Here is a 137,432-nt window from a genome sequence, read left to right on the forward strand (position 1 = left end):
CTGCTAGTTCAACCTGTTTCACCTCTTCCTGTTTCCTACAATCACTGCTTGTCTTTGGTTTCATTTTGAAATTTGCTTTGTCGGTACCCCAACTTGCAATCATTAGCTCGTACCTCAATCTTAGTTGCCCTTTTATCACCAGGATTTACTGTAGTTTTGGTTCATCCTCAAATAAATCCTGTCTACCTGTACCTGTCTGCTTCCTGTTTGGGTTGTCCAATCAGCTGTGACCTCGTCATAACTGCTCATTCAGTTCTGAAAGTTCAACTGAAAAAATTCTTTTTCGTTTTCTGTGACCAAGTATTTCATATTAAAGTATTCTACATGTTTAATTTTGTATTGTTGTTACATGCAGCTACATGTGGTTCATAAAACATCACTAGCCGACCTCTCTATCAGTTTGTCAATGAACTCAAAGACGGGATTTTTCATGACATCTTTAATTTTTTACAGATTTCATCTCACCCATAATCAGAGACTATTGTGTCCAATATTACAGATTCTGAATCAATGACATGATGAAAAATAACAGAGAAAATTTCAGGTTTTTATCTCCTGAAATATTTTGTTCAAACACACTCAGATTTCAATGTGAGAAAAAACCTGCTGAAAGTAGATTTTAAAAATGTTTAGCTCAGAAAGTATTTTTGTGTTGAGGTGAAATTTGACAGATATCTCTATAAATGTCCATAAAACAAAGAAGAGAAATAAGGATTTCATTTGAAGGATCAAGAATTAAAGAAGATGAGTTATTGTTGCATTTGTCCTTCAAACATTACAGCTTCAGATTCCTCATGATGACTGCAGGAGCTCCACAGTGTAAATAATACAGAGTGCAGTCAAAACAGCTTCATGCAGCTTGACACTAACACCCAGAGGATCCCTCACCAAATAGAGTTTGTAAATTTGTGTAAAGCCTCCTGTTCTTCCTGCATGAGCGCTTCACTTTAGATGTCATTCCAGTGTTGTCCATGGTGTAGGCGTACTGCTCCTTCAGGGCGTCTTCATCCAGCGTCATTCTTTGCCATGCTTTTCCCAGACAGGCAGTGAGGTGGAGGGTGGCCTGAAACCTGGAGAAGATGAGCACCAGCGACAGGGCCAAGCTGACCACAGAGAAGGGGATTCTGTATTTCGTCGTTCCTGGGATGATGAACGGGATGAGGATCCGGTTTCTGCCTGGTTTGCCGTACTCATCTTCCAGCTTCTCAAAGCTTGTCCATGCTCCATCATTTGGTGGGTCCAGGGGACTCAGCATGATGTTGGGAATCTTTTCTCCCCTGGCCTCCCTCATTGAGTTCCACTCATTTGGCAGCTTTGTGGGTCGATGCATGTTAGAAGGAACCTTGCAGTATTTTGAGCAACAGCAAAAATCTCTGTCCTGAGGCTCCATGATTCCGGTGGCGATGTCGTACGCTGCATCAGCATTCAGAAGACAGTTCCATGGAGAATATAGAACCACGTCATGAAGGGAGTCCAGCGGCAGCAGGCAGCTGGCTGGAATCATCTGGTCTTCAATGCATCCATGAGCCAGAAAGATGATGTCCACACTGTTTCTGTGGTTCTTCTTCTCCTCCTTATCAATTTGTTTTTGCAGGAAGAAAAACATGTCCACGAGTTTGGAGAAGGACTCAGATTCTAAATTTTCACTCAGCCACTGTCGAGTAGCTTCATCTCTGCAGCGTTCAATTGCCAACCTTTTCAGTGATTTCATTTGATCATAATTCCTCGCTGGATTTTCAATGATGTTCTTCAGATCACTCAACTTCTGCAACAGTTCCCTGTGAGACAAATTGACAAAATGAGGATTCATTCAATTCATTAATGATACAGCTGACAACAGGTTCAGTCCATATAAAATCTATTAAATCGCAACAAATCTGATAAAGTTCCCACAAAATCTCTTCAGAACCATTTGGTTCTGTATCTACAGTAACTTTATTAATGATCAAAGTTCCACCTTCATGCTATGAATATTTCCAGAGTTCCAGGACCTTGAAGTCCATAGATGTGGGTCCAGATTTATTACATTTTAATGGAATTTTTCCATCATTTCTGAACCTTAGGACTTCATTAGGATAGCAGATAGACTCACGGCATTTTAGGATGTAAAACACATCTGAGTTCTGGTAAAAAACTGACACTAGATCAGTTTTACATCTAACTAATGGTCACAGCTTAAAGACTAATTCAAATTTCTTTTCCATAATGAGACAAAATGACATAAACAAGACCCAAAACAACAGAAAGGACAAAACTTTACAAAACACAAAAGTTGAAAAACAAAACAAAATAAGACAAAGAAGGGCAAAAATCAGGCACAAAACGACAAAAGGGAAACACAAAATGACAATAGAAGAAACAAATGAAAAATAAAAATCAGGACCTGTAAAATATTCATGGTATGAAGGTAAAACTTTGCATCATTAATAAAACTACTGTGGATAGAACCAGATGGTTCTGGGGCTCTTGGAGGAACTTTATCAGATTTAGTTGATTTTATACAGAATGACAACAACAAAGAGTGTTTGATGCTCCATCAGTGTTCCAGCAGACGACACTTCCAGCTGTGGACTAAAATAAAGGAGCTAATCTGGTCCAACCCACTGTTCAGGTTATATTATCTGGTATATTCACCTGCTCCTGTTCAGCTCTTTCCTCATCTGCTCAGAAGAATCCAGCATTGCTGTTGCAGCTTCTCTCAGACTCTGACTGGCTTCTGTCACAAAGTTTTTTTCAGCCAAACTTGTAGAATTTCTAATCAGGTCAGGGACTGATAAGAAAAGACCAGCTGCTCCAGACACAATCTGGAAGAGACGACATCTTATAAAAAGACCAGACAATCTGCATTCGTTCAACTGTAACTGAACTGTCTCAGTCAAGAAAACCTCGGATGGTAAACACACCATCCAATGTTTGACAGTTTCTGTCTACATTCTGCTATAACGGATCAAAATTCATGGTCAGTAAATGTTTCCAGTGTCTTTACTGAGCTGCTGGTTCAGTACGTCTCAGTTCAGACAGAATCCAGAAAACATGTTGCTGCATTGACTCAGGTTCTGGTTAGAATTATTTATTTCTTGTTCGGAACCCAAAGCTAAGCTCTCTTAAATACAACATATTTTTAAATTCTGGACCTTGAAAATAGAAAATAGTGCAAAAAGGGTGGGATTGTATCCTTTATTCTACTGATGTTAGAGCCTCAAAAGTTGGTGAAATGTCCACCAAAGACTGTATTTTAGTAGAAATATGGATCCATCCATATAAATACACTTACAGGAACTTTATGAAGGCACAACACCAGCCTTGGTTTTATTTTCAACGTCCATTAATTAAAAATATGTCCTCTGTTGGATCCATTCATTCATTCTGATCTGATGAAACTATTCTATGTGTTCTCACCACATTTCGTGGCTGTTAGTTTTATATCTGGAGATACTGAATCTCCATCTCCACAGGTTTTTCTGAGGGTGAAAATACGAAAACAATTCAGTGAACTCTGAACCTGAGACAGTGGAGGAACATCTATTTTTGATACTTACTGCTGTGGCTCCAACTAAAGCCGCCGCTTTCCCCAGTCCTTTTGCTGCTGCTGCTGGAGCTGCATCTTTAGCAAAATTGACAGCTGCTCTTGAGATTGTTTGAAAAACAAACTGTGGAAGCGCGCTAAAACTCCGTACCAACACATGACCTACAGCATAGTTTTTATAGTCAATATTACGCAGCACGGAGGACAGTTTGATGTGACCATTGATTTTCAGGCCGAGCTCTTTGGCCATTGCTCTCAAGATTTGCTCCATAACATAATCTTCAGGAGAATCAAAACACAAATCATCCTGTGATTGTTTCTCCTGCCATTCGTCATTCAGCATGTCAATGTATTTCTTGATTTCCTTGAAAACATCTTCGATGCCCTCTCCAATCTGCTTTGCCTCCTCCATGGATTTACTTGATTTGATTGCATCTACAACGGTAGAACCCACACTGGTGGCCACACCGAGCCCTGAAGCTGCAAGTCCTGCTGTAGCTAGCAACGGTGCTGCTGCTCCTCCTGTAAAGAAGGTCAATATACCAGCCGCTGTTATTGCAGTTGCACCAGCAACATTCACAGAGTCCCCAATAACCTTACTGATTTTAACATTCTCGTTATGATTTTCAAGTTCAGAGGCCAGCCGGTTCATCTTCTCAGCACCTTCCTTTTGTAGATCCAACCAGTAGAAGATTTTCTTTACCAGAATGTCAGCGATATCCATGATGTGATCGCACTGAAACAGATTTACAAAATGAAATTCAGAATCAAACCATAGTAAATCTTGGAGTCATACAAATGAGATGTTTTGTATTATCATGTAGATAAAACATTGGTAATTTAATAATAAATGGTACAACTTCAGTGGAATGTCAGAAGTTAAATCAGTTAGCAGTCAAATAACTGCTCTTTCTGGATAACACACCGTATACTGGTTTTTATTTGGACAAGAAATACAGAACCTATAAAACTATTCATGTCCCTTGGAAGTTTTCTCCTTTAACTGCTTTTTAATGTTGAATCATGGTCAGTTTTACCTGGCTTTTCAGACCCTTTAATATGACTCATTTAATTGAACTCAGCTGCAGTCAGTTGGTGCTAGAAGTCAACAGTTAGTAAACTGATCATCTGAGGTCACTGAATGTGTCTCAGTGATTGTAATGTAAAGGCATATTGTATCTGGAAGGTCCAGTCACTGGTGGATCAGTACTAATGGATAGAACTACACCATGAAGACTATAGAACACTCCAAGAAACTCTGAGAAAAGGTTGTTGAAAAGCATCGGTCAGGAGATGATACAAGAAAATCTCAAAGTTACTGAATATCTCTTAGAGTCCAGTTAAATCCATCATTAAGAAATGGAAGGAATACGGAACATGAGTAAATCTGACTAGAGCAGGACGTCCTCAAAAACCGAAAGACCGAGCAAGAAAGAGACTAGTGAGGGAGGCCACCAAGACACCTATGACTCCTCTGAAGGAATTCCAAGCTTCAGCAGCTGAGATGGGAGAGACTGTTCATACAACAACTGTTGTCTGTTCTTCACCAGTCAAAGCTTTATGGGAGGTAAAGAGCAAGACTCTGTTGGAAAAAATTTTAATTAAATCTGGACTAGAGTTCACCAGAAGACATGTGGAGACTCTGTAGTCAACTGAAAATGGAGCTTGTGGTCCTTGTGACAGCTCCTAGGCCTCAGGACCTGTTCCTGTTTAGCTGGTTGCTAGGGAGCTGGGAGAGTGGCTCATTGGCCATGATGGCTGACACCTGGGTTGACTGCTCACCTCTGTATATACTGGTGTTTTAGCTGGCAATTTCTCTCATCCTCTACTTCTTGGGTTCCCTGTGGTCTGGTTTGGTTGACTTATTTTGTTTTCTCACACACATGATCACACATCCATTCACCACACACATTACTGACGAACTGACTGCACATTTAACTCAGTTTCTTTAATAAATTGCATTTAACAGACAACTAGAAAAGCACTCAGAGAGTGCAGTACTCCGCCAAGGCTGTTCAGTTGACGTATCATTTCCGACGAATGAAATCTTTAATAAAAAATGACCTTGCGCTGAGTACAAGCATGTGTTATGCATGTGCATGTTATGTATGGATACCAAATTGCGTGTAAATTACTCTTATAAAAGTCTGTTGATCAGTTCATCACTTTTGGCAAACCTTTGTTTTGCTACTGTTAAAATAACCGTTCCTACCATGCTTTTATTTTGAAGACGTATTTTTAATGTTGCGGGCTTGTATTTTGTCACCATTCCAGCAGCACAGGAAGTGATTCTCTAAGAAGCGGTTTCTTGACATGACAAAGACGTTGTCGAAAAGTCAGAAAATTCAAATAAAGATGAAAGACAACGTTTCCACGCTGTTGCTGTCTAGCAAAGGATGTGTCTAAACTTAGAAGCAGCTGCAATGGAGACAAGCTCTTACTGTGAAGAAATGAGTGAAGGACAGAAAGGTGAATTTGTGTTCAAAATAAGGCTGACAGCTGAACTTAATGTGTCTGGCTGGGGTTTGCTACATTGCGTGACCTAAATATGTAGCGAACGGCAGGAATTGATGGGACTCAGAAACAGCCCACAGTTTAATCATTTGTTCCTTGTATGATTTCCAACTGATAAATCATAGTCAATTTGTAGTAGGATTGCAATCATGTGATCATCAGTGTTCACTTGTCATGGTTACAGAGACGCAGTGCTGGCTGCTATATCTCCCAATGGGAAATCTTTAACAAAGCTGTAGATCCAGACTATAAGCCGCATCACTGCTAAAATCTAATCACTTGGTCCTTGTGTCATTTCTGACCTTACCTGAAAATTTCATCCAAATCTGTTGCTCCGTTTTTGAGGAATGTTGCACACAGACAGACAGACAGATATGCTCATCGTCACATAACTCCGCCGTTCCTTGGCGGAGTAATAAAGTTTATATCACTGAAACTCCCTCAGAAATCATTTTCTTAACAGACTCTTATCTATTCGTGTCGTTGATTACAGCTGTGTTCCAGGTCATGGCAATAATTTCCTCAGAGATTCTGTACTGTTACACAACAGCTGCGGATTCCTGGAAACCATATGATTTAACTTCCACAGCAGCACAGCTGACTCTGAGTTCTGATCATCCAGACCAGATTTGAGGAGAACAAAACACAAAACCTCCAAAATAAACAACAAAATCATTTGTGTGTGGTAACAAGATCCACATTTATCCATGTGAATTTTTCTGAATGTAATTTATAAATCAAACAGAAACCAAAACTTAGTTATAATTAATTTGAAAGCCTTAGTCAGTCTCACACCTGAAAACACAAAACAATTCTGTTAGTTGTTATATTACTATGAGTTTTGATCTGAATTCTCAGTGTCCGGCTGATTTAGTCTCAGTACAGATAAAGTCATTATAGTTTGACTTTAATATCCATGTAGATGCTGAGAATGTAGCCTCAACTCTGCATTCAGCTCATTGTTGGAATGTAAATAAACCGACTCACAGCTTTAACCCTCGATCTCATTTTGACATGGCACTGAAATTGAACATCTTGCTATTTTTCAACAAAATCCTCTTGTCTGATCATTTATTAATGAGATTTGAATTTACAATTATGGACTTATCAAGAAGTTCCATTACAGAAGATTGGGAGCTAACCCAAACAGACAACTATGTCCAAACTGGACGTTATCACAGCCACAGAATCAGCTGTTAGAACTAAAAAACTATCAGAAGCAGAACAGCTCAGGTTGAAAGTATCAGCAGCTCTCTTCAATGCTAAAATCCCTCCTTGGAACCTGACATCCCAGTTAAAATAGTACAGTAGCATCTCTAAGAGTATCACAACCCTACCAGCTATGTGGAGACTCTGGAGTCAACTGGAAGAAGGTTCTCTGGTCTGAGGAGATCAAAATGGAGCTTTTGTCCATCAGACTAGATGCTATGTTTGGAGGACACCAAACACTGAGCATCATCACAAACACACCATCCCCACCGTGAAGCATGGTGGTGGCAGCATCATTATGTTTCTCAGCAGCAGGTCCTGGAAGCCTTGTAAAGTTAGAGGGTAAAATGAATGCAGCAAAGTCTAGAGAAATCCTGGAGGACAACCTGATGCAGTCTGAAGAGAACTGAAACTTGGAGAAGATTTGTTTTCCATCAAGACAATGAGTCGAAGCAAACAGCTGAAGCTCCACAGAAATGGTTTAAAGACAACAAGGTGAAAGTTCTGGAGGACGAGTCAGAGTCCAGACATCAATCCAACTGAGAATTAGTGTCTGGACTTGAAAAGTTCTGTTCCCTCATGATCCCTGTGGAACCTGACAGAGTTTGATCAGTTTTATAAAGGAGAATGAGATAAAATGTCAGTGTCTGGATTAGGGCTGCCACAAACGACGCGTCGACGAATCGCCTGAGCACAATACGTCATCAAAAGCGGAAGTGAGCGCGCAATGCAACAGAAATCACCGTCCGAGTGGAGCGCGGAACACGCATGGACATCCGCGCTGTATCGTGCATATATAGTATATGCACGATACAGCGCGGATGTCCACGCTGTATTGTGCGTATATAATATATGCATATACTATATATGCACGATACAGCGCGGATGTCCATGCGTGTTCCGCGCTCCACTCGGACGGTGATTTCTGTTGCATTGCGCGCTCACTTCCGCTTTTGATGACGTATCGTGCTCAGGCGATTAGTCGACGCGTCGTTTGTGGCAGCCCTAGTCTGGATGTTCAGACTGATTTAGACCAACACAGAATCAAAAGGTTCTTCTGCTAAATACTGACTGGAAGGAGGAGAAAATACTGATGTAGTCACATATTTTATGTTTTATATTTCTGATGAATTAACATTACTTAAATGGGTTTTCACTTTGACAAAAAAAAACTGAATGATTCGAAGGAACAATGTACAAAAGACAGACTTGACAGAAAACAGCATCATGGACTAAGAATGTTTCGTCAGCCTACCTTTGCTGTAGAGCAACACTTGAATTTACTTTTGTTGAGAAAGTTCTTCTGTCTGTCATTCAGCGTCCAGGTTTGTGTTTTATAGTGTTGATCAGAGGAGGAGTCAGTCTGATTTTATAGTCCTAAACCAGAGGATGTAGCAACATTTAAATTGTTAATGTTTAACACTGGAAATCCCAACATCAGCCACATATCTGTGACTTTGGTCTTACATTTTGCATTGCAGTGCAGTTTTAAAACAGAACCTCTGACCTGACTAGACTGTCAGAGAGACTTTTCCTTCATCACATTTAGATAGATTCATTCATCTCACATCATAAATACTTACTACAGTAAAACACTACAAGTCTCCCAAAGATCCACAAATGTGGTCAGTATTTGAATTTCTCTAATTGTTACCAAAACCTCTTTGACCAAACAGTGAAACCAGGTGAGCATCACAGCAGAACAGCTGCTAGCTCGTCTTTGTTCAACATTAGCAGCCAGTAATAACAAATAAATAAAGATGAGATGATTGGAAGACTTTAACTTATGTTTTTGTTGTTTCATCGTCTAAAGACAGACTGGTTTCACTTTCAACTCTTTGTATAATAACAGACATAATAAAGTTTATATCACAGAAACTCCCTCAGAAATCATTTTCTCAGCAGACTCTTATCTATTCATGTCCCTGATTACAGCTGTGTTCCAGGTCATGGCAATAATTTCCTTCTGGACTGTTATACAGCAGCTGTGGATTCCTGGAAACCACCTGATTTACCTTCCACAGCAGCACAACTGACTGAGTTCTGATCATCCAGACCACATTTGAGGAGAACAAAACACAAAACCTTCAAACTAAACAACAAATGTGAGTTTTCTGATCCGAAGCTCTGATCAGTTGGACAAAATCATTTGTGTTTGTTAACAAGATCCACATTTATCCATGTGAATTTTTCCGAATGTAACTAATTAACTTAATCAGAGACCAAAATTTAGTTCTGTTAGTTGTATTACTTTTCTTACACAAGTTTGAATTCATTTGGACAGATTTTGTGTCATTTGGAACCATTTTTTGTGTTTTGGGAAAGTTTTTTGTCATTCTGAACAACTTATATACTTTTTTGGATCATTTTTAATATGGCAAGTACAGCGAGCCAAGGGTCTAGGTTTTTTTTTCCTATTGTCAAAGTGTTGACTTGAACTCATTGGATCACAAAGACTGCTGTTCATAGGGGAGTACTAGTTTGTATTTATTTACAAAAACAAAAAACAAATGCAGAAATGTCTATCATTACACAAAAAGTCAAAATGATGTTATTGTAATGTAATTTTAAAGCTGAAAACATCAACTGTTAGCTCGAAAAACAACTTTAAATTGATTTTCTGACACATTAACAACCAGGATTGGTGTTAAAAGTAATAAGTTTTGGCCACCCGTATAGCTCAACAGGTTAAGCAGGCAACCCATGTACAGGGGCTGGTCCCAGACGCAGCTGGCCCGGGTTCGATTCCCGCTCGCGGCACTTTGCTGCATGTCTTCCCCCCACTCTTCTCCCCTGTCTCTCTCTCACTGCGCCTAAACAAAAGCCGAAAAAAAAAGGACCAAAAAATAACTTTAAAAAAAAAAAAAAAAGTAATGAGTTTTGCTGTTAACAGTAAAAATATATGTTCGTTTCAGCTCTAATTCCCAACAGAGAGGCTGCTATCACAGAGTTTGAAGGATGAAGCTGTTTGTGTCTGAGATGCTAACTAATGCTAACTAGTGCTAACTGTGGCCCGACTCTGTCGTCTGGGTTATGATCATCATCTGGATGCTGTGTTTTCCGGGCAGAGTCGACCCGGCCAGATTACATCCGTCAGCATCAAACTGGTCGAGCTCAACTTCAACACAGTTCAGTTTCCAGCGATGCAGCAGTGACTCGATCGACCAGTCGGCACTGAAACACAATCAGAGATGGGGAGTTATTGTGTGTGTTAAAATCAAACTGCAGGACATACATTCACAAAAGAACCACAAAGAGACACAAAACAACCACAAAGACTCAGAAAATGATCACAAAGAGACTCAAAACAACCACAAAGACTCACAAAACAATCACAAAGAGACACAAAACAACCACAAAGACACAAAACAACCACAAAGACACACAAAACAATCACAAAGAGACACAAAATAACCACAGAGAGACACCAAACAGGTACCAAAAGACACAAAATGATCACAAAGAGGCACAAAACAACCACAAAGAGACACAAAATGACCACAAAAAGACAAAAAATGACCACAAAGAGATACAAAACAAGCACAAAGAGAAACAAAACAACCACAAAGACACACAAAACAACCACAAAGAGACACAAAACAACCACAGAGACACAAAACAACCACAAAGACTCAAAAAACAACCACAAAGACTCACAAATCATCCACAAAGAGACACAAAACAGGCACAAAAAGACACAAAATGATCACAAAGAGACACAAACAAAGAGACATAAAACAGGCACAGGGTCGCATGTCATAAGGTGGGCCACAAATGTGTGACATGGTCAAAATTGCCCATTTTCCAATAATCTCACAGTTTAATATATATGTCATGCCACACCAAAAACAAAAAACAGAACTTCATTATCTCCTTTTATTCCAGAGATACACTCGTTAATACATGATTAGTTAACTGACTAATGCATTAGATCCTCGTCAGAAAAACACGTTTTTCTCAAAATGAACCCGTTTTACAAGAAACACCATTGCTCAGCCAATTCTGAACCAAATTCAATCTGGTTTGTTTTAAATGGTAGATAACAACCAGGGCTACAAGACTGGGCTAAAGAAACATGTTTCCTCTTACTATGAAGGGGTATGAATTGTGGTTGAAAAGTGACCTATCGCAGCACAGGCCCCAAGAGTAAAATTTTGTTGTTGGGTGTGGTAAACGTCTTGTTACACTCCTTGCACTTGTAGAGAGCGGGTTTATGCTTCGCAAGGTGACGAATCAGACTGTCCTTCCAGGTGAATTCTTTACCACATTCTGGACACTTTGGCATCTTGTTTTCTCACTGAAAGGAAGATATCACAAATATAAGGCTTAGGACACCTTGCCCAACCTCTGAAACATGAAAATGGTTTGAAACAGTTTGACTTTAAACGTATTCCTTTGCAAGTGTGACATTCCATGGCTGTGTAGGCCCAACCTGAACATAGGCTTTCACTGAACTTTGTACTGTGAATCATACAAGCTGTGGAGTCAACAGGTGCAATATCTTATTGTTTAGATAAGATCAGAAACATGCTAAACTACACTTTAGCTTCAGAAGATGAAGAAAAACATGTTACATATACCTGCTTCCGAGAAAATTGGACAAAATGATAGTTCTCAACCACTCCTCCCAAGGTGAAAATGAAAGTGAAATGGCTCCTGTCCTTGAACCCAAAGGCATAAACAACCCCTAGAGACATCTAGGGGGTAATTAAGAAACTAAACAAAAACAAAGAAACAGTTTATTCAAGAAGCAACAGAGGTTTCTGGGGTTCTCAGCCTTGATTACTGCTCCCGCCTCCACTCCGATCCACCCCTGGATTATTTTATTAAAAGGATTGCTGAAATAAAACTATTCCATCAAATCAAATAAGGTTAAAAGTAAATGAAAGAAAACTTCAAGAGCTTTCAAATAAGACCAACCCCATCTTCCAAGGCCCATTAGTCTCTGAATAATGATGCTTTGAAGTTGAAAATTTATTGCGGGGTGTCACAGATCCACCTTTTTTGAGTACCCACCTCATGACATGCGACCACAGAGAGACACAAAATGATCACAAAAAGAATAAAAATGACCACAAAATGATAAAGCAACCAAAAAGAGAGAGCGCTTTCACCGCATGGAATCAGTACTACTGGGGAAACAGCAGCAGTACCTTCTGAGCTGGTACGTGGTCCAGAACTGGGCTTCAGGGTTTTTCCTCAGGAGGAAAGCAACAGTCACAATGACGTCCTCAAAATCTGAAACAGGTTACAGCAGTTTTTACATTTTACAGAGTTTATTAGTTAAACTTTGAGCTTTTTATGTTGTTTTAGAGAAGAAGAAATGAACTGGAACTATTCAATCCCCAACAAAAACACATAAATTTAGAAAACCTTTTTGTCACGGGAAAACCCTGTAGACATTTTGTGTCTTTTTGTGGCTGTTTTTGTGTCTTTGTAGTTATTCTGTGTCTCTTTGTGGCTGTTTTCATGTATATGTAGTCATTTTTTGTCTCTTTGTAGCTGTTTTGGGTCTTTTTGTAGCTCCAGTCAGCTGCAGGTTCTTTACTGATGTTGACAGAGGTCCTGACAGTAAACTAACCTCGGGGGTCGTAGAAGACGTCTGATCCCAGGATAACGTCCAGTCTCGGCAGCAGGACGAGGTCCGGGGACACCTCGCCCCACTTCAGCCCCACCAGCGCCACCTCCTGGAGGCCGTTGGCGTCGCAGCTGCGCCTGCAGTTCTGCAGACATGAAGGTTTGTCTGAGCTGTCGGACAGGATCACTGCAGCACCGCAGCTCGCCGCCACCACACCAGGAAGCCCGACACCAGCACCGAGCTGAGGAGGAGAGATGGCATCAGGTCCTGCACTAAAACCGGATTTATATTTTCCATTTACAGGTGTACGGAGAGCAGAAAGTGCCACAAATGTCCGCTGTCCGCCTGCTGAACCTGAAACAGTAGACTCAATAGACAATCAACCTGCACCCTCTGTTCAATATCCCATTCATTTTCACCTTGTATATATATTATTTGCACTATTTCACTTGGATTTATATATTTATTTTGCTAGTGTATCTATCTATCTATCTATATATATATATAGTGAGAGAGAGAGAGAGAGAGAGAGAGAGAGAGAGAGAGAGAGAGAGAGAGAGAGAGAGAGAGAGAGAGAGAGAGAGAGAGAGAGAGAGAGAGAGAGTTTCAGTTTGGAACAGGTGCACAATGCAGATCACTGCGCATTATACTGTGTATAATTGTGTTTGTGATAAATAAAAGTCTTGACTCTTGAATCAAATAACTTCTCTTTCCCCGAGATGCAAATTAAAATGTTGCATTTTACGTTGTCAGAAGGTGAAAATGCACCACTTTCTACAGCACTGTGACAAGAACGCTGCTTTTCATGCTGGCAAAAGCAGAAAAAAACAATTTAGTTGCTGTTTTGTGCGTCTTTGTCATTATTTTGTGTCTTTGTAGTTGTTTTGTATTTTTTGTGTATTTTGTATTTTGTCTTTTTATGTCTCTTTGTGGCTGTTTTCTGTCTTTTTGTGGTTGTTTTGCATCTTTGTAAATGTAGTAGAATCATAAAGTAAAATGAAAGTACATAAGTACTGTATTTAAGTACAGAATTTGGTAAATGTACTTGGTTACATTTCACACAAAGACTGAGGTTTAGTCTAAATAAACAGTCAGTCTTAAATTGACATCTATCAGCTGATCTCAACTGTTTAGATCTTATTGCTATGAATTCTGGGTAAATTAAGTCTTTATCTCAACAAAACAGTTAGCTGAAGCTGCTGGAGACAAACTTTATTGGAAACTTCGGTCGAGAATGTAAACCAAGCAAACTAAAATAACTGTTGGAGGTGGGGTTAGGTAAAAGTTTAGACTATCTGAATTCTGTTAATATTCCTCCAGCTGTTTTCCAGGATTCCTGGGACATTTAAAGTGTTCAGTGTGAAATGAATCGTGTTCACCTCCAGCACCGTCTTCCCTCTCAGCTCGTCTCTGTACGTCCACAGATACTGAGCCAGAACCACAGCGCTGGGCCACACATACATGCCGTATTGAGGGTCCAGAACCTGGGGTCAGATGATACACAGGACATTTTACAAACAGCTCATTTACAGTGAAAATCTACCTGCAAGGAGCGTCTCTGCAGAGTGAAGAAATCCTGAATTTATGTGTTTTTAATCACTGTAAACTGGGATTCTTTGGGTTTTAGATTATTGTGTTTTCTCACATTTTAGCTGAGTTGCAAACCAAAACAAAACCACCATCAATAAACCCGACAATTTAAGGATTTCTTGATGTTTAACTTGCAAATGTACACAACTGGTTAAAAACACAGCATAACTCAACAAAAGATAATGTCCTCTTAAAATCGGCACCGACAGTTTTCACCATGAGGCATCTGTTTACTTTTAATTTGACTTGTTGAGTTTATTTAAGGGGCTTTGCTGTTGTAGTCTAATGAGATAGTCGAGTTATATTAACCCTAATATTACATAAATAAACACACCTTTATGCACTTCATGCAAGCCGAACTAAACAGAAGATCCTAATAATTCCCATAATCATCTGATGGTTATTTTAGCAGGTACGTATTATTAATGCATCCACGGTTATCTTTAAATTAACCATAATTAACAGTTTCCGTTTTTCTCAATTTAGATATCAGTTAAATAAATACATGTATGTATGCTGGATGTAAGCCGAATTAAAGAGAGGACTCTAGAGTGTAACATAAAGCTTCTGGTAATTATTTTTATCAGGCATATATCATTTATATCCACATTTTTTATCTTAAATTTGTGTTTTTAAGGGTTAGCATCTTGACTGTGTGACAGAGCCACATAAAAGCAGGACAGCAGCTAATTTATATCATACACCAGCTTGAGACACGGATATATATAATGAATATTCGGTCTAGTATTGTATTTATGAGCTCAAACAGACCTCAGGGATGGAGACAGAAAGCGACTCCTCCGGCTTCTTCTTCTTGTCTTTAAACGTGAAAACTTTGTAAGCTATGCTAGTCGCTTCGGCTCCGCTGTGAGCCATTTTAAGTGCTAACACACTCTAAATTTACACATTTACATCGTCTGTTATCAGTCTTATTTTTTGTCGTTAACATAAAAACTCATACTAACTGATTAATTTGATAAATGTTAAATATCGCACGACCAGCCATGCCGGTTGGATCTATTTCCGCACCGACCAAAACACATGAAGGACGCTGAATCAGCCAATCCAATCCACAGGCGGGAAGGCTTGTGCTACTCACGAACCAATCAGCGCTTTGCTTCTGTGGACGCTGTAGCCAATGGGCTTTCTAGTCTGCCATAGAGGGCGGGCGCTGATTCTGTCAATCAGTGGCAAAAGCATTGTGTCGCCCGCTACCTGCTAGCCGCACATGCTAGCCTGTTAGCTGTTTACCCGGCATTACCAAGCAGACAGGTTTTGTTAAAGTGCTGCCACACCTGTCGGTACATACCTGTGTTTCACATATTACCGGCCGCGTGGTTTCGGTTGACTTGTCAGGTTAACGGGGCGTAAGAGCAGCGCTAGCCGGGTGTCAGTGCAGGCTAGTGGATGTGTTTGTGCGGTAGCCCCGGGTTAGCTCGATAGCTAGCTGAGTAGCGGTGTTTTCTTCTTAAAGCCCGGAGGAGGAATGAACCACAAGAGTAAGAAGAGGATCAAAGAGGCGAAACGGAGCGCCAGGCCCGAGCTGAAAGACTCTCTGGACTGGATAAAACACGGCTACCATGAGACCTTCGACCTGTCGCACCGCACCGTGAAGGTAACTGTCAGTGTAGCCGCCGATGCTAAGCTAGGCTAGGCTAGCAGCAGTGCAGCCCGTCACGTAGACAATGTGGGAGCAGATATGTAACCGGCACTTTCTGGGGCAACTTCTCCGCTCTTTAACACGTTTGAACTACTGAAAGCAATCACGACTTTCAGAAAAGCAGCAGTACAGGAGGTATTTAAGTTCAGGCACTAATATTACAATTTAAAAGTATTATTTTACAGTTAAAAATACTGCATTTTAGCTAGTTATGTAAACACAGACTGACAAAGTAAAAGTGACATACCATTGGTTTGTAATTAGCACGATATTTGAAATTAACTGACTGATTTTTCTGCCATATATTTAGTTAAATCTGTTGTCTAATTCAGTTAAAGGTCAATCAGTCCTCCCCCTGACTTCCTCAGTCAGTTGGTTCTTCATCTACACTAACTTTATTAATGATCAAAGTTTACCTTAACACTATGAATATTTCCAGAGTTCCAGGTCACTGAAGTACATAGAGGTGGGTCCAGATTTATCACTTTCTAATGGAGTTTTTCTATAATTTATGAGTCTCAGAACTTCATCAGTACAGCAGATAGACTCATGACATTTTAGAATGAAAAACACATTTGAGTTCTGGTAAATAACTGAGACCAGGTCAGTTTTATATCCAGTTGCTTCATGTGATTATGTCTAATTTTGATATTAAACACTTGTCTTTTATACAGGAGGGATAATGATGCTGCGGACAATATCAAGGTTTTAATTCCTTCAATAAATAGAATCTCAATTTTTATAATTTGTGAATGCCAAAATATTCTTTTTCCACAGAATGAAACATGTCTATTAGATGATTCTGATATCTTCTGTGTGTAAAGTTACGCTTTCATTGTCTAGAATTTGTTCTGACCAACTACCTATCACACATGCTGATATGAGCCTTGAAACTTTACCCAGAATGCACTTTTTAACGTTTTCACTGATGAATTATCTTACACAAAACTCATTTTACAGCATTTAATAGACTAATAAAACATTCAAAAATGAAATAATTATGTCCTACGAGGAAGAAAAAAGGGGTCAAATTTATAAATTTTACACTATAAGTTTACAGAAAAGGTTCAGCATAAAATCTTACGACAGTCATTGGCCAACAAATAGTTTTGCTCCAGTCTGTGTGGGTGTGACTGAGTTCATAAAAGAGATGTTTAACCAGCACTCACCTGTTCATCTCAACACGTAGGTGTGTGTTCACATCACACACCCTCTTTGTGTTGTGATGTTATGTTGTGTTTCATCATTTCAAAAGTTGTGAGGTTTGGACTTGGCTCAAGGAAAACGGGTTCAAAATCTCTGCACCTGTGGATGGAGTATTGTTAAGACTATTAAAATGATTAAACTATTTAGATAGAAACTTTTCTTCAAAATATCAAAAGGACAATTTCAGCTGTGTATGCCATGAGAATTTTGGCCAAATCCATTATTCCAATTTTGAGTAATGTTGCTAACAGCCAGACAGACAAGCATACGCCGACTGTCGCATAACTCCACCGCTTTCCTTGGCAGAGTAAAAATTTAAAATGTTGTATTACTCCTTTAATAGTTCCTCATATTGTTGTTCAAACAGCCTCGCATTTCAGTGTCAGAAAACAACCTGCTGAGGGAAAATTAAAAAAAAAAAATTTAATCTTAAAGTATTTTATACATCAAGCCAAAACTTTACAAATATCTTTCTAAAAGTCAGTATTTCATGATATAAAACTTTCAGGCAAATCAGCGATGGTCAAGAGACATCTCATATTTTGAGATGAAATGACCCTTATCTTCACTAATCTTTGTATTCACACTGTTTGTACTGATGTTGCAGGACAACGTGGAGCGAGTGGACGCCCTCCACCTCAGTCCCGAGGAGTTCATCCAGCGCTTCGAGAGGCCCTACAAGCCCGTTGTCCTGCTCGGCTGCCAGGAGAGCTGGCCGGCCCGGGAGAAATGGACCCTGGAGCGCCTCAAACGCAAATACCGCAACCAGAAGTTCAAGTGCGGTGAGGACAACGACGGCTACTCGGTGAAGATGAAGATGAAGTACTACACGGAGTACCTGGAGTCCACCAGGGACGACAGCCCGCTCTACATCTTCGACAGCAGCTACGGCGAACACGCCAAGCGCCGCAAGCTGCTGGAGGACTACCAGGTTCCAGTGTTCTTCAGGGACGACCTGTTCCAGTTTGCTGGGGAGAAACGCCGGCCGCCGTACAGGTGAGTCTGGCTTCACCTCATCCATCCAGACCGCAAGTTTCCACTTAAGAACCACCCAATAAACATCTCAAATAATCAGTTGGTGATTGGTTTTCATCAGATTGTTAAGCCCTATTCGCACGGGATTAGTATTACCTCTGTACCAATGGTGATTTGTAATAAGGCGGATGTCTGTGATCTTAATCCCGTTCGAATGCACCATGTCTGTAATTTGTAAAGTAAAAATTCTACCGCAAACTACCAACCATATTTCGCCAAACACTGACATCCTGTGATAATACTAGTCCCGTGCGAATCTACCTGTCAGTGATTGGGGGGTATTTTAGTTGCTTTTTTTTTACTGCGCCCTTTTTCTACCTCCTTCCCGGTTGAATTATGGCGGATGCGGTGGAAATTATTGAGTAGGATAGGAGCAGGCCGATACAGAACAAGCCGGTGGACCATTCACAGAAACGGCAAAATCAGATCAACCAGAAGAGGGAAATTTGGGAGGATAAAGAAATGGATGACATGCATAGCAGCGTGCAGTAAGCATATCTTTCAACAGGCTTAATACAAACACCCTGATGGCCTGTTATCCCGACAGCGTTGCCCGCTGTTCTCAAGTCATGCTGCTGCTTTGACATATTTACTGTTGCCATGACGACTACATACCACATGACAACAGCGGATGTTGCGACGTGCACAGATTTGACATCATATCTGGGCTGTAATGTCAGTAAGTTCAAGTAAAATACAGAATTCACTTATCCCATACGAATGCACTGCAGTAAACACAGATGTGTGGGGATAATTCACAAATTACCAGAGATCCCCAGGTAATACGAACCCCGTGCGAAGAGTACATTAGATTACATGTCTGTGATTTGCCCGAAATTTCTATGGCATGAAATCAGGATATTTATAAAGATATTTATGAAATTTTAACTTCAAAAATTATTAGTATTAACTGATCTGGAGCTGTCAGGAAATGTGTTGTTGATGTTGAACCACCAGATGGAGCCACTGACTTTAGAATGACTGTTAGGAGTTTGCTGACTTCTGTTGATGAACTTTGCAGCACAGTTATTATTTACTGTCCAACACATTTGATTTATGTCAAGTGAACTTGAAAGTTATTCAGAATCTTGAATATTGCTTTATAGATGACACAGTTGGGTCCCAAAATAAATATACCCATGAAAAAAATCTTCGTTAGACTGGGAGAACCATAGTGAAACTCCAGACCCAAATATCTACCATTATTTTGGTACAACTTGTCATATCTGCTCAATCATATATGAAAATTCAACTAAAATAATGATAATTTCTTTTTGACTTTTGTGACCAAGTATCTCATATTAAAAAGTCCAAATTAAAAAATTCCCACACTTTTACCAGATTTGAAGCCAAGTGCATTAACACAGCCAAAATAATCCAAAAATGAAAAAAGACAAAAATATCCTAGTGGGAGCATGTGGGATGAATCATTAGTATATATAATAAATAATACTTTAAGGTCCTAAAAGTAGTATTTATATTTGTTGGATTAAATCCTACTCCTGTTATAACTCTGTTATAGCCCTGTTATTATTTATTACACTGTATACTTAGAACTATTATTATTTATTTGCTGTATACTGAGAACTATTATTTATTTACTATATATTTAGAACTATTATTATTTATTTACTGTATATGTAGAGCTATTATTTATTTACTGTATACTTAGAACTATTATTATGTATTTACTGTATACTTAAAACTATTTTTTATTTACTATATATTTAGAACTATTATCATTTATTTACTGTATACTTAGAACTATTATTATTTACTATTTACTTAAAACTATGAATTATTTGCTGTATATTTAGAACTATTATTTATTTATTGTATGCTTAGAACTACAATTATTTTATTATTATTATTTAGGATAATGTACATTTTTAACTTTTATGCCTGTATATTTCTACTCATGTTTCTGTTTTTAGGAATTATTTTTCTACTTATGTTTATCTTATATTTTTTTCTTTTAGATAAATTTCTGAAACTAAATGAAAGCAGCTGTACCGTAACTAACTTCCTCTCTGGGATTAATAAGTGATTCTGAATCAAACACACACTTTGGTGCACCATCTGTTGATTTAAATGTGCTAAATAAAATAAAAGGGTCGTGTCTAAACTCAGGTGGTTCGTGATGGGCCCGGCCCGCTCCGGTACCGGCATCCACATCGACCCGCTGGGCACCAGCGCCTGGAACGCCCTGGTTCAGGGCCACAAGAGGTGGTGCCTGTTCCCCACCAACACTCCCAGAGAGCTGATCAAGGTGACCAGAGAGGACGGAGGCAACCAGCAGGACGAGGCTATCACCTGGTTCAGCGTCGTTTACCCACGGACTCAGCAGCCGTCGTGGCCGCCCGAGTTCAGGCCGCTGGAGATCCTGCAGAGACCCGGAGAGACGGTGTTCGTACCCGGTCAGTGAGTCTCTATGTCACCGTCCTGTGGTTTCTCTTAGTTTATTTTGTTGTCACCAAACCTCATTGAAAAAACACAGAATTTGACCAAAAAACTGAAGAGAAAATTCAAAAACAAGTGAAAATTTTAACATTAAATGTCTTGACAGCGTAATAATAGGAGATCCACAGAAAATCAGCTTTTTTGATTTTGAATTCATGAATGTTTTTAGGCTCCAGGCTCTCAGATGTGATGGTTTCATGATTTCCTTTGTTGCTCCTGACAGCAAATTCAACATCTTTGATATCACAAAATGACGAGTAACGAAAATATTAGATTCTGTGTTATTCCTGTATAGTCACGGTATTGGGTTTGTTATTTTATTTGACAGAAATCCTATGTATTATCCTGTATTTTAGACCATTTGTTGAACCAAAAACTAGCAAAACTGTTGGGGAAAAATCATTATTTTCCTTTCTTATTCTCAGTTCTTATCGTTTTGATGCACATAAAGCCTCTTCAGGGACCTAAAATTATTCTATGCAGGAAAAACCCTGAGATGAATTGACACCGAACATAAATATGAGCTGCAGGAAAGGTGCAAACAAAACTGTGATGAATTCACCAACTGCGTAAGTGACTGTAGATTGGTATGAACATGATAAAGGTAGTAAATTGTGGTCTTTGTTTGGAGAGCTGCTGGTTTTTGTAGCAGAAAGCCGCGAGTCTTCATTGAGAATATGCAGTGACCCAGCAGTGACTCGACGTGTGTTGACAGTTTACAGCAGCGTGTAGTGAAGCGATCTGACCTACATCCACCTAATGCCAACCGAGCTGATGGAGTCGAGCACGGATTAAACCCTCAGCTGCTCCTTCAACACGACTCCAGGATTTAGACCGCACCTGCCGGCTCCACAGGAGGGCGTTAGCAGCCTCTCTCTGTTTTATTTTTATTTACATTACCGGTCATTTCATTTGAAGAAGCTGTAGTTACAGTTTTGATTAAAAACAACTATGCAAACTGATGGATTATCAAATGAATCCAATACTTGCCAAAATAATGAACCGTTGCAGCTCTAATTTTAACCTGCAGTGTTTCTGCAGGAGGATGGTGGCACGTTGTTCTTAACCTGGACACGACGATCGCCGTCACCCAGAACTTCGCCAGCACGACCAACTTCCCCATCGTGTGGCACAAAACGGTCCGAGGACGTCCCAAGCTCTCCAGGAAGTGGTACCGGTAAGAAAGAATCCTCCACAGTGCAGGAAACTTCATTTTTCAAATGTGTCTTTCTAAATCCTGCAGGTATACCACAAGTATTCACCCACCTGAAAGTTTTCCCCTTTTATTGATTTTCAACATTGAAACCTGGTCAATTTAATGACATCCTCAAAAACCGAGAGAATGAGAAGAAAGAGACTAGTGAGGGAGGCCACCAGGACACCTATGACTCCTCTGAAGGAGTTCCAAGCTTCAGCAGCTGAGATGGGAGAGACTGTTCATACAACAACTGTTGTCTGTTCTTCAGCAGTCGAAGCTTTATGGAAGACAAAGAGAAAGACTCTGTTAGAAAAAGCTCAAATATAATCTGGACGAGAGTTCACCAGAAGACGTGGAGATTCCGAAGTCAACTGGAAGAGTGGAACTTTTTGTCCATCAGACTAGAAACACACCATCCTCACTGTGAAGCACAGTGGTGGCAACATCACGATGTGAAGCATGGTGGTGGCAACATCATGATGTGAAGCATGGTGGTGGCAACATCATGATGTGAAGCATAGTGGTGGCAACATCATGATGTGAAGCATGGTGGTGGCAGCATCATGATGTGAAGCATGGTGGTGGCAGCATCATGATGTGAAGCATAGTGGTGGCAACATCATGTGAAGCATGGTGGTGGCAGCATCATGATGTGAAGCATGGTGGTGGCAGCATCATGATGTGAAGCATGGTGGTGGCAGCATCATGATGTGAAGCATGGTGGTGGCAGCATCATGATGTGAAGCATAGTGGTGGCAACATCATGATGTGAAGCATAGTGGTGGCAACATCATGTGAAGCATGGTGGTGGCAACATCACGATGTGAAGCATAGTGGTGGCAACATCATGATGTGAAGCATGGTGGTGGCAGCATCATGATGTGAAGCATGGTGGTGGCAGCATCATGATGTGAAGCATGGTGGTGGCAGCATCATGATGTGAAGCATAGTGGTGGCAACATCATGATGTGAAGCATAGTGGTGGCAACATCATGTGAAGCATGGTGGTGGCAGCATCATGATGTGAAGCATAGTGGTGGCAGCATCATGATGTGAAGCACGGTGGTGGCAGCATCATGATGTGAAGCATAGTGGTGGCAACATCATGATGTGAAGCACGGTGGTGGCAACATCATGACATGAAGCATAGTGGTGGCAACATCATGATGTGAAGCACGGTGGTGGCAACATCATGACATGAAGCATAGTGGTGGCAACATCATGATGTGAAGCATAGTGGTGGCAACATCATGATGTGAAGTATGGTGGTGGCAGCATCATGATGTTTCTCAGCAGCAGGTCCTGGAAGGCTTGTAAAGGTCGAGGGTAAAATGAATGAGGTGTAAATTCTTGTCAAATTAAACTTGATTCTATGTTGAAAATCAATAAAAGGGAGAAACTTCTGTCCCCACATTAACATGGGATCTGGATCAGGACAAACACTTGTTCACACTTGATTTGTTGTTTCAGCATTTTGAAGCAGGAGCGACCCGACCTAGCGGCGCTGGCAGACAAAGTGGACCTACAGGAATCCACGGGTATCGCATCTGACAGCTCTAGTGACTCTTCATCCTCTTCATCCTCCAGCTCGTCCGACTCCAACTCTGATGTAAGTGCTGTGACACACACTGAGGGAAAAAAAGTGATTTTAAATATTTGGTATAAATAATAATGCAAATACCACAGTAAGCACCATAACATGAGAGATTCCTTTCTAGATTGTGCAGTAAACCTACAGAATACAGCGTATACTAAACACATTTTAACACAGTGGTGCACAAGCTGTGTTTTGTCTTAAAAGTTACAAAAGAAGCTCCAGAGACTTCTCAACACTGTGTTCGAACCAGACTTCAGTTGCTGTGAAGTCCTGTGTTGTATGTTTTCTACCTGCATCCAGGAGCAAATCGTGGTGAAATAAAGCGACTGTAAAAGTCGTGTGTTCGCGTGTGCAGGACATAAAGTTCTGCTGAGTGTGAACACGGTTACAATCCCTGCTTACATAAATCCCTGCTGTCAGGAACACACGTGTCTGCAGGCGTTAGCGCTGCCAACAGGTGCTACAGGTGTAACGTTACACTGCTGGTTGATCCCTTAAAAACCATCACATGACCTCCTCAGAATGAGCTGCTTCTTCATCTACAATAACTTCAGTACATTTAGTGAAGCCATGCAAAATTTTCCCTTCATACTATGAATGTTTTCACAGTTATACACCCTTTAAGTACATAGACAGGGGTCCAAATGTCTTACTGGACCTGTTGGAACAATCACATACTGCTCTAAATTTGCTCCAAAATGATTAGACCATCCTTGTTTTCTTCAATTTCTTGTTCATTTTAATGCCTGGTACTACTAAAGGTACATTACCTGAAGAATACAGTGAACATGACGAAACATGCAGCTGATTCCATAATACTTTGTCCTATTTGACATGCTTAAGCTTAATTGTATTCCCTGGATATATAAGAGACCATTTCATGTCATCAGCAGCACTGCACATGTAAAGGCCTAGAGTGGTTTCCTGCTGACATTCAGGCTTTAGCACAACTCAGAACTTGTCAGCTCTCACATAATGCCTTAAACTAAAGAATTATGTGAAGCCACAAAGGCAGCCATCTTTGCACTGCTGGAAATTGGGATGAGTGAGAGACAGGTAGCAAAAAACCTGAAGATCTCCAAGACAGCTGTTCATTACACCAAGAAAAAACAGGTCCATCATGGTTCTACCAAATTGCTGGCTGGTTGCAGCAGAAAACGTCTTTCTACCCCACGAGATGACCGTCACTCATCTGTTCCTGTGTCAGGAATCATCATCAGACCTCCAAGGACCTTAAAAATGAGTGAACACTGTGGAGAAATGGGACTTGTTCAGCAAGGACAGTTGGAAACTGACTTCTTGAAGCTGATCTGAAGTCACACAGGGCATGGAAAAAGTCCTTCATCAAGGAAAGGCAGAGGAAAGCTGGTTACTCTTTGCTGGGGATCACAAGGATTGGACTGTTGATGATTGGGCTAAGGTTGTCTTCAGGGATGAATCCAATTTTCAGTTGATGCCCACTCCAGGCAACTTACTGGTTAGGAGGAAGCCTGGAGAAGCTACAAACCAGACTGTCTGCCCCTACAGTAAAACGCTGGGGTGGATCAGTGACCATCTGGGGTTGTTTCAGTCTGGGTGGATCAGGGCAAATGAACCAGGTCATGTACAGAGCTACTCTTGAAAACAGTCTTCTTCCATTGGCTGGAAAACTCTTACCTGCCACCAATGACTGGATTTTCCAACAAGACAATGCCCCTTGCCACACAGCAAGGTCAGTTAAAGCCTGGATGGAGAACCAGAACATTGGAACTATGCCTTGGCCTGCTCAATCACCAGATCTAAATCCAACTGAAAACTTGTGGAAAATTATCAAACGCTAAATGGAGAACCAGAAGCCCAAAAACAAAGCAAATTAGTTAGAATTTGTGCAACAGGAATGGGCTGCTGTGACAGCAGAACAATGTGAGAAGCTGGTGGAGAGCATCCAAGACGCATGACTGCAGTCATCAGAAACAATGGTTATGAATCAAATACTAACTGCTGTGTGTATCATGGGACTAAAACAGACAGAAAATAAAACATGGAATGCCTAAAAACTGTTTGGCAGAACAATGCCATAGCTATTGATGGAAGAACTTAAGTGATTTTGGTTATTATCCAGAAAACCATGGAAAATGTCTAGATATCAGCTCTGAAATTAAACTCTTACGAGCTATTTTTGTTGTTAGAATTATATTTGTTCAAACAAATGTACCTTTAGTTGTACCAGACATTAAAATGAACAAGAAATAGAAGAAAACAAGGGTGGTCTAATATTTTTTCATGACTGTAGCTTAAGAGTCAGATGATTGTGAGGGAAGTTTTATTCAGATTTGGTTGTTTTTACGCGTACTGATGCTGCTGTAACGCCGGGTCTCCTGCAGGCAGAGTCGGGCTCGGAGGGCGACGCCATGTCTCACCGCCGAAAGAAGCGTCGGACCTGCGGGACGGCAGCAAACGGCGACACCAGCAACCAGGACGACTGTGTCAGCAAGGAGAGGAGCTCGTCACGGTGACCTCCGACCTCCGGCGGCGGCGGCTTCGCTCTCGGACAGACCTCCACTCCAGCTGCTTCTGGTCGAGTTTACGTCCCCGGACGGAGGCTGTCTGCAGAAACAAGATGGCCGCCGTCACCGAGAGGCTGCTGGAGACCTGCCACCACTGTGCTTTCAACACCAACCAGTCTCTGTTTGTCTCTGTAGGAACTGGGACTCTTAAAAGTCACTCAGCTGCTTTCTGACGTGAGAAACTGATATTTTCTTTGACTAAAATTATCAACAGCCGAAGACACCGTTTGGCTTCTGGGGGGTTTTCTGCTGCGAGTTCTGGACACAGTTAAACACATGATGCTGCGTTCGAGTCAGCTCGGAGAATTTCTGGCCTCCTGCTTGAAAACAGATCAAGAAGCAGCCAGACATCCTCACAAGTGAACATTACTTATTTAGTAAATGACACTTTATCACCCGTTGTGTGTCATATTCAGACTAATTTAATGTAAAGTATTACACCAACAGCCTCTTATGTCGTCTTCATCCACATTTTTTTTATTTCCAGTTCCAGAGAAGTCGTATTGAGTGTTTACATTTGCAAGTCGTTTCATTTGGAGCTCACAATTGTCCGAACTGACTCAAACGCAGCATTAAACAAACTTCTCGGGCCTCTAGTTTCACGTCGTTGAAGTGTTGCCAACGTCACAGCGGTTAATCCGAATCGTCCTGAAAAATCTAATTTTAACCTAAAAGAACTTATTTAACAGCCTTAAAATTAGCTAGACTTTATATTTTCTCACTTTTTGACTGGTCTGACTCTAAAACAAGCGTTGCATTTCATTCTATGTTGCGTTTAAAAGTTCTGAAAATGTCTTAAACTTAGCAGAGTTTTACCAAAAGTTTGCTTATTTGATTTAAATATTTTCAAAATATGAAAAACCTGTCTGAAATTACTCAAAAGTTGTCTTAAATTACTTCAAATTGCCAGACTGACTATCTTGGAAACTGCAGATCCGAAGTCAGATTTATGATGGATTCGGAATCTTCCATCTGTGATAAAAACTTGTACGAAAACATATAGAAAAGGACTCCAGATTTTTCAAAAATTGCAAAAAATATGTTGAAGATGACCCAAAATTTATCTAGAATGTCTCAGAAATGTCCCAAAAGGACTCAACAGTTGTCCAAACTAACACAAAACTACTAAAATCGTCTTGAAAAATGTTCAGGTTTGGTCCAGTTTGATGACCAGGTCTGAGAGACCAGAACCCAGCCTAAGTCTAGTATCCAGCTGTACAAAACACCTGAAATCTTCTCCCTTTAAATTCATCAGTCTCAAAAATGACTTGAAACCTGTTCTTAATGACTCAAAATTTGTCCAAAACGTCCGGAATAAAAAACTTTTGGCACAAAAAATGGCACAATTTGCTCAAAATTACGCAAAAATAGTCCAAAATGAAACAGACTTGTGTAAAAATGACTAAAATTGTCCAAACATACTTGAACTTCACTCGATATTAGTCAAGTTGTCCCAAATGACAAGAACAATAATCAAACTTTGTCCAAAAAGACTCAGAATTTGTCCAGAATAACATAAACGTGTAAATGAGAAAATAAAAACAGTCCCAGAACTTTTTGATTGCAGTTTGTATCACAAACAAGCTGTTAAATTTTGCTGCTGCAAATGTCATAAAACCTTTAATGGGATTCGGTGTAGCACCTTTCACTAAGCCTTAAGTGTTGAGGAGAAAACTTGAGGTGTTTTGTGCAGCTGATTAATGAGAATTTACAGTTAAAACTTCATTTTAAGGTCTTTAACCTCCGCCTTCTATATTAAATACAGACTCTACACGTGAAATTCTCGGGTGTTCGAGGATCCAGCAGCTAAAAACGTCGACGTTTGTGCCAAAAGCTGCAGACGAGTCATTTTAGATGGCAGCGTTTTTTGGCATTTGTTTAGTTTTTGGAGAAAGAAATGGATTTGTTGTAGACGAAGATGAGTGTTTTCATTATTCACAAACCAGATCTGAAAAAAAGTGATTTTTCACGCAAAAATGTCAAAAAATCTGCTTTAAAATTTGTCTTTTTGTCTGTTGTGAGGGTTTTCACTGACGGTTGGATAAAATGAGACATGAGAAGAGGGCAGTTTTGCATTTTTTGCTTTTATTTTTGTAACGGTTGTTTTAAAGACCATTTATTCTCAGTTTAAAACGGCAACTTAGTGCGAAAACCGGCCGTCGAGCAAACAGAAAAAAGCGGTGGTGATAAACGGTTTAAATGTGGAGCTTCTGCTGCTTCAAGAGGCAGAGAATCAAATACGAACTTCACATCATGATGCTGCCACCACCGTGTTTCAGATCATGATGCTGCCACCACCACGCCAAACCTCATGATAAACTCTCAAAATCAGACCGAAGCTAAATATTGAGTGTTTGAGCTCATCTAAGGTTTATTTTGAAATATAAATCATAATTAGCTGCATCCTATTTTTTAATGTTTTTTTTTTTGTAACATCAGAAATCAGTCAGAAGTCCAAAATGATCAATTAACTGTAATTTAAGTGGAAGAAAATCAGCAGTTTGGGAGAAAACAGGTATAAAAATAAAGATTAGAGTGGAAGCTTTGTGCAGCTTTTCTCAACTAGGATCCTTTAAACAAGTCATGAGGTGAATCTGTGCTGTTCATGTTAACCGTCGCTTTAGACTAAAGTGCCTAAAATAAGCCTGAGGTGTGTTTTTATCTGTTCGTCTGAATTAAAAGGCACTACGTCGGTCACATGGTGCCTTCATTCGAAGAGGAGATGACGAAGCTCGATGAGGAGGAGCTTCTTCATGAGACGCTGATGTGATGAATTTCATTGTGTCGCTCAATAAAATCTTTTCTATGACTCAAAACGTCTTTTGTGTATTAAGGTCTTTTATTTTGGAAAACAAACCATAAATGCCTTTGCGGACTGTAATGCGTTTTTATTTTGAAAAGCTAACTATTAAATCCTTAATATCCTGTTACAAAGTTGTTACGTGCATTTACGTTACAAAGGTAACGTAAATGCTATAATATCCTAATTGTGAGGCATTTTATTTTAAAAATTTAACCACCAATGCCTTAACATCCTCTTTATAAGGACATGACACAAATTTATTATGTTTCTAAGCACTTTGTTTTGAAAAACTAGACCAGTTTACTAGGGCTTTTATTTTTAGAAACTGAAAGGCTTTTATGTCAAAAATTAACCCAAAATGTGTTTATATATTGTTGGTAAGGCCTTCTACAGTTTTGAAACTTGTACCCAAAATGCATATCATTCTGTTTGTGAGTTTTTATTTAGAAAGCTGTCCCTGAACGCCTTAATATCCTGTTTGTAAGGTATTTTATTTTGAAAAACGAACCCAAAGTGCTTTATTATTCTGCTTGTAATGTTTTCTTACTTTAAAAAATAACCATAAATCCTTTAACATCTTTTTTGCTTTTTTTTTTTTTTAACATAACTTAATATAAAGTTTGTGAGTTTTTTTATTTTGAAATACTAGTACAAAATACTTTTGGATTACCTTTATTTTGAAAAAAAACAACACTAAAGGCTCAAACTTCAGTTTATAGGAAGTTTTACTTTGAAAACTATCTCTGTCAGCTGTGTGTTACGGTGTGTTTGTGTTCTTGTGTGTGTTACTTTTTGTGTGCGTTTTGGTATGTGAACATTATAGTTGGTATGTGTGTTATACAGTATGTGTGTGTTGATGTTGTGTGTCTTAGGTTGCGTGTAGGTTAGCTGTGTGTTTGTGTTTTTGTGTGTGTGTGTGTAATGCGTTAAAGCATGTGTGTGTTACTTTGTGTGTGAGTTTGTTACTGAGTGTGTGTCATATGTGTTAAATCATGTGTGTTACTTTGTGTGTATATGTGTGTGTTAATATGTGAATATTACAGTGTGTGTGTTATACAGTGTGTTTTTGTCAGCTGTGTGTTTCTGTGTCAAATGTGTGAAAGTCTGTGTGTAACTGAGTGTGTGTTACAGTGTGTTTGTTAGTGTGTGTCTCTGTGTGTATGTGTTAATATGTGAGTGTTAGTGTGTTGATGTCGTGTGTCTTAAGCCGCGATTCCACAAGCATGTACTCGGCGCGGTACGGTTCGTCACTATTGTATCTGACTCGGCTCGTCTCGGTTTAGTTGTTTTTCCATATAGCCTCATCGTGGGTGGAGTCGTCATAGCGCAGCGAGCCGAAAGTCCCTTAACGTCATTTGCGTGCGACACAAACGCAACATAACGGAGACGATGGTTCACCTGCTGCTCGGTCTGTGGCTTTCTGTCAGATTCAGAGTAATAGAAGAGTCGGAGAAAGCTGAGAGCGACGAGTCGAAACACTCAGGAGACACACAGGAGAGTTTGGGAGGCGATGCAGCAGTATCAAGCCGAAGACAAGAGGATATGAACTAGACGACATATGAGGGTAAGCTAATGCTAGTTCGCTAGCTATCGTGTATCAGTCCTGTGAACGACCCTGTAATGGCTGCAGTTTATCGCTATTAGGTATTAAAATATGTATGCTGTGTATGTGTTTCAGATGCTCTCTGATGAGACTTCATGGGATTTACCTGAAGCAGCAGCACATGAGCCTGCAGTGGCACAAGGTGTAGAGAAGGAGGACAGAGATGTACAGGATGCACTGATGCACTACGTGTCATGTAAAAGTTATTCTTCTTGTTATACTTCTGTTTTTCTGTCCCCGGACACTATTGTTTTCTTTATAATATAAATAATATAATGTATAATGTGTCTCTTAAGATGCTGTCCTAGTTTTCTCAAAAAATTTAGCTTTTTTCCACTTTTTCTGTTTTTCTACAGTAGAAGAGTCAACACACACACACATTTCAGCCTGATGGAACAGTCCACCTTCCATCAATTAATCATCAGCCCTTTCATCTTTAATTAAACTCACCGTCTTTAAAGCACACCCCTTCACGCATGCCATCGCTGTGGCTGCACACACACTCGCTCATACGCAGAACCAATGCAGTGCTCTGTGCTTCCTTATGGCAAATGTTCAGTGGGCACATGAACACACGCGCGCGCGCGCGCGCACACACACACACACACACACACACACACACACACGCACTTGTGTCTTGGGATGTGGTCTCAGAGGATGAGCTCCCTCCAGGGATTCCCTCAGCCACTGGCCTTCCCAAATTCTGGCTTAGGAGCAGCTCCTCTGCCTCTGTTACAGGTGGTGCTGCTGGGCCACCTCCCTTTTTACAGGCATCTGCTTTCTTTCTGTTGGCCGAGTAGAAGTCTGTGTTAGTTTAAATAGGCTTAATTGTTTGACAGAACATGATATGGATACAGACATTTAGGCTGTGTGTGGGATAGAACCACTGCACAGTCAAACAGCCACTTAATAATTAAGCTACTTTACAATGTAAAACATGATCAAAATGAGGTAGCTCCATGAGATTATGCCGACTTCTTACCTGTTTGAACAATGTTCTTATATTTCATCTTCAGCTGCTGCCACATGCGCTTCTCCCCCGCAGGATTGCACCTAAATGAAATAACAGAATAGGCTGCTATTAAACAGTTTTCCTGTAATATTATTGTGATTGAAACTTACGCATTGACTCGGGCAGCAATATATATGTTCCTCTCCTCTAACTGTGGCAATACAATAAAAAAAACATGCAACAAAAATATCACGGACCCTCTCAAGGCTGACCCTGAAGGGATGTACACACTGCAAACAAGCTTTCAAAAGACCTATAATCATCTACATCTCTGCTCTTATCCTACAGTGAGCCTGCTAGAAGTTCTGTTGGTGGTCACACTAAAAAGTCATCGCTCTAGGTCAGTGTTTCTCAACTAGTGGGGTGCACCCCCCTGGGGGGGCGCAGAGGCATGTCAGGGGGGGCGCAGGCAACTGGGAGGAAAAGGTCCTTCAACACGGAACTAATTAGCTGAACTATTGTTTTAACATCGGCCTGTTTTTTGCGGTGTACAACAATACTAAAATTGTGCTGGCCCATAGACTGTATATGCCATAGATATAAAAAAAATATTAATAATAATGATCTTCTGTATATATCTATGGTATATGCACTGGCCGTTCAGACTCCAAAGTACAGACTCCTGACAACGGGAGAACGCATCATTAATGTGCAGTCAGAACACCAGCGTACTTGATCACATCACATACTCAGCTCATCTCCGACGATTATTTTCACCAGCAATGTCAAACATACGGCCTGTGGGCCAAAACCGGCCCACCAGACGGTCCATTTCGGCCCGTGGGACGACTTTACAAATGATAAAAAATTACAACATTAACTGTAAATTGTAAATTTAAAATAATTTCTAGAACTTGACAAGTTGTTCTGATCATAAAGTAAAATACTATATTGTTCAGTTCCAGAAACCTGTGACTGAATGTTTTGTGTTTTTGTAGATAAACTGTTATCTGGCAGTTACAGTGCATGTGTAAATGATGAACTCAGGCATAACAGGCTACTGTTGAAATTGAACTTGTTTTCCTTAAGAAATTTCAGGTTCATAATATTTTGTAAAAAGATACTTCATTAAATGTGAACATTTTCAGAATGTACTTTTTTTGAACTAAAACAAAGGGGAAAAGTTGGAATTGTGGTTATTTATATGTTATGCTGTGATTTTACTGGTGGGGCCCACTGGAGATCAGATTGGATTTATGTGGTCCCTGGACTAAAATGAGTTTGACACCCCTGATATATATATATATATATATATATATATATATATATATATATATATATATATATATATATATATATATATATATATATATATATATATATATATATATATATACAAAGTTATTGGGGGGGCACGAAAGTTTTTTGTCCTCCAAAGGGGGGCCCGATAGAAAAAATTTGAGAACCACTGCTCTAGGTTGACATGATAACCCCTGTCACCCAGCAGAACACTATCAAACTCTCCTATACTGTATAATGGATACATAAGCATATACTGAAGGAGGTAGACAAATCAATTATATTGTTAAACTCTTTAGACTGCTGACCATGTTTTAATCTGTTGCTCACATTAAACTCATGATAAACCCTCCAGTCATGAACAGACCCAGGCCACTTGGCCTCCACATTAAAAATGATGTATGCAGCATCACATATGATCTTGACAGTGCAGAGAATGACAAATGTTTACCTATGATGCAGCCTTTAACATTTTGAAACCGTAGTCAATCTACCTCTAACCTACCTGCACATTTATGCTGTGAATGGACTTCCTGTTCACATAATCAGCTTCATTATGTGAGGCAGCTGTGATGAAGATGCCATCTATACAGCCAATCACACTGGGAAATCCTAACAGAAATTAAAATTACTAATCCCACTCTGATGTTGCAACATGATGTCATTAACAGAATATGATGTAAAATTATTTTAACAGATCTCTACATCATTCATCTGCAATCCTGTGGAACTCCTCCTTGATGGCTCTGACAGGTTTCTGTCCAGGGAAAACCACAAAGACGAGTAAAAACCCTTTCAGGGCCAGACACACTTTCCTGCCTCTCCTACACACAGCTGCCTTACTGAAGTACTCTGCATCTCAGACATTATATGAAAAACTTTCATTTGCAAACAACCACAGTGCAACACACAATATCTGCTGGGATGTTAGAGCATGACTGCAGTTGCTAATGTTGCAAATGTAAGGACGGATTAGGTTGTGGATGTAGATTATGGACTGTGATGTGAAACGGTACCACTCTAAAAGATAATTGTCCAGAAATGCAACAACATCTATGCACAGTCTGATAACAATCTCCCAAAAAATATTTAATTCTCTGCACAGTAATGCTGCTCCTTCATCCACCGCACCATTAATCAAAGGACATGACATTAAGACACACAGCAGAACTAGGCTTCACAAAAACTCACCTGCTGACTGAATGAATGACAAAATCAAATAACATATGTGGCTGAAAAAGGCCAGAGACGGAGAGGAACTCAAGGTTTACTGAGATAAACCTGGTCCCAACCAGGTTACATTCATAGAGTCTGTTACTACAGTAACTAACCAAAAGCTTTACTTACCTCTCTTTCTGAAACAGGCTTAGAGTTACCCCTCTGTCTCTAGTTTGAGCTACTTCCCCTTGTGAAACAGAAAACCCTGACTTTCCCTCATTTCAGGGTTAACAAACTCAGACTTTTCACTAAACCTACTGTTACAAGATTTTTATATTAACATTAATGATAATATAAAAAACCTTCGAACATTCCCTCCTGTTTATCATTAATACATTCCTTTATGATCAACACACTGCATGTGTGGGTCAGATGTGTATTCTTGTGTGTGTGATGCCTTAAAACGTGTGCATGTGTGTTACTTTGTGTGTTACTCTGTGCGTGTGCGTTTGCTACTGAGTGTGTGTGTTAGTATGTGCGTATTGCAGCTTATGTGTGTTAATATGTGAGTGTTACTGTCTGCATCTGTTTGTGGGTGTGTGTGTTAATATGTGAGTGTTGGTGTGTTGATGTCGTGTGTCTTACATTGCGTGTGTGGGTCAACTGTGTATTCGTGTGTGTGTGTGTGTGTGTGTGTGTGTGTGTGTGTGTGTGTGTGTGTGTGTGTGTGTGTGTGATGCGCTAAAGCACGTCTGAGTGTTACTTTGTGCGTGTGAGTTTGTTACTGAGCGTGTGTGTGTTAGTCTGTGCGACTGTTTGTGGGTGTGTCAAATGTGTGGATGCGTGTGACGTGTTGTGCGCATGCGCGGCCTCCCTCCCTGCGTTTCAGTGACAGCCTCCAGCTCCCATCAGACCCTCCGGACCTTCCAGCGGTGATCCTCCACCATGGACCTGGACCCGACCGTCGTCCTGCCCGCCATCCTCTTCACCGTCGTGGCAATTTACTTCGCCTCGTCGCTGCTCAGCAAGAAGCCCGACGCCTCCTCGTCCTCTGCCGGGAAACAGAAGCCCAAAGTCGGCTACGGAGATGACATCCCTCCGTCCAGAGCTCTGGCGCCGCAGCCCGCAGCCTCCCCGAGCCCCGAGCCTCCTGCCCCGGCTGTAGAGGACATCGGAGCCGCGGACAAGATCCAGGACGTCCCGGCGCCGAAAGTTGAGGTAGAATCGATGGATTCTGTTATTGAACAGCTGGTTGGTGTGTGAAACTTCAAGAAACTTAATTTAAACTTACTTTTTACTGAAAAACCAGGGTTTTTAAATAACTTTTTTTTTTTTTTCTGACCGGATCAAGTATTGATCCGGTCAGAAAACTGTTCAGTAGAAACAATAAACACATTAATAAATTATCTAAGAAATATTCTTTTATTTTAGAGACATAATTGTTTAATTAAAGATAAATACCCATTTTTCCTCACTGGATTATATTAAATTAAGTTTAAATAAGACAAAGGTGTGATTAATAATCAATCGTCAATACCTACAGCACAGTTTTGTTTTTAAAAGCATCACATTTTTAAATTAACTACTACTAACTACTCCGGAAAGCTTCTGATATTTTCTTTAAGAACATCCAGAAGAAAATCAACCAAAATCCAGCGAATTTGGCATAACATTTTTTTCTGAATGTTATTAAAGAAACGTTTTTTTTATATGTCTTTTTTTCCACCAAAAAATGTTCAGAAATTTCCCTAAAATGTTGAAAACGTGGACATCAGAAGTTTCACTGTGAAAATATATTTTTGTCCACATTTTCAAACTTTAAAACGGGTCAGTTTGACCCGCAGGACGACACGAGGATTAAGCAACAATTGAGAGAACTTCTGGAGCCTTTTAATAGCAGAAACTGTTGTTCTTTCTGGAATAAAACCAGATGTTTAACAGATAAACGGCTGGAATGAAACCTGATGGGTGTTATTGATCGGAGTAGCTGCCGTCCATCAGTCTTGTGTGGTTCAGTCGCAGTTTCATGTTGTGTCACTAGGTGGCGATCAATGCGACTCCTGATCGGTTATTATTAAAACCATTTCATATCATTTGTTTTATGTGTATTCAGCTGTAATTATGAGTCACAGTGAACATTTATTCTGGACAAACTTTGTGTTGCATCATTTCTGTCATCTGGATGTGTATTGATTTACAACTTGAACTGTAGCTATAGTCGATCGATTAATTAGCTGATCATCAGAGAATGAATTTTTGTCATTTTTAAAGAGAAAATGGTAAATATATTCATTACACTTTTCAAATTAGATAAAATTTCCAGATTATTGTTACTTTAGTAACTTGGTATCGAGTTTTTTTGATACTTTATTGTGTTAATATCCAGGTTTTTGACTCTTAAATCCATTATTTTCTAGGATTTGACACCTGAGCGTGTTAATATCCAGTTTTTTGATGCTTTTGGTACATTCATTTACAGGGTTGTAACATTTAAATCCATTAATATCCATGTTTTTAGACACCTAAACGTGTTAATATCCCAGTTTTTGACACACGTTCCTTAATGATCAAGTTTTGGACACTTAATTCATTAATATCCATGTTTTTTTGCAATTTGGTGCATTAATATCCAGGTTTTTAATACTTATATGTATTAATATCCAAGTTTTTTTTATACTTCGGTGTGTTAATTTAAAATTTAATTTAAATCCATTATTTTCTAGGATTTGACACCTAAATCCAATAATATCAATGTTTTTGGCTATTTGGCGTGTTAATATCCAGGTTTTTGGCTCATGTGTTCCTTCATAGCCAAGTTTTTGACACTTAAACACATTAATATCCACTTACATGTGTTAATATCCAAATTTTTGATACTATGATGTGTAAATTTTCAGGTTCTTACACTTTGGTGTGTTAATATTTAGATTTTTGATTCTGAAATCCAGTAATATCTCATTTTTGACACTTCGGTGTGTTAACATCCAGGTTTTTGACCCTTAAATCCATTATTTTCCAGGATTTGACACCTGAACGTGTTAATATCCAGGATTTTGATGCTTGTACGTGTTAATTTCCAGGGCACTGTTACTTTGGTGTTCTTTTCTTTGTTGTTCATGATAAAGAACCAACTGGAAGAAAACTAAACCTCTGAGCATGTCTGTGGGAAACAAGAAGATTCATAGATTCATAGAAAACATAATCTGCAGATTAATCAACAATGAAAACATCCCATAATTCCTCCCTCCTACCTGGATCTGAGATCTGAGTCCGTCTGTAGTTTATCGCTGTTATTGAGAACAAACCTGCTTTGGACTGACTAAAGTCATTTTCATATTATTGTCAGTGGTTGATTTGGTTGTTCACACAGAGATGTTCCTTATGGAGACATTCTTTATGAAAATGTTCTTTATGGGGACATTCTTTATGGAGACGTTCTTTATGGAGACATTCTTTATGAAAACGTTCTTTATGGAGATGTTCTTTAGGGGGACGGTCTTTCTGAAAACATTCTTTATGAAAGCGTCTCCAATGGAGACGTTCTGTTCCGTGAAAACATCAACTGAAGCCTCCGGAAGCTTCTGAACGTCTGCTGATGCTAAACAGCTGATCACCAGTTTGTGGACGTCTTTCTGACCTTTTTCCTCTGTGAGTCGATGCCTATAGAGCTGAAGAATGTGCTGCTGTGACATGACCGAGTCTATCTTTGGTGTAATATGGCTCCTATATTTACACCTGAGTTCACGGTGTCACATGTCTGTAGGTGGGCGGAGCTTCATGTCATGTTTGACAGCGGCTGATTCAGACTTGTTTACTTTTAACCTCCTTCACACTCAGTCATTCCTCCTTACTGGTTTCCCTCAAACTAATTGTCTTTAATGGCTTAGTTGGGGTTTTAAGGCTAATTATAGTGACTTCCACAGCATCGTCTGGTGGTTGTGCTTTTATCTGTTCACAACTTTTTACAAAATTCAGTAATAATCAATAAAAAGAAAAACAAAGGAAGTTTTTAATACATTTTAATAAATACATATATATTAAATTAAAAACACTCAAACAGTTGCTTGATTTAGTTTTTTGTGTACTATTTTGATATTTCATTATTCTCCTAGCTCTTTCTGTTTTCTTTTTTGTTCCTCAAGTTATTTCTTTAGTTAAAAAATTACAATAAAGAAGGAAAAATATATAATGTGTATAATATTCAGTTTAATTGAAACGTCTTTTAGTTATTTGTTATTTTCATTATTATCTGTTTTAAGTACAAATTCTAAAAATCATAATTTTACTTAAATTAAAGTGAAAAGCGACACTTTAAATAAATTAAATTCTTATATATTCTTACTTTTTTATTGTTAGCTTTTTGTTTTTTCTTTTAGTTACAAATTGTTAAAAAATGATTTATTGAATAAAATAATTTAATTCCTATTTTTTGTTCTCCTATATGTAACAATCTGCACAGGAACAACCATATAATAACTGTAAAATTAAAATATATTTTTTTAAAAATAAACAAAAACTCTTTTTTTAAATAAATATGAAAATCATTTAATTTTAAAAAATTGTAAAAGAACTGCTTGATTTATTGTGTTTTATTTATTGATATATTAAATTGTTGTGCTTGCTATGTCTTTTTCTATTTTTTTCTACCTTATTCTATTTTTCTATTTTAAAAAAATGTTTTTAACCTATTAAATGCTGTATACAATTAAAAAATAGCAAAAGGAAAAAGCAGATAATGCTTTCATTTATTTAAATAAAGTAAATTTATTTACATTTATTATATTCTGTTCTATTATATTTCTTTCTTTCTAGTCTCCTGGTTTGATCAGCTGTCATCTGTTCAGATTAATTCAAATGTGAGATAAGCTGTAAACACTATCAGACTGTTTAACTGTAGATATACAGCAGCTCTGTTCTGTCTAGTATCTTGGTTCTCGATGAAGCTAACATGCTAACATGCTAACCCCACCCTGCCAACTTCTGATAACGTTATCCAGCTCTGAGAGCCTCACTGTCTGCCGCGCTGCATGCTGGGAAACTAACAGCAGCTTTGTGTCGATATAAAGACGTCAGTGTTCAGAAACACTGTGAAGCTTTTTGTTGTTCAGGCCTCCTCAGTGTGGAGGCCGAGAAAGATGCAGCATTTCTACATCTGTAGTTTAACTGTAAACTGTTGGTTTGACTTTTAACTGTTGGGTTAACTTTAGTCTGTTTAACTTTGATCTGTTTAACTTCAGTCTCTTTAAAACAAAAGGCTCTTTTATATCAACATGACAACAGATTTCTATGAAGTAATAATAGATAATTACTGCATCAGATTGTCCTCCAGGATTTCTCCATACTTTGCTGCATTCATTTACCCTCTACCTTTATGAGCCTTCCAGGACCTGCTGCTGAGAAACATCATGATGCTGCCACCACCATGCTTCATATCATGATGTTGCCACCACCATGCTTCACATCATGATGTTGCCACCACCATGCTTCATATCATGATGCTGCCTCCACCATGCTTCACATCATGATGTTGCCTCCACCATGCTTCACATCATGATGCTGCCACCACCATGCTTCACATCATGATGCTGCCACCACCATGCTTCACATCATGATGTTGCCTCCACCATGCTTCACATCATGATGCTGCCACTACCATGCTTCACATCATGATGTTGCCTCCACCATGCTTCACATCATGATGCTGCCACTGCCATGCTTCACATCATGATGCTGCCACCACCATGCTTCATATCATGATGCTGCCACCACCATGCTTCACATCATGATGTTGCCTCCACCATGCTTCACATCATGATGCTGCCACTACCATGCTTCACATCATGATGTTGCCTCCACCATGCTTCACATCATGATGCTGCCACTGCCATGCTTCACATCATGATGCTGCCACCACCATGCTTCATGTCATGATGCTGCCACCACCATGCTTCATGTCATGATGCTGCCACCACCATGCTTCATGTCATGATGCTGCCACCACCATGCTTCATGTCATGATGTTGACACCACCATGCTTCGTCATGATGTTGCCACCACCATGCTTCATGTCATGATGCTGCCACCACCATGCTTCATGTCATGATGCTGCCACCACCATGCTTCATGTCATGATGCTGCCACCACCATGCTTCATGTCATGATGCTGCCACCACCATGCTTCATGTCATGATGTTGACACCACCATGCTTCATGTCATGATGCTGCCACCACCATGCTTCATGTCATGATGTTGACACCACCATGCTTCATGTCATGATGCTGCCACTACCATGCTTCACGTCATGATGCTGCCACCACCATGCTTCACGTCATGATGCTGCCACCACCATGCTTCATGTCATGATGCTGCCACCACCATGCTTCACGTCATGATGCTGCCACCACCATGCTTCATGTCATGATGCTGCCACCACCATGCTTCATGTCATGATGCTGCCACCTCCATGCTTCACATCATGATGCTGCCACTACCATGCTTCACATCATGATGCTGCCACCTCCATGCTTCACATCATGATGCTGCCACCACCATGCTTCATGTCATGATGCTGCCACCACCATGCTTCATGTCATGATGCTGCCACCACCATGCTTCATGTCATGATGCTGCCACCACCATGCTTCATGTCATGATGGTGCCACCTCCATGCTTCACATCATGATGCTGCCACTACCATGCTTCACAGTGGGGATGGTATATTTGTGATGATATTCAGTGTTTGGTGTCCTCCAAACATAGTATCTAGTCTGATGGACAAAAAGCTCCATTCTGGTCTCCTCAGACCAAAGAACCTTCTTCAAGGTGACTTCAGAGTCTCCACATGTCTTCCGGTGAACTCTAGTCCAGACTTAATATGAGTTTTTCCAACAGAGTCTTTCTCTTTTTCTCCCACAAAGCTTTGACTGGTGAAGAACAGACAACAGTTGTTGTATGAACAGTCTCTCCCATCTCAGCTGCTGAAGCTTGTAACTCCTTCAGAGGAGTCATAGGTGTCTTGGTGGCCTCCCTCACTAGTCTCTTTCTTGCTCGGTCTTTCGGTTTTTGAGGACGTCCTGCTCTAGTCAGATTTACTCATGTTCCATATTCCTTCCATTTCTGAATGATGGATTTAACTGGACTCCAAGTGATATTTAGTAACTTGGAAATGTTCTCGTATACAAAAAATATGTTAATCCAAAAAATACATTGTCATCGTGGCCTAGAACCTAAACTTTTGCTATTTGGCATCAAAATCCCAAACTCTCCAGTGGGCCCTTGAAACCTGCATTTTAGTTTCTGTTCTTCAGATTTTATTTAACCACATTAGAAGCCTCCATATGATGGAATAATTCTGAAATCTGGTGTGATGCCTCCCATCGTTGGGCTGTAACCAGAGCTGGATGTGACTCGTCTCTGTGGATTTGACCAGGCTGAGCAGCGCTGAGCTGTTTTCTGTCTGACATTCCTCTGCTGGTATTTCCCGCCGGCCGAACCCTGTTCCTGCTTCTGACTCACTACACTGTAGCTCCTGTAAAATGCCACATATGATTCAGCAATGAGTAACCTGGCTGAAATTAGGTATTTAGTAAATTATACAAGAATATAATTTTAGAGAAACTGTTTACTGTAAAATTACAACAGTATCACAAAAAATACCAAACTTTCTAAATTTATAGTCATCGGTAGAATCATATCCGATTTGTAATTTAACGCAAATTGTACTGTATATATATATATATATATATATATATATATATATATATATATATATAAAATAAAAAATGTTACACTTTTTTTACACTTTTTTTGTAAAGGTTAATGAGCAAATTAAACTCTTTTCCGTGGTTTTACTAGTTATTATCTGTAATTTAACAAAAGGGGAAATCTGTAAAACAACAGTTTTTACAGTTGTGTCAAAATGTAAATTATTAGTCTTTTTTAGAATTTACTGGACATTATCAGTAATTTAACAAAACATGGAAAATCTGGAAAATTACAGTTTCAAAATTGTCCACCACTTTTCGGATCCTAATACGGACATTTTTTTTCAAATAACAGCAAATCCCTTCAAAATAATGATGTTATTCCTAATTTAAATACAGTAAAAATTGTGTAATTTTATGGTCACACATTGTAAAAGAACTAATTATGGTTTATAAAAATACAGATTTTTGATGTGGACTTTATTTACAGTTTCAGCCTGTTTTTGTTTTTTTTCCTTTTTTTTAAAGGTTGACATGCAAATAAATACTTTTTTAAAATGGTTTTACTGGTTATTGTTTTAAATTTAACAAAACAGGACAATTAAAACCTAAAAACACGATTTTTTTACATCTCTCCCAAACTTTGGCTTCGAATCGCTGCATCAGTGATTGCTCCTGAGGTCGGCAGGTTGTTTTATTTCACAAAACGAAGAGGCCGAGAATGAGCTTAGATGTAGAGTCTGGCTGAGATGTCTGCAGCTATTTCAGTCCTGCAGACATTTTCCTGCAAACAAGAGCGTGAAAGAGGCTCGTAAATGGATTTGGCGTCAGGGAGCCGAAGCAGCCAAACAAAGAGTCAGTGTTCAGAAGACAAACGGAGCTGAGATCGAAGGTCTCGGCCACAACAACAGTCTATTCCAACACTAAAGCTTCGACATGCCGCCCTCACACAGATAAATACTGCTGCTGGTCAGTTCATAGACGATGTTAAATTAAGTGGCATTTAAAGCATTAAAACATTCCTGCTGTGCCACCACAAAACCAGAAAGTATTGATTAAGTGTGGGAAAATTTGTTTTTAATTCAGCTAAGATTGATTTTAGACTTTTCTTATTTCCAAAGGATCTGCCTTTAGATTTAGTCTGAGCTCGACACCCAGTGACTGAAAACTGATGGCATTCAAAAATTAAAATAATTTCTTTTGATTACAGCTATAAGATAAAACTTGTTTTTGTTCTTTTTTTAGATTACTATGCTGTTTAGTTCTGACAAATACTATTATTCTCTATCTTCTGGTATACATTTTGCATATTTGCATATTTATACAATAACTCCAACCTAAGCAACCATAACCTCTGCCATCCCATCCATCCACCCCGACCTCCTCCCTACATCGTCTGGCTTCTGCTTTGCACCTGTCATAACTACTATGACCACTAAAGGGTGCTTAACATGCAGTTAGGAAAGGTAAAAGAACCTGTCCTAACAATCAGCTTGAAACAAGAAGCAAACAGCATTGTCTCATGTTGAAGTTTTGTTGACCCATCCATCCGCCCCGACCTCCTCCTTTGCTACTGTCATAATTACTACCACCACTAGATGGCACTTAGACAGGCGTGTATGTAGGGTAAAAGAAACAACCCCAACAATCAGCTTGAAACAGTAAACAAACACCAGACTCTCATGTCATAGTCATGTTTTGCTGATCTGTCCATCCACCCCGACCTCCTCCATACATCACCTGGCTATGTTTTTTTTTTCTCTGTGATAATTACTACGACCTCTAGAGGGCACCTAACAGTAAAATGGGGCTCATTCTTATGCTCAGACAGTCTCTGTGATAGAGCTTTACCAAAGAAATTAACAAACAACCCTTAACGTTGAGGATTTGGACACTTTTCTGACAGTTGTGCAGGTTTTAGTTTCTGATGAGGCTACATTTTGTCGTTTTTTTTGACCACAGAACGCCTCTCCTCTCTAACATGGGCAGCATCACCTCCTCCAGTGTTGATCTCTGGATTCCCATCATGCCCGCCCTTCCTCTGACTGAGCTAAAATGGCTTTTATGACTGAAGCACTCAGTGTAATGTTACTGAACAGGATATATTTACTGGGAGGAGCAGTCAGAGGTCGAGGAGTCGCCATGACTCGGACTAATCCTCAGTGTCAAGCTCATTTTCCAAAATCACAACCTCACAGTCCGTAAATATTGTATGACTTCTTTATGGGGTTTTATTTAGTTTATGATATTTCAGTTTGACATGTTGGGAGGCAAAGTTCTTGAGTTAGTGTCTTATAATCTTGGTTTTAGTAGTTCATAAAGTTTATATTACTCTGGATTAGATATTAGAATAAAGATTTGGTATCATGATATTGATTTATTGTTCTATATTGCGACTTCTTAATTCTTTAAATTCTGTTAAGTTTCATTGATATACATATGCAATTATTCCCTTAATTTCGTAGCTCAACATCCTGATTTATCATTTTATCTTAATGTTGTATCTTCTAATCCTGATTTAGCATCTCAATCTTGATTTAGTATCTCGCAAACTTGAATTAATATTTCAAAATCTTGATTCAGCATCTCTTTATATCATTTTAGTATCTTCTTATCTTCATCTTGATTTAATATCTCTTAAACTTGTTTTGGTATCTTTTGATTTTGTATCTCGTATATTTCATTCAAGTATCTCATAATCTTGGTTTAATTTTTCATAATCTTGATTTTGTATCTCCTAATCCGAATTTAGCATTCTACAATGTCGGTTTAGCGTCTTGCAAACTTGTTTTAGCATTTTTAAAAGCTTAATTTATTATCTTGTCATCTCGTTTAATGTCTTAATGTTACTTAAGTACAATTTAATCTCAACTTTAGTGTCTTCTCATCTTATCTTTATGTAATATTTCTTTGACTTGTTTTAGTATCTCGTAAACTTTAATATTTCAAAAATTTGAATCTCATAATCTTAATTCAACGTCTTTTAATATAATTTTAGTGTCTTCTAAACTTCATCTTGATTTGATATCTCTTAAACTTGTTTTAGTATATTTTGATCTTGATTTTTGTATCTTGTATATTTCATTCAGTATCTTATAATCTTGGTTTTGTGTCTCATAATCTTGATTTGCAGTCTGCGATGTCGATTTAGCACTTGCTGAACTTGTGTTGGTATTTTGTAAGCTTGAAATTTTGATTTAGCTTAAATCTTGTAAACTTGGTTAGTATCTTATAATGTTAATTCAGTATCATTTAATCTCAGTTTAGTATCTTGTCTCTTATCTTGATTTAATATCTCCTGAGCTTGATTTAGGATCTCTTGATCTTGATTTTTTTTAACTTGTAAACTTTATTCAGTATCTTAAAAACTTTGTTTAGTTTTTCATAATCTTAATTTAGCAATTTAGCATTGTACGATATCAATCAAACTTGTTTTAGTATTTTTATAAGCTTAATTGATTATCATGTCATCTTTTTAATGTCTTAATGCTTCATTTAATATCTCTTTGACTTGTTTTAGTCTGTCAAGATACTAATCTCGATTTAGTATCTTGGTTTATTGTTTTGTAAAAATTTTATATCTTGCAGTTTATTGTCTTGTAAGCATGGTTAGTGTATCACAATCTACTTTATGTGTCCTGTAAACTCAATTTAGTCTCTCATAATTTGGGTTTGCCATCTACTAATCTTGATTTAATATTTCATCATCGTGATTTGATATGTTTTAGTGTCGACTTACTGTCTCCTGCATCAGATTTAGTATCTCACAGTGTTAATTCAGCATCTTTGAATCTCAATTCAGTATCTTTTAATCCTGATTTAATGTCTTGCAACCTTCATCATCCGGATTTCATATTTTATATGCTTCATAATGTTGAATTAGCATTTCATAAGCTCAGTTTGGTATCAGAGTCTGTTTTCATTCCTGACATTTATCTGCTGTAATGTTCTTCAGCCTCTTATGCTGTCGGATTGATGAATGAATGCTGGTAGTCTCTGAGAATGAGCTCATTCAGATCGACTCTCCAGCAAACAGTTTGTCCTATTTAGGGCACAAGTTTAAGCTGGTCAGTTTATCGTCCTGCTGACTCAGAAAATGACTTAATGAGGCTGCATTTAGCTCTGAATGCTTTGTTTCTGTTTGGCCTGGATTGTTTTGGTGTTTCATAGCTCAGGAATCCAGAGGAAGGGATGCGTTTCCGGCTCCATGGACGGAGTCCCAGCTGGAGGGTGGAGGATTAGCAGAGCAGACTGATGAGCTTCACTGTCTGACCTCCTGATTGAAACAGTCGCTGTGGTTTAACACCAGCTGCTAACCAGAACATCTGTCCAGGTCCAGAGAGTTCAAAACGAGTTTCCTGAAAGCATTTCTCAAGCAGCAAGGTCATTCCAGTTTAACATTCAGGATAATATAGTAGGATATGGATGTTAGCTTCACTCTTGAGAGAGACAAGACATGATTAGCCTAGCTTAGCACAGAGACTGGAAACAAGGGGAAACTGTTAGTCAAGGATGAAAAATTTATTAATAAATAATTTAAATTAATTAATTAATTAATTAATTTAGCATCATAATCTTTATTTAGTATCTCTTAACACTAAATGGTGTGAGTTTAGACTTAGTTTTCTTTTATCCTTAGTGTAGCCCCTCTTAGTTTTGGAGACTAAACTAAAGCTAAGCTGCCTCTAAGCTTGGAGAAACTAGCTCAAAGCTAACAAGACTCAATGGCTAACAAAGCTAAGAGGGGCTAAGCTAAGGATAAATGAAAACTAAGTCTAAACTAACACCTAAGCTAACACCACTAAGACCGAAAAGCTAATAAGGTTTAGTAGCTGAGTTGAAGCTAAGTGCAAAATGTAACTAGAAGCTAACTTTAAACTAGGGCAATCCAGAACCTAACTTTATGCTAGCAAGACCTTAAAGATAACTAATCTAATAGAGACTAAGGTAAGGGTAAACTGAAAATAGCTACAAACTAGAGGAAACTAGGCACTAAATCTGAGCTAACAGGACCCAAAAGCGAACTAAGCTAATCAGGCCTAGAAGCTGTGTTTAAGTGGAACTACAAACTTACTCTAAACTAGTAAAAACGAGAAACTACCTGTAAACTAGGGGGAGATAGAAGTTAACTATGCTAAGCTAAGAATTAAGATTTATTTTGTATTTGTTTTGTTTTTCATTTTGATGACGATAAACTGTTGTGCTTGAATAGAAGAATATTTTGTTTTACAGCCATGAAGCTTAAGTTAAAAGTATTTATATGAATAGTTCAGCTGACCTCCCAGAAACCAAACATTCTGCTCCAGAGCTTCCAAGACTTTCCACAAAGCCACTCATAAAGCTGAATGGAGCCTGTTTGGCTTGTTAAAGTTCAGAGGATGAGGCCGAAACCAGATCTGCTGCTGGGACGTGGATCTGTGCAGTCAGCACTTCACAAAGACATAGACAGGTGCTTCTGTGCAGCCTGATATATATGTATATGTGTATTACATATATGTATATTTGCCCGCACACAGTGTATATAAATGTGTGTGTGGGTGTGTGTGTGCGCGTGTGTATATATATATATATATATATATATATACATACATACATACATACATACATACATACATACATACATACATACATACATACATACGTATATACGTGTGTATTGGTGGGCCGTCAGGTGTTGGGGAAAGGACAGGTTGTCGGGTTGTCGGACACTGAAGAGTTTTTTTTTTTTGTCCTGGTGTCAGTGACAGGCAGCGACTGAAACTCAACAAGCTGCTGAAAGTGACAGTAACAAGCATCAGTGTGTTAGAGGTCAAACTGCAGCGTTCTCATGGACACATACGAGTATTTTTAATATTATTTACAGCTGTACATCCTGAGGCAGCTGTTTAAAGTCTATTTCTACCTGCTTTTAAATTCCTCTATTCAGTACCATTCTATTGAAACATCGTGTAAAGTGAATTTACAAGCAGAATTTACTTAATTTGTTTATCTCCATGTGAATGCAGGACATTAAATAACCGCTGTGTTTGAATCCAATATGCAGGTTTCCAAAGTTGTGACATGACTCTGCAACATTCCTGGTTGGTTGTTTTGCGGTGCACAGCAGCAGATTCGCATTTTTTCAACATGTCTTTAATTATAATAAAAATAGTTTAGTGTGTGCTGAGTCTTACACCAACCAACCTTCATGATCCCAAACAACACAACAAAAACACACCAACTTGTCTGAGATAAATTCCTCCTGTGGACAAAAGCTAACTATGCCAACAGCGACTAAGCTATGGGTGAATGGAAACTAACTGGTAATCAGGGAAGACTAGAGCTAAGTCCAGCCTAAACTGATACGTCTGACAAACTAAGCTAAAGGGTTGGTGACAAAGTAAGTCAATAGGGCCTATGAGCTGAGCCTAGGCTAGAGGGAAACTAGAAGCTAACTTGAGGCGAACTGGACTCAACAGCTAATTAAGCTAATGGGGACTATGCTAAAGCTAAATAGAAACCACCTCTTAATTATGGTTAACTAGAGGCTAAGGCCAATCTAACAAGACCACTAAGCTAATCAGGCGTATAAGCTGAGTCTAAGCTAAGGGTCAATAAACCAGGGGAAACTAGACGCAAAGTTTAGGCTAACATGACCAAAATTTCAGTTTAACCTAATATGGACTAACCTAAAGGTTAATAGAAACTATCTCTAATTTATGAGGAAATAGAGGCTAATCGAACAAGACGCAAAAGCTGAGTCTAAGCTAATAAGGCTTAAAAGCGCTGAGTCTAAGCTAAGATCAAAAGAAAATATCTCTGAAGTAGAGGAAACTACAATATAACTCCAAGCTTAAAAGATCCTAAAGCAGACCAAGCTAATAAATACAAAGCTACAGGTAAATAGAAATAAGCTCTAAACTAAGGGGAAACTCAGAAGCTAACTCTAAACTAACAAGACCCAAAAGCTAACTAAGCTAATCAGGCATCTCAGCAACAGCAAACTGCTGATAGGAAGCAGCTGTTAGACTCAGGTTTCTGGCTCTCAAACATGTTCATTATTTTGTCTTTCAGGCTGCCCCAGAACCAGTACCAGAACCAGAACCTGTTCCTGAACCAGTCAAAGTACCAGAGACTCCAGCAGAAGCACCTGCAGCACCAGAACCAGAACCTGTCCCTGAACTAATTAAAGTACCAGAGACTGCAGCAGAAGCACCTGCAGCACCAGAACCAGAACCTGTCCCTGAACCAGTTAAAGTACCAGAGCCTCCAGCAGAAGCACCTGCAGCACCAGAACCCATCATAGTAGCAGAACCTGTTCCAGAACCAGTCAAAGTACCAGAAGTAGCTGCAGTACTAGAACCTACTCCAGAACCAGTCCCAGAACCAGTATCAGTGCCTGAACCTGTTCCAGAACCAGTATCAGAGCCCAAAACTGTCCCAGAGCCTGAACCTGTACTAGAGCAGGTATCAGAACCAGCTGCGGTCCCAGAACCAGTCTCTGTCCCTGAACCTGCCCCAGAACCTGTTGCCGTGGCCGAACCAGAGCCTGTTGTCGAGTCTGAACCAGTGTCTGAACCTGAAAAAGTGGTGGAGTCCACTGAACCTGTTGTAGAGGTGCCAACTGAGCCGGAAGCACAACCTGAACCAGAGAACACTGTGAACAACGGTAAGATGGACTATTTATTCTCCTCACTCTGACCAGCCATGTTTGTTCTGTTTTCGGTGTTATTTGATACGGACATCCTGGGTGGGGTTGGTCCTATTTACAGAACCGTGTGTCCATCTGTCGTTGACCCTGGAGTTCCCCAAGGTTCCATTCTGGGTCCTCTTCAGTGCAACATCTTACCATAAATATGTGGACACATGAGCGCAGACATTAATACAACAATATCATCAATAATGAACCTGTTCTGTGCACATGGTCCAAATCTCAGGGGTTCAAAAGTATCTGGACACTTTGTGGTTGGCCAGGAAATATGCAAAGTGTTTGTGGGTCCAACACTTCACGCAGTCAATAAAAAATCTAGGGGTTGTTTACATGTTTCTGTCCAATTATTTGTGGAGCTTTAAAATGTTGCATCTCCACACAGCATATAAGCTACTAAAATTAAAGCTGAGACTTTAATGTATTATTTATTAGTTATTTCAAACTGTCCACATACTTCTGTTCTGGATATTTCTGCTTTAGAAAGGCCTCCTTTATTTACACCGGCTGTAATCTCTGACTAGAAGATCAGCTTCTAGCAGCAGACAGATGCCAGCAGCTGTGTCTGACAGATAAGTCACTTCCAGGAAAAGTGCTAGATGTTTTCTCATCTGCAGCCTTTACAGACACCACTTTCATTTATTTACAGCACACAGGCTCAGAGCAATACATTAAATATCAATACATTTAATGTGTAATCTCCAAAGAGTAAATTCTCTGAATATAATCAGAAAGATTGGTTTTCATGTGATGGGAAATGGCATCAGCTCATCATATATGAACCAGAGTCTGTTGTTTGTTGTTTTATGTGGTGAGCGTGTCCAGTCCGTGCTGGCGGTCTGTTGGCGTGTTCAGCCGCCATCTGCTTTAACAGGATGATACTTAATCTTGAACAGGCAGTAAAGCACTTGGCAGCCGCCGTTAGCCGACAGTCGGCCTTCTGTCCTCTGACCTGTCGCACGGCAGGTGGAGCAACAGGTGTGTCAGTCGGGGTTCCACATATATACAGAGCAAAGACACCGATTAATGAGGATTATATGGTGGAAACACCGAAAATCAGCCACGTGTGCTGAGCAGATTCAGCATTAATTCATATACAGATAGACTAACAGCATACACCAAGCTCAGAAATAAGAAATTAATACACACGGTCAGAGTAAATTATATTCTACTGTGGTTACACCGAGTTATATATACAAGTCAATGTGTCTCAGTGTTGCAAAGTTTAATTTATTATTAACTCTGAGTAAATATTAAATGGTTGTAATTGCATGCTGTTACTTTTAGCATACACACCAAATAAAGTATTGTTAAGTAAAATGTTAATACTTTTTGCATACACTAAATTAAGTAGTATTTAATTACATGCTAACACTTTTAGTATGCATCAAATTAAGTGACAGTTGTTTCTTATACATGCTCACACTTTTAGCACATGTTAAGAATCATCTAATTACATGCTAGCACTTGTAGCATACATCAGTTCAAATAGTATGTAACTACATGCTAATACTTTTAGCATGAATGAAGTCAAGTACTATTCAATTACATGCTAACCCTTTCAGCCTACATCAGCTCAAGTAGTATTTTAGTACATGCTAACACTTTTGAGCATTTGTCAAGGTACACCAAGTTACACGCTAACGCGTTTAGTATACATCAGGTAATGTACTATTTAATTGCACGCCAGCACTTTAAGTGTATTTCAAATCAAGCAGTATTTAATTACATGCTAACACTTTTAGCGTACATCAAATTTAGTTGTTTTTTTTGTTTTTTACATGCTGACACTTTCAGCACATGCCAAATTAAGAAATATCTAATTACTTGCTAACACTTTCAGTATACATCAATTCCAGTGGTATTTAATTACATGCTAATACTTTTGAGCATATGTCAAGGTACATCTAATTACATGCTAACACTTCATGTATACATCAAGTTAAGTAATATTTAATCCTTGGCTAACACTTTTAGCATATATCGATTAAATGTTTAATCACCTGCTGACACGTTTACTACACATCAAATTAAGTAATATTTAATTACATGCTATCACATTAAGCATACATCAAGTCAAGTAGTATTTAATTACATGCTAGCACTTTTAGCATACATCAAACAAAGTGACATTTGTTGTTTTATATATGCTAACACTGTTAGCACATATTAAGTCAAGAATGATCAAATTACATGCTAACACTTTTAGCATACATCAAGTCAAGTAGTATTTAAGTACATGCTAACACTTTTAGCATACACTGAATCAAGTAATATTTAATTACATGCTAGCAGTTATACAAATCTTCAAACAAAGTGTTTAATCACATGCTCGCATTTTGGCTACACATCAAATTAAGTCGTATTTAAATACATGCTAACCCTTTTAGCCTACATCAGCCCAACTACTATTTAAGTACATGCTATTGCTAGCACTTTTGACCGTATGTTGAGGTACATCTAATTACATGCTAACACTTTATACAGCAAGTCAAGTAGTATTTAAGTATATGCAAGCACGTTTACATGCTAACACTTTTAGCACACAGCAAATCAAGTAGTGTTTAAGTACAACCTAGCACAAATTAAGTAGTATTTAATTACATGCTAACACTTTTAGCGTACATCAAGTTAGGTTACTCTTTTAACATACCATTAATTAGGTAAATGCTTTCAACACTAAACACTTTCAGCTTACATTCACTGAAGTGATGTGCAAATATATGCTAGCGCTTTTAGCACTGTTATCGTATATCAAACTAGGTGAAGCTTAACTGCATGTTAGCACTGGTAGTGTACATAAAGTTAGGTAGTGTTTAATTATCTGCTAACACTCTGTTGCATACATTAGCTTAAGCTTTCAAATTGTACTAAATTGAACATTCTAATGCTTTCAGCACACATCAAGTTGAGTGATGTTTAATTACATGCTGACACTTTTAGGATACCCCAAGTTAAGTAGTATTTAACTACTTGGTAATACTTTGTAGCATACATTAGCTTAAGGTGTAGTTAATTATACAGTCATGTTTATATACACTGGTTAAATAGAGCCAATTAAATGCAATTTGTTAGCATAAGCCAAATAAGCCAAGTACTGCTAGCAGGTGCAAAGCTAAACAGCATGCTAACATTCTGAGTATTGCTGCAACATTGTATAATAGACAACATTTTTCATTATAATTTTTAAAAAGCTCAAAGTTATGTCTTCATAATGTTAGTCTGAAATAACCAACAATACAATAACAGAGATTTTTAATTGTCATAAGACATTAGGAAAACCAGCATAATTTGTTTTTCAAAATTTGCTAATTGCTGCAGCACACGCAAGGCTAATATGAACTAATGCGAGTGTGAACATGGATTATAAGAAGACTTGGGCTGATGTTGGTTCAGAAGTGGACAGTCAGTAATGTGTTCCTGCTGTTCCAGATGTGGCTGAAGCTGACGATCAGGTGAAGTTCATCCCTGGGAAGAAACAGAGCAAGTTTGAGACGATGATGACGAAGGAGGAGATCGAGGAAGAGCAGAGGTTTGTTCTGACTGTACGAAGCATGCTGAGCTCAGTTTCATCCTGCATGAACACAAAGACTAAAACCTACATCTTTAGGAGTTGCCTGAGCCTGAACTTCGTTGGCTGAAATGCATCGACTGCCTGCTGCTGCTGAGACTAAAAGGGCTGCGGTGTTGCTTATTGAAGTTGTGGTTTTTACCACAGGAACAGCATCAGGGCCTCAGACTTCTGGATACTTACAGTCTAAATATGTTCAAATTTAACCACAGAAAATCTGCACATTTTGGCAGAATAAAGCCGACATAAATCATGTTTCCACTGCAGGAACTCGGTTCAGCTGCAAAGTGAATGTTTACAGGATAAAACAGCTTCGAGTTCTAACGTGACAAAAACACACCCCTGTGGACACGTACCTTTGTGGTCATCTTGTGTCTCTTTGTAGTTGTTTTGTCTCTCCTTGTAGTTGGTTTGTGTCTCTTTGCAGTCATTTTGTGTCTCTTCGTAGTTGGTTTGTGTGTGTCTTTGTCATTGGTTTACGTCTCTTTGTGATTGTTTTGCACCTCTTTGTAGTTCAAATCAAATCAAATCAAATCAAACTTTATTTATATAGCACTTTTCATACAGTTAAAAATGCAACGCAAAGTGCTTTACAACATTAAAAACATTAAAAAGAAGAAAACCCGTCCCTCCCTCCCTCCCTCCATATATACATATATGCACACAACTGCAGGAGCACGTACACACATCCACACACACATACGTACACACACACACCCATACATACACAGACACACACGCCCACAGACACACACTCCCACCACTGACAGTAGGGAGACATGGCATGGCACTGACGATTGTGGAAAACGCCTAGTTGGTTTACATCACTTTGTAGTTGTTTTGCATCCCTTTGTAGTTGGTTTTGCATCTATTTTTTTGTTGGTTAGCATAATTTTGTAGCTGTTTTATGTCTCTTTGTAGTTGGTTTCTGTCTCTGTCATTGGTTTTGCATCTCTTTTTTGTTGGTTAGCATCAATTTGTAGTTGTTTTGCAGCTCTTTGTTCCTCATTCAGTCTCTGGATCCCTCCTGTTATTTAATAGCTACGGGTTTATCTGAGGTAAAGCAGAGTTTCAGTTCACGTCGAGGTGTGGACGTCTGCTTTCTGATTCATCGTGTTTCTGTTTGGTTCAGTCTGAATGTTTGAGTTCAGGCCAAGTTCCTCATTCCAGCTTCGCTCTGAGCTGCTATAAACTGAACACCTCCAGCTTCATGTCTGGATTCAGTCCACAGAAACTCTGATCAGTAAAGAGCTGCTTCATTAAAACTGCACAGGATTCTGCAAAACACTAAAGGAAGACACAAAACCACAAAGACTCACAGAACGACTGCCGAGACTCACTGCAAAGAGACACAAAACAATAACAGAGACACAAAACAACGATAAAGATGCAAATCTACCACAAAGTGACGTAAAACGGCCACAAAGATACAGAAAACAAACACGAAGATACCAAAATGACCAAAAAGAGACACAAAACACCCACAGAGACACAGAACAACCACAAAGAGACATAAAACAACCACAAAGAGACAGAAACTGACCCAAAAAAAGACACATCACCACCGCAAAGAGACACAAAACAACCACAGAGACATAAAAAAACCACAAAGAGACACAACCCGACCCAAAAAAGACACATAACCACCGCAAAGAGACACAAAACAACCACAAAGAGACATAGAACAACCACAAAGAGACACAACCCGACCCAAAAAAAGACACATAACCACCGCAGAGACACAAAACAACCACAAAGAGACGTAGAACAACCACAAAGAGACACAACCCGACCCAAAAAAAGACACATAACCACCGCAAAGAGACACAAACCAACCACAAAGAGACAACAAATGACCACAAAGAGGTGACAAATGACCACAGAGACAAAACAACCACAAAGAGACACAAAATGACCACAAATAGACATAAAACAACCACAAAGAGACAAAAAAACACCACAGGGAGACACAAAACAAACACAGAGCTACAAAACAATCACAAAGAGACACAAAGCCACCACAGATACAAAACAACCTCAACGAGACCACAAATGACCACAAAGAGACAAAACAACCACAACGAGAAAACAAATGACCACAAAGAGGCAACAAATGACCACAGAAAGATACAATATGACCACAAAGAGACATCTATCAGAACTGTGGTATGGATGTGATGTCGACATCTTCCGATGACTCTGATTGATGACTGATGACTGTGTGACGGGTCGAGACGATAATGTTGGTCATATCAGCCCAGCTTCAGTTTATTGTCATGCTTTTCCTTCAAATGAACATCAGCATGATTTCACCTTCATTTACATTCTGATGGTTCCAGTGTCTGACTTGCTGCTACTTTATCTTTCAGGATAGAACTTACATCTGATTTAACTTCTCTGTAATCAGGATGTGGTAAGATGTTCCTGTTGAATCTGCCCAAACTACACCCAGCTACATCCTGCTATACCCAGCTACACCCTGCTACATCCAACTACACCCTGCTACATCCAGCTACACCCTGCTACATCCTGCTATACCCAGCTACATCCAAACTACACCCAGCTACACCCTGCTACATCTCGCTACACCATGCTACACCCAGCTTCACCAGCTACACCCAGCTATACCCAAACTACATCCAGCTACAACCAGCTACACTCAGCTACATCCTGCTACACCCTGCTTCATCGGATACACCCTGCTACACCCTGCTACATCCTGCTACACCCAGCTTCTCCCAGATACATCCTGATACACCAAGCTACATCTTGCTATTCCCAGCTACATCAACCTACTCCCTGCTTCATCCCGCTACACCCAGCTACACAAAGCCACACTCTGCTACGCCCAGCAACGCCCCGCCCCCTAATCCTAAACCGACCCCAGAACCTCCAGTACAGAAAGACCATACAAGACATGGGAAGCTATAAAGAGACACAAAATGACTACAAATAGATGCAAACTGGCTACAAAGAGACACAAAACGACAAGACTTGCAGAATGACAAATAAAACAACTACAACAAGACACAAACTGACTGCAAACAGACATCAAACAACTACAAAGATACACAAACCAACTACAAAGAGACAAACAATGACTACAAAGAGACATCAGACAACTACAAAGAGACATAAATCGACTATAAAGAGCCAAACAATGACTACAGAGAATCAGACAACTACAAAGAGACATAAATCGACTATAAAGAGCCAAACAATGACTACAGAGACATCAGACAACTACAAAGAGACATAAAGCAGTGTTGAGAGACAAAAAATGACTACAAAGATACATCAAACAACTACAAAGAGGCACAAACAACTACAAAAAGACACAAACAACTACAAAAAGAAACAAATCGATGACAGACAATGACTACAAAAAGACACAAACAACTACAAAGAGACACAAACTTACTGCAAAGAGACACAAACAACTACAAAGAGACAAACAATGACTACAAAAAGACACAAACAACTACAAAGAGACACAAACTTACTACAAAGAGACACAAACAACTACAGAGACAAACAATGACTACAAAAAGATACAAGCAACTACAAAGAGACACAAACTTACTACAAAGAGACACAAACCGACTATAAAGAGACAAACAATGACTACAAAGATTCACTGAATGAGAAAGAAAATAGCAGCAGAGAAAACCTCACTACAACCAGTTCACCTGTGTTCTTGCTGGTCCTGTTTCCAAATAACAGTTTAGTGAGATTTCAACAGCCCTAGTCCTTGTTTCTTTCTGTGCAGCAGCGTCCTCTACTGGTCAAACACAGATATTACCCCAGAAACAACACAAACAGCTGATCAACACTCCTTCACTAGTTACTGTTTCTGTGAACTGTATTGATGAAACACCACCACAGTTCACTTTTTATTTTGTAGTCATGAGTTTTTCCTTTTTCCTGCTGCCTCTGTTGTTTCCTCATTTCTAGTTTATTTCTTTATCGAGTTGTGACTTGACAAGAAAACGTTAAGTATTTCAATGATGAGAAAAGACTGTTTGTGCGTCCTCCTGCTGCTGGTTCTGGTTCTGGTTCTTTGCTTGCGTCCAGCTGCTCTAACCTCTAACCTGCATGTTGCTGCTAACATCAGCTGACGGTGAGTCCTGAACATTTCTGTTTGTTTTTGAGCTGAAAATCTGCAATTTTATCATGTTAAAGTGTGAATGTGTTTTATTTTAGAGCAGAATCAGTTTTTATGCATCAAACCAGCTAAAAAAATCATCAATGAAACCTTTTAATGACTTAAAGTATATTTCCTATAACTTACAGCTACTCTAAAATAACAGTTTGAGAAACTTTTGCAGATTACTGTCTAAAAACAAAAAAAGTGGAAAAACTAATTTGTGCAATTATTTTTAAACAAAAAATTTATGTAAAAAATTTATATTAAATATATTAAATATAATATACTGTAAATGTAGTTAAATCATTTAGAACTAAGAAAAAATATTATTTATAATGCAAAGTAATATAAATATGAAATACTAAAAACATTAGGCAGAAAATGGAATAAAAATAAATTTAAAATGTAATTAAATTAATACAAAATACTATAAAAAAGACAACAGCGAAACAACTTGTAATGTCTTTTTTTCTTTTACATAAAATAAGATTAAATAAATCTAAATTAATACAGTAATAATTATTATTAACAAAAAAAAATAAGAATAATTTAGATCTTTCAGCTCCTTCATATAAACCAGATTTTTGGATATTTAACTTTTTGGGATGTTTTTCTGAGTGTTTCTGTTCATTTCTAGCTGAGTTGCACTTTGTTTGTTTGTTTGTTTGTTTGTGTCCTGATATTCTCCTTTTTTTTCCTGTAGCTGATCTGTGAGGAAGACGAGGATCTGCGAAGACGCATATGAATGAAGACGAAGCTTTGAGCTGCTTGTGAATAAATTAAATGTGTTTTCACCAAAGTGCCTTCAGGAAACGTTTGTTTGTTCTTTAGTTTCCTGTCAGATACAGAAACTGAGTGAAAGTGAAACTGAAACTGCTTCTTTCTGCCAAGTTTTGCTTTGAAATAAACGTGTGTTGTTGATTCTTTCTGTTCCAGACTTCAGTTTTTGTAAATTCTGGATTATTAAAGAGACGTTTGTCACATCAGTAGCTTTCAGTTTTTATTCTGTGAAACAAACTTCACTGGAAAAACCCAGCAGAATGTATTTTACTGTTTTTGCAGTGTTATTTACATATTTACTGATTAATACTTTGACCAGACTTATCAGTAATAAACTATTTATTCAGCATTCCCACTGGCATTAACAGTAACTGTAAAAAATTCTAGTTTTTAACAATATTTTTGAAAAAATAAATTACTGATATTTGACAGATTTTATCTATTTTCTTAAATTACAGATAACTCATAAAATCACAATAGAAAATGTGTTAATTTAAATGTTGACTGTAAAGAAAAACTGCCCAAACTGTAAATAATATCCAAATGAAATATCTGTATTTTTTACAAATAATAATTTTGGTCTTTTACAATGTTTGAATCTATAATTCTGCTATTTTTTACTCAGAAAATGTCATTATATTACAGATATTTGATGGTATTTGAAAGAAAAATTATGTTTTTAAATTGTTTCGAATAAAAGCAAAAAAAAACATTCAAAACTGTGTTTATAAAAATGTTAATTAGAAACACTAAGCAGATTTTCCCTGTTTTGTTAAACTACAGAAAATATTTGCTAAAATGACACAAAAGTATTAATTTACACGTTAACAGTAAAATCCAACTAGAACTGTAAGTGAAGTAAGTATTAATTTGTCTTTTTACAATATTTGACTATAAAATTTTGCTATTTTTTACTATATTTAAATCAGCAAAAAAAATATTTACAGATAATTGTTATTTAACAAAAAATAATTATGTGTATTAAAGAAGGTGTTTTTAAAACTGTTTTTATATGACTGTTAAATCACAGATAATAATAAAAAAGGTATTAATGTACATAATTTTATTTATTTTATTTAAAAAATAAAAATCTGTGAAAATCTGTGGTGACTCGACACACGATATTTAACTCTCTGTACACAAATATATGCAGTTATATTGACACAATAATCAACTAAAAGTGAAAAGCTGTCAATGACGTTTGTAAGAACATGAGGTTTTAAGTCGATTCGTCCTCCGGTCCAGCAGGTGGCGCTGCTCTGATAAACAGGAGTCCTAGAAATGGTCCTGAAGCTGCAGAAACCTGCTGCTGAGTTTAGAGCTGAGTTAAAAGCAGCAGTTTAAGGTGAAATGAAACCATAGACTATAATATAATATAATATGTCTTTATTATCCAGTCTATGAATGAATCGTGTTTGTGTCGAACTCCCAGGGTGCAACAGGAGCAGCTGGCGGCCATCTTTCTTCTGCTCAGGGAGAACCAGGAAGTGCTCGGCGAGGTGACGGAGGGCGACATGGAGGAGCAGCTGAAGCTCTACTCACTCTGAGATGCCAACTTCATCATCATCTTCATCATGGGATGGTCACCACGGCAACGCTGACTCACCACAGCTGGATGTGAATCATTAAAATTTCTTGTCACACGTTCAGATCGACTTGCTGTTTATTAAACACTAGGGAAAAAAAACCATCAGGTTTTAGCTTTAAAAAAAAATAAATTACTGTTTACTGGTCAGGTTTCCCTGGTTTGTTAATTTACAGAAACTATCTTAGAAAATCACAGAAAAAAGTGTAAATTTACATGTTGACTGTCGACAAACGGAAAAAATAACGTAAAAGTTCCAAATATTTACAAATAATCATTCAACTGAATAATGGTGAATATTTTTTCAAACTTATTTACAGATTTTCCCTGTTTTCTTCATTTATAGATAATATTAAGTAAAATCACAAATAATAGTATTACTTTGTTTAATTAACTGTAAAATAAGTGATTAAATAAATAAACAGGAAACAGGTCAAAACTTAAATATTTTTACAAAATAATAATTTGCTCTTTTTGACTGTAAAATTAAAGTTTAACTGTATTTAAATCAGTCAAAATATTATCATCCAGATATTTGCTGTTACTTCAAAGAAAAAATATGTATAACAATGACTGAAAAATGTAAAATATATTTGAACATTTTATAACAAATTGTATTTTATTTAATTGCAGATAATATCTAGTAAAACAATGAAAAAACTGTTAATTTACATGTTGACTGTAAGAAAAAGACCAAAACTGTAAACAATGTTCACGTCATAAATCTTTTTTTTTTTTTTTTACAAATTGTTGTTTTACTGTCTTTAAATCAGCTAACAGCATTATTTTACAAATATTTGCGGTTATTTTCAGCATTTTTTTAACATATTTTTTCACTTTTAAGGCCATTTTTTTTCACTGTGTAGAAACGTCATATTTCATCAGAATCACGTTCTGTCGACCCATTTTTGTTCACAGGTGGTTTTGATGAGGCCGGCTAGCAGTTTCCATTAGGTTCCAGTGTTTGTGCTAAGCTAAGCTAACAGAGAGTCAATCTTAACACGTGACTGAATGTTGATCTGATTATTCACCAAAGATTATCTGAGAATCACAAACAAACCGTTCCTCAGTAAACAACTGAAACAAAAATCACTTTTTACTGCAAAAAAATAAAAAAGTTTCATAAACAAAATCTAGATTTTTAGAAAATAAAGTTTTTAATATGATGAGATATTTATGGCATTTTGTTTTTAAAGCAGCTTGAACCTGTTTTATGTCTTTAACTGTTGAATGTTGCTGCTGTCTGTGTTGATGATCAGTTAAAAGAGATAGTTTTCTTAATGATACTTTACCTGATTGCATTTTTTAACTGATTTTTTTTTTTTGCCCAGAGTTGCAGCTTTTTTGTCCAAATATTTTTACAAGCAGAAATTTGTGCTACAAGAAAATTAATTTTAATTTCTCATCTTGACTGATTGAAATAAGCATTTGAATTTATCACATTGAAACTGAATTCCAGTAGACTTAAAGTATAGATTTATTTTGACCTTATTTCTTTGTTTGAATAACATTTAAAGTATTATAAAAGCTTATTTACAGTTTTTTCAGAGATTTTTTTCTTTAAATATTTCAAGAAAATATTTAAATATTTCTTTTGTCAAAATATTCAGATTTTCATTCCAAAATTTTACAACATTTTTCTCTAAACATTTTGATGTTTCTCTTGAAATATTAGAACTGCTTTATTAAAATGTTTCAACTGTCTTTAAATAATTCTATTTATTTTTTTTAAAAGGTTCATTTTTACAACCTTTTCTTGAAATATTTCCACTTGAAATAAAATCTCCTTTTCAAAATTAAACTTTTCCCAAAATGTTAAGAAAGCTTTCTGTCAAAATGAAATATTACTATTTGTTTGGAGAACTATTTAGACTTGTATTTAGAAATATTACAGCAGTCTTCTCAAAATGTTGAAAACATTACAGCCTTTTCTAAATGTTTTTTTTAAAATTCTGAAGTATTTAAACACATTTAAAAATATTTGGACCCTCTTTCAATATTTTAATTGTTTTACATGGTCACTATTTTACTACTTTTTACTTGAAATATTTCCAGCAGATTATTTTTTGTTCTAAATGTTACTTTATTTATTTATTGTAATAACATAAAGAACTAATGCTAATATTCAGCTGATATTTATTGGAATGCTTTGCAGCTTTTTCTTAAATTGATTACATTTTTATTGAAATATTTAAAATATTTACTTTATTACTTCCCTCTCTTTTTACAAAACAATATTTTCATTTGATTCTTTACATGTTTCTTTTTTTCTGACATTTGAGGATAATTATAGAACTAATAAGTGGTGTTTCTGTCTGTTCTGGATCACATGCTGTCTCATTGCTTCCCTGTGTGTTTTTTATAGCTTTTATTTATTGAAAGTTTAATTTGAAATGAATTCTGTCAGAGAATCATTTTAATGATAATAAATAAATGTCAAACCTTTATTGTTTTGGTGATGATTTGGGTTTATGCTTTAATGAAAAATAAAGACTCGACGTGACTCCATTGGACTTGATTCGACCCGATTTGCCTCCAACTTTAGAAATAAAATGGTTTAACTTAATTTAAACCTTTTCTGTTGGTATTTATTAACAAATATATCAATAAAAATTATGAATAATTATCAGCAGTGACTGAAATTAAACCTATTATTCAAACAGCAAGTAAAGTCCCTGTTTGTTTATTTGCTTGTTTGTTTATTCAATACATTTAATGCAGCAGCCGCTCAGCCAAAGTGATTTCCACCAGAAAAATGAGATGATGAATGATTTAACAGAACAAATTTAAGCACTGAGATTATGGCCCTCCACTGTACTGGAGAAACTGAAATGTTTAAGAATTTTAACGCCACAAAAATTAGGATTCCCTAAATTCCCTCTGAACAATCTCAAATTAAACTGATCGACTCGCCGTTTATTAAACACTGTAAAAAATATTTTTAAAAAATCTATTTTTAGCTGTATTTTTTCAAAAAGCTTACTGTTTACCGAACAGGTTTCATCTGGTTTGTTAATTTACAGATAATATCATAGAAAATCACCGAAAAAGGTGTTAATTTACATGTTGACTGTCAAAAAATAAGAAAAAAAAATCCAAATATTTACAAATAATCATTTGACCAATCAGTAAAAATAGCATTATTTTACAGATATTTGCTGTTGTATTAATTAAAAAATTTGATTATGAATGATTTAACCTAACAAATTTAAAGACTGAGATTACGGCTCTCCACTGTACTGGAGACAAACACTAATAATTTCCAGGAGGTAGCAGTAAGCAGCACTGATCCGCCTGAATCCGCTCTGACGCCTCCACGAAGAAGAACTCGGCTACCCACAATCCTCTGCTCCTTCCGGTTCCAACAATTCGAGTCCTAAGATGGCGGACCGGCGGCGAAGGAGGAGGCGCGCGTCCCAGGACAGCGAGGACGATGACGAGTCCGGTTCGGGTTCGGACAGCGGGAGGTCGAGCTCCCCGCCCACCAAAGCCCGGGGCCGAGAGCCGGACCCGGCGGAGCCCACGGCCGCACGGCCCGAGGCGAAGAGCGACGTGGAATCCGAGTGTGTAAGTAGCTAGCCAGCCGAAGCTAACGTTAGCTCGCCGAGCTCGGGGCTCCGTCTCCCGGCCGGGAGCTGTGGCACATATCGCTGCCGTTAAAACTTTTACCGGGAACCGAATACCCGCTGCGGCTCACGGAGGGGAAACTAGCTGGAATTATTTTATCGGTGGACATGTTTGATTCTCTCCGGTCGGTGCTCCGCTGCCGTTAGCTCGGAGGAAACTAGTTAAAGTTAGCGGTTAACGGGGAGGTTAGCTGTCTGGACCAACACGGTACCGGGCTGTCTGAGATTAACCATGTAACGGGTCAGAGTGGTTCGTTTTACCGCCGCTCTGCTCTCTGCGGCGGAACCGAGACGAAAAGGCGGCAGTTGGAGCTGATTTCTCCGGCATCAGACGTGACATCAGACCGGTGTGGAGCCAGAAAGTGACTCCAGCTCAGACACAGACTTTAATAAAAACACCAGAACGACTTAATGAGGGTTAAATTCAAAGATTACAACCCAAAGATAACTGAAGGAGAGAGAATTTATTTAATTTAGATATTAAACTCTCTGTAAATGATGCTAATTACAGTCTAGTTTCCGGATATGAACCAGAATATTAAACAAAACAAGACTGCAGTTACTGATTATCATCATAAACATGCAGGACCACGTTTTAAACCTTTGTTTATATTGACATTTGAACATTTTAATGACTTATAGCTGATTAATACCAGGGGATAATAGGTTTGATTTGGGTGTAATCACTTTAAACTGTTTATCGTGATAACTGTAAGGCTAAATGTCTGAACTGTGTAGTTTCTGTTTCATTTTTCAATCTAAAGTCCTGCATCTCTGTGGAAACAGAACTACATAATGGAGAGAGAACTCAGAAATGTCTTCTGTCAGTAGGACACAGAAATTATAAAACGTTTCAAAACACAGCCTGCAGTTCAGGTGAGAGGCCCAGAATTTTTGCCACGTTGTTGTTGCTTCCAGCTGAGTCACTGCTGGCTTCATGGCTGCACAAAGGAGCACAGAAATTGTAGTTTTTCACAGAATCTGTTTAGAGACTGTAATTTCTGGCTGATAAGTGGTGTTATTTTGGCATTTTTAAAAAGGTAACATGCTTTTTCAGGGTTATTTGATGTCTGTTTTGTTGTTCGGCAGACCTAATATTGTCTGAGGCAGACGAATCCTAAAAGTGGCTGCAGATTAATATTCAGTTAATTGAATAATCACCTGATCCTTTCAGTTGTAGAGTTCTGGGTTGTTTTCACTGTTGAAGCTCACTCGGTGCAGTTAAAGATTATTTCCAGTAGTGGTTAATAATTTCAGACATTGTTTACTGTAGTCTCACAGCATCTACCAACAGTCTGAAAACTAAAAAACGCAGAATTTAAAGTCACATCAGACAAGAAAAAAGCTGGGAGATGTTTGACCTGTTTTACTTTAGAATGATTCATCTGTTTTTATAACCAAATAATCAGTCGACTAGTTGGTTTGAGTAATTTTTTAAGAACTGAGAAATCTAAATTCTGTGTGAATATTTTCTGCTTTCTTTCCTCTGTGACGGTACACTGAAGATCTTTGGTCAAAGCAAGTCACTGATCCACATTTTTTCCCCATTTTCTATCATTTTAGAGACCAAACAGCTGATCGATTCCTCCAGAAAATAATGAAAGTACCGTAGTTAGTTTGGCCTTCACAGGCAGATCAGTGATTTGCAGCCTGAATGAATTCTATTTAGAAACATGCTTGGGGTGTTTTAGATTGCTGTGCTGATGTCGTGTTTCTGTTGTTGCAGGAGAGTGAAGATGGCGTCGGAGAAGGTGAGAAATCATCAACATGTACAGAACAGTCACATGAAAGCAGTTTATTTTATTTCCTATCCAGCTTTAAGACACAGCAGCACTGGAAACCTTTATTTTAATCCTCTGAACTCCTCTCTGGGCGTCTCATTTTTCTACACGGTGGTTATTTTTCAATCTGAAGCTCCATGGAAACAGAACAACACAAAGAAGGAGAGAGAACTCAGAAATGTCTTCTGGCTGTAAATCAGAAGAAGGAAATACTGCTTAGATTTTTTACTTTATAAAATGTAAAACCTGCAGACAGCATGTCCACAGATGTTACAAACACTGTAAAAAAAGGGAGGCTCCACATACAATAGATAAAATTATTGATTCCTGACCAGGGAAATTCACATTTAACTATTTAGATTTTACTATGTAACTTTTAGAGCCTCTGCAATCCCAGTTTTGTCTCCTTGTTTGTATTCTTGTGGCTCATTTTTGTGTCCCGTTTTGTCTCTTTGTAGTGATTCTGTGTCTCATTTCTGTAGTTTTCTGCTTTTTTTGTGTTGTTATTGTATCTCTTTGGGAGACATTTTGTTCCTTTTGCGGGTGTCTTTGTCAAGTTGCATCTTGTTTGTGTTTTGTCTTTTGCTTGTCTTGTGTCATTTTGTGACTTGTTTTGGTTGGTTTTGTTCTCAATTGTGAAATAGAAGTCAAGAAAAAGAAACGTTTGTTAATTATTTATTTTATAAAAAATGTAGAAACCTGGAACCATCTTGTCCAACATGTTTCCACAGATGTGAACAACACTGGAAAATAAATGGAGGCTCCACATACAATAGATAAGATTATTGATTCCTCACCAGGGAAATTTACATTTAAGTATTTCCATGTAGATTTTACTATGTAATTTTTAGAGGCTCTACAATCCCAGTTTTGTCTCCTCATTTGTATTCTCGTGGCTCATTTTTGTCTTGAAGTGTCCCGTTTTGTCTCTTTGTGATCATTTTGTGTCTCGTTTTTATAGTTTTCTGCCTTTTTTGTGTTGTTATTGTGTATTTTTTGGCATTTTTTGTCTCATTTGGTTTTTACTGTGAATTTTTGATTGGAGCAACCTGATTATTTTTGGCCATTATTTAAACGAGACATGTAGAATAAAGTGGGTTTAATGATACATCACAATTCAGATTTAGTGAATTTTTCTGGTAGAACTCAGACGTGATACGTTCAAGGTCCATTTAAAAGCTGAAAATCCAACTATTCTTTCTATTTTTACAGTTTCTGGTTGATAAATGGTGAAATTTTGGCAACTTTTCAACGTTTTCAGTCTTGCTCGCAAGTTTTGGGGTGCAGAGGATTAAACTCTGATTGCAGTTATTGATGCAGAATCTCTTTTTAATTAACTTGTGACATTTTTGTCTGTTTTGTGCAGCTGTTCTCTCTGACTACGACAGTGCAGATCCGGAGGAAAACGGATCTCATTCAGAGGTAAAACTCTTCAGCTCGTCTGTTAACTGCTTCATGCTGCTGTTTGTTGTCGGTAGAATAAATCGACACATAAAACCATTTCACAGACAGGAACAGCATTGTTGTTTGTAATTGGTTGTGATTAAATGTTGGTCCTGGCTTGGTCTAATCTCTGGATTGTGTGTCCGTCAGGAGGAAGTAAACTCTGTGTTCCCTCAGGGGGCGGAGGAGGAAGAGGAGGTAGAGCAGTACAGCGACGAAGAGGCTCCGGCAGCTGCCAGCGAACCCAAGCCGACCAGCGCCGCCACCACCGGGCCGACGCCAGGAGGGGAAGAGGAAGAGGAGGCGGAGGCTGAAGAGGAGGAAGCTGAAGGAGACGGAGGAGGACGAAGTAAAGAGGAGAACAAAGCTGAGGAGAAAGAAAACCTGGCAGGAGAGAGGCAGAGTGGAGACGGACAGGTAAGACCTCACCTGGTCCACCAGATGTTTTTATAGCACAAAATGGATACTTATGAAGATACTTGTGAAGTTTTGCTTCAAATATTAAATATTTTCTGACACTTGCGCCAGGTTTTTTCTCACATTGAAATTTGAGGCTGTTTGAACAACAATATCTGATTAACTGTGAAAGACAAAAACCTGAAATTTTTACTCTTATTATGTAAAATTTAATTTTTTTTTTTTTATTGTAAAGTCACAGGTTTTGATACCAGCTTCCTCCTGTAGATGAGTCAAAATGTACAAGCTGCAATCATTCCTCCAAGAATTGCCCAGTTTTTCTAGAACTTTCTTTGGGATCGTTAAAATTTTATCTTGATTTCTTACTTTTCAAGATAAACATTTTCAAAGATTTGCCCGTCGATTCACTTTCAGCAGATTTTTTTCTCACTTTGAAATTCAAGTCTGTTTGAACAACAATAACTCAGGAAATATTTATATTTTTAAATTTTATTTTATATAAGATTAAAAACCTGAATTTTCCTTGTTGTTTCTTATTTCTCAGCTTGATGTGTTTGTTTCGGAAAGCAATATTAATTTGTGATGTTTTTATGCCATTTTTAAAGACATTCCTTAAAGCCACAAATGAGTTTTAAAAAACAATCTGACAAAAATAACCTTGGTGACCACTGATCCAACAGAGTTTCTGCTTGATCTCTTCTGATTTGCCTGAATTTTTTTATATCATATATTAAAATTTTAGCTTCATATATCAATTACTTACTGCCTGTTGACTCACTTTCACCAGATTGTTTCTCACTATAAATTTGAGTCTGTTTGAACAACAATATCTCAGGAACTGTTAAAGATAAAAGCAGAAATGTTCCCTGTTATTTCTCATCATGTCGCTGATTCAGAATGAAAAAGACACAAAACGGCAACAAGAAAACAACAAACACAAGCAAAAGAGAGTCAAATTACAAAAACAACACAAAACAAAGAAGACACAAAATGACAAAGAGAAGAAAAAACAGCCACAAAGGACACAGGTGTGTCAAAAAGACATGCAACAACATCAAAGAGGCAGAAAACGACAAATACAAAACAACCACAAGAACCCAAAGGAGAAAACAAAAGGACCAAAACAGGACATTAAAAGATAAAAGTGACACAAGTGAGGCCAAAAACAACCAACTAGAGACATAACTGTCCTGAAAAGACACGAAACAACAACAAAAATGAGACACAAAACAACCAATAAACAGACAAAACGGTCCCAAAGACACATAAAACAACCAAAAACAAACAGTTTTCTGCTGCTTCATCCACATTTAGCCCATGTAATGATTGAAATTGATGCTGTATGTTGAATGATGAATGTGTTTTGGCTGCTGTTGATAAAAAATGTTGAATTGATCTTCAGAGAGTCGATTGTTGTGTTTTCTGTGACTGATCAGGAGTCCACAGACGATCCAGAGACGAAGGCCGGAGGGAAACCGGGTCAGCAGCTGGACGATGACGAGGACCGGAAGAACCCGGCGTACATCCCCAGGAAAGGTCTGTTCTTCGAGCACGACGTCCGAGGCCACGCTCAGGAGGAGGAGAGGTACCGACGACAACGTTTTAATGTTCAAACAGCAAGATCTCTGTCTGTTAAATACCAAATATCACTGAATTTATTCTTTAAAACCTTCTAGAAAACCACAGAATTAGTTTCACCTGGAGTCAAGTTACTGAACAAACTCAGAAAGTCTCCAGATTTATGTCACTTCTTGTGCGTTTTCTGTCTTCGTAGTCGTTTTTTGTAGTTTTTTGGTTGTTTTTATTCTCATTTACATTGTTTTGTGTCTCATTTTTGTCGTTTCCTGTCTTTTTAGGGTGGTTGTGTCTCTTTGAGGTTGTTTCTGTGTCTCATTCTCATTTTGTGTCTTGGTTTGTGTTGCTTTTTCTCCACATACTACAGATATTTAACTGTTTACAGCCTCAACAAACTCTGAGACAGTTTATTTTTGTATTTTAGTGTCCAGTTTTCGGATTTTTTTTGCGTGATTGGGACAGTTTTCTGTGTTTGTGGTCGTTGTTTGTAGTTATTTGGTCGTTTTTATTCTCGTTTGTGTTGTTTTGTGTCTTTTTAGGACAGTTTTGTCTCTGAGGTTGTTTCTGTGTCTCGTTGTCATTTAGTGTCTTGGTTTGTGTTGTTTTTTTGTCCACATACTACAGATATTTAACTATTTACATATTTACAGCCTTTAAAAACTCTGAGACAGTTTATTTTTGTGTTTTAGTTCCCAGATTTGGTTATTTTTTGTGTGTTTGGGACAGTTTTCTGTCTTTGTGCTCATTTTGGGTCTATTTTCTCATTGATTTTATTCTCATTTAAGTCATTTTGTGTCTATTCATCACAGTTATGTCTCTGGTTGTTTTTTGGCCTCGTTTGTGCCACTTTTATTACGTCATTTTGGTTTTTCCGACAGTTCTGTATTGTTTTGTGTCTTGTTTGTTTTGCATCTTCTTTGTTTTTTGTCTGGTTTGTTTAGTTTTGTGTCTTGTGTTTCACATTTGTATCTTATTTTTGTTGTTTTTTGTCTCTTTAAGACAGTTGTGTCTCATTTTGTCTGTTTTTGATCTCCTGTATCATTTTTACTGACTTAAAGTTAGAGGTTTTCATCTTAACCTACATCTTATTTCCGCTCAGACCTAAAGGCAGAAACAGGAAGTTGTGGAAGGATGAAGGCCGCTGGGAGCACGACAAGTTCAGGGAGGAGGAGCAGGCTCCGAAGAGCCGCGAGGAGCTGATCGCCATCTACGGATACGACATCAGGAACGGCGGCGGCGCTCCAGGAGATCGAGCGTTCAGACAGCGCCGACCCAGGTCATCCTCAATATTTATTTATCATGTTTATCAGTCTGCTGGTGGAAATACAGAGTTTAATGGAGGCTCATCATCTCTGCATTGAGCAAAGTTTTACTGTAGAATAAACACATAATTAGCTAAAGACAACCGTCATCATTGTGTCGTTCAAATCCTCCAGAGTCTCAGAATTGTTGAATAATGTTAAATTGTAATATTTTTATGTCAGTTTTAGTCCTTCAGATTCTGTCCAGCTGATGGTTTGTGGTTCTGCAGAACTTTAACTTCCTGTCGTGTCTCCTGCAGACAGAGTTTGTCTCCCAGTAGAGACAAGCGATGGAGGGACGGAGACCGACCAGTCCGGTCCTGGCAGGCTGGACCAGGAGGTCCGACCCGAGGAGGAGCTGCTCCACCTTCAAACATCCACCCCCCGTCTTCCTCCCTGCTGTCGGCTCAGCGTAACTCCAACCCCTCCAGGCCGCCGCCCTCCCGCAGCAGGCCGACCCACCAGAACCAGCACCAGAACCAGCTGCACCTCCAGCCTCAGAACCAGTACCGGAGCACCGAGCCGCCCCAGATGCACCGAGACCGACCCAAAGCCCAGTCGGAGACAGCAGGAGAGCGGGCGGGTCGGGGAGGGCGAGGTGGTGGGTCGAGAGGAGGTCCGTCTGTGGTCGTCGAGGACATTACGGTCAGCAGCACCGCTGAACCGGACCTCAGCCCGGCAGCTGTGACGACAGCGGCGTCCCCTCAACCCGGATACCAGACGGCTTCACCCAGACGTCAGCAGCAGGATCAGCGAGGCGCCGACCGGTCCGGTTCGGCGGCATCCTCCTCCGACCCCTCCCCCCAGTCATCAGCTACACCGACCAATCGGGAGGCTTCTCCTCCCGCCGAGCGGCCGGTGGAGCGGAAGTCGTACTCGGCGGCCCGCAGGACTCGGTCCCGGCCCGCGGACCTGGGCAGCAAACAGACGTCCGTGGAGGAGTCGGGGGCCGGAGGTGGAGCCTCGTCCCCCGGCAGCGCAGGGGGGAAGGGCTGGACGGGAGGAGACGGGCCGGGCCAGGGAGGACTGACCGAGCTGGACCAGGACCTGACCCGCCTCAGTCTGACCCGACAGAGCTGGAGCCAGAGCCCGACGTCCTACATCCGCTCAGAGATGAGAGGTGAGTCTCTGCAAGTTTACTGATTAATTAATAATCAATCGATTAGTTATCAGCTGGTGGTATTTTGTCCACCATTCAGAATGTACAACAGAAATCTGAATTAAACTTTACAAATATTTTCTGACATTTTACAGGAAAAAATAAACTGTAAAACATGAACATTTTATTAGTATTTACTGTCATTTTACAGCTTCCAGGGCTAAAAAATAGTAAATGTTTGTTACTTTGGTCTCTGTTGTTAAGCTACCGACAATATCTAATAAAATTACCCAAATAAAAATGTCTTAATTTTCATGTTCACTCTGAAAGTATGGGCTAAATCTGAAAATAATGTCCACAACAAAAATCTGTATTTTTGCAAATAATTATTTGTATTTTTACAATGTGTCCATCAAAATATACTAATTTACTGTATTTAAATCAACAATTGAATTATTTTTAAGTGTTTTGCTGTTACTTGTGTTGTTTCAATATTCTTTTTGTTTTGTTGTTGCACCTTGTCTGCCACACAAAGCTTTCTTATTTTTTAAACATGTTTTTTTCTGTCGTTACTTGCAGTTTGCTTACAAATGTTAAGATCATCTCACAAGAAAAGCCGAACTGGAGTTTTAGAATTACGGCTGCAAAAATGTACAAAACAACCATGCAAAAAATACATAATGAGAAAATAAAGTGTAAAAAAAAATATAAAACAATAAATTAAAAGGAAAAATGCGGTGTACAAAATGTTACAAACATACAGGAATGGCAAAATACGATGAACAAAAATGCTGAAAAAATCACAATGTGCAATAGTGTGCAATTAATTTTGCACATTTAAATATATATATATATATATATATATATATATATATATATATATATATATATATATATATATATATATATATATATATAAATAAAATAAACGTATTGTAAATATGCAGTGTCAAAAAATGTTTTTAAAAAATCTGCATTGTAAGAATACAGTGTGCAAAAAAAATAAAAAATATAAAATTTTTAAAAAGTGCAGAAATGGTTTATTGACAGTGTCTAAAAACAGCCTCATGGAAATGAGCTGTAGGAGTTTCTGAGGGTTGGGGTTTTTCTGCCTGAATTTAATTCATGATGAATTCAAACATTCAAGCGTCTCTGAGGAAACACCAACTTTGAGTCCAGAACTGCAGCTGTTTGGGACAAAAACTCAATAAAGCTCAGTAAAACCTAGTAAAATTCAGTAAAACACACTAATTCTTAGTAAAACTCAATAAAATGCAGTAACACTAAGTAATGCTTTGTAAAACAGTATAATGCAATAAAGGTCGTAAAAATGCAGTAAAACTCAATAAAGCTCATTAAAACTCAGGAAAAATGCAGTATAACGCAGTAAAGCTCATTAAAAGACAATAAAACAATAAAGCTCAGTAAAACTCAGTAATAATAATAAAAAGCAGTAAAACTTGTCTGCAGAGTAACTGACTTCTGTCTCCATCCAGGCATTCCCAACGCCCTGCACCTCCCCGGCGGCCCGCCTCAGTTCTCCAGTATGGACGAGATGGGCGTCGGGTCCAACCGGGCCAAACGATACTCATCCCAGCGCCAGAGAGCCGTTCCAGAACCGGCGCCGCCCATCCACCTGGGAGTGATGGAGGGACACTACTACGAGCCCAGTAAGACCAGAACATGGACACTACATCAGATTCATTCACCAAGTATTTGAACACAAACAACCAATCTGATGCTCAGGCACAAAACATAAACATGAATTAAAACGACGACGAGGTTGTAAATGGAAAATCAGCGTTAAAGTGCATCTACAGATGTTTACAGTGGCAAGAACCAGCTTCAAACTCACCTTACGTTTGCAGTAAAGTAAAGCTTTTAGAACTAGAAGTACGTTGACAGAAAGTAGTATTTTGATGGAATAAACCTTTAAAACTAAAATTATGTTGACAAAGTGGTATTTTGGGTGGGATACACATTTTAAATTGGAAATATTTGAACAGAAAGTAGTATTTTGATGGAATGAACCTTCAGATCTAGAAGTATGTTGACAGGAAGTAGTATTTTGATGGAATAAAGTTGAAGAAACGTGTTTCAGACTCCTTCAGTGTTTCCTCCAGTTGACCAGTGGAGGTCAGTAGATTCCCGCTAGTGCTGTGTTACATAAATGTCTTTGGTTTTACATATTTGACTTTCCTCTGCTGGATCCTCCTCTAATGGAGGCAGAAAATACATTTTGGCCTCAAAGTGAAGCCATTTTATGAGCAGAATTAACTAATTAAATGACTCCTGTCTGTCCGGATACTTAGAAAAGTCTGAACACGTTGACGTGGATGTCGGATTGAGAAAAATGCATTTTTTATACCCGGTAGAAAAATAGCAAGAGGAAAACGCAGCTTCTTTCACAAACCAACAGTTTTTGCAGCAATAAATCAAAATATAATCGCTGGTACACATCCTCAGATGGTGTTCACATTCATCAAGTCAGTGTGAAGTCGTTCTAATGAGGCAAAGTTCATGCAAAATGTTTTCATTCATTCATATACATCTACAAAAGTCCTACTATGTACTGAACTATGTACAGTTTTTACACAAATAAACCTTTATAACCATAGCTCATTCATTGGGAAGTACTATTTGGGTGGAATAAACCTTTGAAAATAGAAATACGTTGACAAAAAAGTAGTATTTTAGTGGATTGAACATTGAACAAGTATTCGGACAGTCAGTAGTATTTTGGGTGAAACAAACCTTTAGAAATTAGACAGAAATTACTATTTTGGTGGAAATAATCTTTCAAAAATTATAAGTATTTGGACAGAAAGTAGTAATTTAAAGGAATAAACTACAAATATTTGGATGGAGGGTAGTATTTTGGGTGGAGTGTACCTTAAATTGTATGTACTGTTTAGAAAGTAGCATTTTGGGTGTTTAATTAAAATTGTGACAGACGTATTTTGATGAAATAAACCTTTAAAACTACAAGTACTTGTACAGTAAGTAGTATTTGGTTGGAATAAACCTTGAAAACTGTAAATACCTGACAGAAAGTAGTAATTTGATCCATAGAAAATAGTGTTATGTTGGATTAAACCTTTAAAACTGTAAATACTTCGATAGAAAGTAGTATTTTGTGGGATTAAGCTTTCAAAACTAAAAGTATTTGGACAGAAAGTAGTATTTTGGGTCTAATAAACATTTAAAGTTGGAAATATTTGGACACAAAGTAGTATTTTAGTGGAATAATTCTTTAAACCTAGATGTGTGTTGACAGAACGTAGTAATTTGGGTGGAATAAACATTTCAAATTTAAAGTATTTGGACAAAAAATCATATTTTAGTGGAATGAACCTTTAAATCTAGAAGTATGTTGACAGATAGTAGTGCTTTGGGGTGGGATAAACATTTAAAGTAGTATTTTATTGGAACAAACCCTTAAAACTGCAAATACTTGATCAGACAGCAGTATTTTGTTGGATTAAAGCTTCTCTGCAGACAGATATTTACCACTTTAACTAACTTCCTGTCTCTTCCTGTCTCAGTGTCGTACCAAGGACCAATCTACGCTCACGGTGAAGGCCCCGCCCCCATCCCGCCGCAAGGCATGCTGGTCCAGCCGGAGATGCACATCCCCCACCCCGGTTGGTGCATGTTAGTTTCTTCTCTGATTTTAATTTTTATTTGTGAATGTTTCCAGATTAATTTTGCTCACCTCTGTCCAGGTCTCCATCCCCACCAATCAGGTGGCCCCATCGCTAACCCCGCCCTCTACGGAGGCCCACCTGTATCTCTGTCGCCGGGGCAACCACAGCAGCTGCTGCCGCCGCCTTTCTACCCTCCGCCAGGCGTCATGACCTTCCCATACCCCACCATGTACCCAAACCCACAGGTACGCTGAAGATAAAGTAGTATCACAAGGCAACAACTATGACTGTTCCAAGGTGTTGTCAGGTATTCTCGGGTATTTTCAGATGTTTCTAGGTGTTCCTAATTTGTACTGAGTTGTTTCTAGGTGTTCTAAGCTATTTTCAGATGTTTTTCAGGTGGTTTCAGATGTTCTCAGATATTTTTCAACGGTTTCTGAGGTGTTTTTCAAGTGACCTCAGGTGTTTTAAGTTGTTTTCAGGTACTCTTCGGGTGTTCTCGAGTATTTTTCAGCTCCCGAGATCATAGGAAATCCAAAAGGAGCTTTGGATTGTTGGGTTGTCTGTTCAGTATTCGTAAGGTCTTAAGAGATGACATGCTGGGAACTGGCGCTACATAAAAAAAATTGAATTTCAGGTGTTTTTAGGTGTTCCCAGGTGTTCTTTAGCATTCTCTGGTGTTCCTCAGGTGTTCCTCAGGTGGTGTCAGGTGTTCCCAGGTGTGTGTTTGACCCTCTCTGTGTTGCAGGGCCAGTCCCAGGTGACCTATGGAGGTGTGACCTACTACGACACGATGCAGCAGCAGGCTCAGCCCAAGCCTTCGCCGCCTCGCCGAACGTCTCAGCCCGTCACCGTGAAGCCCCCCCCTCCTGAAGTGCCCTTCGCCTCAGAGTGACTCCGCCCCTCAGCCCTCCCTCACCTGTCTCAGCCTCACTCTGATCCAGGAACTACAGGTGAGACATTTTGCCTCCATTAGCTTCTCTCCCGCTCTTTTTGTCTAAAATGCCTCGAAATGAAACATGAGGTAAATTCAGCTGTATTCACAGAGAATTCAAAGCTCATTTGTTTTCTACTTTCCTTGCATCATCATATATTTTAAAAAATATGTTTGATAACGCTAAAGACAGTTCATTCTTTGTTCATTTAATTCATCCTGGAAAGTGAGTGGTAAGACAAAACATCAACGACCCCAAAGAAAATTAGAGAAAAACTAGAAAAACTGGGCAATTCTTGGAGGGATTGCAGGTGTGATTGCAGGTAAAATTGTAGGTGTGATTGCAGGTAAAATTGTAGGTGTGACTGCAGGTAAAATTGCAGGTGTGATTTTAGGTGTGATTGTGGATAGGATTTTAGGTGTGATTGCAGGTGTGATTGTAGATATGATTTTAGGTGTGATTGCAGGTAAAATTGTAGGTGTGATTGTAGGTCGTGCAGTTTAACACATGTATCGCTTTGTTCATTCAGTTTATCTTGGAAAGTAAGACAAGACAAAACTTAACAATCTCAAAGAAAATCTTAGAAAAACTGAACAGTTCTTGGAGGGATTGCAGGGATGATTGCAGGTGTGATTGCATTCTGTACAGTTCATTCTTTGTTCATTCTTTTTATCTGGTATATTATTGTGAATACTCATACTGCGGTTTTACTGCAATCAAGTTGAATCCGACCTTCAAAATTAAAGCACGTTTTCCTTTTTGTGTTGGCAGGAGCGGGGTGGGAGGGTCGGTGAGGAGTCGTAGTCGCCACCGGCAACCAACGCCGGCGAGGGAGGGCGGGACTAATGGACAGACAGGTGAACGGACTCTGCAGGTGACCCACAGCATCACTGGTGGATTAAGACTTTATTTTCTATTCGGTTCCCTTTTCGTTTCCAGCCCTGTAGCAGTCGGACTGTGGCCAGTTCGAATCCCGCCGACGTGTCTCTGAACCAGACTGTCGAGTTCAAACCCTTTAGAGCCGTCGGTGCTGTTAAAGTCCAGTTAAAATATTTTCCTTTTTTCACGGTGAACTCTTCTGTTGGTTTCCAGCTATGTTAACGGTTAACGTGTCATTTTCATCGTTTTAAGAAGAAACTGAATTTCCGAGCAGTTTGAGGATGTTTGAATCCGACCAGGTGCTTCCACGAGTCTCCGTCACGGCAGGTATTGGTTATTTTTGGATGTTTTTTCCTTCTACTTTTCAGTTGTTTCTTTTCTTTAAAGGGTAAATCAGCGCTGCAGACTCACCTTCAGCCTTTTATCATCATCATTTAAATCTCTAAACACAAAATAGATGATTTATAATATAGATGAAAGTTCCTAATAATGTATGAATGGCTGTGACTCTTCCTGTGGACAGTGATGCAATTATAAGACTTAAAAACTACATTTATTCTATGTCGTTTATTGAAGAGTTAATCACCGTGTTCAGGCTGCAGCCAACGGTTATTTTTCTGGATGAGTCGATGGGCCGTTTGGTCTAAAATGATAAAAAATGTGATTAAAAAATGTCTTGTTTTGTCCAAAGATCTTCAGTTTGCCGTCACAGAACAGGAAAGAAACCAGAAAATATCATAGAATTTACAGTTTTTATTAGAAAGTTCATCAAACCGATGAATAAATTCTCAAAGTATTTGTGGATTTATATTAAATTCGACAACTAATTGATTAATTAGTGAAATAAAAATGTTTCTGATGAACGCAGAAGCTCGAGGGTCATATTAGACCTGAAAGATTTTTCTTTTTTAATTGATTTTCTGAGCAAAAATGTTTAATTTGTGGCATCCAGCTGCTCAGATTTGAGTATTTTGGTCTTTCCTTTTAGTTTCTGGCTTTAAACTGACAGAAATTCATCAGTGCAGTGATCATATTTATGTTTCTGCAGGAGTAAAAACCTCAAACTGAGATCACACTTTACATTTTCTCTGCTCGTCAAACCAACCGGCAGTAATTTAGACGAGCGATTTAACATTTAGGTCGATTATGTGGCTGCAGGATTCTCTGATTTGACTTCTGACGGAAACTTCAGACGATTTTCTGACATTTTGTAGACAAAACTCACAATTTTTTTTATTAATAAGCAACTCAGAAGCATGTAATAAATGCAGTTATAAGGACATTTTAAGGTTTCATTCTTGGATTAGTTTTCAACCATTAAATTAAACTGAAGATCTTTGGATAAAACATGATTTTTCACCATTTTATTTTTATTTAATCATCAAACAACTACTCGATTAATTGGAAGATGCAGCATTTAGCGGATTAATCCAGTATTTGTCAAATATTTCATTTACTGTCAACCATTTTTTCAGCTTCTAAAATGTAAACATCTGGTTTCTTTCCTCCTCTGTGCTTTAATCGGCATTTTTCACTACATTTTTGACACTTTTATATCAAAAACTAATAAATAAATCAAGAAGATTCAAGGGTTAGTTGTCAATTATTAAATTAATTGACAATTATTTTGTGTTTAATAACAAAAACGATCTAAATTCAGTGATTGCAGCTTCTTGATTGTGAATATTTTCTTCATTTTTCCTCTTCTATTACAGGAAATGGAATATTTTTGGGGCTTTAATCAAAATTTCATACATTAAACAAGTGGTAAATTAATGAAGAAGGTGCAACAGTTAATGATTAAATCAGATAATAGACAACTATTTTGTGTTTAACGTTATAAAAACTGTCTAAAGAACGTTAGGAATTGCAAGTGTTTGGAGAGAAAGTAGTATTTTGATGGAATAAACCTTTCAAACTGGAAATATTTAGACAGAAAGTAGTATTTTGATGGAATTATTCTTTAAACCTAGATGTGTTGACAGAACGTAGTAATTTGGGTGAAATAAACATTTCAAATTTAAAGTATTTGGACAGAAAATCATATTTTAGTGGAATGAACCTTTAAATCTAGAAGTATGTTGACAGATAGTAGTGTTTTGGGGTGGGATAAACATTTAAAGTAGTATTTTATTGGAACAAACCCTTAAAACTGCAAATACTTGATCAGACAGCAGTATTTTGTTGGATTAAAGCTTCTCTGCAGACAGATCTTTACCACTTTAACTAACTTCCTGTCTCTTCCTGTCTCAGTGTCGTACCAAGGACCAATCTACGCTCACGGTGAAGGCCCCGCCCCCATCCCGCCGCAAGGCATGCTGGTCCAGCCGGAGATGCACATCCCCCACCCCGGTTAGTTTCTTCTCTGATTTTAATTTTTATTTGTGAATGTTTCCAAATTAATTTTGCTCACCTCTGTCCAGGTCTCCATCCCCACCAATCAGGTGGCCCCATCGCTAACCCCGCCCTCTACGGAGGCCCACCTGTATCTCTGTCGCCGGGGCAACCACAGCAGCTGCTGCCGCCGCCTTTCTACCCTCCACCAGGCGTCATGACCTTCCCATACCCCACCATGTACCCAAACCCACAGGTACGCTGAAGATAAAGTAGTATCACAAGACAACAACTATGACTGTTCCAAGGTGTTGTCAGGTATTCTCGGGTATTTTCAGATGTTTCTAGGTGTTCCTAATTTGTACTGAGTTGTTTCTAGGTGTTCTAAACTATTTTCAGATGTTTTTCAGGTGGTTTCAGATGTTCTCAGATATTTTTCAACGGTTTCTGAGGTGTTTTTCAAGTGACCTCAGGTGTTTTAAGTTGTTTTCAGGTACTCTTCGGGTGTTCTCGAGTATTTTTCAGCTCCCGAGATCATAGGAAATCCAAAAGGAGCTTTGGATTGTTGGGTTGTCTGTTCAGTATTCGTAAGGTCTTAAGAGATGACATGCTGGGAACTGGCGCTACATAAAAAAAATTGAATTTCAGGTGTTTTTAGGTGTTCCCAGGTGTTCTTTAGCATTCTCTGGTGTTCCTCAGGTGTTCCTCAGGTGGTGTCAGGTGTTCCCAGGTGTGTGTTTGACTCTCTCTGTGTTGCAGGGCCAGTCCCAGGTGACCTATGGAGGTGTGACCTACTACGACACGATGCAGCAGCAGGCTCAGCCCAAGCCTTCGCCGCCTCGCCGAACGTCTCAGCCCGTCACCGTGAAGCCCCCCCCTCCTGAAGTGCCCTTCGCCTCAGAGTGACTCCGCCCCTCAGCCCTCCCTCACCTGTCTCAGCCTCACTCTGATCCAGGAACTACAGGTGAGACATTTTGCCTCCATTAGCTTCTCTCCTGCTCTTTTTGTCTAAAATGCCTCGAAATGAAACATGAGGTAAATTCAGCTGTATTCACAGAGAATTCAAAGCTCATTTGTTTTCTACTTTCCTTGCATCATCATATATTTTAAAAAATATGTTTGATAACGCTAAAGACAGTTCATTCTTTGTTCATTTAATTCATCCTGGAAAGTGAGTGGTAAGACAAAACATCAACGACCCTGAAGAAAATTAGAGAAAAACTAGAAAAACTGGGCAATTCTTGGAGGGATTGCAGGTGTGATTGCAGGTAAAATTGTAGGTGTGATTGCAGGTAAAATTGTAGGTGTGACTGCAGGTAAAATTGTAGGTGTGATTGCAGGTGTGATTTTAGGTGTGATTGTGGATAGGATTTTAGGTGTGATTGCAGGTGTGATTGTAGATATGATTTTAGGTGTGATTGCAGGTAAAATTGTAGGTGTGATTGTAGGTCGTGCAGTTTAACACATGTATCGCTTTGTTCATTCAATTTATCTTGGAAAGTAAGACAAGACAAAACTTAACAATCTCAAAGAAAATCTTAGAAAAACAGAACAGTTCTTGGAGGGATTGCAGGTATGATTGCAGGTGTGATTGCATTCTGTACAGTTCATTCTTTGTTCATTCTGTTTATCTGGTATATTATTGTGAATACTCACACTGCGGTTTTACTGCAATCAAGTTGAATCCGACCTTCAAAATTAAAGCACGTTTTCCTTTTTGTGTTGGCAGGAGCGGGGTGGGAGGGTCGGTGAGGAGTCGTAGTCGCCACCGGCAACCAACGCCGGCGAGGGAGGGCGGGACTAACGGACAGACAGGTGAACGGACTTTGCAGGTGACCCACAGCATCACTGGTGGATTAAGACTTTATTTTCTCTTCGGTTCCCTCTTCGTTTCCAGCCCTGTAGCAGTCGGACTGTGGCCAGTTCGAATCCCGCCGACGTGTCTCTGAACCAGACTGTCGAGTTCAAACCCTTTAGAGCCGTCGGTGCTGTTAAAGTCCAGTTAAAGTATTTTCCTTTTTTCACGGTGAACTCTTCTGTTGGTCTCCAGCTATGTTAACGGTTAACGTGTCATTTTCATCGTTTTAAGAAGAAACTGAATTTCCGAGCAGTTTGAGGATGTTTGAATCCGACCAGGTGCTTCCACGAGTCTCCGTCACGACAGGTATTGGTTATTTTTGGATGTTTTTTTCCTTCTACTTTTCAGTCGTTTCTTTTCTTTAAAGGGTACATCAGCGCTGCAGATTCACCTTTAGCCTTTTATCATCATCATTTAAATCTCTAAATACAAAATAGATGATTTATAATATAGATGAAAGTTCCTAATAATGTATGAATGGCTGTGACTCTTCCTGTGGACAGTGATGCAATTATAAGACTTAAAAACTACATTTATTCTATGTCGTTTATTAAAGAGTTAATCACCGTGTTCAGGCTGCAGCCAACGGTTATTTTGTTGGATGAGTCGATCGGCCGTTTGGTCTAAAATGATAAAAAATGTGATAAAAAATGTCTTGTTTTGTCCAAAGATCTTCAGTTTGCCGTCACAGAACAGGAAAGAAAACAGAAAATATCACAGAATTTACAGTTTTTATTAGAAAGTTCATCAAACGGATGAATAAATTCTCAAAGTATTTGTGGATTCATATTAAATTCAACAACTAATTGATTAATTAGTGAAATAAAAATGTTTCTGATGAACGCAGAAGCTCGAGGGTCATATTAGACCTGAAAGATTTTTCTTTTTTTATTGATTTTCTGAGCAAAAATGTTTAATTTGTGGCATCCAGCTGCTCAGATTTGAGTATTTTGGTCTTTCCTTTTAGTTTCTGGCTTTAAACTGACAGAAATTCATCAGTGCAGTGATCATATTTATGTTTCTGCAGGAGTAAAAACCTCAAACTGAGATCACACTTTACATTTTCTCTGCTCGTCAAACCAACCGGCAGTAATTTAGACGAGCGATTTAACATTTAGGTCGATTATGTGGCTGCAGGATTCTCTGATTTGACTTCTGACGGAAACTTCAGACGATTTTCTGACATTTTGCAGACAAAACTCACAATTTTTTTTATTAATAAGCAACTCAGAAGCATGTAATAAATGCAGTTATAAGGACATTTTAAGGTTTCATTCTTCGATTAGTTTTCAACCATTAAATTAAACTGAAGATCTTTGGATAAAACATGATTTTTCACCATTTTATTTTTATTTAATCATCAAACAACTACTCGATTAATTGGAAGATGCAGCATTTAGCGGATAAATCCAGTATTTGTCAAATATTTCATTTACTGTCTACCATTTTTTCAGCTTCTAAAATGTAAACATCTGGTTTCTTTCCTCCTCTGTGCTTTAATCGGCATTTTTCACTACTTTTTTGACACTTTTATATCAAAAACTAATAAATAAACCAAGAAGATTCAAGGGTTAGTTGTCAATTATTAAATGAATTGACAATTATTTTGTGTTAACAAAAACGGTCTAAATTCCGTGATTGCAGCTTCTTGATTGTGAATATTTTCTTCATTTTTCCTCTTCTATTACAGGAAATGGAATATTTTTGGGGCTTTAATCAAAATTTCATACATTAAACAAGTGATAAATTAATGAAGAAGGTGCAACAGTTAATGATTAAATGAAATAATAGACAACTATATTGTGTTTAACGTTATAAAAACTGTCTAAATTCAGTGATCGCAGCTTCTTCAGTGTGAATATTTTCCGTTTTTTTCATTTTTTTTGACAGTAAGCTGAGTAATCTGACATTTTTTAGACCAAACTACTGAAAACCTGTTGCAGTTTGTTCACGGTGTAGAAACTGGACCCTTAAATCCACATTTTCTTAGCTCTTCTTTCCTCTCGAAGTCGGTTTTGTTTGTGATGGTCAGAGTTTGTAAAGTTGCACAGAAGCCGGTCGGAGCTGCTGGTTTGTTTCTTGTCGCTGTACATAGAATCTAAAATGTGTAAATAAATAGAAGAAGCCTGAGAGATAAATAGAGCCGTAAACATATTCTAATAAACTTCTAGCGCTGCAGCTTCTGACTAAAAGCATCGGCAGGGACCTCGAATGTTAGCGAGAAGATTTAGAGGAGCGACGACAGGAGCTGTGTGGCTTTAGCTCTCATTTCTTTCCCCGTTCTGTTCTTTCTAACGCCGTTTCTTTCTTTTTTTATTCTCATTATTGGTAGTAAACGCAGTGGCTTGTGTTGGAGATTTATCGTTCGTTCTGCAGAATTCGGCTGTTTTCGGTTTGAAGGTTTCCGGAGATGTTTGTTAGAAGTTTGTTTCTCCTCCTTCATGTTTTCTGTTGAGAATGAAGCTTGTAGTTTTGATGTCCGATTAAAGTTTGTCTTTCTGTCCTCAAAGAGTGATTTTTGTGAAAAACTGAAACCCAGAAACAAATAATGAACACACATTTCACACACGACAGCAGATCTGCAACCATTAATCAGCTGGTACTAAAAGATTTTCACTTTATGGCAAAAAAAGCATCAAATTTACAAATCTGAGCGTCTTGATGCCACAAATTTAGACGTTTCTGCACAGAAAATGACAATACAGTAACTAATAGAAATCTTGAGTTCAACTATTCTGATGATTAATCAATTTGAGGAATTTTCTGCTAAAAACATTCTTAGTTCTGTGATTTCAGCTCCTTAAATGTGAATATTTTCTGGTTTCTTTCCTCCTCTGTGACAGTAAACTGAATCTCTTTGGACAAAACAAGACGTTTGATCAAACCCTGATCCACATTTTTCACCATTTTTTCATATCTAAAATATTAAAATTCTTGATAAAATGTCTCAAAAATATGACTTACAATGTCTGAAAATGTTTTAATATAGTGTGTAAAATCACTGACAAAATGGAAAATATTATTTAAATGTCAAAAAGAGAATAATCAGGGCCATATTACAACAAATAAACGGGTTACTTCTTCTCCAGTATTAAGATTTCCAACCATTAAATGATTTAATTGTCAAGCATCAAATTAAATGCAAACTACTTTAATAATTAGTTTATAAAAAAACAGTCTAAATTCAGTGCTTGCAGCTTCTTAAATGTGAATATTTTCTGTTTTCTTCTGCAGATGTTTGGACAAAACAAGACATTTGATCACACCGATCCACATTATCTCACACGTTATCGCCCAAATGTCTAAGTTTTTCATAAAATGTTCAAATTCTTCATAAAATGTCTTAAAAATATGACTTAAAATGTCTGAAAATGTTTAAATAAAATGTGTAAAATTGTTGACAAAATGAAAAATATTGTTGAAAAGTTGATCAAATGAAAACAGAGAAATGATCAGGATCATATTACAACAAATAAGCAGATTATTTTTTTCTCCAGTAGAGAGATTTCCAGTCATTAATTGATTTAATTGTCAGGTATTAAATTAAGTACAAACTACTTTAATAATCAGTTTATTTAACTTTTTAATAAAAATCTGTCTAAATTTGGTGCTTGCAGCTTCTTAAATGTGAATATTTTCTGGTTTCTTCAACATTTTCCACTATTTCCTGATATTTTGGAGTCCAGACAGCTGATCAGTTGATCCAGAAAATAATTAAATCAAAATAATAGAATAGAAATTTGTGAAACTCTCGACGTGTTTCACCATTTTCTGACATTTTATGGACCAAACAAAAAAATTCTTCATAAAATATTTAAATTCTTGATAAAATGTCTCAAAAATATGACTTAGTTTTCATAAAGTGTGTAAAAATCGTTGACAAAATTTAAAATATTATTTAAAAAAGAAAAAAAAAGAGAAATAATCGCTAGATTTTAGAATCAATGTGAAATTCTCGTCAACATTTTCTGACGTTTTTCCCCAAACATCTGATGGATTAATCCAGAAAATAACCACCGCAGCTCCAAAAACTGTTTTTATTTTTACATATTTGTTTCTAAAACGTCACATTAAATCTGTAGCTGCTTTGTTTTCTCTCAGCTGCTGTAGGATTCATTTCATCGGTTAAACGTAAATATTTCTTCTCATGTTTGGTTTTCCGGCTTCACCACAGAAGTTTAGTTGTAGGTTCTTCGTCTTCAGGTTACCATGACGACGGTGATGAAGACGATGGTTTTGTCTCTGTCGTCGTCCACAGGATCAATAAAGAACACGACAATAAAACTGTTTGTCTTTATTTGTTTTTTTCCCAGATGTGAATTGAAGTGTGTTTCTCTAGTTTTCATGTGACTCTTGGTGGTTGTTTTTCTTTTTTTTTTCTTGCCTTTTTTGCTCATTTTCTCTCTTTTGGTCATTTTCTGCCTCTGTGGCCATTTTGCATCATTTTCTGAGTTTCTTTTTTTTTTTTTGCATCTCTGTGCTCATTTTGTGTTTTTTGGTGTCATTTTGTGCCTCTTTTTGTGGTATTTTTTAGTCTGTCAATTTGTGCTCATCTTACATCATTTTGTGTCATCTTGTGCCTGTGCTTGTTTTGCATCTTTTTTTGCATCTTTTTGTTGTCAGTTTATGTTTCTCTCGTTTTCTTGTGAGTCTTTGTGGTTGTTTTTCTTTTTTTCTTGTCTTTTTTTGCTTTTTTTGGGTCATTTTGTTTATTGTGGTCATAATTGTGTAGTTCTACATCTTTATGGTTGTTTTTCATCTTTTCTTGATGCTTTTTGCTTCTTTTTGTGCTTTTTGTGTGCTTTTGTGGTTATTTCATATCTATTAGTGGGTATTTTGTGTCTTTTTGGTCATTTCGTGTTGTTCTTTGATCATTTTGTGTCATTTTGTGGTAATTTCGCATCTCTTTGTGTCGTATTTGCCTTTTTTGAGACTTTCTCTGCTCATCGTCTCTGTGGTTGTTTTGCATCTTTCAGGTTTTTTTTCATTGTTTTTAGCTTATTGTCCTTCTTTATGTTAATTTTGTGTTGATTATTCCATGTGTTTGTGGCCATTTCCTGCCTCTGTCTTCATTTTTGCCTTTTTTCAACTTTTTGTGGTCGTTTCGCTTTAAAGTTGTTGTTTTTTTTCGCATCTATGATGTGTTTCTTTCTGGTTGTTTAGTGTCTCTGGTTGTTCCTGTTCCCTCAGAAGCAGTCTGCTGACAGGTGATACAGGTGATTACTGAGTCGTCCAGGTGAGGATGAAGGTGTCGTTTTACTGGAACAAGCTGCAGCTGTTACCTGATCAGGTTACTGATCAATACTGGGTCATGTGACCACGTTCTGAACAGCAACAGGGTCTTCATCTCCTCCATACGGGTCGGTGGTGTTGAGGTTTGTGGTTGTTTTGTGATCATCTTAGTATATTTTGTGTTTGTTTTTAGCATCTTTTTGTTTTCATTTTGTGTTTTTGTTTACAACTTGTGTGTCTTATAGGTTAGTTTGCGTGTTTTCTGCATCTTTTTGTGATTGTTTTGTGTGTTTTATGTTCATTTTGTGTCTTTGTGGTTATTTAGCATCTTTTCTCTTATTTTTTGCATTTATTTGTGCTCATTTTGTGTTTTTTGTTCGCAATTTGTGTGTCTAAGTTGTTAATTTTCATCTTTTTGTAATCATTTGTTTTTTGTTTATTTTGTGTGGCTTTGTGGTTATTTTGCATCTTTTCTCTTATTTTTTTGTGTTTATATTGTCATTTTGTGTTTCTTTGTGGTGATTTTTCATCTTTTTCTGGTAGTTTTTTGTCTCCCTATTGTTTTGCTTTTTGGCATCTTTTTGTTCTCATTTTATGTTTACGATTTGTGTCTTAGTGGTCAGTTTGCATGTTTTCTGCATATTTTTGTGATTATTTTCGTTTTGTGTCTCTTTGTGGTTATTTAGCATCTTTTCTTATTTTTTGCATCTATTTGTGTTCATTTTGTGTTTTTGTTTACGTGTGTTTGTGTGTCTAAGTCTTTATTTGTCTTATTTTTTTTTGCTTTTTTGCACAATTTTCTTCTAATTTTTTTGGTCTTTTGTTTTTTCTTTTTGGTCATTTTTGCTCGCTGTTGATTCTCTTAACATCTGATCACTATTGATTGCCAATACGGATCGATACTGATCAGCTGTCGCTCCTTCAGACTTCCTGATCGATACATTGATTATCCGTCACGCTCCGCGGTGCTTGGTGAAATCTCGCGGTGTTTCCTGCTGTCGTCAGGGGTATTTTCATCCCCATCAATTTTTACACCGCTGGACTCGTGCACGTGCATGCGCGCTCGGTGTGTGTCGGGGACGCGCAACTGCAGCAGAAGGGGGGAGGAACCGTCGGTTCTCCGGTAATTTATGCGGAGGGGCGGAGAGAGAGAACCGGAGAGCGACGGGCAGCCGGACCGTGCTGAAGCACCGAACCAGCGCCGAACCTGCACCGACGGAACCCCCGCGGCCCGGAGCGGTTCCCCCCCGCCAGGTGCGTCGAGCTGCGGCCGCCGCTGCTCAGGAAGCTCCGGGGAGAAGAGCTCCGGTTAGTCGGTGATTCGGAGCTCGATTCGGGGGGAGATTTTCACCAGAAAGGCGGAGAACCAGGACACGCGCCGACCCGAACCTCCAGCTCCGCCGCCCCCGATGGGTTAGAACCGAGCTGGGACTCCACAGCAGCCCGCCGAGCCTCCGAGCTCACACCTGCGCACACCTGCCCGGGCCGAGCCGCAGCGGCCGGAGAATGATGTAGAGCCGCGCCGCCTCCAGCAGCTCCAGCTCCGCATCGAACCGACCCGAACCGCCCCAGCAGCAGCCCACCATGCCGGCCGGGATGAAGCCGCTGGAGAAGTTCCTGAAGAAGCAGACCACGGCGCTGACCCGGGCGGGAGGCTTCGTCGGCGGGGTGACGGACAAGGCCAGCGGCGGCACCGGGGCGTCCCGGCGGAGGGCGAGCCTGTCCCGGGTGGTTCCGTTCTTCAGGGAGACGTCACCGGAGAGCGGCCAGGCCCGGGAGGTGTTCAGGTGACCGATATCAATTAACAGTCAATAAAAGCTGTGTTTTTGTTCACTATTATTGATTATTCTATTTTTACTGTCTTTAAACCAGCAAACATTATTATTATTAAGCAGGTGTTTGCTGTTATTTAAAAGAAAAATATTTATATTCTGCAAGTTTTCTTTTCAAAGTTCTTAAGTCTTTAAAAATATTATTTTAGAAATATGTGTACTGAAAATGACAAATCATTTTTTAAACTACTTACAGTTAATTTGCAAATTTTCTTGATTTGTTAAATTATCGAAAAAAATACATTAATCATAAAATTGATCAAAACTATGTAATGTCCACATTAAATATCTCTAGTTTTATAAATAGTAATTGTTTCTCTTACAATGTTTGAACTTAAAGTTAAATTATTTTTACTGCATTTAAAAATGCAAAAGTATGACTATTTTACAGATATTTGAGTTGAGAAATGGCAAATTTAGTTTAGTATTTTAGTACTTTATTCACTTTATATTTTTATTACTTTAATTTTAATATTTATTTTTTCTAATTTTATTTATGTATTTTATAATAATTACACATTTATTTGTTTTATTTTGTTTATATATTTTAGTATTTTAAAATTAGTATTTTATTCTTTTGTAACACTAAACTGGAAATTAAATTTTTTTTGCAGTTCTGAAATCACTAAAATATTGTTATAATTCAGAGTTTTTGTATATTTACATAAACATTTTACTGGTTTTCATTGTTTTCATAAATTACAGTTATCGAATAAAAGTACAGAGAAATATTCATTTACACATTAACCATAAAATACATGAAATAATGTCATATCAAAGTCTGTATTTTTCCAAATTTGTCCTTTGAAATTTTTTTTGTATTTAAATCAGCCAAAGTAATTACTAATTTACAGATATTTGCTGTTATGTAAGAGTTGAAAAATGGTTTTTAAAAAAAAACATTAATTAATGAAATCACCAAGAATATTATATGACAGATATTATTAACCAACGTCAGTCTGATCATAAGTGATAAATATTATTTAAAATTCTCAGGATTTTAACCCTTTAAGTTCCATTTTATTTACATGATATTAATGTTGTTTTTTTCTTACGAAACAATAAATAATGAATTATTAGTAAGTGATAAATGGATTTATTTGATAATCACAGTGAGTCTGATCTGTTGTCGATTTAAATTAAGATAAGAAACTTTATTAATCCTGAAGGAAATGATTGAACATGAGGAAAATGTTTCTATAATATTTAAACATGTTTAACCCGTCTGCAGCCCCGACAGCGAGGACCCGCCCTCCTGGCCCTCGGCGGCAGGGACCGGTCCGGTCTCGGTGCCCGGCAGCGCCAACAGCTCTGGTTCCGGTTCCGGCGACGTCCGCAGCCCGTCTCTGTCCAGCGACGAGCAGAGTTCTGAGGCCAGCCTGGTCACCGAGGGAGGAGGGACGCCACTGCACCCCGACACCCCCGACAACCTGACGCTCGCCGTGCTGGACAGCGTGGCGGGAAAACGCTTCGGACACTGTACAGGTGAGACCCGGTCCAGGTGGACGACGCCTGGTGATGTCACTGATCAGGTGGTTAGAATGCGGTGATGAGGGTCCTTAGATTATTATTAGTTTATTAACTGTCCAGCATCAGCAGGAGTTTTATTCTGGATATCAATATTTAATTACCAATAACCAGGTGGTTAGAATGCAGTGATGAGGGTCCTGACAGATGAACACTGCAGAGATTTACTGTCCGCAATTTATGTTAAAGGTTCATAACAGTTTTCCTACTAAAATAAACACAAACAGATGCTAAACCTGTGAGAGCAGATAATAAAATAACCTCTATTAAATGCAAAATGACTGCAAAGAGACACAAAATGCTCACAAATGGATGTAAAACCAATGCAAAGATGCACAAAACAACAGAAATGGAACACAAAGCGCCACAAAGACACACAAAAAGACCAGAATAAGATCAAGAATGACAACAACAAACAAAAAATTACCAGAACAAGATGTAAAACCAATGCAAATAGGCACAACAACAAAAATGCACAAAATATCTTAAAATAACCGCCAAGAATAACAAAACGATGACATAAACACACAAAATGACCAGAAAGAGATCAAGTGGACAAATAGACACACAAAAACACCAAAACAAGATCAAAATGGACTAATAGAGACACAAGGCGACCACAAACAGATGCTAAACTAGTGAAAACAGATCATGAAATGACCTCTATTAAATGCAAAATTGCGGCAGAGGCACAAAATAAACACAAATAGATGTAAAACCAAAGCAAAGATACACAAAAGACCAGTAAGAGATCAAAATGGAGACACAAAACAAACACAAACAGATGCTGATTTAGTGGAAATAGACATAAAATAACCTTTATTAAGCGCAAAGAGACACAAAATGAACACAAACAAATGTAAAAGCCAACACAAACGGACACTACACAACATCAAAAAGACACAAAATTGAACAGAATGGACTGAAAGAGACACAAAACAAACAAAGGGATGCTAACCCAGTGTAAACAGAAAATAAAATAACCTCTGTTACATGCAAAATTGCTGCAATGACACACAAAATAAACACAAACGGATGTAAAAACCAAAGCAAAGATACACAAAAAGACCAGAACGAGATCAAAATGGACTAAAAGAAGCACAAAATGACCAGAAAAAGATGTAAAACCACTGCAAAGATACACAAAATAACAACAAAGATGCACAAAATATCTCAAAATAACCACCAAGATTAACAAAATGGTGACAAAAACACACAAAATGACCAGAAAGAGACGAAAACTGACCTTAAAAAACACAGAATTTATTCAGTGCAAATAGACGCAGAAAATTAAAACGACAGTAAAATATAATCAGGATTCTAATTGGCTGCTTTGGTTTCTCTGTTTCTGTGAATAAATGAATATTTAATGTTTATTTTATTATTCGCCGACGTTATTTAATCATTTATTCGTTATTTTAATGAAACGCTTCGCTGCTAATCAGAAAATTGACGTTTTCTTCAGAAACGCTGCAGCAGGATTTTCATTTTACACTGAAATCACTCAGACTGCAGCCTCAGCAGTGAGTGTGTTGCTGTGTGTGTGTTGCTGTGTGTGTGTGTGTTGCTGTGTGTGTGTTGCTGTGTGTGTGTTGCTGTGTGTGTGTTTGTGTATCCAGCGGTTACATAATCGTCGTCGTCCCCTTTAGAATCTGCTGCTTATTACAGCTGAAGGTTCATGAGCTGCAGGAATGTTGGGGTGTGAGACTCTAAATATTCCTCATCATTTATTCATTCAGTCATAATAAAAGAAATCAAATAAATATAATTTTGATTTCCTAAATGTCCAGAATTTGCACATCTACAGAAATATTAAATATATTTAAAATGTTAAAAACTTAAAATGAAATAAAAAAGCTGAGATGAAATGTCTAAAAAATGGAAAATACACCACAATAAATATTAAAATATTCTAAACCAGAACAACAAAAGTAAATGCTTTTTAAAATATGTTTAAAAATATTTTTATTCGCTGCCTGTTTTGTATAAGCATGATTTTGCATTTCAAGTATTTGTGCATTTTATTTGAACATATATTTGAAATAACTTACATTAAAAAACATTTACTCAATAGTAATAAAAACTAAAAATGTATTGTACAATACTTAATGATAAAAAATACTTGAAATAAGATGAGAAAATATACTTTAAAACTATATTGAATTATTCTAAAATATGATATGTAATAATAATAATAATAATAAGAGGAAGAATAATGCAACTTAAATATTAAATATTGCAAAACAGTAAAATCACCAAAAACATATAATAATAATAATGTTGGAAAAATAAACTATTTCTCCACATCAGAAAAACATTTGAAACATATTCACCTCAACTAAAATTAAAACCGCTTAAAATAAGACATTTTAAAAAATCTAAAATGTACCACGAAAATATTAAAATATTGTAAAGTTTTAATCAATAATCATAAAACCAAAAAATATATTAAACAACATTTAAAGATAAAAACTTTTTGAAATAAGATGAGACAATGCACTTAAAATATAAACCAATCTAGCTATTATAAAATGAGAACAACTTTAATATAATAATAATAATATTAACAATAATATTAATAATAATATTAATTACAGCAATAATTAGCAATAATAATAATAATAATGCTACTTAAATATTCCAAAATTTAAAAATCCATAAAACAAAAAAAGTGAAATATAATTAAAATAAATCATTTAAATATTCAGATGTTTAAAAAAAATTTTGAAATATTAAAAATTTTACACATTAAAAAAAAATCATAATAAATCTAAAATTTTTTATATGTGTTTAAGAAAATTAAAAAGCCATTTTGAAAATGTTAATTTTTCGGTCATTGCTGCTCATTAACTCTGATTGATGATTAAATCTGTGAACTGAAACAGTTTGTCTTCTAAAAACACCAACAAGCTTCGACTCAATGCCACAAAAAAACCTGAAAAACTAAAATCAGGACTTTTTATTTCAGTCCAACTGAAGGAAACTTGATTGATGGTTTAGTTTGAGTTCCTACGGAGGCCCAGAGGGTCAGAAAGTCAAAGCTCAGAGTGAATCTGTGGTTCAGAAACACTGAAAACAGGACGGCACTGGAGTGAATTTGTGTTTTCAGGATCATTTCTGAGCTTCTTGTCAAGCAAAGCTGCAGCTTTAAGGACCAAAGTTTTTCTCAGAAAACACTCGACAGCTGCTTCTTACACATCAGATTAAAAATAAAAGTCTGAGCTCAACCTCCTGTCATTAAAGGACTACAAATATGGAACGTTTTCTATTTCTGGCCTACAAACCCGCTAATAATAGACGCTCCAGCTGAGCTTCTTTGTTTTAAGGTTTATTTTTTGTTTTATTTGATGTTTGCACTGAAGAGACAGAAAATGTTTCCTTTTATATTCCATTAAACTTCATTTATGTTTAAAAAAAATCACCACAATAACATTTATCAGACAGAAACTGTAAAAACTAAAAAAAATAAACATATTATGTGTGACATTTAGCTTTTTAGTTTACAGATTGTCCCTGTTTTGTTAAATTACAGATAATATTTACTAAATATAGATATTAATTTACATGTTGAGTGTAAAATAAATGAACAAATAAATAAGGGAATAAATAAAAACAGGCCAAAAGTGTAAATAATATTCACACAAAATGTCTTCTGTTAATAAATACTAATTTGTTCTTTTGTGCGACTGTAAAATTATGTAGTTTTTACTGAATTTAAATCCACTGAGAATATAACAATTTTACTGATTTAATGGTATTTTCACCATTTTTGCAGTGTTTATGTCTTTTTTTCCTGCCAAATTCACATTTCTTTATGCATTTATTTTTTTCCAGTGTGGTTTTTACTTTGTTCTTAAGTTCAAGACTTTTGAACATTTTTTAATCACTTCAGTCGATTATTGATTGATTCAAAATGTAAATTAGTTTACAGCTTTTATTAATGACGTATCATGTAATCGTGAGTCGTAAGTGAGAATCTGCTGCAGGATGTTTGTTGTGATGCAGCTTCATATTTAAACTGAAGGACTCTCACCTGTCTGGTTCTACCTGCTGACACACCTGGTTACCTTTTAACACCTGCAGTCTGAACCAGAGTGTTCTAGTGTACATCAGGAGACCAGGTTCAGGAAGTAAAAACATGTTAGTTCCACTGCAGAGACCAGACGGTTAACCTGCAGCTGAATGACGATAAAAAAGAGATTTTATGTTTGTTTAATGCATCCTGTTGTCTTTTTTCTTCATTTTTGCTTGAGATTCATATTAAATGTCTACAAATGGATGAAAAAAAGACCACAAAGATGCACAAAGCCATCATAAAAAGACACAAAAAACATAAAAAGGCACAAAATGACCACAAATATACACAAGACAAATACAAAGAGACAAAATTACCACTAAAACATGTAAAACAATGACAAAGATGCATAAAACAAAAGGAAAAAGATGCAAAAAGACCATTAAAGGCACAAAATGACAACAAAGACACACAAAATGACAGCAACGAGATGAAAAAACAACCAGAAAGAGACACCACATGAAAATACAAAGACTCAAAATGACCACAAAGAGTCTCAAAATCATGATAATGATGCACAAAACAAACACGAATACACTGAATGTCCATGAAAACATGTTAAATGACCATAAAAAGGCAGAAAATGACAACAAAGACACACAAAATGACCACAAGATTAAAAACCGCCAGGAAGAGACACCAAATGAAAATAAAGACTCAAAATGACCACACAAACATGCAAAACAACTACAAAGACACACAAAACAATGAGAAAAAGAAGCAAAAAGACAGTTAAAGACACAAACTTACAACAAAACACACAAAATGACCATGGAAACATGCTAGTGACCACAAAGACACACAAAATTATCAAAAATAGACAGAAAAACAACCAGAAATAGAAACAAAATGACCAGAAAAATACTCAAAATGACCACAAAAACATGCAAAGCAATTACAAAGACACACAAAACAACCAGAAAAAGAAGCAAAAAAACCTTAAAGACACAAACTCACAACAGAATGACCACGAAAACATGCTAGTGACCACCAAGACCTCTGTTAGGCTCATATTTCTTATACGATCACCTGGTTGACAGCGCTGCTCACAAGCTCCGGGTGCAGGCTTCTTGAAGCTGTCCAATCAGGAGAAAGAGGGCTATTTAGGAGGCGGGGCTTAAAGAGACAGGAGAGTGGCTGCATGAAGACCTAATATATGATAAATAAGGATTTTATTTAACACCGACTCGTGAAGTAAAACATGTTTTAACTAGAAAAGCACTCAGAGAGCTCAGTACTCCTCTAAGGCTGTTCATTCCCCCATATGCCATGGTCAGAAATACAGCATTTTCTTTTTTTTTTTTTTTTTAAGAAATGCAGCATTTGTTTGTTAAATATTGATGAGCAAAAATCATGGCAACATAGAATGTGGCCATTTAATACAGATGTACCCACAAACAAAATTACTGTGTGCTGAGCACAAGTGTGAGTTACGCATGTGTACGTTATGTACGGATACTGAATCACGTGACCTAAATATGTAGCGGGCGACAGGAATTGATGGGACTCAGAAACACCCCCACAATTTAATCAGTTGTTCCTTGTATCATTTCTGATGGAAAAGTCAGCAGTGGTTGATTTATAGTAGGATCGCAATCATGTGATCGTCAGCAGGCAGCTGGTGTAGTGTTCACTTGTTGTCATAGTTACAGTGACGCCATGCTGCTATCTCACAATGATACAGAAATCTTTAACAAATCCATGGATCCAGACTATAAGCCGCATCACTGCCAAAATCTAATCACTTGGTCCTTGTGTCATTTCTGACCTTCCCTGAAAATTTCATCCAAATCCATCATTCCGTTCTTTAATAATGTTGCGAACAGACAAACCAACGCCGATCATCACATAACTCCGCTGCTTTCCCTGGTGGAGTTAAAGTGCAGTGTAAAGCTGCAGTTTAACTTTGAAAGTGTTTCTCGATATTCAATTTTCAAGGTCTGACATGTTTTGAGCCTCAGTAAAATATCTTTATGAGGCAAGATGAAAAGAGTTTTGTTGGTCCCATTTTCAGTATTTTTTTTTTACAGATAATCAAGTTATGTGGAGTCTGTCAGTGAATCCAAATGCTGGTTTTCAGCCTGTATTTGTTCATATTTAGTCAAATTTGGAGCCGAATCATTTATTAGAAGCTAATGTCTGCGATGTTTCATGTACAAACACACAACCGTGATCAGATCACTGAAATACTGTAGGAAACTTAAAAACAGACGAATTCTCAGGCAGGTTCTGTGCTCATAAGAATCACAGTTTCTTTTCTGGTTTCTAAGTGGATTTCTGGAGGTTTATTCGTATCAACATGAGAGACGATGATATCCTTAGGAAGTGTGAGTCACGCTGAATCTAAAAATATATGTTTGATGTCTGTGAGTTCAAATCTGAAGGAGTTTGGACTCTGAGAATGAGTATGATGTTTGATGAAACTGTAGAGGCCAAGGTCCCTTCAGAAAGAACCTGGTTCTTCATAAACCTGCATCATTCAGACACTTGGTTGATTTGCATTGATTTTATTTTAATAAATGACTTACAGACTAACAGAGAGTCAGTTTAACCCTCAGAGTCTTATGTTTAGACTCCACATCCCGACTTCTCGGTTGAGTCACTTTTTATTGCATAAATCAAATTAAACTGCCCGAGTCGGCTTTCCAGTTATACCGACTGTCTGTCTGAAACAAACTGATGGAGAATTACATCAGATTTAATCATAGCTGCAAACACACGACTCTGGCTGGAAGCACTCCTGAACTTAATGTTAATATTTAGATTTCTTAGAAACTATGCTTATACATAACATCACGCATCACGCAAAACAACAACAAAAACATGCAAAATGATTTCAAAGATGCACAAAACCTCCACAAAGAGACACAAAACAACCACAGAGACACAAAACAACCACAGAGACACACAAAACAACCACAGAGACCCACAAAACAACCACAGAGACACACAAAACAACCACAGAAAAACAAAACAACGACAATGAGACACAAAACAACGACTAGACATAAAACTACCACAAGGTGACATAAAATGACGACAAGGAGATATAAAACAACCTCAAAGAGACACAAAACAACCACAAAGAGGTACAAAACAACCACAAAGACATATAAAACAACCACAAAGAGACACAAAACAACCACAACTAGACATACCATGAGGGGACAATGTTGAGAAAATAAAAACGTCTTCAGATGAGTTTTTTAGAAATCTCTGGTTCTGCAGCAGGAGGAAACTGAACATTCACTGACAGTTAATCCATTTTTTTCCAGTTTCTCATCATCATGGTTGTAATATTTCCAGATTCCAGACAATCTGTCAACATTTTACAGTGAGATACGTGTAAAAACAGAACAATTTTATCATATACAAGAATCGAGTCTGAACCATCTGCAGGTTTTATGAGCTGAAGGTCTGGACAGACTCGACTGTTGTGTAGAAAACAAGCTACAACATGTCGGACTAGAACTTAAATCTAACAAGATAAGAGCTTCAGAGTAAAAGTAAAACCTTCACCAAAGGCAAAACCACAGTTTGGTTTGAACAGTTGTCCTCTGCGTAAAGTTTAGCAGCTATGAATAGGATGAGAACGTCAACATGGTGGACTTGGACCTGCTGAGCTGCTTTCAACGTTCCCATGATGCTCGGTTTGTTCCTTCATTGAGCGTCTGTGTTTCTGAGACGGAGGCAGTAAATCAGGATAATCCAGGTTACTCTGGATTTAGAAAATAATTAGCGTGTGTCAACATGTGTGCGTTTTCCCGCCTTTCACTGATGATGTCGCCTCCTCTGATTGGCTCCCAGAGCTGCAGCCTCCACCTTGCTGCTGACGCTTTAATGCTATGTAACACATCTGAAATCCACTGGAACATACAGAGGAGATGAAATTCATCTGCAGCAGGGAGTTAAACTCTCGTTTTAACTCACTGTGGCTCATTTTTCACTGCAACATAAAGTCCTGCACCTATAATAGAGATGTTTAACTATTCACGTTTACAGCCGCTACAAACTCTGAGAGACTTTTCATTTGTGTTTTTCAGTTTCCAGTTGTTTTTTGTCTCTTTGAGACAATTTTCTCTCTCAGTGGTCACTTTGTATCTCATTTTTGCTGTTTTTATTCTTTTTTATGTCATTTGTGTCTCAGTTTGATCATTTTTGGTTTCTTTTGTGTCATTTTGTGTCTCATTTTTGATATATTGAGTCTCATTTTTGTAGTTTTCTGTTTTATTTAGTGTCTTTTAGATTCCAATGTTGGTCGTTTTTTGTGTCTTTGAGACAGTTTTCTCTTTCTGTGGTCATTTTGTGTCTCATTTTTGCTGTTTTTATTCTTGTTTATGTCATTTTGAGTCTCAGTTTGGTCATTTTTGGTGTCTTTTGTGTCTAAATTTTTGTTATATTTGGTTTTATTTTTGTAACTTTCTGTCTTGTGTATTATTTTGTGTCTTTTTGTGTCCAGTTTTGGTGTTTTTTGTGTCTTTGGGACAGTTTTCTGTCCTTGTGGTCATTTTGTGGCTCATTTTTGTTGTTTTCGATTCCATTTTTCCTGTTGTTTTGTCACTTTTTGGGACAGTTTTCTCTCTTTGTGGTTGTTTTTGTTCTCATTTGTGTCTTTGTCTCATTTTGTTTGTTTTTGGTCTCTTTAGTTGTTCCGATTTGTATTGTTTTGTCTCCACATACTATAAATATTTAACTGTTTCCTTTTTTACATCCGCTACAAACTCTGAGAGACTTTTCATTTGTGTCTTTTAGTTTAAAGTTGTTTTTTTGTGAGACAGTTTTCTCTCTCTGTGGTCATTTTGTGTCTCATTTTTGCTGTTTTTATTCTTGTTTATGTGATTTTGTGTCTCAATTTGGTCATTTTTGGTTTCTTTTGTATCATTTTGGGTCTCATTTTTATTGGTGTTGTTCTATTTTATGTTGTTACATGTCTCGTTTAGTTAATTTTTAGTCTCTTTTGTGTAATTTTGTGTCTTGTTTTGGTTGTTTTGTGTCTCTCTATGGTCGTTTCGTCTCCTCATACTGTAGATATTTTTCTATCTCCATGCTTTCAGCCTCTCCAGACTTTTTCTCTCTACTCTGCTCCTCATGCTGAATGTATCTTCCAACAACTTTCTCCTCTGTTCACTGTTTTTTTGAGCCATGCTGCATTTATTTTATTGATCCAGGACATTTTATTTTCCTCTCAGTCTCTCAGAATTTTTTGTCATTTGACCGTTGGTCTCAGCTGGATCTCTAATACTAATGTCGAGGAGCTCAGAATTTTCAGTTTTTAACAATCTGGTACTGGCGGACGCTTTATTTTTGGCAGATTAGAATTTGAGACAAATAGCATAAAGTGATTTTTGGAGGAGGATTGAATTAAGCTTGGAGAACGCTGGAGCCAGCAGTTGTCGTGGCGACGTCCGTCTCCCACCCCGTAATAATTTCACAGTGTGTTTAAACAGCTGCCCTGCAGGTAGAACAGAAAGACGATAAGTTTCCTGACAGTTTCACAAAAGAGGAACGAACCTGCCAAAGCCTTTTACATAACAGCCGGAGAGTGACGGACGTGTTGAGGCAGGCAGCTGTTCAGGTGAGGCTGGCTTACCTGTGAGGGACAACAACACTCTGCTGCCGCCCAGTTGTGTCTGTGAGGACTCAGGTCTTCACAGTGAATTATTCTAACACTGGTTCATCCAAAACAATACGTGTGTGTGTGTGTGTGCGCGTGCGTCATAAACTCTGGTTTTGTCTCCTTCTGTAGCCATAATTATACACTTTAGGGGTTTTATTGTCCTGCAGACAGAAGCTGAAACGTCCTCAGCTGCTGCTTCACTCTGTGTTTTTAAACCAGAAGCAGCCATTTTGTCCTCAGATATTCAGTTTAAAAGCAGAAAATGAAACCAAGCAAACAGCAGCTTCGACAGGTTCTGACAGAATCCAGTGTTGGTTTGAGACTTTCATTATTCTGTTTCCATAACAGAGGTTTATATGCAATAATCCTAATTTAATACCAAAAATACATAACTAGTCAAATGAATGTTTTTGTACATAACATCCAAAAACTGCTGCAAACAGTGTTTTATGTTTACAGACTAAAGAGTAGTCACAGTAGCTTAAGAATTATGCTACATAACCAAGATAATGCTGGCTGCTATATTCGCCACAAACTTGATAATAAAATAGTGTTATTCACTATGTTAGCCTATAAAGAGCTGTTACATTAGCCAAAAACTTGAGAATAAAATACTGTTAGTCACTATGTTAGCCTGAAAAAGATAATGTTATCTGCTACATTAGCCCAAAACTTGATAATAAAATACTGTTAGTCACTATGTTAGCCTAAGTAGCTGCTACATTAGCCAGGACTTGACAACAAGATAGCGTTTGTTGCTAAAGAAGATAAAATTAAACTTTAGACCATGTTAGCTGCTATGCTAGCCTAAACAAGATGTCAGTCATTACATTAGTGTAAATGAAAAAACGTTGACTGCTACATTAGCCTAAACAGGCTAATGTTAGTGCAAGTAACATGTTAGCCACTACATTTAGTAGTAGTATTGTTAGCTGTTGTTAAGTTAGACAAGATGATGCTAGCTGCTACATTAGCCTAAATAAGACCATGCTGGATAATGTTGGTCGCTATGTTAATGTAAATCATATAATATTAGTGGTTACATTAGCCTAAACAGAATAATAATGTCAGCTATGCCATCCATAACACTTTACTGTGTAAAGAAGCTTTAACAAGACTATGTTAGCTCCTGCGCAAACCTAAATAAGATTATCTTTGCCACTATGTTTGCAGAGGCTTGATTTTTGCATCGTGTTAATTGCTAAGTCTCAACAAGATAATGTTAACCTCTATGTTAGGCTAAACTAGATAACAGTCACTATGTTAGACTTAACAAGATGGCACAATAGTGTCAGCAGCTAAAACAAGATAATGTTAGCTTTTCTGTTAGCCTAAACAAGACAAGAATGATAATAGTAGTTGCCGTTAGCCTAAACAGGAGGATGTTGGCCACTGTGTGAGTGTAAATAAGATTATATTAGCGGCTGTGTTAGTAGGATAATATTGACAGTGTTTCTTGCTGTTTTCTTATATAAGATTGTTATCTGTTACATAAGCCTAAGTGAGATAACCTTAGCTGCTAAGTTCACAGAAAGCTGATATCCAGAGTGTTAAATGCTGTCTCTCGTACAAGATAATGTTAACCCATGTTAGCCTCAATCAGATAACAAGGGAGTTAGTTGCTATGTTAGCCTGAACAAGATAACATGAATATGTCAGTGGTTATACCAGCCCTAACAAGATCACGTTAGTCACTTTGTTAGCATAAATAAGACAATGTAGTTGATACATTAGTCTGAACAGGATAACGTTGGTCACCATGTTAGTGTATATAACATAATGTTATCGGCTACGTTAGCATAAAGAAGATAATGGTAGTTTCTGTGTTACCAGAATTGCATTGATATTGCTTGTTGCTGTTGGCTGAAGCAAGCTATTGTTAGCTGCTATGTTAGCCTAGATATGATAACCTTACCCATTATGTTCACGGAAACTTGATATTAAGATAGTGTAAATTGCTACGTTAGCTTTTACAAGATAGCATTTATTGCTAAATTAGCTTAAGCATAATGTGTTAATATAAACAAGATTTTACAAAAGATAACATTAGTCGCTATGATAGCCTTTACATGATAACAGTCGCTGCTATATCTGCCTAAACAAGCTAACGTCAGCCTTTCTAAATGTTGTTTGGGCATCATTGCTCCTATAGATGCAGCTGTTGGTAAATTATGATAAATTATACATATTGGAGGATTGATATGGAACATTTTAATGTAAGGGATCTGCTGTAACACGTCTGCTGCTGCTGTATCAGAGTGAATCCACTTTACAAACTAAAACACTGCAGAGATGAAGCTCTGTGGAGCGAGTCGCTCTGTGTAGGAGGATGATTTATTCTCTCAGAAAGAGAAGTGATGAAGCTGCCCACTCGGTTACCTCTGGATGCTTTTACCTTTACCTCCCTCCTCCTCGTCTTCCTCGACCTCTGGCAGGTTTCCTCATCCTGCCGGCGGAGACGTCGCTGCAGGACTCGGTTTCTGTGTTTGTATGTTGCATCCATAAGAGGCTCTTTAGCACCTGTTCACATAGCAACCAGCTCAGAGAGACATTTGGAGAGGAGATGTGGGAGGAAGTGAGCAGAGGAGGTGGGAGGAAAAAACACTGACACTCAAATTAGACGCTTCACACTCAAATCCTCCAACTTCAGCCGGAAAATACAAACTCGCACCATTTTATTCCACAAGACTGGAAGCTGATTCCTCTGATGCAAGTCCTGGGAGTCCAAATAATATTTTATGAAAGCTAAAAGCATCCAGATTAACAGATATTTATCAGAAAGTCAACACAGAGCCAGAAAAATGAACCAAACTCTGCATGAAATTTGAAACCAGATCACATTAAAATCTGATTTATTGATCCCTGTAGGAGAAATTCAGACATTAACCAGCGGAGTACCAGGCAATATTTAACAGAGCTGTCACAATACCAGAAAACATTGAAATTCATTGATTCTAAATATAAATCAGTGCAAAACATTTTTTGCTAACACCCAGCATCACATATAAATATAAATGTTTTTTTAAGTTGAGCTCAGTCTCCATGAATAAATAGGAGAAAACATGGTAACTGAACAGAAAAACATAAAAGTCATTATTGTTGGTCACGCTTAGCAGAAATTTAATATCAACGTAGTGTTAATTACTAGCCTCTGTTTGCCTAAACAAGATTATGTTAGCCTCTATGTTAGTCTAAATAAGATTATGTTAGCCTCTGTGTTATTCTAAACATGATATTGTATGCCTCAGTGTTAGCCTAAACAAGAAAATGTTAGCTTCTGTGTTAATCAAAGCAGGATAATGTTAGCCTCTATGTTAGCAAAAACATGATATTGTTTACCTGTATGTTAGCCTAAACAAGAAAATGTTAGCTTCTGTGTTAATCAAAGCAAGATAATGTTAGCCTCTATGTTAGCCTAAACAAGATAGCGTTAGTCTCTACATCAACCCAAACAAGATCATGTTAACCTCTACATTAGCCTGGACATGATTATGTTAGCTTCTATGTTAGCCTAAACAAGATAACGTTAGTCTCTACATCAACCCAAACAAGATCATGTTAACCTCTACATTAGCCTGGACATGATTATGTTAGCTTCTATGTTAGCCTAAACAAGATAACGTTAGTCTCTACATCAACCCAAACAAGATCATGTTAACCTCTACATTAGCCTGGACATGATTATGTTAGCTTCTATGTTAGCCTAAACAAGATAAGGTTAGCCTCTACATCAACCCAAACAAGATCATGTTAACCTCTACATTAGCCTGAACATGATTATGTTAGCTTCTATGTTAGCCTAAACAAGATAACGTTAGCCTCTACATTAGCCTGAACAAGATCATGTTAGCCTCTACGTTAGCCTGAACATGATAACGTTAGCGCCAAAACAAGATGATGTTTGCCTCTACGCTAGCCTAAACATGATGTTAGCCTCTGCGTTAGTCGAAACAAGATAATGTTCGCTCTATGTTAGCCTAAACAAGAAAATGTTAGCCTCTATATTAGCCTTAGCAAGATGTTAGCCTCTACATTAGCCTAAATATGATAATGTTAGCTGAAGCAAATTAATAGTCGCCTCTATGTTAGCCTAAACAAGATAAAAGTAGCCAAAGCAAAAAAAATATTAGTAGCGATGTTGACATTAACAAAATTACAAAATAGTGTTGGTTGCAATGTTAGCAGGAGCTTAATATCAAGATAGTGTTAGTTGTTATATTAGCCTAAACAAGATAACAAGATAGCTTTCGTGGCTATGCTAGCAAGAACTTGATACTGAGTGTTATTTGCTAAATGACATAACAATTATGAACAGTGGACTAGCTGTTTGCTGCAGCTGTAGTTTAGAGTCACCACAGTGATTTAACAATGTTTGGAGGATGTTTCCAGTTTCTCCTGAGGTTTCTGCAGATTTTCGGTGCTACACTGATCAACATGTGGCTCTGATATTATTACCTACACACTTTCTGGTAGCAATTTAGCGTTCAGCAGCTACTGTTAGTCAGTGTTAGTGGTGAACTTGTGGCTGGTTTTCTACAGACAGTTTGTTGTTACTGTCAAACATCACACTGAACTTCCACCAACCTTCAGTTTTGTGTGTTAACAGTTGACGCTCATTGTGATCGTTTGTTATCGTGTTCAGTCGCTGTGATCCTGAACTGTGTTTTGTGTTTCTGAAATCCTCCTTCAGTGTTTCTGTTCGGAGGTTGTGGGCGTTTTTTTCATCCCATTTGGATTCAGCCGGTTTCTCTCCTCCTCCTCCCACGTTCACACTCTTTACTGTGTTCTCGCCATCGTTTCTCTGCTCAGACTGATGGTTTTCTCTGCAGTCGCTGTTCGATTATACAACACACCGATTTTAGTTAAAATGACACTGAGGTTTGCATGAAAGAATCAGCTTCATCGTCTTCTGTGTTCGTCTTTGTGTCAACAAATTTTAAATTGGAGACTCTGTGTCTCCAAAAATGAGGATGTTTTTCCTCTGTTCTGAGGAAACACTGCCTGCAGTTCACCTGAAAACTCAGAATTTTCTTCAACAGACATTTGGTCACAGCTGGGTCAGTCATGACTTCATCATTGCAAGGAGAAACTGAGAATTTTTATTTTTTTACAGAATCTGTTTAATGCAAACTGTTAATTTTTAAAATTTTAAAATACGACAAGATTTCAATTCGATATAAGGGTTTTAAGCTCAGGTGTGGTGACAGATGAGTAGTTCAAGGACTGTTGGAAAGTTTAAAATCCAGGGATTCTTTATTTTTTAAAACCAACATGTCTTTGAAACCTGTTGGGAGATTTTGAGCTTCAGAAGTTGAACATCTGTCTGATCCATCCAATGCAACAGTTTATTATTTTAGTCTAATTCTGCTTTGTATTTGTTTCCTAAAATGCTGTATTAAAAGATTTTTGTTTCAGTACATTTAGTTTTGATTCTGAGCCATCAGTCTTCATATTTATAACATATGATCATATATGTTCCCAGGGCATCATGGGAACTTTTGTCTCACGCTTCTGGCAGTATTGTTGATCCGTACAGAAAATAAGTTGATGTGTTTTGAGTTTGTGCAGTTTTATATATGAAGAAGTTACAGTTTCAGTTATAAAATGAACCAACAGTCAGTTCATGTTTTTCATGCAGAGATAACAAATATTTCATAACTGCAGCTTCAAATTTGAGAATTTGCTGCTTTTCATTGTAAATGTTTAAACAATTTCAATTTATTGTTAATAATCTTAATGTTTGCTGTGCTGATTGGACTGAATCGACATTCTGAACATGTCAAACAGACGCATCAGTTACTCCGTGGAAAAGTAAAAAATACTGCTGAGCTTCAGTTGTTTACACTGTTAAAAAAATCTGTAATAAAACTGTAAATATCTGGCAGCAACTTAGCAAAAAAAAGCAAAGATTTAAAATGACATAATACAGCGATAATCAAAAACTGTAAAGAAAAAAATAGTGGCAAAGATCTGTACAATAGTTCTATTTTAGCTGATTTAAATGCAGTAAAACTAATTTCATGGTCACACGTAAAAAAAATAAATCACCATTTTTAAAATTCCACACTTTTTATGTAAATATCATTTACAGTTTTTGCATATTTTATTAGGGTAAAATTATGTAAAATTATGTAAATGAATACTTTGTTCTGGGATTTTACTCGATATCTATCAAAACAGGGAAAATTACAATTAGAATAAAAGAAGAATATTCTATTCTAAAAGCTGCTTTTATGTTCATTTATGAGTAATAATGATATAAAATGCTGACATACTGGTCACAGGACACGATTTTCATAATTTTGATATGTAACATTTTCCACATTTTACTTAAACAGAACTTGTAACAGAGTATTTTTACTGCATTTTATTTGTGCTTTTACTGTAGTAAATGATGTGAATACTCAGCACTGGAGCAGTAAAATCCAGGACACAGCTGAGATGTTATTGATCACTGATTGGTCTGGTTCTTCGATCAATACCAACACATGTCGTCCTGTTTAGTCTCTTCACTGTTTCTTCCTCTTCTCTCACATTTCATCCTCTGGCAACGTGGTGTCTCTATGGCAACCGCCTGCAGAGAGGCGGACCCCGACGACAGGCCACGCCCATTGCAGCATGCCTCTCTCTCAGACACACACACACACACACACACACACACACACACACACACACACACACACACACACACACACACACACACACACAGCAGTGTATTTTAGTAAATGTGACCACAGGTTTTTGAGCTGCTTCAGCTTCTTAGATTCCAGCTGTTGGCTGCAGCAGCTGCAGGAGAAGAAAAACCTTCTTCTTCTTCTGCTTCTTCTTCTTCTGTTTAAAATATAAAATACAGTGAAACATGTTTGTCTCTGTAAAGCTGATAAACATGAATCTGTTGTTATGTTGTGAAACAAAAACCTCTTTAAGGCTGAATGTGTCCTCGTGACCCACATTTAATCTGCAGCGTCTGATCCTTAAATGTCACCTCACAGTAATCAGATTACTCCTGCAGTAGAGTATTTACTCTGATACTATGGTGTTTAACTTTATGGTCTTTTGTGGCTCTTCTTGTTGCGTTGTGCGTCTTCGTGGTCGTTATTCGTCTTTTTATTCTCAGTTTGTGTCTTTTGTAGCTGTTTTAAATCTTTTTTATGGTAGTTTCTGTGTCTTGGATTGTTTTGTATTTTGGTTTATGCTGCATCTAGAAATGATCAACACCTTTTACACTCAGGCAGCCTCATATCATCACACTCCCACCTCAGGACGATGCATTCTCTGTGGTAATCTTGGGCAGACTCACACCAAACATCCTGGACTCCATCTGAACCCCAAAAAATGATCTTCATCTGACCAAAGAATGTTCTCCAACATTCATCAGGCTTCTTTTCATGTTGTGAAAGTAGTTCACTGTCCACAGAGCTCTGATTAGTGGTACTACGGCTCCTTCTATACCTCCTGATTACTGCTGACACTGTAGTTCACTGGTTTTTAGTTTCTCACTGATCTTCCTGGATCCTTTTCCATCTTTGTCAAGTCTAACAGTCAGACGTTTCACTTCCTCTGTTCGGTTCTTGTCCATGTGGAGCCATGATGCAGACATAGATAGACACAGTCCATAGGTCCAGAACTGAGAAGGTTCTGCTGTTCACAGCTCATTTTAGAACCATGTTCTTGTAGTTAGACTGATTGGAAATCACATCAGGACTCAGTTTTGTTCAGTTTCTGCCCTATATTTTAAATTTTGTCTTTATGAAGTGTTTGTGGCCGTTGATTTGCTTTCTAAGTGAAGTGATTCCGTTTAGAATCATCTGACACTAAAGTGACACTGAGCAGGGATGTATTGACATCTGGGGTAAACTGTAAATGCTTTTAAAACACTCAACATGGTTTGTTTTTACTCCTTAACTGCCATTTTGTCTCAGTCAGTTTGGTTGTTTTTTGCTTTAATCTGCAAATTAGTTTTTACCCTTCTGTTTAGCACTTCAAAGTTAAGCTGATCCTTTATTAATGCCACAGCAGAGACATTTACAGTGTTACAACGAAGAGGAGAGTTCACAAACTGAGTAAAAAAATAAATAAAATAATGAAAAAACTAAGCATGATTACTGTTGATATTGCACAGATTGAGGTGCATTAGATTAGTTAGATAAAATCTGATCAATATTGAGGCTGTTTTTAATTTTTAAAGCGTCAGTTTTCCACTTTGTTCAGATTTATTTCAACAAATCAGCTCTCAGCTAAAAGTTAATAAAAACTCCTGAGATCTGAGTTGGTTCTCTGCTCAGACTGAGCTGCCTGCAGTCTTCAGGTTCTACTCAGGAATCTACCTGCATGGAGGTGTGTTCAGGTACAGTGTGTACTAATCTGTGTGTGTTTGTGTGTCTGTGCAGAAACGCTGCTGGATGACTTCATGTTGACACATCCCATCTTCCTGACGGCCGACAGGCTCCAGCAAGTCCTGCTGCAGCAGTATCCTCCTCTACACAACCTAGTACACAATGTAGTACACAATATACTACACAACAAGTCCTGCTGCAGCAGTATCCTCCTCTACACAACCTAGTACACAATGTAGTACACAATATACTACACAACGTAGTACACAACGTAGCACACAATATACTACACAATGTAGTGCACAATGTAGCACACAATATAATACACAATGTTGTACACAATATACTACACAACGTAGCACACAATATACTAGACAACATAGTACACAATGTAGCACACATTATACTACACAATAAACTACACAATGTAGCACACATTATACTACACAATAAACTACACAACGTAGTACACGACGTAGTGCACAATATACTACAAAACAAAACACAGAACAGCACCCAGAGGACAGGTTGTGCTGGTGGGTTGTGTAGTATGTTTTGTTGTGTTGTGTTGTGTTGTATTGTGTTGTGTTGTGTTGTATTGTATTGTGTTGTATTGTGTGTACCAGGTGTCCAGATGTGCACAGGTGTGTGTCTGTGATCAGTGGTGGTTGTCTTAAACACAGTGCTGTTGTGTGTCGTGTTGTGTGCAGGTTTGTGTCTCTGTTGTGTGGCTGAGCAGCTCCATGTTTTCTTTTCACCTCGTCCAATCAGGAAGCAGTATCTCGGCTCCTCCCATTAAACCAGCCAATCAGCTGCTTCAGAGGGAAAGTCAACAGATTTCGGAGTTTCAGTGAAGTAGTTCTGAGCAGTTTGTCTCATTTTAACTCACTGTGGTTCAATAATCAGAATTTTTCTACCGTGACTGTCGGTCAGCTTCCTCTGCAGAGGAGCTCAGATGTTTTTATTTCATTTTACAGAATCTGTTCAGAGCAAAGTATTGATTTAAGGTGCATTTTTCAATTGTGACACAATTAGAACATAAATCCTAAAATTGGAGAAAAAGAGGATTTCTTTGATTAGTTAATTTAAAAAAATGTAAAAATCATCATGTTTCCACAGATGTTAAAACACCGGAGCTAATGTTGGCTCAACATATTTTAGATATTTTACTATTTACATGTTTCTATCTTCATCTCCTCTGCTCTGTGGAAACACTGCCTGCAGTTCACCTGAAAACTCTGAATTTTCTTCACCAGACTGTCGGTCACAGCTGAGTCAGTCATGACTTCACCACTGCAGCGAGAAACTGATTTTTTTTTTATTTTTTACAGAATCTGTTTAATGCAAACTGTTAATTTTTGGCAAATTATTAAATATGACATGATGTTAATGAAACATCAGGATCTTGAGCCCAGGTTTGCTGACAGATGAGTAGTTCAAGGACTGTTGGAAAGTTTAAGATTGAGTGATTCTTTATTTCTTAAAACCAGCGTGTATTTGAAACCTGTCAGGAGGTTTTGGTCTCCAGAAGTGGAACGCTGCATTTAAAGATTTTATTTTCAGTACGTTTAGTTTTGATTCTGAGCCCTCAGTCTTCATATTTATAATATATGATCATATAACAGTGTTCCCAGAGCATCATGGGAACTGTAGTTCTAAATGTGAGATCCCCAAAGAGACAATGAAAAGAAATTCATCAGCCAATCAGAGGCAGAAAAACAGTGTGTACAGGTGTGTGTGTGTGTGTGTGTGTGTGTGTGTGTGTGTGTGTGTGTGTGTGTGTGTGTGTGTGTGTGTGTGTGTGTGTGTGTGTGTGTGTGTGTGTGTGTGTGTGTGTGTGTGTGTGTGTGTGTGTGTGTGTGAGATATGTGGGTCATCATGGCGTCTCTGAGCTGCTGCTGCTCTCTGAGGCTGAAACTGCTGATTATTGTGTCACATTTGTTCCTGATTTATTGCAGCTGTACGTTGCTGTTTGTGTGTCTGTTTGTATGTCTGTGTGTCTGTCTGTGTGTTTGTGGTGGCGACATCGTGTGCGTTGAGTGTAAACGTGGTCTTCTTCTTCTCCTGGTTTCTTCCTGAACTCGACTTTTCCAGATTCAGTTTTGAGGGAGACAGAGGGGGGAGGGAGGGGGAGAGGAGGGAGGAGGGGAGAGGAGGAGGACGCGGAGGTGATGAAGATGCAGAGGCGGCCATGATGGATGCAGCAGAGAGGAAGCAGGCAGTGCTGAATGTGGCGTTCAGGTACCTGGATACCTACAGAGAGCTGCTGCAGGAGGAGGGAGAACGCAGCAACAGCTTCCCCAAGGTACACAATATGTACTACACAACGATACTACACAATATGTACTTCACAATGATACTACACAACAGTACTACACAATATGTACCACACAATGATACTACACAACAGTACTACACAATATACACAACAGTACTACACAATATACACAATACTACACAACATGTACTACACAACAGTACTACACAATATGTACTACACAATGATACTACACAACAGCACTACACAATATACACAACAGTACTACACAATATGTACCACACAATGATACTACACAACAGTATTACACAATATGTACCACACAATGATACTACACAACAGTACTACACAATATGTACCACACAATGATACTACACAACAGTACTACACAACAGTACTACACAATATACACAATAGTACTACACAATATGTACCACACAATGATACTACACAACAGTACTACACAATATACACAACAGTACTACACAATATGTACCACACAATGATACTACACAACAGGACTACACAATATGTACCACACAATGATACTACACAACAGTACTACACAACAGTACTACACAATATACACAATAGTACTACACAATATGTACCACACAATGATACTACACAACAGTACTACACAATATACACAACAGTACTACACAATATGTACTACACAATGATACTACACAACAGTACTACACAATATGTACCACACAATGATACTACACAACAGTACTACAAAATATGTACCACACAATGATACTACACAACAGTACTACACAATATGTACCACACAATGATACTACACAACAGTACTACACAATATACACAACAGTACTACACAATATGTACTACACAATGATACAACACAACAGTACTACACAATATACACAACAGTACTACACAATATACACAACAGTACTACACAATATGTACTACACAATGATACTACACAACAGTACTACACAATATGTACCACACAATGATACTACACAACAGTACTACACAATATACACAACAGTACTACACAATATGTACTACACAATGATACAACACAACAGTACTACACAATATACACAACAGTACTACACAATATACACAACAATACTACACAACATGTACTACACAACAGTACTCCACAATATGTACTACACAATGATACTACACAACAGCACTACACAATATACACAACAGTACTACACAATATGTACTACACAATGATACAACACAACAGCACTACACAATATACACAACAATACTACACAATATGTGCTACACAATATATACAGCCGTACTACACAATATGTACTACACAATAATACAACACAATATACACAACAGTACTACAGAATATACACAATAATACTACACAATATACACAACAATACTACATCATATTACATAATAATTTTACACAATAATATTACACAACACAACACGATATACACAATAACACTACACAATAGTACAGCACAATATTACAACACAATATACACAATACTACATAATGTTCACAATAATACATCATAATATAACACTATATAAAACAACACACAACACTGCCGCACAATATAACACAACACACACTGTTTAACGAATACAAAACACCTACACAACTTAAAACTCCCCAAATACCCAGCAGATGAAATGTTGCTCTATACACAACCAGATGTAACACAATATACACAACAACACAATAATTATTTACTGTGTACGTACACCTTGTCAAACTGTGTGTGTCTGTGTAGGAGCTGTACCTGTGTGCGGTTCAGGAACTAACTCGGTATCCTGAACTGGTCGAGGACGTCCTGAAACTGCAGAGATGGACCGAGATCTTACACTGCCCGTATGACACACAATAACACACAACAACACACAACTGGTTCATCAGTTCAGACTCACAGTGTGATCATTACACAGGATGCTGTATATTTGTCTTTATCGTTTATATTAATCACAAATTCAGCTCTTCATCATCATATTTCTGGCATATTTTATGCACAGACATAATTTGAATAATGTTTAATTGTGGGTTTTGTGTGTTTTTTGTGGGTCACAGCTCTGAGGAGGAGAAGGAAAGCAGGAAGAAGCAGGTCCGACCTCTGTTCAGACACTTCAGACGCATCGATGCCTGTTTGCAGCCTAGAGAGGCGTTCAGGGGCTCCGACGAGAGTACGACAAACACACACCTGCACACGTGCACCCACACAAGCCCTACTACACTGTGTGATCTGTAAATACACACTCAGCTGAAATGCAAACACACCTGCAGCCTGCGGTCGGATATACAAATCACAAACCGACACACCCAGAACACACACAGAGCTTTCATGTTCCCAGAGCTGCAGGACAGCAGGAGGAGTTAGCCTAGCTTAGCACAAAAACACTCCATCATCTAACAACTCAGAGTCCGTTTGAGCTGCATGTCGTAGCCTGTTAGCTAACATGCTAGGCTCCATCAGTCTGCTGTATTCAGCTGGGTTTAGCCAAACTGGGACTTAATGGCTAAAAGCTAGAAGCTAACTCTAAACTAATGAAATAGAAGCTAACGCTTAACAAGGGACACCAATAATCTGACACCTGAACTCTGACTATCAGCTAAAACCTAGAAGCTAAGAGATTTTAAAAACTAGGGGGACCTAGAAGCTAATTTTAGTTTCACAGTTGGGGAATTTTACACTATGGTGTTATAGATGCTAACTGTAAGCTAAGGGGACCTAGTAGCTAGCTGTCATTTAAGGGAACCTAGAAACTACCTTTAAGCTAACAGGTCCAAGAAGCTAACTTTATGCTCAGGGAATCTAGAAGATAATCTTAAGCAAGCTAAGTCTTAGGCACAAAGTATTAGCTGGGGAGAAATAGAAGCAATTTTTTTCTCTAACCAAGAGATTAATTTTATGCAAATGTGACCTAGATGCTAACTGCAACCTAAGGGAACCCAAAAACTAGGGTTAGGGTTCTAAAAACTATTCTTAAGCTGACAGGACCAAAACACTAACTCCTAGCTGATAATTATAATGAGGAAATAAAAGCTAATTTTACTCTAACCTACAGGTTATCTTTAAGCTAGAACAAAAAATTGCATTTAATGTAAAAGTGACCTAAATGCTAACTGTGAGCTAAGGGATCCAAGAGTCTCACATTCAGCTAACAAGGCCAAGAACGTAACCAGGGGAATCTCAGCTTTTTGATCTAACCAGAACAAGAAGTTAATTTTATGGTTAGGTGACTTAGAGAAGAATATAGAAGCTAACACTGAGCTAAGGGGACATAGAAGCTAACTCTAAGCTATGGGGACATAGTTGCTTACTCTAAGCTATGGAAAACTAAATAAGTTGATCGATTAATTATGTGTTTTTGCTTGGTATGCTACTCTTTTTAGCTGCTAAATTTTTGTCGTGGTTTGTAAATAAAGTGAAGTCTTAAATGAGCCAAACTGTTATCTCATGTTAGATTCAACAGTCAATGATGCTGATGTTGTTTTGTTGACATTTTTCAGTGATTCTGAATCAGATGATGCAGATGTTTCTGATTCAAGCTAAATAATATTAGCTTAGGTTAGCTTGTAGCCGTTGACACGTGGCTTCTGTCAGCTATAAGCTAACAGTTTCACTTTACTTCCAGGCTAAATGCTAAACTTTAATAATAATAAATAATAATAATAGTACATTTTATTTGTATGGCGCTTTTCAAAATACTCAGACACTTTATATATAAAATCAGCAAACATTAAAAATAAATGTTTGCATGTTTGTTCTTCCTTTAAGGTGCAATATCGCTATTCTAACGGTTCTGATGTTTTTCATGTGTCTTGTGTGTCCAGTCTTCTGCAGGGTTTACACTCCGGACCATTCCTACGTCACTATCCGGAGCCGGTTGTCCTGCCGAGTTGGAGAGATTCTGGCTCTGGTCCGAGAGAAGCTGCAGTACAGCGAGGACCAGCCGGTTCTGCCCGGAAACCTCATCCTGGTGGCCGTGACGTCAGCCGGAGGTCAGAACCCAGAGAACCCGGTGTTTGTGGTTCTGGTCGGGTCACTGAGAAACCTGTCAATCTATTTATTTATCTGTTGTGTTTTTAGAGAAAGCGGTGTTTCGTCCGAGCGATGAGGCTGTTTTCACCACGCTGGGAGTCAACACTCACCTGTTCGCCTGCGAACCGTCCGAACTGGACTCACTGGTGAAAAACCGACTCACTGACTGGTTTTAATGGTTTATATGAATGCAGCCAATAGAACAACAACAAAAGTGAATAAAATTGTTTGTTAGATGATCGTCACTGAGATGAAAATATGCAGCTAAACATTATATTTTATATTTTTAATTAGTATTATGTATTTAATATTTTCTTAATGAATAAAACTATTTATGTAAATGAGCTTTGGATCTTTAGTCTAAAAATGGGAACCTTCAGGATACATGAACTCTGTATATGAAACATGAAATCCTGCAGCACCCCCTGGTGTGTGGTGTTGAACCCAAACTAGCCCACTAACAGTAACACCCTGCAGCTTTAAAAGTCATTTTATTTGTAAAAATAGTCAAAATTATACTATTTATTATAGCTGCAAACACTGGAAAAATCAACAGATTTCTAATTTTCCCAACAATCAGTGAACCAATCATGCGCAACTTTTGTTTTTGTTGAAAAATTCAACCAAATTTATGCAAAAACTCTGAATATTTAATCTTTATTCTTTAGGTGTCATTCAAAATTCGTTTAAAGTAATAAATAATGGAACCAGAGAGTTTGATATGAACAGTCACTGATCAGACATGTTAATGGAACCAGAGTTTGATATGAACAGTCACTGATCAGACATGTTAATGGAACCAGAGAATGCGATGCTGACAGTAGATCGGTGTTTCGTCCATCAGTTGCCTCTGCCTGAAGAGATTCACTGGAGTCCTGGAGACAGTAAACTACACGACATGTCAGCTGAGGAGGTTTCTAACCAGCTGGTGGTTTTTGACTGGGAGCTGTTCAGCTGCGTGCACGAGGTCACACACACACTTCCCTAGTTTTGTCATCTGTTTCACTTCACTCGTCATTTGTGGGTTTTTTTATCAGAGTATTTGTAATTTCTGGTTGTTTCTTGATCATTTGTGTCTTTTAAGTAGTTTGGTGTCTTTTTGGTCATTTGTAGTTCATTTTTGTCATTTGTGGTAGTTTATCGGAGTGTTTTGGGGATTTTTTTGAGCATTTTTTTGTGGTTTGTGTCTTTCTTTGGTAGTTCTGTCATCTTTTTTTGGTTACTTTTTTTGTCATTTGTGACTTTCTTTGGTGTTTCTTTCAGCCAGTTTTTGATGATTTGTGTCTTATTTGTTGGTATTTTCCGCCTATTTTTAGTTGTTCATGTCTTTAACAGCTGTTCTTCTTCGTTGGTGTCCCTGCAGGTGGAGTTTGTGTGCTACGTGTTTCATGGTGAACAGTCTCGCTGGCGCCCCCTGAACCTAGAGCTGGTACTGCAGCGCTGCAGCGAGGTGCAGCACTGGGTCGCCACGGAGATCCTGCAGTGTCAGTCGCTGCCGAAGAGGATCCAGCTGCTGCGCAAGTTCATCAAGATCGCAGCGCTGTGAGTTCAGTTCACAGTGTGATGTTGTTGTTCTGTAATGTTATGTTGTTGTGTGATGGTGTGTGTTGTTGTGTAACGTTGTGTTATTGTGTAATGTGCTGTTGTGTGTGGTGTAACATTAATGTGTTGTGTGTGTGTGTTGTTGTTTAATGCTGTGTAATGTTGTGTTGTGTGTTGTGACATTGTGTTGTGTAATGTTGTGTAATGTTGTGTTATTGTGTAACATTGTGCATTGTTGTGTGTTGTGTGCGTTGTGTTGTTGTGTAATGTTGTGTAATGTGTTATTGTGTAACATTGTGTGATGTGTGTTGTGTTCTGTAACGTTGTGTTATTGTGTAACATTGTGTGTGATGTTGTGTTGTGCTGTAACATTGTGTGTAACATTGTGTGTGATGTTGTGTTGTGCTGTAACATTGTGTGTAACATTGTGTGTGATGTTGTGTTGTGCTGTAACATTGTGTGTTGTTGTGTATTCCAGCTGTAAGCAGCAGCAGGACCTGCTCTCCTTCCTGGCTGTGGTTCTGGGTTTGGACAATCCGGCCGTCAGCAGACTGAGACTCACCTGGGAGGTAAGAAGTTCGTCTGACCTCAGTAAACATGAAGCTGGAAATAAAGATTTAAAACAACTTTTAGAACGTTTTCTTCCACCTCGTTGTCTGTTTACAGTCTGGTTGTTTTTATTTTCATTCCTCTTGGTTCTTTTTTGTCTCTTTACTGATCCGTTAATAATGATTATCTTCAGATCAATAGGCCACATTATTTATCAGTTCTGTTTGTGACGTGAACTGTGATAGAAATATCAATATATCCATGATCGTTGTCTGTCATATTTATGTTGTATTGATCAGTTATTGATCAGGTATCGTATTGATCTTATGTTCAGGGTCTACCAGGGAAGTTCAGGAAACAGTTCCAGCAGTTTGAAAGCATCGCGGTGAGTTTTATTAATCATTATCTATCATTGATCAGAGCTGGTCAGGTGTGTATTGATCAGCTTCATATTAATCAGATTCATATTAATTAAGGTTGTATGGATAAGGTATGTATTGATCAGGGTTATATTGATCAGGTTGTATTGATCAGATTTGTATCGATCAGATGTGTATTGATCAGGTTTGTATTCATATAGTTAGTATTGATCAGGATCATAATAATCAGGGTTGTATTAATCAGGTTAAACTGATCCAGTGTGTATTGATCAAGTTCATATTAATCAAGGTTGTATTGATCAAGTTTATATTGATCAGGTGTGTACTGATCAGGTTGTATTGATCTTCTGCTCTCTAGGACCCGTCCAGGAACCATAAGTCCTACAGAGACCTGATCACCAGCCTGAGGCCTCCTCTGATCCCCTTCACTCCTCTGCTGCTCAAGGGTGAACCAACATCTGGAAGTTTAAGTTCTACAGATCTGACCTTATTATTCTAGCCAAACTCAGCCAAAACACCTCAAGTCCGGTCTTAGTTATTTACTCAAGTTTAAGGAAGAGTTTGTTAGTCGTGATTTTAGATTTTAGGTAGTTCATGTCTTGCTTTGATGACTTTTTGATCATTTTTATCTTCCTTTGGTAGTTTTGCGTCTGTTTTTTGTTTTCTTTAACAGACAGCTTGGTTTTATTTACCTGCACTGATTACCCAACTTAGCGATGCTACCAGAAACTAGCCTTGAGTCTCCTGAAATAAACATTAACTGGTGATCAGATTCTGGTCTGTGGGGTTATTGATAAACCGCCACTGATTGGTCCTCTGAGACTCCAGCTGTGGACCAGATGTGAAGCTGCTGCAGAGACGTTAGCTGCACCTCGCTAATTAGCACCCCTGGCTAATCAGCTACTGTTGACCTGCATACACACAAACACAAATGTACAAATGTGTGTGTGCAGCTCTGTGTCTCCATGGTAACACAGAGCTGAGGGTGGAGGTTTCCTCTTTAGAAAAGCAGGATGACAGCTGTTATGGCCACTGTGGTGCCTCCTGCTGGTTAAAAACAACCACAAAAAGACACTAAATGTCCTCAAAAAAAAACCCTACAAAGCAGCAAAACAACAAAAAGATAAAACACACACATAGAGTTTACAGCAACGCCCCCTAGTGGTGAAATAGAGGAACTGATGGAAAACAACCTGAAAAATACCGTCATTTTGAGTCTGTTTTTGGTCTTATTTTTCATGTTTTGTTGGGGTTTTTTTTGTCTTTTTTCAGAAAGTTTTTGTCTGTGTTTTTGTTTTTTGGGTTTTTATCTTTGCTCATTCTGTGTATTTTTGCTTTGGTTCTTTTGTCTGTGTGATCCCATTTGTGTCAATTTGTGTTGACTTTAACAAACCTGAATCTCTTTTCTCTGACAGACTTGACGTTTCTTCACGAAAGCTGCAAGACGTTTCACGGTGAACTCGTCAACTTTGAGAAGATGGTGAGTTTAAATGTGCGACTGATACACAAACTGACCACACACACTTTAGACTACAAAAAGATCCAACAAATGACCACAAAGAGACACAAAACATCTCCAGAAACACAGCGTCTCTGACTGTCTCAATCCCTTCTTCTTCTGTGGTTTCGTCTATTTGCAGCATAAAGTGGCCGAGATGGTGAGGATCATCAGACGCTACAGGAGCAGTCAGCTAGGTAACACACAGACACACAATACACCAGAATTAACCTTATTAACATCACTTTATAGCAGTGAATGGGACCTACAGGGATAGATAGATAGATAGATAGATAGATAGATAGATAGATAGATAGATAGATAGATAGATAGATAGATAGATAGATAGATAGATAGATAGATAGATAGATAGATAGATAGATAGATAGATAGATAGAAAATGAGCGTCCACCTGCCTTTTAGTGCTCATAAACTGAAGCTGTTGATTAGAAACCTGTGAACTTAGATTTTTCTCTCACCCCTGCTGTGCCTTCTGGGAAAGTTTCACCTTCATAAGTCCAAAATAGTTCACTCCCAAGTTTCTTCATCTTCTTATGAACCACATTCAATCATGCAAAAGCAGCAAAGCATCCCTATTTCTAAACAAAATAATAAAACCTACCACAAAAAAACCACTGAAAAGATGCAACAGCAAATCAAAAACTGTTGAATGTAAAATTGCAAAAAAAGATACAAAAATGATTAAAACTAGACAAAATAATAGAAAATATCAAGATGAAAAGCCACCAAAATGAGACTTTACTCACTTAAGAAGACACGAGAAAAATCAGAACGAGAAAAAAAAATCTGCTAAAATAAAAGCAAAAGACTTTAAAAATGATAAAATAAAAGATAAAAGTTGGTGTTCTGCAGGTTTGTGTGTTAACATCTTGTTTGTGTTGGATTTGTCTCCATCTTATGGCTGTTTTGTGTCACTGCAGCTCTGAGACTTGATAACCAACAGTTGTTTTTCCTTTTTGTTTGTTTTTTTTGTTACCTGGTAGCCATGGATACGGAGACGTCCCCCTCCCACCTGCAGACAAAGGCCTACGTCCGGCAGCTGCAGGTCATCGACAACCAGAACTTGCTGTTCGACATGTCCTGCAAGCTGGAGCCCAAAGACACGTAGAGCGACGGACGGCGAGGACGAAGGCGAGGAAACTTCAACCCTCCTCCTCAACACCTGCCTGAAAAAAAACACCTTTTAGTTCATTTGTTCAGAGCCGCTCGCCAACCAAAACATCTCGGTGTCCTCGTCCCGCTGCGACCATTTTGTCTCCATGTTTGTCTTTGTTGAAACATTCGTCTGAGCTGCAGGTCTGGATTCTAATAGCCAATCAGGACCTACATCATCAGCCAAAACCAGGCATCCAATCAGAATCCAGACAATCTGACACCTAACCGACATACTCTGGGTTTGTCTTTCTGAGCTTAATGACTTCCTGCTGTCTTCTTCTTCTGTGGTGGTTTAACAGCAGCCTCAGCGCCACCTGCCGTTTACTGGACGGAAACACTTAAAATCTGCGTTTTATTCGTCTGGTTTTCTGGGAATTTGGTTAAAATTCGTGCTAAACTTGGATGCATTAAGAAGACGTTACCATCACCTCTTTGGTCTGTCTTTACCATCGCCATGGTTGTGCCGCTATTGGACAGTCGTCACATCAGGTGACAGAAGTGGATAAAACTGTCGGACTGGCAGAAGAAGTTGCAGTTTGTATTAAAATTCAGCTCCTGAGCATCGATCCGACTCGATTCCAGATTCTGTGCAGCTTCAGAACAAATCAAAGGATGACTGAAGAGTTAAAAGTTAAAATCAAAAGCAGAATCAACAAAAACATCTCAAAAGCCAACAGTTTTGACGCTGCAGGTACAGCAGGTCTGCAAAGATCCAACCGTGACTTGGTAGATTTCTGAGGATTTTTTCTTGCACCTGCAGCAGTTAATCAGTAATTTATGATTAAATGATCTTTTATTTCATGCAAAAGTGCCAAAACTCTTCAGGGCTCCAGCTGCTCAGATGTAAGAACTTTGCTGCTTCTCCTTGTTGTAGTTTTCAAGCATTTTCAGGCTTCGTTTTTTCACAGATTCTTGCAGAGACATGAACCTGTTTATACTGGAAATGATCATCAGCCGCAACGTTTTTACTGTCGAGTTTCTGCAGAGCCAGCCAAGCGGAAAAACACCTCGACAGGAATCACCGAACATAATAATGTCTCGACAACCTTCAGCAGATCTAAAAGCTGCACGAGGACAAACTGCCAAACAACACGTGGATAAAACGTTCTCGAGGACGTGAAGATTCTTTGAGCGAGGAATCCGTCAGTTTATCCAGAGTCAGGCTGCAGCAGCTGCTCGTAAGTCCATCAGGCTTAAAAGCCTTCAAACTACGACTTGCTAAACCGCAAATATCTGATCAGAACATCAGATTTCTGGAGTATGATTCGGACTGCAGGAATTTAGTTTCATTTACTGTTTCACCATGACAGCCAAAAACTGTCCACAAATATCTGAAATGACAGAGGAAAGAAGTTATAAAAAAAAACACTAAATTTGGATGAAGAAATGTTAAAAATGAATGAAAAATGACCAAAGGGAGACAGAAAAACATTGTCTCTTTTATAATCGGATGAAAAACTGTTGAAAACCATTTAAAACTGACCAAAAAAAGACCAAAAAGCATCCACAGTTCAATGGAAAACGGTTTAAAAATTCGTGAAACTGATCAAAAACTGGCAAAAATTGGTTGCAAAGTTTTTAAAAATCTTTGAAAAATTACCAAAAGGAGATGCTCAAAAGGTAAAAAACATAATCAAAATGACATGAAAACTCATCAGAAAGTCAAGAAAACCAACCAACAGTGATGAAAAATGTGAAGCTGAATCAGGAAACACTTGATTTACGAGCTGCTGCTGCTGAGTCCAGGACGGTTCAACCTCTGAGACACTGAAGCAGTTTTCCTGCAGGTGGAACTTTGAATTTCCCAGTTTACACTCTTGTGGATTTCATATATTTTTCCATGAAATTTAAAAACGCTTTTCCATGAAATACCGACTGACGTTTGGTCTATGAGCTGCATTATTCCACTGGTTCGGCAGCGATGCGTTCACTGACAGTACGACAACGGAGGACGTTCTGGATGACAGTGTAGATGCTGGTTTTCTACCAAACAACATCTCAGTTTTTTTTTCTTTCAGGACTTTTGCTGATGAACATTAAAACGTCTCAGTGTTTTATTCTCCAGCAGGAGGTTCAGAGATTCACTTCGCTTTAAAGGACCAAACAGTTAACTGCTTTCACCTCATTTCCTGAAGCTTACATCCTGAATCTGTCTGTGTCTGACCACTTCTAATCGATTAATCAAATAGCTGTCAGCTGTTAAATTAATCACCTATATTTTAATAATATTTTACAAATTTTTAAAGGAAATAACGGTAAATCCTCTGATTCTGGACAGCTTCTCTGGGTTCTTTCCTCCTCACTGACAGTAAACTGAAGATCCACGTTTCTCATCATTTTATGGTCCGAACAGAGAATAGTTTATTATTAATCAGTCAAAATAATTACTTACAATCACACGAAATGAACAGAAAGATTCAGATTAATTGTAGAAACGCTAAAAACTACGAGATGCGAAACACACAACTGATCAAATGGATTGAAAATCCCAAAAATGAAGGAAAACTGGCTGCAAAATGGATAAAAGCACTTTAAAAGTCACAATCGATGACATTCATAGACTAAACAGCTAATTGATGAATCCAGAAAATAAGCTGCAGTGTAATTTTTAACATTCATGTCAACAGTTTGATTTGAACAAAATGTGGTGAAAATTTGTAAAAACTTCGGTTTGGTCCTTTAACAGAACGACTGAACCGATCAGAAGCTGATCGGACTGATATCAGCTGATCGATCAGCAGACAGAAACACCTCCTTTTTCTCAGCGTTTGGATCGAACTACTCCGACCAATCGGCTTTCAGGAAGGACCCGATTTCCCCCAACAGAGCTGCCCTTCCATTGGTCGGCTCGGGTCGAGGTCCGAGGCAATAACAGGAGCGACAGCGAGCCGATCGGTCGACTTTCTCGCATCAACGAAGCACTTTTGCCAAACCTCAGGGCTCAGAGACACGGAGAGGTTTTGTTTACTCTTTTCTTCTCGGTTCAATAGACTCAGTTGTGTTGCGGTTGATTGTGTTTGTACAGCTGATCACACTCCATATTTACTCAATAATAGAAACCTGCAGAGTTGTTGTTTTTATGCTGTGATCACCACCAGGTCTGAGTCCAGCCGACTCCCAAACTTTATCCACTTTGGGTTTTGACAGTCCGAGCCGTGTGCACTGTAAAAAAACAAAAACACCTCAGCTCAAGTCGTTTCGATCCAGGAGTCACGTGGTAGAAAACGTTATATATCGAAAACTAAGACCCAGAGGACATTTAGTGAAACTACATTGTTAAACCCTACAAAGCTAATCTATGATACGATACCTTCTTCTCTAAACATATCAGTTAGAGTATTTTTGATCTGTTGAGTTCAACGCAAGTAATTCAATAACTGATAATCATGATTTTTGACACTCAGAGCCATGTGCACTGTGAAAAAGCCATAAAAAGTAATGTTTTTGTTTTCAAGTAATTTTGTTACAGGAGTCGTGGTAAAAGATGCAATTTGTCAGTAAATAAACTGAGGGAAATTTATTAATAAACTGTAAAAGGATGAATAAATCAACCTGGGATGCAAACCTTGAACAATTTTATTAGCTAACAATCAGCAGCGTGGCAAAACTCAATTCATTTTAAACACAAAATGTGGTCGGAGGTCATTAAGTAACACATAAGACTTTATCATGATGCCCGTTGCTAGCTAAACTCCCAAAATGCTCTCTGCTTTTCAACATGAACTGTAGTCTGAATGACGCCTCCTCTGGTCTCTACAGCATTTCACAGTAAGAGGCTCCACCTGGTGGAACAACCAGGTACTACAGCTGATCTACGATACATTTTGTGACATGCATGGTCTTTACCTTATCGGCTAATATATTTTTAATCTGTTAAATTAATAATGCAACTACTTGATTAATGGATAATGAAAGGACTAATATAAACCTTGTATTTTCGTAAATTTTGTTTTGGAAAAAATATTTCCTTAGTTTATTTTTCTAAAAAATTGCCATTTTTCACCACCTGACCCCTTGGGGCCTCCATAGAAGGACCTCTTGCAGTAAAAGTTAAATTACAAGCTTACTGATGCCTATCTGAACAAATCATCTATTTTCTGTCAGTAACTTTAATCTTGTTTGTTCTGATTAATGTAAATGTCAAAATTTACTGAAAAACAAAAGATCCGATGTTACAGTTTTACTGAAACGGCTTCAGAGTGAAACAGTGCAGAAGAACTTTTCAAGACTGACGACAAAATGAATTTCAGACTGAGGCTTGTTTTTTTGCAGTTTACTGAAGAGTTTCACTCCAAGATGTTTGTGTTCTGCTGATTCTTCAGTAAAAAGTGTAAGTTTATTGGAAAATTCACCATATTTTTGAGATAATGAGGAAATGTACAAACAAAAGTTAAATATAGTGATTTATTCTAGTTGTCACAGTTAATTTGGTGAAAGTCTTTACTTGCTACACACCACACACTTATTCTAAAACTATATTTTTATTTATGAGGAGAGTTTGAGTGATTTGTCTTTGGGTTGAAGCTCTTCGGTGGTTCAGGTGTTTGTAAAAAGTGCGTGAAAAGCTGCAAATGTTCTCTGTGCTCAGCTCTGGTGGAACGTGAGACTTTATCGTCCTCCATCTGTATCATAACATCCATCTATATAATCTCAGTGAAGCAGAACCCGTCCAGAACCAACAACCAGCAACCAGAACAGACCTGCAGGTTTTAGTCTCAATTCAAGTCTGTTTTATTTCCTTTCTGTTTAACAACCTGAATCTTATTTTCGTAACTTTGAGACTTCATGGACTTTAGAGATCTTTGGATACTGTTTTTTTAAGTAAAGTAATAATTGTGCCAGAACAGAACCTGCTGTAAAGGAGCAATCCGACATTTTCTGTCTATGGATTTTAAATCCAGACTGATGAAAGTCAGATCTTTTGAAGTGAGTGTGTTTGATTCTGGACGGGACAAAACCTTCGACACATCTCCGTTTTGACAAGACCCTTCATATAGTCAAGCGCTTGAATTCACAAGAAAACGAGTCTGAAATGTTAGTTTTTCAAAATTCCTTGAAAACATGATTTGAACCTCAACAACATGGATTTGTTTTAAACTCCAAACAGCACAAGTTAAAGTTGGAGCTCCTAAAATTATTTCAGATTTCCAAGACGCAAATTTTAGTTTGAACTTTCAAGCAAAAGTTTGAACTCAAACAGCAGACTTTAAACCTGAGAGTTGTTCAAGCTCCGACCAACACGACTCCAAAAAACACAAGTTCAAACCTCTCAGAGAACTTCAAACTCACCTGAAACTGACCAAACAGCAACAACATGAGTTTGTCTGGAGCTCCAAACATCAGGTTTATTATTGAACTCTCAAAACACGAGTTTGAGTTCAAAGTACCAGGAATTTATACTAAATTTACATTCAAGTTCCCAAGATCACAAATGTAGGTTTTTTTTTCAAGAACTAACTCCAATTCGAATTTCCAATCATAAAAATTCAAACCTCACTGAACACATATGAACTTTCCTGAAACTTCCAAGAACTTCAGTTCAGATCTCTGACAGTATGGTTGAAACCAAGAATACAAGTTTGATTAGAACTTCAAAGTTCCATCTTTCAAGAACACAAGTTTTTTCTTGCAATGATTCCATCAAACTCCAATGAGGTTAAACTACCAACAAATTCCAAAAACCTGGAGTTTAAACTTGTAGGTTCTTGAGTTTGAACTTTCTTGAACTTTCAGGTGACTCAGGTTTAATCTCAAAGTTAAACTCATGTTTGTGCTTGAAGTCTACTAACTTCGAGTTTGAAGTTCCAACATCTAAGGTTTCTATTTATGGTCTCAGCAGCAGAAGGTCAGACTTCTTGTTTCTGGGTCGCCATGTTTCTGATTTGGTTGAAGAACTCGGGTTTTTATTTCAAACACCCAAGAATTAAAGTTCTGGTTTAAATTACAGATTTCAGTTTGAACTCCCAAGAAACCAAGTTCTCAAAAACTTGAACTTTCAGTCAGTACAAGTTTAAACTAGTTGCGTCTAAACTGTCAAGAACATCCGAGGTTTCTGTCTCTCGTCTCAGCAGCAGAACTTGAGACTCATTGGTTTCGGTCACCGTGTTTCCAGTCGGGTTTAAGAACTCGGGTCTTGTCGAGGCAGAGACGTTAGCGTTAGCTGGTCGGGTCCAAAGTGTGAAACCCAGTGAAGGTTCTTCTCGATCATCACTAGTCTGCCGGTGGCCCTCAGGACCACTTCCTGGGTGTCGGCGCCTCGTTATGGACCCCAGCGAAGTTCTACTGTCGAAACAAAGCTGCTTTACTGTAAACTGACTCATTTTAACCTGATCAACCCTCCAATCACAGCTTCTGCTGGGGTCCATAATTCAGACGGCTTCCTGGGTCGAAGCCGTCCGCCGCGTCACCCGTAAGAAAACACTGAGAAAATAAGATATGTAAATACTGCAACCCTGTAAATAAGCAAATACTAACGGAGACTCTATTTTATGTATGAGCGGAGCAAGAGTGGCGCTAACTCAAGGAGAAACCTTTGATTTGGTGTTTTTTATTTGTGTAAAGCGACGATGGAAAGAGTAAGAAATGAATTTCTGACTTTATGAATTGTACAGTCGAATCTCCTCAGTTTGATCGTTCTGTTGTTTTCTATCTGAAGCTTTGGGTTGTTTCTGTTTGGTTTTTTGTACAGAAGTGGTTGTTTACATCCATTCAAGTCCTTATTTCTGTGAGACGACGTGATTGGAGCAGAGGTCTGGCAGGGGGCGGGGCCTCACTACAAGCAAAGCTTAAAACAAAATCTTGACCTTGACAATTGGAGGATTATAATGATTGTAATGAATGAAAAACGTTATTTTGAGAGAAATTTGAGCAAAAAGAATCAAAATTTTATGACATTACAGAAAAAGCTTTTTTGACAGTGTATTTTTTTATATATTTTTTAAAGATTAAAAAAAATATTCATTTTTATTTTATTAGAATAATGACAAAAAAGTGAATATTTTAAGAAACAAGTTGCAATATGTAGAATTTAGTCGTTATTTTACAATTCAAGAATTAAGCTGTAATTTTATGAGAAACAACTAATATAAAATGAAGCTAACTTTATTAAAGAGTTGATTAGAGAAATATTTATGAGAAAGTCGCAATGTTTCACATTGTGGTTAAAAATATAATAATATGAAAACATTTTTACAAAGAAAATGTCATTTTAAAAAAACTTTAACAGAATGATATGTAAATATACGCAGTTTTTTAATTTTGCTCGAACATAAGTCATATTTTTATTATGTTGAATCAAATAATGAAAATATAATTCGATAATAATTCTTTACATTCCAAAAAAAAGTGGAACAAACAAAAACAATGTTAAAATTTGTTGTAGTAAAAAAAAATTGATTCAGCAAGAAAAATCTGAGTATTTTCGAAGTAAAGTTTGAAGTTTGTGTTATAGTAAAGTTACATGATGAAAACAGAAATGAAGAAAAAATCTTTACATTCCAGAAATAAAAGGGAACAAACATAAATAAGTATGAATCTATTTGTAGTATTATTAAGTCTGTTTCATTCATTTTCTATCATGAACAAGGTTTTGTCTTCTTCGATTCTTATTAAATTACTTTATGAACGTATTATACTTCTCATAAAATGATATTTCTACTCATAAAGTGTGACTTTTTAAAAATAAAATAAAATTTTTTTTATTTTACAGTTTTTCTCCTTAAATATCACCCTTATGTTGAAATATTGAACATGTTGGTTAATTTCCTCACAAAATTACAGCTTTTTTCTGGATGACTTTAGTTGATTTGATGGATTTTTAAAAATAAAATTATTAGTTTTTCTGAAAATGACCACCGTCATATTGAAACCAGTGAAATCGTGTTAATGCACTTTAACCTGAAGTGATGTTTTTGGAGTTTTTGTAAATTCTCCTTTAAGGTGACGACAGTATTTTAGAATGAGACAAATCTGTGATGATGTGGATTTTAATCAGAAAATGAAACTATCTAAAGCAGAGACCTGACATGTAGACATTTATTGATCGTCTTACTGTAAATGTATTGATCAGATATCGGCTGTTCCTCCTGCAGACCTGTGCTCCCCCTGTTGTCACACTGCAGACACTGAAATAAAACCTCTGGACAACAGCAACATGAATGCCTCAATCATTTCACACTCTGCTCTGTTAGCATGCTAACATTAGCATGCTAATGTTAGCATGCTAACATTTGATAATTACAGTAAACACAACATAAATTAACAAAGATGTTGACACACCTGAAGCTGTTTATTTTAAAACACCACAACAAGACAGAACAACCTTAAAGAGACACAAAACAACCTCAAGGAGATACATAACAACCACAAAGACACACAAAATAACCTCAGAGACCCAAAATGAAATCAAAGACACACAAAACATCCTCAACGACACACAAAACAACATCAAAGAGACCCAAAATGAAATCAAAGACACACAAAACAACCTCAAAGACACAAAACGACCACGGAGAGACACAAAACAAAAACAAAGAGACACATTTCAAGCTCAATGACACAGAACGACCACAACGACACGCAAAACAAAATCAGAGACATAAAACAACCTCAACGTCACACAAAACAACCACAAAGACACACAAAACGAAATCAAAGACGCACAAATTGGCCTCAAAGGGACACAAAACATCCACAAAAAGACAGAAAATACCCACAAAAAATGCAGAACAACTACAAAGAGACATTTGTGCAGCAGCCTGGTGTCTCGGTGCGTCCTGATTGAATCTGTACGTCTTTGAGCTGAAGTGGTTTAGATTTTCCACGACTGATATTTGTGTTAACTATTTACATATAGATACCAGCAGCAGTAAAACTGGAAGAAATCGGGTTTCTGGTTATTTCAGTTTGTGTGTTTCTGGGCAGCAAACAGGATCAGTATGTTAAGAATAATCACAGCTGTGAGTGAAACAGGGTTAAAGGGGGTGTGAGCTTTAATTTCAGCTGATAGGGTCCCTGTTCCACCCCTCAGGACTGGACCTGCATCCCCCCCAGAGGACGGTTTCCATCCCTGATTAGGAGACGGTTTATATTTAGGGTCAGATTTTGGGGGAAGGGTGAAGGTTGTGGCTGCAGATGAAATGCTGGTACAGTAGCAGGAGTTAGCATGAGTCTGATTTCAGTTATATAACAGGTGGAGGATGAGGCCTTATATAATCCATCACACCTGCTCCACTTACAGATCTGGAAAACACTGAGCCCCAGGAAAAATATCCTGCCATCAACACTATACTGAGGCTGAACAGCAGCAGCATCACAACCTCCCCTGTCAGGCTTATATTACCATATACAGTCTGTTACATCAGCCCAAAATCACATACACTGATGCTAAGCTAACTAGCTTTACAGCCCAGTAAAATGCATTGAATTTGCCTCATTTAAGCTACTTGAAAATTAAGTAAAAGCGGAAGTAAAATAGCTTAGCTTTAGCTTCAGTCTGTTGGCATGTTATCATGAGCTGAAACCTTTTAGCTTTAGTCCTAGTATGGTAACTTTAGCTTCCCTGTTAGCCCAATATCTTGACCTGGGACCTGTAATTTTGGTCCGTTAGCTTGAGCCTAAGTCTGTTAGTGTTTGCCGTATTCTGTTAGCAAGATGTCGTGAACTGTAACCTATCAGCTTTAGCCTCAATGTGGTAGCTTTAGACTCACTGTTAGCATGGCATCATGAACTGTAACATATCAGCTTTAGCCTCAATCTGGTAGTTTTAGCCTCTCTGTTAGCATACTATCATGAACTGTAACCTGTCAGCTTTGGCCTCAATGTGGTAGCTTTAGCCTCTCTGTTAGCATGGTATCATGAACTGTAACCCATCAGCTTTAGCCTCAATATGGTAGCTTTAGCCCCCCTGTTAGCATGATATCATGAACTGTAACCCATCAGCTTTAGCCTCAATATGGTAGCTTTAGCCCCCCTGTTAGCATGACATCATGAACTGTAACCCATCAGCTTTAGCCTCAATGTGGTAGCTTTAGCCTCTCTGTTAGCATGGTATCATGAACGGTAACCTATCAGCTTTAGCCTCAATCTGGTAGTTTTAGCCTTTCTGTTAACATGATATCGTAAACTGTAACATATCAGCTTTAGCCTCAATCTGGTAGCTTTAGCCTCTCTGTTAGCACGGTATCATGAACTGTAACCTATTAGCTTTAGCCTCAATATGGTAGCTTTAGCCTCTCTGTTAGCATGGTATCATGAGCTGGAACCTGCTAGCTTTAGCCTCAGTTTATTAGCTTTAATCTCTGTATGTCAGCATGATTTTATGGGCTGGAACCTGTTATCTTTAGTCTCAGTCTGCTAGTGTTAGCTTCCCTTTGTTAGAGAATCAGAATCAGAAAAGCCTTTATTTCTGACTGAGGACACGCAAGGAATTTGAGTTGGTGTATAGAGTTGCAGAACTTAGCAACAACAGACAGTAAAATAATAAATATACAAATCTTAGCATGATATGATGATGTGGGAGCTGTTAGCTTTATTAGCCTCAACGTGTTTGCATTAGCCTGTCTTTTAGCTTTAAGCTCAGTCTGTTAGTGTTAGCCTCCCTCTGTTAGCATTAATATGAGGTGGGAGCTGTTAGCTGTAGCCTCCGTTCATTAGCTTTAATCTCCACCTGTTGGCACATTTATGCATGCAGTCGTAAAAATCACATGAAAGATCCTTAAACAAGTGTGCTACCAGATTGAGGCTTTAATTAAATATTAATTAATTAATATTTAATTAAAGTTTTGATCCAACTCACAGGGCTACTGTTAACTTATTTTCCTGGCTTTGTGTGCTCTGTATCAGAAAGTATCAGAAATCAAAAGTATAATTTAATTTATAATATATATGAGAAATTATTTATCTGATTAGAATAACGTGTGTGAAGTGATCCTGATGCAGCAGATCAGTGACGGAGTGAAGCAGCAGATGAACAAGTTGTACTCAGTTCAGTCTAAGTTTAAACTGCAGCAGCGCTGACGAGGTCCAACCTCAGCAACACGCCGCCTATATGTGTATAACATGTGGACCAGCACATTCATGTATTTATTCCATCCTGCCATGTTCAGGTCATTTCAGATGAAGCACTGCTCAGTTTGAACCCGTTCACCTGCTGCGTTTGACTACAACTCCCAGAACCCCCTGCTGTGAAAACCAAGCAGCCTCTCAGGGAGCAGATAGAGTCGAATGCTGTTCAACTCAGTCGATCAATTTCTACATTTAAATCTGCATTTTGGATCAATTCTGTGATTCTGAACTGATCTGGGATTAACAGTCTTCATGGCAACAGACAACAGTGGCTCATGGGTAGTGTAGTCTTTAGAGACAAAACCATTTAAGAAAGTCTTTGCTTTACAGTGAAGTTAATTTTGTAAAATTAAAAAAAACAAAAAAAATATTTCTGCAAAATATGAACATTGTTTGAAAATGAAATATCTGTCAAGACAGTTTTGTAAAAATGAGGACACTTTTTTTCTGACTTTTTTGTAAAAGTGAAAACATTTATTCTGGAAAATAAAATTATTTTGAAGTTAGGACATTTATAAAATATATTTTGCAAAATTTAGGACTTTATTGTGAAATGGTATCTTAAAACTGAACTGGGCCTTTTTTGTAAAAAAACAAAAAAAACCCAAAAAAAAACCTTTTTGGATGTGATGATATATTTTGTTTAAAAAAACAGCATATTTGATAAGATTTAGGATAATTTTCCACACAAAAAAAAATCTTATTTGAATTTTTAAGTAAATGTCTTCAGTCTTTGTTAAGTGACAGCAGTATTTCCAAAAATGAGGAGTTTTTGATTTTTCTCTCCTTTTTTTAAAGGATATTTTGTAAAATTTGGGAATATTTTACAAAAACCTTGTATGGATTTTTTTTTGTAAAATTTTGAGGCGTTTTTAGTAAAAGTTAGGACATATTTTTTAAACATTTTTTATATTTTTGAAAGTCACTGCATTGCCTATTAAAGTGTGGACATTTCTGTAAAGTGTAAACTTTGTCATCAAAGACTTTTTTGTCTTGTTTTTTTCAGTTTGAGGACATATTTAGAAAATGAGGATTTTTTTAAAAAATAAATTGTTTTGCAGAAGTAAAACTTTGAAATTTTGTGTTAAAGTGACTTTTTTCACAAATATGAAGTTCTGGGCGATGAGTTCGGCTGTCGTAAATGTTTTCACTCTGAGTTTATAAAAGGACATTTTTGTAAAAATGTCAGTGCTGTTTTATTGGAGTAAATGTCTTCGCTGGTTTTGTCTCACTTTTCCAGTTCAAGGACATTTTTGTAATTTGAGGACTTTAATGGTTCCCGCAGGGACAGACACACAAGCACTCACACACTGACAGATCTGTCAGCGACACACTTTTGGTGTGAACACTAACACACACACACACACACACACACACACACACACACACACACACACACACACACACACACACATCCTTAGGCTCCTCCTCCTCAGCTGGGTTTAAATAGAGCACCTCTCTGGAGCTTCGGCCTCGGTGATTAGCATCCAGCCGCCGGCAGATCAACTTCACGAGCTCAAGACCCACAACCAAGGTAGATAGAACACACACACACACACACAACACACACACACACACACACCTTTGACTTTGGGTTTTGCCATTTGGTAACTTCTCACAAAGTTTTCTGACTTTGAACTTTAGACAAATGCATCTGAGTCACACAAAATCTTTAAGATCATAATTTTGAATAATTCTGTTCTTAAAGACTTTAAAATGAGAAACTTTTATCTGTTGTTTCCATTTTCTGCTCAAACTCTTGTAGTTTTTACATGAGCAATCATTTTATAGCAAAGGAGAATGTTTTCTGTACTTGTGTAGTTGTGTACTTGTGTTTCTGCAGTGACGCCTCCAAACAGCTGCAAACGGACCATCTTTAATTTATGGTCTTTTGTTGTGTAAAATCTTCTGTGAACTAAAACAGGAACCAACAACGTGTGACGAGGATTCAGTAAGAAGAAGAATTCAATTTTATAATGATATTAATTTAGTGTTAAATGAGTCGGACACACAAAATGAACGACAAAATAAATAAATTAAAGAAGCTGATGTAAAGTTTGACTCAGAGCAAAGTGACATGAAGTTTGATTGGATTTAAATGGAACAAAAAGACAAGCAATAAAAGTAAAATATTAAAATGAGATAAAGAAATGTATTAAAACATATTAAAGAATAAAAAAATGAAAATCTAAAAGAATTAAATTTTTAAAGAACTCAATGAGACAAATTGAATATGCAAAATATGAAAGTCAAATAATACAAGATTACTAAAAAACTTTATAAAACTGTGTCAAGACACAAAATGCGAAAGTAAAACAAACAAAAATGTAATAATACTCATTTAAAATGCAAAATATTGATATAAGTAACCACAAGATTAAAAATAAAAATTATAAAAAAATATAGAATTTGATCAAATATTAACATAAAATAAAAGAAATTAAAAGCTTGATGAAACTTATTTAGGAAAATAGAAAATATAACTCAAACATTAACAACTTGATAAAACTAAATTAAATTACAAAATAAAAGTGAAAACATAAAAAAGAATATCAAACAATTTAGCATGAAAGTAAGAACTATTATTGAGGTGAGCATTTATTTAGTTTTATTCTTATTTCTGCAGAAATATTGCAAGTCTTTATTTAATGAATTCTTCACAAACTCTGAAATCTTTCTGAGATGTTTTTTAACAGAATCTTGAAAATGATGAACTGAACGTCTTTTCTTCAGCTGTGAGGAAACAAACTGACATTAAAATCAGGATTTATTTAATTGTATTCGTTCTCAGTTCAACTTTAGAGTCACAGTTTCAGCAGGAATTTATTTCTGTATATTTTCTCCAAATTATCTGAAGACAAAATACAGTTTTAACTGTTTTTAGTTTTTACCATCAACAGCTGTATTAAATTTTATCATTTAAACCACATTAAAAACAATTAAAACTATAACTTTACATCAGTTTTTTACACACTGATAATAAATAAACAGTATAACTTTTATTCTGCTCTGCATATCGGAAAAAATAAAACTTTAAACAGTCTTTCTACATTTTTTTCACTTCAAAATGATAAACCTCACAGTTAAATGTTGAATGAATTAAAACTCTAATTTTCTCCAAATTTTTCTGAAAATCTCCAATTTGTTTGAGATGTTTTGTTTCATCTTAGAAGAACCTGAACGTTTAAACTGTTTATTGTAAAAATATATAAATCTAACATTTAAATTGAAGCTTTTTGTGGTGATTTTGCTCAATATTATCTGCAAACAGGGAAAATAACAGTAAATAGTTTTTAAAATTCTGTTTAAAAAAAAAAAAAAAACAGTTTAAAACGTAGATTTTTTTTTTTTTGATTCCATCTTATTGAATTTCCCTTCAGGGATTCATAAAGTTATTGTATTGTATTGAATGCTGAGGTTCAGTTTGTAAAAACCAGCAGAACTTCAGCTAATAATATTCAGAAACACCTGCAGCTGCTGTCGGCATCTCGCCAGCAGATTCCAGCGACAGTAAAATTAGCAGCGATGCTTTGTCCAAACAGTGTCCGGTTCAACAGCTGAAGAAAACATGGAGCTCATAGCAGCTCTGGTTCCTCTGCGGAGGAGAAATTTAATATTTGATGTAAACTATGGAGACGATCTGACAGGAGAAAACTGTGATGACCAACAGAAAGAGACAGAAGAGACCCAAAATGACTGAACATGGACACAAAAAGACAAAAAAAACAGAATAGGGACACAAAAAGAAAAAGAAACCAACAAGAGACACCAAACAGAAAGAAAGAGCTTCAAGACCAGCAAAAGAATACTTTAATTTCCCTCTGGATTAATAAAGAATCTATCTATCTATCTATCTATCTATCTATCTATCTATCTATCTATCTATCTATCTATCTATCTATCTATCTATCTATCTATCTATCTATCTATCTATCTATCTATCTATCTATCTATCTATCTATCTATCTATCTAATATGGAACTAAAACGAGACGTAGTGACAAAAACAGAAGTAAAACAACTAACAATAGACATAAAATGACCAAAAATAGGCATTGAGACAACCAAACAAGGCCAGAAAATAACAAAAAAAAAACCACTTAGCAACAGAAAACCAGCACAAAAGAATCGACACAGAGACTCAATGAGACCAAACACTGACAGAAAACCATTAAAAACAGACAAACAAAGACAAAAATTAGACTCAAAGACACTGAAAACTGACATTAAATGACCAAAAATTGGTGTGAAATTAACAAAAAACGAAGACGCAAATAGACAAAAAAATGACCTAAAACAGACAAGGACAGACAAAAAGAACCAAAGACTTTACAAAACAAACGAAAGACTGAAGGTAGAATCAGTGAGTCGGTTCACTGGAGGATTGTGGGTAATGTAGGATGTTCATTCAGTTACTCACATTTAGAGGAAAATTGTCTTTTTTCGTCTTTTTATGGTTGTGTTTTCTCGTCTTTGTCATTTTGTGTCTTGTTTTGTTTGTTTTCTGTCTTATTTTTGTCGTTTCACGTCTCTTTGGGTTCATTTTGTCTCCACATGCTGCAGATATCTGTTTACATGTTTTGAGTACATTTTAAATATATCCTCTCCAATCATTTCCTGTCCTACAAACATGTGCAGCATTTTACATAATACCAGCGCAAAACTTATGAAAAAAGTTGCTGCTTTTATACCATTTAACTTGAAGAGTGTCGCAGAGTTCTTCCTGTTTCCTTACTGACGGTGTTTGTTTGTTTGTTTGTCTGTCTGTCTGCAGCCTCCTCAGCAGACATGGAACGTACCTTCATCGCTGTGAAGCCCGATGGCGTCCAGAGAGGACTGTGCGGTGAGATCATCAAGCGCTTCGAGACCAGAGGCTTCAAGATGGTCGCCGCCAAATTCCTGCAGGTAACCACGGCAACGGAAGACAACACAGAAACTCAAAACTACTAATAGATAAAAATGAAGAATTGTTTCCAAATCAGCAGATCTCACCATAAAACAAAAGTTCTTCAGATTAATTTCCCCCTGTAGCGCCCTCTGCTGGTTCCTGGTGGACGAACGTGAAACAATTCAGTATCGCAGAAAAGCAACTTGTAGATTGCAAATACGTGAAACGAAAAATTTATAAGAGCTGCTGTTGTTGTCTAATTTATAAAACTACCATTGAAATTCCTTTTATTTTTGTTACACTATTTAATTTAACTAAACAGTAATATTTTTTGTTGTTTTGGGGTTTTTTTTTTTTACATTACAGACATGTAAATTTATGTTTTTATACATATTTCTGTTACAGTAGGCTTCACTGGAAGCCATGCAGTGCTACTGAGCTTTAAATAAAGGAATTTAAATGAAAACATATTAGAAATAAACCTAGTTAGTAGTAAAAATGTGTCAGCAAATTTTTTTCCTGATTGTTTTAATGATTAGAGACTCTTTATGGAATAGAACATTATAAAGCTGAGCCACTGAGTCAGTGTTGAGCAGGTTTCAGATTCAAACAGCTGCTGACGGCTTCAGTGAAATATTCAAACATGTTCAGAGCAGCTGCTGGAGATAAATCCTCCGACAGCTGACAACACTGACAGCAGCTAAAAATACAATCACATACCGCCCCCTACAGGTGCATACAGGGACTACAGAAACGACTAGCTGTGTAGCTAGCCTCTTTTGTAATAACTTTAGCTGAGTAGTTAGCTTCTTTCTATAACTTTAACTGTGTAGTTAGCTCTTCTTGACTTTAGCCTTGCAGCTAGCTTCTTTTTCTATAACTTTAGCTGTGTAGTTAGCCTCTTTCTATAATGTTAGCTGTGTAGCTAGCTCTTCTTGACTTTAGCTTTGTAGTTAGCTTCTTTTTTTAATAACTTAAGCTGTGTAGGTAGTCTCTTTCTATAACTTCAGCTGTGTAGTTAGCTCTTCATGACTTTAACTTTGTAGTTAGCTTCTTTTTCAATAACTTTAGCTGTGTAGTTAGCTTCTTTTTAACTTAATCTGCATTTTAGCTCTTTATATAACTTTAGCTTTGTAGTTAGCTCTTCCTACGACTTTAGCTGTGTGATTACCTATCATATCATACTGTCTAGTTAGCTCTTCTTTCTTAACATTTAGCTATTTAAAATCAATTTAGCTGCGTTGTTAGCCTCTTCTTCTATAACTTTTACTATGTAGTCAGCTCTTCTTGTCTTTAGCTGCATTGTTAGCCCTTTCTGTGCCTTTAGCTTTGTAGTGAGCTTCTTGTCTTTAACTTTATAAAGCTTTCCATAACTTTACCTGCATTCTTAGCTCTTTATATAACTTTAGTTTTGTAGGTTTTTCTATGACATCAGCTGTGTAATGAGATTTTAGGACTATGCTGTCCAGTTAGCTCTTCTTGACTTTAGCTGTGTAGTTAGCTTCTTTTTCGATAACTTTAGCTGCGTAGTTAGATTCTTTTTAACTTTAGCTGCATTTTAGGCCTTTATGTAACTTTAGTTTTGTAGTTAGCTCTTCCTATGACTTTAGCTGTGTAATTACCTATCATACGATGCTGTCTAGTTAGCTCTTCTTTCTTAACCTCTAGCTGCATCGTTAACTTCTTTTTTAATAACTGTAGCTGTGCTGTTAGCCTCTGGTTCTATAGCTTTTGCTATGTAGTTGGCTCTTTTTGTCTTTAGCTGCATTGTTAGCCCTTTCTGTGCCTTTAGCTTTGTAGTGAGCTTCTTGTCTTTGACTTTATAAAGCTTTCTATAACTTTAGCTGCATTCTTAGCTCTTTATATAACTTTAGTTTTGTAGGTCTTTCTATGACATAAGCTGTGTAATAAGATTTTAAGACGAACCTGTCTAGTTAGCTCTTCTTGACTTTAGCTGTGTGGTTAGCTTCTTTTTTCTATACCTTTAGCTGCATTTTTAGCTCTTTATGTAACTTTAGTTTTGTAGCCAGCTCTTCCTATGACTAGCAGTGTAATTACCTATCATACAATGCTGTCTAGTTATCTCTTCTTAACATCTAGCTGCATGAGCTAATGACACAACTAAAGTCATATAAAGAGCTAAAATGCAGCCAAAGCTAAAGAAAGAAGCTAACTACAAAGCTAAAGTCAAGACGAGCTAACTACATAGCATAGCATGACAAGCTAATTGTATGACTTTAGCCATGCAATTAGCTAGTTAAAACAAGCTAACAACAAAACTAAAGTTATATGAAGAGCTAAGAATGCAGCTGAATTCATAGAAAGAAGCTAACTATAAAGCTAAAGACAAGAAGCTCACTACAAAGCTACAGGCACAGAAAGGGCTAAAGAATGACATCACAACACACCTGATTTCTGCTAAAACTTTTATTGTGTATTACAGCTGGACGACAGATGCAACTTCACAGAAAGAACATTTGTCCACAGTTCAGTAAAATATACAGACTTATACATTTTATAATCTCTCATATAAAATTGGACCGCTACATTTGTATGAGACAGTTTGGCTCAATGAGCAACATTCAGTCCACACACCAGGGGGCGCTGCACAAATTAAAACTAAAAGGGATTTTTAATTTTGGTATTGATAACTTTGAGTTCTGGATGTTTTATGCATCAAACACCTTGGTTTGGTTTGTGTTCAGGCATCCGAGGACCACCTGAAGCAGCACTACCTGGACCTGAAGGACATGCCCTTCTATGGTGGACTCTGCAAATACATGTCCTCTGGACCCATCCTCGCTATGGTAACCCCATAAACACTCACAAATCTTTTTCTGTTTATCTCTTTCCATTGCATCACGCTTCTGTCGCTTTCACACCGTCTTAGTTTCAAGGTCTCTCAGCTGCTTTCACACCTCCGATGGGACAAAGAGACACTTTAAACCTGACAGCAGCAGCAAGTGTTCAGTGATTTACACCAGACACTTCAGTGTGTTAGCTAGCAGCATGAGGAAGCTTCACAAACACTTTTCATTTATCAGTTGACTTCACACAGACTTATTTCTTTAGTATCTTCACATCTTGATGAGCTTGTACTTG

The 137,432-nt window shown here is 37.7% G+C and overlaps 7 protein-coding genes and 2 long non-coding RNA genes across 15 annotated transcripts; 5 read left to right on the top strand and 4 right to left on the bottom strand.

Moving 5' to 3' along the window:
• Positions 1 to 421: 421 nt before the first annotated feature.
• LOC111579320 (uncharacterized) lies at positions 422 to 8,650 on the bottom strand. Its single transcript, XM_023286568.3, has 4 exons — positions 8,505 to 8,650; positions 3,540 to 4,262; positions 2,635 to 2,804; positions 422 to 1,778 (listed from the first exon to the last, which is right to left on the bottom strand). The coding sequence occupies exons 2-4, from the start codon at positions 4,248 to 4,250 to the stop codon at positions 866 to 868; spliced, it is 1,794 nt and encodes a 597-aa protein (XP_023142336.2). The 5' UTR covers positions 4,251 to 4,262; positions 8,505 to 8,650; the 3' UTR covers positions 422 to 865.
• Positions 8,651 to 9,715: 1,065 nt separating this feature from the next.
• On the bottom strand, positions 9,716 to 15,864 carry LOC111579311 (histone-arginine methyltransferase METTL23). Of its 3 annotated transcripts, none has more exons than XM_023286554.3 (5): positions 15,727 to 15,864; positions 14,207 to 14,311; positions 12,831 to 13,068; positions 12,403 to 12,487; positions 9,716 to 10,423 (listed from the first exon to the last, which is right to left on the bottom strand). In XM_023286554.3, exons 2-5 carry the CDS (start codon positions 14,288 to 14,290, stop codon positions 10,252 to 10,254), a joined length of 579 nt encoding a protein of 192 aa, XP_023142322.1. In that variant the 5' UTR covers positions 14,291 to 14,311; positions 15,727 to 15,864; the 3' UTR covers positions 9,716 to 10,251. The 3 variants fall into 3 exon arrangements, with proteins under 3 accessions (XP_023142322.1, XP_023142321.2, XP_035811459.2); XM_023286553.3 differs by lacking the exon at positions 15,727 to 15,864 and adding an exon at positions 15,189 to 15,485; XM_035955566.2 differs by lacking the exons at positions 9,716 to 10,423; positions 15,727 to 15,864 and adding exons at positions 10,444 to 11,546; positions 15,189 to 15,485.
• Positions 15,865 to 15,897: 33 nt separating this feature from the next.
• Positions 15,898 to 28,935, top strand: jmjd6 (jumonji domain containing 6, arginine demethylase and lysine hydroxylase). Its single transcript, XM_023286551.3, has 6 exons — positions 15,898 to 16,032; positions 17,891 to 18,279; positions 20,449 to 20,735; positions 21,820 to 21,955; positions 23,447 to 23,585; positions 25,937 to 28,935. The coding sequence occupies exons 1-6, from the start codon at positions 15,904 to 15,906 to the stop codon at positions 26,066 to 26,068; spliced, it is 1,212 nt and encodes a 403-aa protein (XP_023142319.1). The 5' UTR covers positions 15,898 to 15,903; the 3' UTR covers positions 26,069 to 28,935.
• LOC129347565 (uncharacterized) lies at positions 21,620 to 26,037 on the bottom strand. Its single transcript, XR_008599728.1, has 2 exons — positions 25,906 to 26,037; positions 21,620 to 23,604 (listed from the first exon to the last, which is right to left on the bottom strand). It is a non-coding gene; the product is annotated as an uncharacterized LOC129347565 (long non-coding RNA).
• A 5,893-nt stretch (positions 28,936 to 34,828) lies between the features above and the next one.
• On the top strand, positions 34,829 to 59,472 carry si:ch73-366l1.5 (FILIA-N KH-like domain-containing protein). Of its 3 annotated transcripts, XM_023286562.3 has the most exons (5): positions 34,833 to 35,152; positions 48,692 to 49,286; positions 52,758 to 52,857; positions 55,266 to 55,309; positions 57,747 to 58,029. In XM_023286562.3, exons 1-4 carry the CDS (start codon positions 34,880 to 34,882, stop codon positions 55,297 to 55,299), a joined length of 1,002 nt encoding a protein of 333 aa, XP_023142330.1. In that variant the 5' UTR covers positions 34,833 to 34,879; the 3' UTR covers positions 55,300 to 55,309; positions 57,747 to 58,029. The 3 variants fall into 3 exon arrangements, with proteins under 3 accessions (XP_023142329.1, XP_023142330.1, XP_023142332.1); XM_023286561.3 differs by lacking the exons at positions 55,266 to 55,309; positions 57,747 to 58,029 and adding an exon at positions 59,256 to 59,472 and having other exon boundaries at positions 34,829 to 35,152; XM_023286564.3 differs by lacking the exon at positions 55,266 to 55,309.
• A 3,310-nt stretch (positions 59,473 to 62,782) lies between these two features.
• Positions 62,783 to 77,960, top strand: casc3 (casc3 exon junction complex subunit). Of its 3 annotated transcripts, none has more exons than XM_023286556.3 (12): positions 62,783 to 62,975; positions 64,761 to 64,785; positions 66,182 to 66,237; positions 66,409 to 66,675; positions 68,112 to 68,260; positions 69,350 to 69,526; positions 69,812 to 70,671; positions 72,147 to 72,320; positions 74,196 to 74,294; positions 74,376 to 74,542; positions 75,046 to 75,250; positions 76,004 to 77,960. In XM_023286556.3, exons 1-11 carry the CDS (start codon positions 62,790 to 62,792, stop codon positions 75,190 to 75,192), a joined length of 2,307 nt encoding a protein of 768 aa, XP_023142324.2. In that variant the 5' UTR covers positions 62,783 to 62,789; the 3' UTR covers positions 75,193 to 75,250; positions 76,004 to 77,960. The 3 variants fall into 3 exon arrangements, with proteins under 3 accessions (XP_023142324.2, XP_054861330.1, XP_023142325.2); XM_055005355.1 differs by having other exon boundaries at positions 74,397 to 74,542; XM_023286557.3 differs by having other exon boundaries at positions 66,436 to 66,675.
• Positions 77,961 to 86,604: 8,644 nt separating this feature from the next.
• On the top strand, positions 86,605 to 126,526 carry rapgefl1 (Rap guanine nucleotide exchange factor (GEF)-like 1). Its single transcript, XM_023286543.3, has 16 exons — positions 86,605 to 87,322; positions 88,599 to 88,852; positions 106,977 to 107,055; positions 109,017 to 109,227; positions 110,952 to 111,049; positions 111,263 to 111,375; positions 113,027 to 113,194; positions 113,283 to 113,380; positions 114,079 to 114,201; positions 114,598 to 114,776; positions 115,255 to 115,345; positions 115,660 to 115,710; positions 116,064 to 116,151; positions 117,121 to 117,185; positions 117,346 to 117,400; positions 118,208 to 126,526. The coding sequence occupies exons 1-16, from the start codon at positions 87,120 to 87,122 to the stop codon at positions 118,330 to 118,332; spliced, it is 2,001 nt and encodes a 666-aa protein (XP_023142311.2). The 5' UTR covers positions 86,605 to 87,119; the 3' UTR covers positions 118,333 to 126,526.
• LOC129347624 (uncharacterized) lies at positions 113,876 to 121,543 on the bottom strand. The gene is made up of 3 exons (XR_008599811.1): positions 121,440 to 121,543; positions 118,201 to 118,390; positions 113,876 to 117,396 (listed from the first exon to the last, which is right to left on the bottom strand). It is a non-coding gene; the product is annotated as an uncharacterized LOC129347624 (long non-coding RNA).
• Positions 126,527 to 130,818: 4,292 nt separating the features above from the next.
• LOC111579309 (nucleoside diphosphate kinase B-like) lies at positions 130,819 to 137,192 on the top strand. Its single transcript, XM_055005501.1, has 3 exons — positions 130,819 to 130,977; positions 134,217 to 134,347; positions 137,036 to 137,192. The coding sequence occupies exons 2-3, from the start codon at positions 134,231 to 134,233 to the stop codon at positions 137,147 to 137,149; spliced, it is 231 nt and encodes a 76-aa protein (XP_054861476.1). The 5' UTR covers positions 130,819 to 130,977; positions 134,217 to 134,230; the 3' UTR covers positions 137,150 to 137,192.
• Positions 137,193 to 137,432: the final 240 nt, after the last annotated feature.

This window comes from Amphiprion ocellaris, chromosome 19, assembly GCF_022539595.1.
Source record: "Amphiprion ocellaris isolate individual 3 ecotype Okinawa chromosome 19, ASM2253959v1, whole genome shotgun sequence".
NCBI classification, from domain to species: domain Eukaryota; kingdom Metazoa; phylum Chordata; class Actinopteri; family Pomacentridae; genus Amphiprion; species Amphiprion ocellaris.

Excerpts from the sequence above, each read along its gene's own strand:
- LOC111579320 (XM_023286568.3), bottom strand. The coding sequence starts at position 4,250 with ATGGATATCGCTGACATTCTGGTAAAGAAAATCTTCTACTGGTTGGAT. Across the intron at positions 2,805-3,539 it reads CTTTAGTTGGAGCCACAGCA|ATTGTGTCTGGAGCAGCTGG; the intron begins GTAAGTATCAAA and ends CGTCTCTTCCAG. Across the intron at positions 1,779-2,634 it reads AAAGAGCTGAACAGGAGCAG|GGAACTGTTGCAGAAGTTGA; the intron begins GTGAATATACCA and ends TTTGTCTCACAG.
- LOC111579311 (XM_023286553.3), bottom strand. The coding sequence starts at position 15,293 with ATGGCTCACAGCGGAGCCGAAGCGACTAGCATAGCTTACAAAGTTTTC. Across the intron at positions 12,488-12,830 it reads CGTCTTCTACGACCCCCGAG|ATTTTGAGGACGTCATTGTG; the intron begins GTTAGTTTACTG and ends AACCTGTTTCAG. Across the intron at positions 10,424-12,402 it reads ACCACGTACCAGCTCAGAAG|TGCCGACTGGTCGATCGAGT; the intron begins GTACTGCTGCTG and ends ATTGTGTTTCAG.
- jmjd6 (XM_023286551.3), top strand. The coding sequence starts at position 15,904 with ATGAACCACAAGAGTAAGAAGAGGATCAAAGAGGCGAAACGGAGCGCC. Across the intron at positions 16,033-17,890 it reads TGTCGCACCGCACCGTGAAG|GACAACGTGGAGCGAGTGGA; the intron begins GTAACTGTCAGT and ends CTGATGTTGCAG. Across the intron at positions 23,586-25,936 it reads CGTCCGACTCCAACTCTGAT|GCAGAGTCGGGCTCGGAGGG; the intron begins GTAAGTGCTGTG and ends GGTCTCCTGCAG.
- si:ch73-366l1.5 (XM_023286561.3), top strand. The coding sequence starts at position 34,880 with ATGGACCTGGACCCGACCGTCGTCCTGCCCGCCATCCTCTTCACCGTC. Across the intron at positions 49,287-52,757 it reads AGAGAACACTGTGAACAACG|ATGTGGCTGAAGCTGACGAT; the intron begins GTAAGATGGACT and ends CTGCTGTTCCAG. Across the intron at positions 52,858-59,255 it reads GAGATCGAGGAAGAGCAGAG|GGTGCAACAGGAGCAGCTGG; the intron begins GTTTGTTCTGAC and ends TCGAACTCCCAG.
- casc3 (XM_023286556.3), top strand. The coding sequence starts at position 62,790 with ATGGCGGACCGGCGGCGAAGGAGGAGGCGCGCGTCCCAGGACAGCGAG. Across the intron at positions 62,976-64,760 it reads GCGACGTGGAATCCGAGTGT|GAGAGTGAAGATGGCGTCGG; the intron begins GTAAGTAGCTAG and ends CTGTTGTTGCAG. Across the intron at positions 64,786-66,181 it reads TGAAGATGGCGTCGGAGAAG|CTGTTCTCTCTGACTACGAC; the intron begins GTGAGAAATCAT and ends TGTTTTGTGCAG.
- rapgefl1 (XM_023286543.3), top strand. The coding sequence starts at position 87,120 with ATGCCGGCCGGGATGAAGCCGCTGGAGAAGTTCCTGAAGAAGCAGACC. Across the intron at positions 115,346-115,659 it reads GACTGAGACTCACCTGGGAG|GGTCTACCAGGGAAGTTCAG; the intron begins GTAAGAAGTTCG and ends TCTTATGTTCAG. Across the intron at positions 117,401-118,207 it reads CTACAGGAGCAGTCAGCTAG|CCATGGATACGGAGACGTCC; the intron begins GTAACACACAGA and ends GTTACCTGGTAG.
- LOC111579309 (XM_055005501.1), top strand. The coding sequence starts at position 134,231 with ATGGAACGTACCTTCATCGCTGTGAAGCCCGATGGCGTCCAGAGAGGA. Across the intron at positions 134,348-137,035 it reads TCGCCGCCAAATTCCTGCAG|GCATCCGAGGACCACCTGAA; the intron begins GTAACCACGGCA and ends GTTTGTGTTCAG.